Source organism: Cryptomeria japonica, chromosome 3 (assembly GCF_030272615.1).
Source record: "Cryptomeria japonica chromosome 3, Sugi_1.0, whole genome shotgun sequence".
NCBI lineage: Eukaryota > Viridiplantae > Streptophyta > Pinopsida > Cupressales > Cupressaceae > Cryptomeria > Cryptomeria japonica.
Window position 1 is genome coordinate 551,890,752 of NC_081407.1, and position 144,179 is coordinate 552,034,930.

The window sequence follows — 144,179 nt, forward strand, 5'->3', positions numbered from 1 at the left end:
CCTGTTAGCAAGAGACTATAGATATACAAGACTATTTTGTAGAGGCACAATAGGAAATGGTGAGAATGAGTTTAAGTCATATGACTGTTATCCTCAATTGCAAGTTACTGAGAAGGCCCACTTTAGGTGGGTAAATGATGCATTCCTGATGTATATCGCCATAACATTTAAAGGAGGAATCCATCAGAGACTCAGTCCACAAGCCAACAATTTAATAAGAAAGTGTAGCGTCGTAAATTGTACGCACTTGCTAAAGCAGTACAATTTCACACCTAGTTTAGCACCCGCCTTGGCGCATTTTGCATTTTGCATTGCATTTCCCCTTTAGCACTTAATTAATCAAATTAATTAGGTCTAAGGTCCTATTTCATCATCTTCCACATCATAAAGTTGGGCCCTTTCATTAAAGTGTGCCCCTTTCATTTTATTCCTCCAATACATCATTTAATCAAAAACCCTAATTAAGTCCTATTTTGAACTTGGGGGCTTGATTTCGGGGGTCAAAACATCTCGAAATCACCTGTAACTTTGGGATTCTCTCTAAAATCATCATATCCGACGGCCCTGAAAATTTGGTGAAAAGTTGTCGGGACCATGGCGCCCGGAGTGCACACGGTCCCGGACATTTTTCCCGAAATTTTAGGAGCGCAATCCAATCATAAAATAAAGCTTAACCCCAAGAAATTGGCGGGAGATTCAATCTCTAGGTCGGCCAAAAATTGGAATTGAGACCTAGGGTTTCATATATAAGAGCTCTCTTTCTTCATTTGAAAGGATCCGAATTTTGGTTTCAAGGACCTTCTATGTAGCGAAAGAGCAGATCTTTGAAGACTTCAACAACATTCAACATCCATCTATCAAGCATTTATCAATTTCATTCATCCATTTAGGGCTTTGAAGGCATTGAAGAGCAATAAGGGATCACCGACTGAAGATTGGCTTGTACCCCTCCCTTGGGGTTGGGTATGATTTCATGTTGTTTTCATGTCTTTGCATAAGTCTCATTATATCACTTGTATTCATGCTTTAGATCTCTTTACATCTTGATTTGGAGCATTTACATTATCATTTACAAGCAATTAGGGTTTACTTTATAGGTTGCCCTAGTTTGCTTACTTGCATTTTAGGATCTTGCACGTCTGCACACACATTACTTTTACAATACAACTTGGCTATTCGTGGAGGTGGAAATCACCAAAGCGGGGGTTTGACTAAGGCAAAACCCTATATAGCCGCCCAAAACACCTTTTCAGATATAAGTGCAGATTTCGGGATTCAGACGACGCCGCAAGTTGCAGATCCGAAAGAAGCAGACAGAGACCGAACCATACACCAAGTTTCAGAGAAAAAGACCAGGATAGGGGCGTGGGGCGCCCTGGTCCTGCCAGGTGCCTGGTCCCTGGGACAGGGGCGCTGGGCGCCCTGGTCCTTCTGTCAGACAGCATTTCCGACAGTTTTCCAGGTTGCAAAATAGCAGTTTCAGGTGCAGTTTCAGGAGCAGAATCAGGACAGTGGCACCCACGCCCCCATCCCGAACATTTTCACTCATATTTTAACTCCAGGTACGCATCTGCATTCTTGTCTTGTCCTTATGTTTGCAGCTTTCCATTGTTTAACTTCAATTCTGCAATTTTATTATTAGTTCATACTTGCACTCTAAGGTTAGGAATTGAACTTGCATCATTTTATCTTTCAATTACAACAAAGGAATAGAAACCCTAATAGGTAGCCCGTGGCTCTCTCTTTCACAAAAAGAAGTAGCCAATTGTGTGATACCTCTAGGCTCTTTCGTATTCCGCAATGTGTGTCAAAAGGTAGGATTAGGACATGTTAACCTAGTCTCGCTTTTTCCCCTACACAGAAAGTATGGATTCTGGTTTATCCAGTTTCTGAGATTCACATACATAAGAGTCCAGGGGTTACTGGATGTCCTTATTGGCTTTCAATTTATCCCACCAATAAAATGGTCTTGCTCGAAGTGCTTAGACAGTTGGAGACATATCAGGGTTTCCAAAGAACCAAACAAAAAGCAACTATTTCCTTTCCATTCTTCATCAAAAATATGCTGGAATCTTACATCCAATAGCGCAAGCAACTGAAAAGTGCCAGATTGGAGATGCAGTGGTATCCGTTCACATTCTAGCAATCTCGGGATGATTTTGATCCTCATAACCACATTGGATTAATGTATGGAGAAATGTACAGACACAAGACTGACTTGGAAGATTTTTGAGCAAATGCTGCATATGCATTTGAAGTTCATAAAATACTTTGGTCCAGACTACCAGTAAGTTTGATCAGAACAATCGAGCTTTTCTGAGTGTTTGATCAATTGGAGGATGATGGAGAATACTCAGCCGCTCTTTCATGAAAATTGGCATCTTTCTCCCGTGAAGTGGTCAGAACTGAAACTCACTAATTTAACCACCTTAGTGTGGCTAGTTGTCAAATATTTACAGTGGTGGGTTGACCAGCAAGTCAAAGGGCTAAAGAGAAGAGGTGTGACTCTCACATACAACTTGATGGGTGCCATGGAATCATACTCTTCTAATGAAGAAAGTGTCAAGCTAGTTGAAAGTATCAATTCAAGAAAAAGGAAGGAGATAGTTGATAACCCTTCAAGGTCAAAAGGGAAGGAAGTCATGAATGAGGAACTTGCTCAAAAAAAGCAAAGGTCAGAGCCACCCCATTCTGCTACATCTAGGAATTTGGATAGACTAATTCTTATTGAGGATCAACCACTTGATGAAATAGAAAGTCCTTCTCCAATCCATGAGGGAAATGTGATGATAATCCAATAGGAAGATGAAGAACCTCCATCTCCCATAGGCACAAAATATTGGAATCAAACAATGAAATGGATGTTCTGGGCGATGAATTTCAAGAGGGAATGATTTATGCTCTTCGAGGAGGTCAGAATATACCACGTGAAGAGAATAATCAGGAGGTGGAAGGCATTGAGAAACCTACTATTCCTGATTGGTTGAAGGAAAGATTGAAGATAAAAGCACCTATGGAAGTAATCCAGGAAGCAGAAGATGATACGACCGATTTCTTGGCCAGATTATGAGAGGTTGTTGCAAAGAAGCCTGCTAGAAATTTTTTCACAATCCAAAGAGATGAGACAAGTTGTCGTACAATTTAGATTGTTGTACCAAAAGTGAACAATTCAAAAGAATATATAACTCATTAGGAGTATGAAATTACCACTTTTGACTTGGGACCAACTACCAAAGGTCAAGAGGTGGATGACTTAGACAATTCAATCACTTCCATGAAGGCAAGAATAGAAAAAGAGGTGAGAAAGAAAAGAGAATATGAGAAGGAAATTGAGCGTCTAAAGGAATACATTCAACACTTGACCAAGACACTTAACCAAGGCAATGCAACAACTCCTCTACTTTTGAATCCTTCACAAGGAGCAATCGAAAATCTTGAGGAAGAAAAGGTGACAACCAAAGAAGATAAAAATTTGATGGCTAGTAAAAGAGAAGAAGCAACCATGTTCATGGATAAATTGATGCTGACATATGGACAGATTTCCTTCTCGCTCTCAAGAATTGCGAGCATGGTAGAAACATGGGCTGACCTACAAGATATTTAGGACATAGTTATCTCGTGCCTTAGAGAGTTGAAAGGCATGCCTAAGAAGGAACTAATTGATGGAAAGGTAATTGCAGCAAGGGCCACATATGACTTCAACACATGGCATTGGGCATTGGTTGCACATAGCAAAGTTCTACAGAAGGTAAAGGCTGAAAGTGTTAAATATGAGGAACAAATTAAAGAAATACAAAGTAGAATTCTCCTTGTAACTACTAATTTACTTGAAAAGGAGACCATCTAAGAAAGTGATATGCAGATGGAAAATCTCAAACTCATAACTTAGGAAAATTTCTTCACCATCACAGGACCAATCCTGAAGCAAAATTTGACCAAGGCGTCAAAATTCTTGTCCATCTGAGATGCCTTCCAAAAACAGGAGTTGGAATGGGAGATTGCATTTGTTGTTTGTGCAGACAACTTGGACATATGGGAATACAGGATCAATATGCTGCCACATGTCACCATGGAAGAGGTCAACTCAATCGTGTCCAAGTTCATTGAACACACTGCTGCTTGTGAGGATAAGGATGTGCCTTCCTAGAAGATAGCTCTTCATGCCACTTGTCTTCCATGCACTTGTTATTGATGTTATTTTGGGAAACTCTATCTAAGGTTGTGTTGTCTTAATCTTAGTAATTGATCTTAGATTGATCTTGGCCTTTCATTCATTTTTCAAAACTCTAAATAAACTCTCATTCTCTCATTTCATCGTGTTGTGGAGAGATTTATGAAATTTTCGCTTAGAGCTACTTGAATAATAAAAAGTTCATTTGCAGATTTTGCTTTGAAGTCTTATTGTTATTAAGTGGTTGCATGGTTCCATACTTTCTTCAACAATAGAATATATTTGTTTAGAGTAATTTTGCTTTCAAAGTTGTTAGATCAATGAAGGATTTGATAGTTTAGATTGGTGAAACTCTTGCTCATACTTTCTTTGGATGGATGATTTTCGTTCAATGTGTAAAGTTAGCCCGAGCTTATCATGTGGATGCTTTTAGTTCTACTTTGAGTAAATATTGTTTGATTGATGGTATTATTCATAAGTGTGAAAATCTTGAGCATAACCTTAGAAGATTGCACCTGCTTTGCATAGTTGTCCTAGAGTGGTGAAACAAAGTATTGTTATTGGTTTCACCTAGTCTTTACAGTCTCTTGAGTTCATAGGAGTAGCATAAAACTTCTAAAACCTCATCCTTTTAATCTTTTTTTTTTGAAGTCCAAATCTGAAAATCCAAAACACAAGAGAGAGAGAGAGAGAGAGAGAGAGAGAGAGAGAGAGAGAGAGAGAGAGAGAGAGAGAGAGAGAGAGAGAGAGAGAGCATTCATTGTAATATTAATCTAAGTCCTTGCTTGTGAATGATATTTGTTGAGCGTAAGTCTCCCTTGCATTTCAACATACATAACCAAGGAAGCTATCCCACATAAAGTCGCCCATTCACACATATAGACCTTGGATGTTAGAGTAATCGAGTCTTTACTTGATTAATTAAACAACATTTGTTTAATTAATTAAGTTCCCCTTTATCTCTTTTACACTTAAGCTAACATTAGGTGCATAATAATTAATTCTTTTATTAATTATTATGTGCAAGCCTAGGGTTTTCCCTTTTAGGGTTTCTTGACTTATTAGAGGTTAATTCTTTTCTTTGTATCATAATCACATTACACTTTTTTGTGAATATAGAGCTCTCATTCTTTTTGAGCATTTTTCTGTGTATTTGGTTTTTCTCTGTTGCTTCCTTGCTTCTCCTTGTAATAGGTTTATTTAAGCTTGCAGAGATCATTTGGGCTCTTGTGGTGTTATATTTCTTAACTCTCACATGGTATCAAAGCTTCAGATTTGTAGCTACCTGTTCTTGTTTTGAGTATTTTGCATTGGAAGCAGATTTGGGGTTTCAGAAGTTTTTTTGGTGCACCTAGGGATAGGCCTTTTTTTCTCGAGCACTTTGGGCCTAAACGAACCTCACCATCCTGCTCAGAAGGCCCAAAAATCCGTATGGTCATATAAAACTTGACCAATTTCGACACCTGAGCCTTTGGGGGTATATTTTTGTTCTGTACCATGTCGTACGACCCTGACACACAGTTCGAGAATTTTTTTAAATTTTTTTTTTTTGCCTTTTTACGGCATGCAGGCCGAAATTTGATTTTTTGAAAAAAAAAAAAAAAAAAAAATCAAATCAAAAAAGCTTTGGCAAGTTTTTTTCAAAAAAAAAACAACATTTTTTTTGGGGGTTTCCCCACGGTACCCGTGGGGCCCCGTGGTTCTGTTGCCGGCCCGCTGACCCCCACTGTCGCTGGCCTCTCCCGACCTCACCAGCCCCCGCCACCGTTGGCCTCCACTGGCCCCTCCGACCGCTTGTTGACGCTTCTTGGCCCCGCGGCCTCCACCTGCCGACGCTTCCCAGTCTTGCCCACCGCCCACCGCTTATGGCCACCTCTGCCCGTGACCGCCTCTACCTACTCAGCCGCCTCTGCCCGCCCGACTGCCTCTGCACCGCTTGACCACCACTCCGCCACCAGAGCGCCGCCCCCGGGCCTCCTCCGCCTGACCTTGCCACCCGACAACCACCGTTGCCCTTCTCTCTTGCCTTTGAAGGGGAGGTTGGTTTTTTTGTCATAACTTGGGCAAACGAAGTCATTTTTTCGAAAATGAATAGGCACCGGAAAGATGGTTCCAAGCCGGACCTCATGGTTTTGGAATTTTGTTTTCCAATTTTGCTATTTGACTGTACTTTTTTCTAGTCAAAGCGGGGTCTCTTTTCTGCACTTCCGGGGCCATAGAATGAGCATCCAAACTCCATTTTTTGAACACTTTATATTGTTGGAAAACTTGTTCTGTGTACTTTCCAATAATATGAGTTTTCTTTCCAGATTCTGCTCCAGGAATATTTTATTCAATTTTTTTTCTTTTCAACACTCTGTCAAATATCTTGGATGTTTCAGGTCCTGGGATCTCTTTCTCTAAGTAGGATGTCTCGGTTTTGGCTGTGCTTTCTGTTTCTAGTCTTCTTATCATTGTAGCATTTTATTTATGCAAACACACTGAGATAAAGTGCCATCATGCATTGTTTACTTGGGAGCTTGCACATCTTGTGCCTCGTTATACATGCACTACTTATAAAGTGCCATGGGGGGGTTGATGTTTGCCTTTTGTTTGCCATCTACCTTTGTCCAGTGAGTGTTCCTTCCACGACATTTGCCTCATGATGTGTGTCAAGTGAGTGTTCCTTCCACGACACTGTGTACTTTCTCAGCACCTTCGATGTTCCTGGTTCTTCGTCATGCAGTTCTTATTGGCCATTCTTTTCAGTGTACCTATCCCTCTCCCTTTTCAACATTATGGGGAGGTTTGTCCTGTTGGTTCTAATGCTTCTGTGGTTTGATTGATCAACTCTTTAGGGTTTGGTTTCTCATGCCGTCTGTATCTTCGAGTTCAGTTGTTTGCCCTTGTTTGCCATCTGATTCGAGTAGTGTCATTTGAGGACACTCATGCAGATTATAGTCTTCTCTACCTGGTCATGTTCTATTTCAGTGGAGGTTCTCTAGATTAGCAGTTACTCTTCGACAGTGTTTGCAGCTATTTCTTGCTTCAATGGTGTTCTTCTTGCTTTTCCATCTCTGTTTGGAGTAGAGTTTTTTCCCACATGGTTTTCTCTATTTCTCCGGTTCATAGAGATTTGGTTGTATTTGGGTACCTGATTAGGCCGGGACCCATCTTTCTTGTTTTCATTAGCTGTTCTAGGTTTTAGCTTCTCCCTAAGTCTAACTTAAGGGGGGGTGTTAGAGTAATCGGGTCTTTACTTGATTAATTAAATGATATTTGTTTAATTAATTAAGTTCCCCTTTATCTCTTTTACACTTAAGCTAACATTAGGTGCATAATAATTAATTCTTTTATTAATTATTATGTGCAAGCCTAGGGTTTTCCCTTTTAGGCTTTCTTGACCTATTAGAGGTTAATTCTTTTCTTTATATCATAATCACATTACACTTTTTTGTGAATACATAGCTCTCATTCTTTTTGAGCATTTTTCTGTGTATTTGGTTTTTCTCTGTTGCTTCCTTGCTTCTCCTTGTAACAGGTTTATTTCAGCTTGTAGAGATCATTTGGGCTCCTGTGGTGCTGTATTTCTCAACTCCCACATTAGAGTCATCGTGTGGTCTTTCTATGCAATCTTGGCACACGTATTGATTTTAGTTCTGGAGAGGATAGAGTATCCATGGATATTTTATTCTAATGTTCGGTATATGATAAAACGTACACCAACACACCCCTTGTTAGGATTAACCTTAAACAACCCATTAACATGCCAATTGATAGTTGTGGTTGTTCATAATCACTAGATTCAATTTTTTTAATGTTCCACCAAGTGTATGATGAAATGTTAGTGAGTTAAAATTGAAAACAATTTCAAGTTTGTTAAAATTTCTTGATAGTGACATTACAAAAATACAAGTGTAAAGATTAGTTTTGTAGGTATAGGATAGAACATTGGTAGAGTGCAATTCATCATCAATTTGTTAGATATTCACAATTTTGATCTAATAATATAATGAAAGATTATAATTATGGAGCATAAATTATATCAAACCACCATATTATCACATCTAATGTCAAGTACTTAACACCTTCTTTATTAATTTCAATAAATGTGTTTCATATATAGTATTTCTTGACTCAACTACTTAAAGATCAATCTCATGTGACTAGTTAAACGGATTTGTTGCTTAATTTTTAGTAACATAAATGATTTTATGTAAATTTTTAATTAAACACATAAGATAATTTAGCGTTCTTTGCTATAAGAACATAGTTGTACCAGCTTAGAAATCAGACTTAAATAATGGATAAATGAAAGCTTGTCCTTATATTATTGATTATTACATTAATTTTTTTATTTACCCTTGCTAATTAAAATAAAAGAAACCCTAAAGAGCCTATATATTTCTTTTCAATTATATGTATATGTGGTAACTTTGTGTTGTGGGGTCAAGAGCCCACCCAGCCAATCACCGTTTTATTTTTTTTATTTTAAATTTATTTATTGGCTTTTCTTATCTGAAAAAAAAAAGAAATTGCAAAATATTTAAGTCTTATAACTACACGAACAGAGTGGTAATTGAATGAAGGAGAAACGCGTCTGAAACAGATGGCCAAAGCAATGGAAGCAGAGGACAAGGGTGTTCCCATATTTGTGACTACAAATGTGGATACTAATCTCGTTATTTCTTCATCACCATCCGATACAGTGGCTACCCTTAAAGGTAATCAATGCCTTGTAACCTTTCTTTCTCTGTCATTGATTTGCAATTAAGCTGTTCTGATTAAGCTGGGCCATTATGACAGTACATTACAATGTTTATGCCTTTGAGAGGCAAGCTATCACAGTTTTTCGAAGCTTTAGGCTTTTGTGTGACCTCATCCGAGTCAAGCATTAAGCATCCATTTCTGTTGTCTTATAAGTATTCAGGTTGTGATTTTTATACCCTTGAATGTTTTCCATATACCAGTTAGGGCGTTCTGCCGCTTTTGTGGATTCATCCATTTTTGTCTAGCTTACCTGGAAGGTTGAGAGAGGGTATGAGGTTCAATCCATATGGTTCAAGCATGCACTTGTATTTGTGAATGCATCCATTAAAGATGAGGAGATTCTACTTTTTGAGCTATTATAGGTTATTTTTCTGGGACTTAGGCTACCCTTTCTTTTAAGTATATGGACCAGTGTGGGACCGATCAATTTCTGCCTCTTCTGCTTCAGTTTTAATGTTCTAAGCGTGAACGGTGGCTTGTTGAATTTAGTCTTCAAGCTGTAATTGTGGAGCCCTATGAAATGCTCAGATAGCGATTCCGCCAATATATGCGTATTTATTTTGTTTGTGATATTTGCTGATTGTTTTCTGGAGACCATCTCCATCCTTTCTTTTTAGTATATGCGCTCTTTTGGGACCGATAAATTTCTGACCGGCTGCGTTAGTTTTATTGTTTCAAACGTGAATGGTTGCTGACCGAATTCGTTCTTCAAGCTGTAATTGTGGTGGCCTATGAAATAGTCAGATAGCAATTCCATTAAATGTGTATTTTATTTTGTTCGTGATATTTGCTGATTGTTTTCTGGAGAATTTATCCAATCTTTCTTTTTAGTGCGTGTTTGCATGGGACTGATCAACTTCTGCCCGTGTGAAATGTCCCTTCTTAAAAAGTTAAACCAAGACAGATCCAAGTGCCTATCATACAAATAAGAAGGTCATGATGTCATATTAATTTATATAATGAAATAATAATAAAATAAAAATATTAAATAAAGGCCTCTTATTATTGAAGTTTTTTTTTATTTTTTTATTTTTTTTAAAGAGGTAAACATTTGACCCGGAGTTATGACAAGGTCACAAATGGGGACCTTATCTCTAACATAAACACTCAACAATGACATCCCGATAGGGTTTGAACCTTGATGACAATAGCAACGACAGCTCATTTAGACCATCATACCATGCCAACACCTGCTCAGATTTCTTGGGGGCCCTCTATATAATTGGAGGAAGGTAGGGCCCCCCATCTTATTAAAGTTTATTTTAAAAAATAATTTTTTAAAATAATTGGTGGTCATTTGAAGAGTTATTTCAGTTAGAGGGAAATTTTATGCCAAACAGCATACATGAATGAACTATTCTACCATCTGAATTCTAGTTGTTGGAACATTGGATTTTGGTTCAAATAACCTGAGGATGAAATCCCTCTAGGTCTAGAGTTAAGAGGACAAAAGCCTTGATTTCCATCACTTGATTAGTGGATGAAAACCCTGATTCAGACTTGGGACGATCTCACCCAGGGATTGCATATGAGCTTCAAAGTGACAATGAAATTGAAATTATGGTGATTGGGTTTCAAGATATCTTCATATCCATAGCAGTGATTAAAATCCTTCTCAAGATTGTAGCGGTTCACAATCTTATACAACACCAATTTATATCCAAGTTTACAACAATTCATTTTAATTAAACCAAATTAATCAAATCTTTCTTTTGACAACTCTGGTGATTTAAATTTTTGCGACTCATAACTTAGGGCAAGTTGATGATAACATTATAGGCTGGGATTTGTAACAGTTATTTCAGTTGGGCGATCAAATATCCCTAAATTGTTGTGACTCAGACTTGCAATTCACATTTGATGCACAGCTCTTTTAAGGCAGAATTGTTTGCAGAAATTCTAGGGTATAATTCATAATAGTTTGGGTTTCTGTTTGAGGTTGATATTGTTTTAGGGATGTAACTGTTCATCATTTCCTAAATGCTTGCAACTTGGCTACTCTCAGAAGGGTCTGATTCAGATCAGTTGAAGGTTGAATTATACAAGCAATAAAGCCAATTTTGTGGTATTGAAGATGGCTCCTGCAGGGCTGAATATTGGTAAAATAGTTTTTCATTTCGCTGCATATATAATTCAGTGTTGCAAATTGTATACTGATCAATTACTGTCATTCCCCTGGATCTGGCACACAGAAAACCTATGATATGAAATTGTCTTACGAATGTAAGACTTCACAATTTCAGTAATTGCCACACCTTTCCAAAATCGCATTATACAGCGGGTCATATGCAAGGGAAATTACCAAGTATTAACCGAACATATGTTATTGGATCATCCCCTCAAAAGCAGGTAATTGCCACACCTTGCCACAATCACATTATACAGCAGGTTGTATGCAAGTGAAATTACCAAGTATTAACCGAACATATGTTATTGGATCATCCCCTCAAAAGTAGCAATCCCACCTATTAATTGGTTGGCAAGGGAAGATAACTTGTTAAGGAAATAAACAAATTAATCCAGGTTAAGGAAGGGTGCGGTTATGAAAGGGCATCACTCAACAAGCAAAGAGGCACCGCTACCTCTAACAGTGGTGTCCATAGGGAGAGGTCATAACCTTCCGCCACCCAAGGAGAGATATAGAGAGTAAACCCATCAGTCAAAGAGGCATCGAACAGGATAAGATCTCGTTTAAGGCAGTCATATTCAGGAATACAGATACTTGGTATTATAACTGCAGTTTGGTCTGAAGTATTGATTCTTATGATAGACAGTATAGGGTACCCGTTTATAATTACTTGCTTATGAATAATGTGTATGCAAACTGTTCAGGAAAGAACTGGTAAAAATATCTAGTTGTTTATTAACTGAGGAAAAAATTACAATATATAGAAGTTACAAAATACTGTAGATATTAATGATGTCTAACTACCTCTAACTATTGACTACTGTAGACCAACTAATAATTGACCATTAAACAATATGAAATATTATTCTAACACCCTCCCTTAATGGTCAATCGATCAAAAACACCAATATGCCCCCTAAATTTTACAAACTTATCCGGGTTCAAAGACTTGGTGAGAATATTTGTAGTCTGATCTGCTGTCGGAACATACTGCAACTGAACCGATCCGTCTTCTACCAGCTTGATGTGCTTGGTACGTTCATGGAAGACTAGATTTTTGGTCAGTTTGAGCACCCCTTGGTTATTAGTATACAAGGGAGAAGGTCCTGCTTGCAGCATCTGCATGTCAAAAAGCATCCTTCAGAGCCAAACTGCCTCACATGTGGCCTTGACTGTTCCTCGGTATTCGGCTTTAGTTGAGGAAAGGGCCACGACTTGTTGCTTCTTGCTACTCCAAGTGACAACACATATACCCAAACTGAATATGTACCCAGAAGTGGATTTTCTGTCATCCACTGATCCTGCCCAATCTGAGTCAGTATAACCAATCAGCTTTGAATCGTTGCACTTGCCATACAAAATGCCATAGTCTGAAGTGCCTTTCACATATCGCAGCACTCGCTTCGTTGCAATCCAATGATCAGCTTTGGGGGCTGTCATGAAGCAAAGATGTAGCTGACAGCAAAACAAGTGTCATGTCTAGTGGCAGTGAGGTAGATGAGGCTGCCTACTAGTTGCTTGAATTTGGTTTCATCTACTGCAGGTGAATCGGGCTTGGCTAATAACTTCAACCCTTTCTCCATAGGTGTGGAAGCGGGTTTACAATCCTGTATGCGAAACTTGCCAAGCAAATTGCAGGCATATTTGAACTGTGAAATAAAGATACTGTCATTAGTTTGCCAGACTTCAACACCTAAGCAATAATGGAGAAGCCCCAAATCTGTCATGTCAAAGTCTTGGCACAAGTCTTGTTTGATGGCTGTAATCAAATGTGTTGAATTGCCAGTAATGATCAAGTCATCCACGTAGACAGCAAGAAAATGGATATCATCACCAGAGAGTTTGACATATAGATTAGTGTCAGAGGGATTGCGCTGAAAACCATGTTCAACCAAATACTGCTCAATCTTAAAGTACCAAGCCCGAGAGGCTTGCTTAGGCCATAGAGGGCTTTTACTAATCTGCAAACCTGATGTTCCTTACCAGGAATCTTGAAGCCAGGAGGTTGAGTCATATAAACTTCTTCTTGCAACTCACCGTTGAGGAATGCACTCTTAACGTTCACCTGGTGAAGTTTCCATCCAAACCAAGCTGTAATGGCGAGAAGAAGACGAATGGTACTCATCTTGGCAGTAGGAGCAAAAGTCTCCTCGTAGTCAATGCCCTCCTGTTGTGTAAAACCCCGAGCAACCAATCTGGCCTTGTACTTATCCAAAGTTCCATTTGCATGATACTTGACTTTGTAAACTCATTTACAACTGATAGGTCTCTTCCCAGGAGGCAAATCAGAAAGAACCCACGTGTTATTCTTCAGAAGACTATGGTATTCTGTCTCCATAGCCTTTTCCCACTCAGGAATGCCTTTAGCCTCAAAATATGTCTGGGGCTCATGGATGCTCTGGATGTTGGCCATAAGTGCAAAGTTGATCGTATTCTACTGCTTTCTCTTGCGACGAACTGATCTATCCTCAAGAAGCTCATCATAACGAAGATCTCCTATAGTCTTGGCCCACCATTTAGGCTTGAGGGTAGAAGTACCAACATCTGGCATTGGAGGAACAACATCCCTTGGAGTTTCTAGAACAGTCATCTGGATGCGAATCTTGTGAAAAATCAGGTGGTGCTGGATCGGTTGATTCCTCATCTTCAGAGTCAGAATGCTTTGAAGCCCTCCCATCATGGGAACCAAGAGGAAGACGAACACCAACATCAGAAGTCTTCGCAGACCAAGTCGCAGGACTAAGAGTAGTAGAAGGCATAAATGGACCAGTAGTGTCATCAACCACAACATCACAACTGAAAATGAGATGATCTGTCTCCACATCAATCAACCTGTAGGCCTTGTGGTTGTCGCTGTAACCAGTAAACATAAGTGTTTGGCTCTTTGAATCCAGCTTAGCACGCTTGGTGTCTGGAATCCATACATGAGCGGTATAACCGAAGACTTTCAAATGGCCCACTTTAGGCTTGCGTCTGGACCAGGCTTCTTCAGGAGTCATCTTCTTAACGACATGTGTAGGTGACTGATTCAGGAGGTAGACTACAGTGTAAATTGCTTCAGCCCAGTATTTCTTAGGAACATTTCTATGCTCTATCATAGAACAAGCCATTTCAGTAATGGTGTGATTCCTTCGTTCAACGACACCATTCTGCTGAGGGGTGTATGGTGTGGTGAGTTGGCACTTAATGCCATGTGTAGCACAAAATGTAGAGAAGCCATTGGAACAACCACCCCCCCCCCCCCCAATTATCTGACCTTAGAGTGACAATCTTAGATCTGGATTCTTTCTCAACTAAGGCCTTGAACTGCTGAAATGTATTTAACACATCTGATTTATTTTTTAGAAAATACACCCACATTTTACGACTGAAATCATCAACAAATAACAAGAAGTACCTGTAACCAGTAACAAAAGGTTTATTCATTGGCCCACATACATCAGCGTGAACCAACTGAAGGACCTTGGAGGCTCGCTAAGAATCGCCATCCGAGAATGGTGTCCGATGTTGCTTCCCAGCTTGACAGGCTCCTGTTGATGTGGTTTTCATGCACTTGCGAACACAGAATAAAATACCAAGGTATCTTATCCTCTCTTGAACAAATTTTCCCCGAATGCTGAAGATTTCGCTGAAGGATCAATCGAGGCAACTCCGAGGTTCTTGTATGTAGGTTCTCTACTTGTGGATAAGCTCTTGCGGTATGATGTGATTTTGCTGGAATCACAAGGGGACTTACATTTGATGACCTGAGCGTCTGATTTACTTTGGATATCACTGGAACGTGGGTCTTTACTGATCCTTGATTTTTAAAAAAAAGGAAAAAAGGACAAGGGTTGGAGAGGAATCTAATTCTAACGCTAAGAATGTAGGAGCGATGGATGACCTTTGATGAAACTCTAACTAAGTCTTGCTTTGACATGCTATGACCATCTCCACAAGGCCAGTGCAATCTTCTAAGGATAGCTTTATGATGTTCAAAGGCCAGTGCAATCTTCTAAGGATAGCTTTATGATGTTCAAATCACCGCTACAAGCATAGACATCATCAAGTTGATGCATATCGATGAAGAAACGATAATTGAAGTTAAGCTTAAGCCGAATGATTCCAGTTGATTATGCAAGGCAAGTTTGCAATCAACAAACCGCTGGTAGTATGGATATACAAATTTCACCATTGATCATACAAATTCCTTCCATTCATCTAATAACATGAAATTAAATTTGAGAAGTATAGAGATCATGCAAATTGTTGAATCAACACATAGAATTCACCATTTCTTCAATGAAGTTTACATGTCTTTTGCAACAATGTTTTGACAACAATCTTTGCCTTCTCTTTCTACTCTGCCCTAAAAAAAACTAATTACTCTTGAACTACCACTACTGACTATTGACTATCTCTAATTATTCACCGACTATTAACCTTACAAATGAAGAGCCAAGGCTTTATATAGAGAGCCCTTTACAAATTGATGGCTCTGATTGACTTAGAATCAATGGCTAGGATTACAAGATAGAAACCCTAATTAGAGTTTGTTATAACAAACTTCCTTAGCCAATGAGAAAATTACATTCAATGAGTGTGGACCAATAGGAAGTAGGGGTAGGTACACCAAAGTTTTTGCCATCCCTGATAAATTAGGTACATTGAATCTGGACATGCTGAGGTGGACCAATCCGACTGGAGGAAAAGTGACTAGGATGCCACCTTGTCTGACGTTGTATCTTGGTTGATCCTCCTCTGTCCTTGATGCGATGAATGATGCACTCCTTGATTCTCTATGTGCTTGATGAGGCTTTCTTACTGTCAAGTTCTTCTTTCTCCGGTAGCATACCTCGCCTTGAAGTGTTGGTAAGGTCATTCTTCTCTGTCATCATGTGGGTCTTTTGTGTGGTAGAATGGAGTCTTTTGAGGATAGCGTGGAACTCTTCGAACACTTGTAGCCTTCCAATGCTTTAGAAGCATCTTGAGTCCTCATGCCTTTGGAACGTCCTTGATGATGATGGGCTTAGAATAGGTCGTCCTTGTCCTGGCCTAATTTTCTTCCATCTGCAAAACAAACCAAAAGATGATTAAGCACACATGACATATTTATCCTGGTCATAGCACTTTTACCTTAAATCATTAACAAAAAGGGATCAAAATGGAATTTGCTTTAGGATCCTCTCCAGGGACAGGCCCTATAAGAATTTCGCTCTGGACCCTTTGGAAGGGTCAGGAGCGAAATTTGCTCTTTTGCTCAATTTAGACCTCATTTCATCATTTCATAATCTTAGGCCTAGCCTTCAAACCTCTTCTCATCATAATCTCACAATTAGCCTTTTGCCTAGCTCAAATTTGGAAGGGTCAGGAGCGAAATTTTCTATTTTGCTCAATTTAGACCTCATTTCATCATTTCATAATCTTAGGCCTAGCCTTAAACCTCTTCTCATCATAATCTCACAACTAGCCATTTGCCTAGCTCAAGCAAGGTGAAAAATAGGAGTTTCAGAGGATTTCGCCCTGGACCCTTTGGAAGGGTCAGGAGCGAAATTTGCATTTTAGGACAAAATCTTCACATTTTATGACCACAACTTGCTCAAATGCATGCCTAAGGATGTTTCTAATCTCAATCAATACTAGGCTTGATGCATAATTGGGAGCAAAATAGAGGTTTTAAGAATTTCGCTCTGGACCCTTTGGAAGGGTCAGGAGCGAAATTCTTCCTTAGGCTCAAATTCTATCATTTCTCCACTCCAAAATGCCTCCCAAGGCAAGCATACACTAGTCTTCTCTCCACCAAGGCCTAGGAATCCATGTCTTGATCTCAATCTTCAGCAAACTAGGTGATTTTGAGAATTTCGCTCTGGACCCTTTGGAAGGGTTAGGAGCGAAATTCAAGATTTGCTTGTTTTCTTTCACCTAGATTCATTCTTCATACCTTGCTTTCCTTTGACTTTCAACTTTGGATCCCTCTCTCATGAAAGCAACATTTGTTTGACCCCTAAGAAGGCCTAAAAGGAGAAATTCGCTCCAAATCATGGCCAAGGACAAGACCTTTAGAGAATTTCGCTCTGGATCCTTTGGAAGGGTTAGGAGCGAAATTCGAGTTTTAGCTCAATTCCTTCATATTTGATGGTCACAAGCTATTCCAGGGTATGGTTAAGGACATCTTCAATCTTAATTCACCCTGATCCACACTTGGCTTGACACAAAATTGAGAGAAAAAGGAGATTTTGGGAATTTCGCTCTGGACCCTTTGGAAGGGTCAGTAGCGAAATTCATATCTTGAGCTCTTTTCTCATTTTTTCAACTCCAATCCACCTCAAAAGGCAAGGACACATCACTTCTCTTCCATCCACGCCATAAGAACCAAGGTCTTGACCTCATCTAAGGGGGAAATAGGTGTTTTCAAGAATTTCGCTCTGGACCCTTTGGAAGGGTCAGAAGCAAAATTCATGATTTAGGACAAAATCCTTCACTCCTCCACTTCTAATCACTTCCTAAGGCAAAAGCATGTCAATCCACTTCCAAATATGCCCGAGGAACTAAGATGTTGGCCAAAACAAGGAAGGAAATGAGGTTTATGGAGAATTTCGCTCTGGACCCTTTGGAAGGGTCAGGAGCGAAATTCACATTCTAGGTTGATTTCACACTTCTTTGATCCAATCGACCTTCAAACTTGATCACACTCACCTCTCCTTACCACCATCAAGTCTATTTGCCATCTACTTAGCTCAAAATCCTCACTTTTCGATGCCTTAGGCCAAATAGGGGGTCAAATTGAGGATTTCGCACTGGACCCTTTGGAAGGGTCAGGAGCGAAATTCATATTTTGAGCTAATTTCTCACTTCCTTTCTCCTTTCCATGCCTTGGACATAACTTCTCAAGCCTCCTTCCATCATGATCAAGTGAATTTGCTCCTCAAGTTGGCATTTAGTTCAAGGTTTTGTGAAGAAATAGGGTCATACAAGAATTTCGCTCTGGACCCTTTGGAAGGGTCAGGAGCAAAAGTCACCCTTTGGCTCAAATCCTGACTTCATTTTCACATTTCTTCATCCAAACAAGTGAATTGCCTTCAATAATCCCTGGGACATGGATTAGTTCATAGTTTTGATCAATGTAGAGTGTCCTATAGAGGAATTCGCTCTGGACCCTTTGGAAGGGTCAGGAGCGAAATTCCTATTCTAGACTCAATTCACCTTGGATTTGACTTGACTTTGCCTTAGACTCAACCCTTTGATGCATTTCCTTTCATAACTTTTCAAATTCGCTCAACCACTCACTGACTTAGGTGAAATCTTAGGTCCTTTGTGAAATTTCGCTTTGGACCCTTTGGAAGGGTCAGGAGCGAAATTTGACATTTTAGCCTCTCTGTTAGGATACATATATGGAATTTAACATTTAAGTATAAGTTCTTATACTTTAAGTTATATTCCATATATATTGTCAGGATGTTTGAGAGTGGTTTCGGACCTCCAGGAGTTATAATGCAAAATCTAGTTTTTGGAGGATTCTTCAATTTTCCAGACTTAGTCAAATTTCAGGATCAGGATGACAGTCTAGACTCAGCCAAATTTCAGGACATTTGAAGATCAGGATGACATTCCAGACTTCTCAAGGCGAATTCGCTCTGCCCTTGATGTAAGGGATGGGACCTAGGAGGACATTATGCATTCAACCAAGGTTTGATTTATCAACTTGAAGTGTGACCAGATAGTACACAAAAAACACCCTAGGAATGATCTAAACTACCCCTAATCACTCAATTGACCTGACCTCTTGAGTAGATCCATCTGACTCAAGCAGAGCTTGCTATCCTAATGAGCCCCCTGGCGACCCTCCAAATGCAAAAGGTCAATAGACAAGAACCTAGAAGACCAAGAAAACTAACCCTAGAAAGCAAAAGATAGGGGTCCCCATTTGCAATGGGGCGATGTGTGAATACGTCACAACTCCACATACTTCATGATTTTGAGGTTGGATCTCAGGTAGACCAGCAACCAAACCCTCCCGATATAACTGAGAGAGATAGTGCACGTTTAAGTGCCCATAACGTTGATGCCAAAGTGTTCTGATGGATGTACTCCTAGCAACCAGAGCGTGCTCCTGAGAAGCACCAGAATCAAGTCTATACAAACCATGATCTTCAAGTCCTATAGCGATTGTAGTAGGAGTCTCCCTATCAACTATGTTGCAGGTGGACGAACTGAAAATAACATCTAATTGAGGAGAATGCCTCATGATTTGGCTGACGGAGAGGAGATTATGTTCCATGCTTGGAACATAGTAGACATCAAGAAAAAATAAATTTCTACCGCCTGAGTGAATCTGGACAGTGCCCTTATCAGCAACTATGTACTCTTCTCCTCCTCCGAAGATTACTGAATCCGAGAATGGTTCAAATTTCGTGAACCAATCCCGACGATGAGTAAAATGCCGCAAAGCCTTTGAATCGATATACCATGTAGAAGAGTATATTGGATCCGCTGTTCTCTTGGCCATAAAAGCATAGAATGCAGATTCTTTCTACTCAAAGTGCTCTGCGACATTTGCCTTTTGTCGAGACCCTCCCTGCTTCTTTTGTTCAGAAGCCAATCGAATTCGACACCCGACCTTCATGTGACCAAACTAATGACAATAATTGTAGTGCACGTTCTTCTTCTTGCTGTCCTGAGAAGAACCAGAGCCTTTCGACTGAGAAGATTGAGCCTTCCCTTTGTTCTTAGCAGAAGATTTGGTAGAGAATGCTTCCTTTATGGAGGTGGAACTGGTACTACTTCCAAATTGCTGTCGCCACCGATCTTGCTGTAAAAGCTTGTTACAAAGATCGGAAAACTTCAAATCGACGTCAGTGGAAGTGATATTGAGCATTTCGATGAAATGCTCATAAGATTTGGGCAAACTCTTCAAAGTGATTATGACCATGTCCTCTTCCTCCATTGTGCAACCAATCGCCTCAAGTTGATCACGGATGTCCTTGATCTTTGTCAAGTGATTCTACAGAGGTGTCCTCTTGTCCATCATAATCGAAAAGAGCATGTTTTTTAGAAAGAATGCTCTGCTCTTTTCAGAGGTTTCATGGAGACTCTTCAAATGATCCCATATCTCCTTCGTAGTTTTCTGGATGGTACTTGAGGTAGGTGCTCATCGGTGACAGAGAGTTTAATGAGCATGACTGCTTCTTGGTTGCGCTCATTCCCTTTGTCCTGATCTTTTTCGGCAGTGGTTGGATGTTGAGACGCGCCCAAAACAACTGCATCAAGACATCGGTATTAAAAAATTGTCAACATACACTGCTTCCAGGTGTTGTAGTTGCGGCCGTTGAACTTCTAGCTGCTTTCGAGCATTATATTTGTCAGAGATGCCATCATGTACCCCGAGGTCGAACTGGTGAAGACACAAATTCCAAGGGATGAAAACCAATAGATGAAAACAAAGGGTTTTTAAAAAAATTCTTCAAGTCGCATTTTAAGGTAGAAACTGAAACCTTAGCATGGTGTTCGAGGCAAATCTTTTTTCAGAAGACCCAGAAAAATTTGAAAGCAACCCAGTTGAGATTTTGAAAATCCCACCAAGAATCTGCAATCGAAAAAAAATTTCGCCTTGAAACAAAGTGTCAAAACCCTAGGCGAGTTTGCAGAAACCCTAGGCGATAGAAGTTTTGAAGTCCCCCCAAAAACATTTTTAATTTAGGCTACCAAAAATAAATAACCTTAGAGCGCGGAAAATGCAGAGCTGAAATTAGGAAAAACCCTTTCGCCGCGACCCGTAGAACATGGAAAAAAATCGCAATGCATAAATAGCACAATTTTAAAAAAAAAAAAAATCGCCGTCGGGAGAACAAAAAAGGGCCCAGAAAAGGTTGCATGCCATTGGGAAAAACGTGGGCAGGAGAAATGGCGTTGAAAAAATTCGGACAGAGCCCGCGAAAATCGGAACCAAAAAAGTGCGATTTCGAAAAAAATTTGCGTCCACTGCTTAGTCAAGTCTTTCAATCTACGAAAAAAATCGTGTGGGATGTAGGCAAAGTCATGTCGCGATTTTTAATAGTCGTCGAAAAAAAATGCCGGAAGAAATCATGGCATGAAAAATCGCGAAATACGTCGCAATTTTTTGGGTCGAGGGCAAAACACAGAGGTGATGCTACAAAAAAGGGAGTTCGCGGGTTGTAGGTTTATAATGGTCACGAAAACCCTTGCATGGGAGCCAGGCACAGAAAACCCTAGACGAGTTTGGGAGAAATTTCGAAAATATTATATAGAACAAAATTTTTGAAAAATTCATTTACCCTAGCTCTGATACCATGTTCAGGAAAGAACTGGTAAAAATATCTAGTTGTTTATTAACTGAGGAAAAAATTACAATATATGGAAGTTACAAAATACTGTAGATATTAATGATGTCTAACTACCTCTAACTACTGACTACTGTAGACCAACTAATAATTGACCATTAAACAATATGAAACATTATTCCAACACAAACTGAGAATATAATATTATTATGTGATCTTTATACATGGAATATAGGCAGCAATGTGTAATTTTTTATTTGTTTGCTGAAATCAATCATAGTAAGGATAATAAGGGAATGCAAGGAGGGGAAACAACGATGAGGTCCTCTTCTAAGCACACCACCTCGTGGTGGTGACCGGTGGTCACATGAGACCAAGGGGTGCAAGGAGTGCTTCCCTTGGACTTAGGAGGGAAGGATTCTTCGGACACCCTATTGTAGTTGCCTCAAAAATTTATCATGGTTGACCATGGGGTTAAGGAGCCCAATCATAGGGAATGAAATAGGATGGTACGATGAAGGGAAACAGTTATAGGACACCTCATTGGGTACATCACCTCATATGGATGGCAAAGGGCCACATGAGGCCAAGAGGGATGGTATATTTGCTCTTGGGCCTAGGTTAGAGGATCTCTTAGACACCCTATCAAGTCACCTTATCCCAGCTTCCCTATGGTTGAATTCCATCAGTAAATTAGGTATATCATATGATTAAGTTAATGTTCCTCTATTCCATTTCTCGTTTTACTTGGAATTGTGATTTTATGGCATAAACTAGGGCATTTACAAGAAGGGACATTACAATTACATTTAGAATGTTTGCAAAACTACCCCTTGTTAATTATTGAAATAAAACAAATAATATAAAATATTCCATCCAGGATATTATACCATGCTGAATGATTGCTTACCATATCCATTCTTCAAGCTTTGATTGTGGTGGCACATGAAATACTTAGATACCAATTCCATTAAGTATATGTACTTTATTTTGTTTGAGATATTTGTTAATTGTTTTTTAGAGACTTTGTCCACTCATTCTTTTCAGTAGTTGGGCTAATTTGGTACTGATCAACTTCTGCCGAGATTGCTTTAGTTTTGATGTTCAGCTTGAATGGTAGCTTACTAAATTCACTCGTCAAGCTGTAACTGTGGAACTTGATTTTGTAATTTTTTCTGATTATTTTTCTGGAGAATATAACCATTTGTTCTTTTGCATATATGCCCCATTACTGAATCAGCAAAGGAACCCTGCGGTTTTGGGTATCACATGTCGTGGAATTGGATTTGGTCACGATTTGACTGTGGAAACGAGTAGGGTTTGATTTCGGTGGTTAGAATTGCATGGAATCAATCAAGGGCATATTTAGGTGATTCTAGGGTCAACTTGACATTTACTGAGAGATTCAGCAGCGGATGAATTATCCGAAACCCTAAATGATAGTCTCAAAATTCTAAGTGACAGTCATATAACCTGTTGAGTGTTAAACTGCAATAAGGATTTTATGTCTGATAACCTGTTGCAGCAACAGCAAAAAGGCATTGCCGATTTGGTGTGACAACTTAAACTCTTTCTTTGATTTGAATATCTCCTGAATACTTGATGTCTTAGTACCTTTTGTGCGTAGCTTTATATTTTCTACAACATGGATTTAAAAGAGTTGAAATAGGTAAGAAAATAATAATGCGTAGCTCGATATTTTCAACAATATAGAGTTGAAAGAGGTAAGAAAATAATAATTAAATATTAAATTATTAATCATAATTAATTTTATAAATTGTTTGATACATATTGTTTTTGAAGAAAATCTGTATGATGAAGAACCATGAACAACGAGTACAAACACATATAAAGGCTAGTGTCGTGGAAGGAACACTCACTTGACACACATCATGAGGCTAATGTTGTGTAAGGAACACTCACGTGACAAAGGTAGATGGCAAACAAAGGCAAATATCAGACCCCCCCATGGCACTTTATAATGGAGTGCGAGTACAATAAGGCACAAGATGTGCAAGATCCCAAGCATGCAAGGCATACTGACACTTTATCTCAGTGCGTTTGCAAAAAGGAAAATACTTACAAAATGTTGTATCAAATGCTAAAAGAAGACAAAAGGCTTGAAATACATGAAGAACAACCAACAACAAGTCATCCCACCCAAACGAGAAGCTTCCACGATCTCATATGTCCAAGTAATTCACCAGAGTGTGAAAACATAAAAAACTAAATAAAATGTACTTGGAGTAGAATTTGGAAAAAGTGCATGGATGGCTGTGAAGAGCTGTAAAACACCGTCCCAACGCCGCTGGAATCGTGAAAAACGGAGAAACTGGTGAAAAGATGAGCTCGGGACTGAAAACAACACCTCTTGACTTCAAATGGCTGTAGAATGTACCAACAGCAAAACCAGGTGATAAAACCCACAAATTTGGAAAGTAGATGAAACCAACTATCCGACGATATCTCGTGTGCCAAAAAATGATATCGTATGCCCAAGTTATGGCCAAAAGAAAAAAAAACCCTTCTTTTAAGGCACAAAGAGGGTCTCAGGGGCTATGAAGTGCTGTCCGTACTGCTGACGTCAGCATGACATCAACAAAAAATGCCAAAAAAATTCTCCTGCTTGAAAAAATTGCCTGCCAGAAAATCTACCTGAAAAAAATTTCGCGTTGCTGGAAAATGTGTTGCGGCTACTGAAAAAGGGGACGATAGCCAAAAAAGGGACATCGGGCTAGAAAAGTGCCATGTTGTCGGAAAAAGGCCACCGACCAGGAAAAATTTGACGGCAGCCGGTGGCCGGGGCAACTCCCCGGAGGCGGTGGGCTGGAGAAGGTCAGCAGAGGCGGGAGGTAGAGACTGTTGGTGGCAGGGGAGAAATCGCCGGTCGATAAAAAACGGCAGGCGGGGGGCGTGGAGGCCGTTGGGGGTGGTACCATTGGCGGTACTGCCCACGGTACCTGATGACCTGCGCAGGGTACAGACAACCCTGCGCAAGGACTGTCAGCCCTGTGCTGGCCCCAAAAAATTTGCCCCTTGTTTTTATATTTTAAAAAAAAAAATTCACAAATTTTTTATTTCGGCTTGGGTATGCCGTAAAACTGCCAATTTTTTTTTTTTTTTTAATAAATTTTTTTGATTGATTTTTTTAACAAATTCGTGCCCAGAAAAAAGCAAAAAAAGCAAAAAAATTTCCAGAGCCAAAGTTGTCCAAATTGGACAAATTTTATATGAAAATGGGGGTTTTTGGGTGTTCTGAGCTCAACGGTGAGGTCCGTCTGAGCCCAAAATGCCCAGAAGCAAAGAAGCATCCTAAATGCAAATAAAAATCTTTGAAAAAAATGAAACCCTAGCCTTCAAAATTTTTTCTGAAAAATCAGGAACAAGTAGCAACAGATGTAGGCTCTGATACCATGAAGAAGTTGAGAAATACAACTTCAGAGATCCCAAGAACACTTGCAAGCAAAATACCTGTCACAATAGAAAAATGGAGGCAAAAAAGCAATAATGGCTCTGAAGAAAAAAATTATCATTCAGAGAGGGAATGAATAAAAAAGTACAATACAATCCTTATAAAAGGAGAATATGCAACCCTAAAGGTGTGCAACCCTAAAGAAACCCTAAAGGGATAATGTGTATTTAATAAATACCTACAATTTTATTAATTGCCTAAGTTTAGCTTAAGCGTAGAGTAAAATAGACTAACAATTAAATACATAATTATTAGCCACAACATGATAACTCTAACAGTTTTTATCATTATGTACATTTAATATTGATCATAACATGTTTTACCCACAACGTACCCAACCCTCAATTTTTTTTGCCGTATTGGTGTACCATACCTGATTCCAATTTTGATTTGGTAACTTAGCTATATGGGCTAATTGGGACATATCAACTTCCGCCCAGGCTGCTTTAGTTTTTATGTTCTAAGTGTGTATGGCAGCTTACCGAATTCACTTTTCAAGAAATAATTGTGGAACTTGAAGAAATACTTAGATAGCAATTCCATTCAAATATATTTCTATTTTATTTTGTCTGTGATGTTTGCCACGTTTTCTCCCATTTGTCACCCTAACTTAATAGCTTTGATTCTATGTTTATGGACACTCCGTGAAGCTAAAACATTAGATAATAGAAGACCAAAATACACAAGGGATATTCATGTGCACCACACAGAAATTGAGCATCATGAATACAATTTAAATGTTGGAAATGTTTGAAATGTGAATCTGCCTTTCTCAGAGGGATCTTTTTTCACAGAAGTGCTTCCTAATTGATGTGACAAAGAGGATACATAATCTGTTGATTCCCCATAATCTATGAACTAGATGGACCCTGAAATCATTTAAAAAGTTAAAATTATGAATTTATTCGTATGACTTGAGCAACTAGTTGGAAATCTCTTGGTATTAAGTTCTAATGGGACTTAAATTAGAGCTTAGAGCTTAGGATGCAGCTATAATAGAAGTTCATATGTATTTGAAGAAAGCATCTGCTTATTGAACATTTGATGGAAAGCTTACAACCTCACCTTAAGTGATCATTTTATATCTCGCCCTAAGCATGCCCTGAATATTTGGCATTGCCTAGTGGGTAGCAAGTGTTTCAAATGTTTCTTATTCTATTGTATATTGTACCAAACTTTGGGATTCTACAGAAATTTATAATCACAATGGGTTGAACATATGCTTGCACAATGAAATATTATAGTTTAAACAATGTCAAAAAATAGCAGACCAGATTTTTTCAAAAATTTTACAAGATACGAAACATTGTATTGCCCTGTTTGAACCACAAACAATTTTGAAATTTAAGAAAAAAGGAATGCTGAGGATTATGTGCATAGTTAAATTTTATTGATGGCATTATAAAAATGCTCAAAAACATCACCTGTAGCTGGTTAAAAAGTGCCTGTAAAAGGATCAGAAATAATTAGAGTGGTAGTGACAATATCTATGAAATGGGATTGAAAACTAGTATCATGATTGATTTGGAAAAGGATGACCATGGACTACATCTATAAGAAATCTGATAATGTTACCAGAATCAGCATGAGGAAAAGGTTTAGCTGAAATTGCTGTGTTAAATACTACTGATGATCACAGTGGTATTATAAGTTTCTAGACACAAATTTTGGGAAAAGGCCCAAGATAGCATGAGTAGTTGAATCAAAATGTACCCTAGCAAACATGGAGCCATATTATTTAATGAGGGTCTGGTTGGGTCAATTAAAATATATGTTGCATAGATATTGGGATGACACATGACAAAGCTCTTTGGTATTTGAATTTTCAACTTCCAGGCGAGAACATAGAACATCACAGACGATCTGAAACAGGTGAGGTTGGGATCACTTCCCAAATGTTCTCATTGAATGCTAAAGTGAATTAAGAGTAAAGAGTTGAGTTAGCTAGTTAAAATGAGAAGACTCTCATAAGCTGATAATGCTCAAATAAGAGTCCATAAAAGGAGCATAACTGTGCATAGTTGCTAACAGATTCCTTGTACAGTTGAATCCTTGTTTGAAGCATTCAGACTTTTGATGACCTGCAAATCTTGTTAAGTTAGACATTCAAATGTGCAATTCTTCAACACAGAATTAAGATTGCCTCTGTTTTCTTTGTCAATCTTCATGGTTACAGATGGATCCAACATTGTTTCTATCTTTGAGCATGGAAGTATAACTATTACTCAGCTGTGGAAGAGATTGTCTGTCCTTGTGAAGCCATAACTCTTCTTGTTCTGCTCGAAGATCTGGTATTACTCCGATATGGAACAGCGACCCAAGTCCTCTTTTCTTCTTATCTCCTATATATAATTTGTTGTTTTGGTTTCCTTACGTAAATATGTCCATGTTGCCCCCCCACAGCCAAGATATAAGAACTGATTTTTTGTCTGAAGGTTTGGAAAATCAAATGAATGAATCTGGTCTGGATTTTTGGTGGGCATGCAGACATAGTTACAATGCTCCAGTTTCAATTTCAAGTCATTTGGACTTCAGTTGTCTAAGTTGTTAATACGGACAGTCTTTTATACTTTTCAGGGGTTGAATTTATAGGGTTTGATCTGAATTCTTGTGGACACACCGGTACATATCACCATCCTACATTTGGAAACTCAGCTAATTTTGACTTTATATGGACAAATTCTAGTTTTCAGTCCCTACACATCATCCAAAAGCATCTGATAAATTGTACAATGCATGTTGGGAACATAAATTAAAGTTTCAGTTTACTTTTATGCTGAATGAGGCTTTTATGGTTCTTAGATCTTCTGATCATGCTTCTGCTGACTAGTTTACCATGGCATATGCCATATGACAGCATCCTTTTATCACCTTTCCTCTTAAAAGTTATAGTAAAATATCATAAAGGAAAAGACAAATTCTTGAGAAATAAGATATTTAAGTGTTGTTATGAAAGGATATGATGGAAAGCTATTAGGAAAAGGCATTTAAAGGGCTATTTAAAGACGGGAAAAGTGGTAGATCAGAGAATGAATCATATGAATTAAATATATGTAGAATAAGGAAGATGATAAGTGAGAGTAAAGCATGAGGAATTAACTATAAGACGATGTATAAGCCATTAAAGTATTTTAATATATGATTCTATGGGTGTATATATATGAATGTTTATAATTTATTATAATTTGGTTTGTATATATTGCTTATATAAGTTGTCCCTTTTTATCGCATGCCATTGAGGTTTACTACATATAACAAAATATTAAGCCTTGGTCGTCAATCAAGGTTTTTCTATCAACCTTTGGTTTTGTTGTTGGGACCTTGGTTGTTGTTGCATAAGGAGGAGATTATACCAAAGAAATCAATGTCAAAATTTGAGGAGAAACAAAAAATTTGGATCTAAAAAAAATGATACATGGTGAAGATATTTTTTATGAAAAGGTGTGGTAATACACAATAAGCACTAGCCTTCAATGAACAAGGCACTAAACTGATGGCATAGAGAAGGGAGGAGGTCCAGAAAGACATGATTGTTGAGACAAATTAGGGGCAATGCTTGGGAAAAAATGAATAGGGGATATAGGATGAATAAAGTAGTAAAAATAATGAGATACAGAGAATAAATTAGAGGAAGAAAAAAAGACAGAGAAAAGGAATGAGGCAATTAGTAAAAGTTTGGGAGATCACCAATTGGTGGAATCGTGAGGTCATAGTACAAAGACCCATAGAAGATTAAGAAGTGTTGAGGATTGACTTAGAGCACTCTAGGAGGGCTGCAGCTGAAAAAGATATGGAGAAAATGTTAGAGTGCATTAGAGGGGATATGGCTAAATGGAGATAGAGAAATGGAAAGTTCCTTGGAATTGATGGATCATGAAGAAACTATGGAGAAACCCTAAGGGGAGGCAACACCTTCTACGTTAATCACGAGTTTATGATATGAAAGTGGAAAGAGAAACAAAAATAAGAGAGAAAATATTTAAATAAAAGGAAAAGTAGTAATATAGTCAATTAAGGTTAGAAGTGAAAAATAAAAAAAATCCGAAAGGATATGATCCCCCACTTCACGAGGCCCCATGAGGAAATAACCCTCCTTGATCACATGCCATCCCTAGTGGCACTTATATTGAAGAAGAGAAATAAGAACATATCGATAAATAGTTGAGAAGATAAGAAAAAAGAAAGGAACATAAAGTATGATACAAATAGTAGTGCCTATATTGAAACCAATGATGAGATGGAGTGGAGAAGTCTTATCATAAAAATTAAAATCTTTGTATGGCATTATTGTAAGGGCTATACCAAATATGTTGGAACTAGGGATGTTGAAATTTATCTAGAGGAGATCAAGAAATAAGAATCCTATGAGAAGATTATAATGGTAGCCCTAGATGTTACTTTGACAAGGAATGTAGGAAGATGGTGGAAAACCCATAAGGAAAACATCCTCACATGTGTTTTGGTAAAAACTTGAATGAATTAATGAAATGATCAAATGATCATTTAAAGAATTACATAAACGATGTTTCTATAATGAAACAATCGTAAATTAGAAACTATCTACAAGGGGTGCTCAAATTGTGGCCAAGAATCCGGTCTTCCACAAGAGAACCAAGCATATTGACCTTCATTGTCACTTCATTCGGAAGTTGGTTGAAGACGGATCAATTCAGTTGTTGTATGTTCTGACAGCGGATTAGACAACAGATATTCTCACCGAGTCTCTGAGCCCGGACAAGTTTGTAAAATTTATGGGGCAACCTGGTGTAGTTGATAGATTGACCACTAAGGGAGGGTATTAGAATATAATATTTTTTGTTAATTATTATTAATGTTCAATAATGTAACTTAGTGCAATTGAGCTGCTAAGGCAAGGACAAGACGAATGGTACTCATCTTCGCTGTAGGAGCAAAAGTCTCCTCATAGTCAATGCCTTCTATTTGTGAGAACCCCCTAGCAACGAGACGAGCTTCGTACTTGTCAAGGGTTTCGTCAGCTTTGTACTTAACTTTATACACCCATTTGCAGCTAATGGGCTTCTTCCCTGGTGGAAGATTTGAAAGGACCCAAGTGTTATTCTTCAGAAGAGTATGGTGTTTAGCTTCCATAGCCTTTTCCCACTCAGAAATTCCTTTGGCCTCAAAATATTTTTGGGGTTCAAAAACACTATGAATGTTGGCCATGAGAGAAAAGTTGATTGTATTTTGCTGCTTGCTCTTGTTTTTGGAAGATCTACCATCAATGAGTTCATCAGGTTGAAGATCACTTATGGTCTTAGCGCACCATTTAGGCCGAAGAGTAGAAGAACCAACATCAGATGTAGGAGGAATAGCTGGAATGGGATCTAAAACAGGTGGAAGATTAGCATCATCCAGAGGAAAATTAGGTAGAGTATTATCAAATTTAGATTCTACATCATCTCTCCCATCAAGTGAACCGAATGGAAGATGAACACCCAAATCAGTAGCCTTCAAAGGCTGATCCTTATAATTTTGCTGAGACAAGGATAGCTGAAAAGGTCTTCGTTCTTCATCAAAGACAACATCACAACTGAAGATAAGACGGTTAGTGTCTACATCAATTAGCTGGTAAGCCTTGTGGTTGTCACTATACCCAGTGAACATGAGTTTTTGACTCTTGGAATCCAACTTGGAGCGCTTGGCATATGGAATCCAAACATATGCTAAAGAGCCAAAGACTTTCAGATGACTGATCCTAGGTTTGCAACCAGTCTAGGCTTCCTCAGGAGTCTTCCCCTTAACAACCTTTGTGGGAGATCGATTTTGGAGATAGACTGCAGTGAATATTGCTTCCGCCCAAAATTTCTTGGGAACACTCCTATGTTCCAACATTGACCTAGCCATTTCAGTTATAGTGCGGTTGCGACATTCTACAATGCCATTTTGTTGAGGATTGTAAGGTGTGGTTAACTGGTGTTTGATGCCGTGTGTATCACAGAAGTTGGATAAAGCAGTAGAACAAAACTCCCCCCCATTATTTGACCTATGAGTGACTATAGGACACAACCTAACTCTTTTTTTACCAAGGCCTTAAACTTTTGAAATACAGTAAACACATCTGATTTTTGTCTAAGAAAGTACACCCACATTTTACGACTAAAATCATCAACAAAAAGCAAGAAATACTTGGAACCAATAATAGGTGTATTCATTGGACCACATACATAAGCGTGAAGCAACTGTAGTACCTTTGAGGCTCGCCATGAGTAGTGTCCTGTGCTGCTTCCCAGCTTGACAAGCTCCACAAACTCGGTTATGTTGAGTTTGAATGTCAAGTAAGGCAAGAACTAGATCCTCCTGAATAAGTTGAGCAAGATAGTGAATGTTCAGGTGGCCATATCATTGATGCCAAAGACTACTGATAGAAGATGATTTGGCTGCAAAGGCATGCTCAAGAGAATCACCCGTATCTACAAGTTTGTAAAGACCTGTTGGTGTTTGTTTTATCATCTACCAAACATTAGAATAAAATATCCAAAGACACTCTATCCTCTCTTGAAAAATCACCGCTTATGCTAATATCATATGGCGATTCCAAGGTTTCTTTTGTCAGGACTTGACATGGCTCAATGGGCGTTGTGATATGCTGGTAATACACAAAGGGACTTACGCTTGGCTCGTTCAATTCACAATGGAGATTTATCGTTTTGGGTTTTGGATCATGGATTTCAAGAAAACTGAAAAGGAGGTAAGGGTTTAGAAATTCTAATCTATTCCTAAGAATTCAAGAGACAGTAAAGATTAGGTGAAACTAATAAACAACACTTTGTTTCGCCACTCTTGGACAACTATGCAAAGTATGTGCAATCTTCTAAGGTTGTACTCAAGATTTTCACACTTATGAATAATACCAACAATTGAACAATATTACTCAAAGTAGAAGTTAAGCATCCACATCAAAAGCTCAGGCTAACTTTACACATTGAATGAAAATCATCCATCCAACAAAAGTATGAGCAAAAAGTTTCACCAATCTAAACTATCAAATCCTTCATTCATCTAACATAGATGAAATAAAATCTAAACTATGATGAGGGATAAGAACCATGCCAACTCCAAAATAAAAGAGGTAATCACCATCAATTTGAACAATGCATTACTTATTACTTTGGCAATTGTATGCAACAATTTACTTATCTCAACATGTTTTGCAACATGCTCCCATAATTTACAAATGAGGTGTGAGCTCAATTTATAGGCTCCCCAATTACAATTCAATGGCCAAGATTGATTTCCAATCAATGGTCGAGATTAAAACAACCTAACCCTAATCAAAGTTTCCCAAAATAGATCAAATATCCGTCGGATGAGAGACAAGTGGCACAAGATGCTATCTTTTAGGATTGCACCCCCTTCTTCTGCTGAGAGGTAGTGTGTTCAATGAACTTGGACATGCTGACTTGAATTCCCCAATTTGTGCCAAAAAAATTGCCTACGTATGGAAATTTGTCTAGAATACTCTTCTTGCCGCCAATTTATGTTGCGCGCGGGAGCTTGTCTTTGATTCTTCATAAATGAAATCCTCCAAGAAATCTGGAATTTCTTTCCATACTTTCGCCAAGTCTGAAGACTTTTCCTTCTTGATGTCTGGAGACTCTTTCAGGTGCCTTGAATTTGGAGAAGAATTTGATTCATGTGCTTGTCTTGTCAAATTTATTTCTTCTTGGCATGGCGGACTTGGACGAAGTCCAGCCAACCTTTGTTTATGCTTTAATCTTTCTTCCATGCCTTGGCATGCTTCGTGTCAATTTGTTTGCTCTTGGACTTGGAATGTTCTTGGACAATCATCCTTCAATTTGCTGTAATCTGTTTTATGCCTTGGAAAGAGTTCGGACAATCATCTCCTTGTGTTTGGTGGATTTGGAAATATGGTTAGACAATTTGTTTTCCAATTTTCCTTGATCTTGATTTATGGTGATCTTGGAAGAATACATGCCATCTCTATGCTTGCTTAGCAAATTTCCTCTTGGCAAGGCGAAATTTACACATCCTTGGACAAGTTTCAATTTGTGTCTTATTTTATTGGACAAACCTTGGCTAATCTTTTCCTTCCAAGGCGAACTTGGATTGCCCCGTCTTCATGGATCAGATTTTGAGGTCTGATCACTAGGCTTTATTAATTCTTTCCATGTCATGTGCTTGGAAGATCATTCTCCAAGCCTTCTCTTTTTATTATCCAACCTGATTGCTTGGAAGTTTAGACAATTTGTTTTGCTTTATTCCTCAGTGAATTTGGATAACATTCTTCCATAATCTTGGTAAGGCGGACTTTCTTGAATCTTGGACATGAATGATTTGTTCTTGGAAGATCATTAGTCATTCCTTCTCAGGTGGACTTAGAAGACAAGAGATGTTCTTCTTTGTAGGCGAATTGGAATATGCTAAGACATATTACTTTGTCTTTGTGCTCATCAAACTTCCAATCTGCTCTCTTTTAATTCGTTGTCTATGATGAACTTGGATGAGTCTTGGACATGTCGAACTTATTGAGTGCTTCCTTCAACTTTTTGGAATGCTTTGTTTCCTATCTCCATGCGAATTTCGTTCTCTGTTTGAAGTCTAATAATCTGATCAGGTTCTATCATGTTTGGAAGCTGCTTACTTTGCTCATCCTTGGCGAATTCTGGACATAGGCTTATGCTCCAACTTTGGCGAACTTGGATGATGTCTTGACATGTTCATTGCCACCTTGGAAGGCGGATTTGGGTGAGAATTTGAACATGTCTAGGTAGACTTGTCAAAAGGCTTTGCCATGTGCTCATGCTTTGTTGCCTTCGACGAACCTTGGACAATCACCTTCCAACTTTCTTGACCTCGTGTAGGAGTTTGACTAACTCTTGCCAAGAGTTAATTAACCAATGGTAGGAGTTTACCATGTGTTTGACAACTTTACTTGCCTAGGAGGACTTTGATCATGCTTGGAAGGAATTCATCTTCTCCTTGTCATGCCAACTTGGAAGACTCCATGCCAAGGCGGACTTGGAAGATTGTCAGACATGTTCAAGGTGGACTTGGATAGTTCTTAGACATGGCGGACTTGGCAAAGGCTTTGCCAATTTGTGTTTGCTCTTTGTTGTGACCTCCTTCATATTTTCCTTAGGCTGGGTGAAGTTTGAAAACCTCTTGCCAACCTTAATTTGTCTTCATCATGGCGGATTTGGAAGAAGTCTGATCGCCATATTCTGATCAATTCCCATCATGTTTTTCTTTATGGCTAGCGAACTTCATTGGTACTTGCTGCCTTAACCTGCAAAAACACATGAAAATTTAATATTATTTTCAGATTTTAATTTTGATTTTGAATCCTCTTTTTTGAAAATTTCACTTTCAGCCTATTAAAAGATTAAATTTCTGCAAAAAAGCAGACTGAAAGTGAAGGAATTGATCAAGAAATTGATAAAATAAGACAGAAAGGTAAGAAAATTCAGTGAAATTCAGATTTAAGGTCCTCCTTATGACTGAAATTTATCTTCAACTCTGAAATTCTGTCTTAAAATCGAAAAAAACACTTAGTTTCTTGATTTCTAACACTTAGAAGAATTCACTTCTAGAAAATCTCTCCAAAATTCACAATTTTTGAGAGAAAACTTTTTCTCCATTGCTCTCCAAATTCTCAACCTGAATAATGAATTGTGAAAATGAGTTGGTTGAAAATATATAGAGTCTACGATTTTTAAATCTAGAAGTTTTATTTTTGTTTTTAAATCGTCTCACATTTAACCCATTAAAATCATCTATTTCTTCTTAGTGTATTGTTGTAAAAGTGGATTTGAGTAATAACTGGAAGTTCTTTAGCTTGTTTAAGGTAGAATATAAAGTAGATATTTGATTTATTTTTAGTAAATAAATGTGATCCAAATTACTTTTAATATGTCTCTATGAGTGTGCAAGATGTTACAATGCAACTGAATGAGTTATTAAATAACTCATGACAAGAAAATTCAAAAATGGTTGCAACAAAGAGCTCCATACATTAAATCCAAACAACTCCAGACAAGGCTTTGAAGACATTAAGAGAAGATAGAGAAGACTCTTGAAGACTTCCAACATACTCCAATATTCATGCATAATCATAGACCATCAGTCATTCCTAAATCAATGGGCAAAGTATCTGTTTCATGCAAGTTGCAGTTGCACACTACACTATGTTGTTGTTCTCCAATGAAGATAACTCATGTTAAAAAAGAACTCCAATGTAATTCAATAATTGTAGAATATTCTTCATGATGATCAACAATGATTTGGCCAACTGAATTGATGATTAATTACTTCATTCATGTTGAGAACTTGAAGACTTCCTAAAAATCAGGCGCTCAGAAATTGTGAAAAACACAGTCTCAATAAAACGACAATATCTCCCTCGTTTCTTAACGAAATTCGAAAATTCAAAATGATCTAGAAAGTAGACTTCAAGGGATGAAACCCCTTTTCAGGGTTTGGTGAGATTCGCAATAGGGAAGGAGTAGGTTATGACAGAAAATGACAGACAAATTGGCGGGATGAAGGACATCAGTGTTAGTTTTCTCAAAGTTTTGTAAACGACCCCTCAAAAATAGGATCTTGGATCCATATTCTTAGTGGATTGGTTAGGTAGATATGGAATGCCAATTATATAAATATATTGTAATCATTTGAGCAAAGGGGGGGATTAGCAAGACTTGTTTCAGCCCGAGGAAATAGGATAGACTAGTTTCATTTCCAACAATGTATTTTTCAAAATTTCTTAAGAATAAATTTGAATTCAAGCAAGTATTTTATTTCCAGCAAGTGTGAATTACTTTAACCTTTTCAATTCATGCAAGTGTGCTTTAGATTAGCTTTCATTTCTGCAAGTGTTCTTTAGAAGAGACTGCCAAACAAGTTTTCTGAATTCTCTTTTGCATACAACCATGGACATTGCCTTGGATTGATAAGTTAAATGATGAGGATTACAACGACCCCATCATTTTTGGCACCGTTGTTGGGGATAGGTGTCATTAGGGAATTAGGAAAATCGGTTTGGCAGCCTTTTAGGTTTAGAAGTTTCTCAAGAAAGATTTGTCTCTCAAAACCCCCCCAAAACACCAAATCAAAACCCCCAAATACCAAATCTAAAGAGAAACGCTACTATCTTTTTCAAAATATCCTTAGTTGGAGGAACATCACTCCAAGTCCTAGCAAAGGATATTTCTTTAAAGAAAAAATTGATGGCTTATTGCTTGCAAGAGGTGGAGAATACAATGAAGAAATCTTATCTTCATTACAGAAGTTTGCAAAAGAGAGACTTATTTGGAGACCTTTAAAGTCCAAGAATGGCTGTCCAAGTAGATTTTTGAAGTCAAAGGAGGCCTGCCCAATTTGAGATTTGAAGAACAAGGAACAGATTCCAGTTATGCATGCACCAGATCGGAAGGAAGGATTACAATATCTCTCCAATTAACACATGCATTTGCTAGAATCAAAATTCATGGAGAAGATTTTCACTTCAAAAGAAGGTGAAGCATTGGATTTCAAAAAAAATGTCATCTTCTTTTCATTCTCTTCTCTCAAAAATTTGAGTGCATGGAAACATATTGTGAGAAAGGGAAGATATTTTTTACAACTAGTTAATGGTTATGTGTAACCTCTCTACATCATTAAGTAGAGTAGGTTAGGGTAGGTTTTCTTTCTGCAAATAGGTGCTTTGCATATGCTATTTCCTCTTCTCCAAGTTTGTAAACATGTACTTCTATATAAGTTTCTGCACTCAAAACTTGCTTGGATGATTGGTTGTTGTAATCTTGGACTCTAGTTCTAGCACTAAATCTTCAAAAGTATGGAAGCAAAAGTTGATGAAGCAATTTGAGTTATTATTCAGCATAAAGGATCAAGTTGCAGCTCCCAAAAGTTGAAGAAACTCTTTGCATGCATCATGGGGAAAGTGAACTACAACTCATGCATGATGGTTGCATAAAAAACTAAGGTAAAATTAGATATTTGCTCTATGATTTACTCTTATTCAACTTAAAGTTCTTTCATTTACTCAATCCACTAAAAAAGAAGAAAAGTGCCTAAAAGCTTTTACCAAGATTTATGGAGCTATTTAGAGCTAAAATTTCATTTTAAATGTTGATCGGGAGCCAGTTGGAGCTACTCGGAGCTACCTAGAGCCACAATTATAAATTTGAATTTATTGAATTTGAAGGCTCATTCTGAGTTGCAGAGGGACCTGCATCATTTTAGGTGTGGGGGAGATTATGAGACCATAAATTGTCTCACATTTAACCTTGTAAAATCATCTATTGCTTCTTACTGTATTGTTGTAAAAGTGGATTTGAGTAATAATTGGAAGTTATTTAGCTTGTTTAAGGTAGAATATAAAGTAGATATGTGATTTATTTTTGGTAAATAAATGTGATCCAAATTACTTCTAGATGTCTCTATGAGTGTGCAAGATGTTACAATACAACTGAATGAGTTATTAAATAACTCATGACAAGAAAATTCAAAAACAGTTGCAACAAAGAGCTCCAAACATTAAATCCAAACAACTCCAGACAAAGCTTTGAAGACATTAAGAGAAGATAGAGAAGACTCTAGAAGACTCCCAACATACTCAAATATTCATGCAAAATTATGGAGCATCAGTCATTCCTAAATCAATGGGCAAAGTATCTGTTTCATGCAAATTGTAGTTGCAATACACTATGTTATCTTTCTCCAACAAAGATAACTCAAGTTAAAAAAGAAGTCCAATTTAATTGAATAATTGTAGTATATTCTTCATGATGATCAACAATGATTTGGTCAACTGAATTGATGATTAATTCCTTCATTCACATTGAGAACTTGAAGATTTCCTAAAAATCAGGTGCCCAAAAATTGTGAAAAACGCAGTCTCAATAAAACGGCAATATCTCCCTTGTTTCTGAACGAAATTAAAAAATTCAAAATGATCTGGAAAGTAGACTTCAAGGGCTAAAACCCTTTGAGGTTTTGGTGATATTCGCAATAGGGAAGGAGCAGTTCATTACAGAAAATGACAGACAAATTGGCGAGATGAAGGACAACAGTGTTAGTTTTCTCAAAGTTTTGTAAACAAACCCTCAAAAATAGGATCTTGGATCCATATTCTTAGTGGATTGGTTAGATAGATATGGAATGTCAATTCTATGAATCCATTGTAATCATTTGAGCAAAGGGGGGATTATAAAGGCTTGTTTCAGCGAGGAAATAAGATAGAGTAGTTTCATTTCTAGCAATGTATTTTCCAAAATTTCTTAGATTAAATTTGAATTTTGTTGGTGTAAATAAATATTCATTATGGATATTATTACAGTTTACTTAAGTTAACCTAGGATAATGCATCTCTTTGTAGTTTGAATTTGAGACACTTAGGGAAGTGTGTACATAGGGATAGAGCTTGTAGGAGAAATTCCACCTTTTGTGGTCTTGTTTTGTTGTTACACTCCACATTCGGTGGGTCATCCACCTCTTGTGGAATATTATATTATTTCTCCTACCTACCCCTAATATTTCTTACCTACCCTTGTTTCTCATTGAGCCACATGTCATGATTGTGTGCTCGTACATCCATATGGCCTTACCTATATAAGCAGGTCTATATTCATTGTATTGGTTAATCCAGTTGATCATTTGCATATTGATGAGAATACAGTTTTGTTCTTGTCATTCTATTGTCTCTCTTTTTATGCTTTTCATTGTGCCCTTGATCTTGGCAAAATCCTACATGGTATCAGAGCCATTGGGGCTTCATTGATTGGTTTTTGGAGACATTTTGGAAGGCTTCTATTTTCGGATCTGAGGAACAAGCGTTTTTTGGAGGCATCTTAGAGCGTTTTCGACCTCACCATTGCGTCCGGGAGGCTGTTTCCATAAAAATTGAGTATAAACTCGACAATTTTTGGCGAAAATTGACTTTTGGGGGTGGAAGAATCTTATGCCCAATTTCGGCGACCCCCCCCTTGCCCACCGTACCTTTCTTGCAGGCTGTGCAGCACCAGCTCCCGCACAGGCTTCGGCAGCCCTGAAGCCACCGGTTCCGACATTTTAGCGGCCACCGCCCAGCAGCACCGCCGGCAGCCTGCGGTCACCGCCAGCAGCGCTCGTTGCTGCCCAGAGCCGCCCATAGCAGCCGCCCGTCGCTGCCCACTGCGCGCCCAGCTCCCGGGAGTTTTGCGCGCTGCCCAGCCCCCGCGCCACCCGGCGGTTGCCGCCCAGACCGTAGCCAGGACCTCCAGATCTCCTCGCCGGCCGCTGGGACCTCCCGACCCCGTCGTCGGCGCCTCCCGCTGGCCCTCCAGCAGCCACCGCCAGCCCTCATGCAGTCCTCCGCCAAAACTTTCCAGCCGCCGCCAAAAGTTTCCGACCACCGCCAAAATTTTCCTGCCGTTGTCAAAACTTTTCCGGCAACCGACTGGCAGATTTCCGGCGACCACCAATAGTCAGCGCCCAGTCAGCATCACCTATTTTTTTTTGTACAGTCAGCGCCCAGTCAGCGCCACCTGGCTTTTTTGCACAGTCAGCGCCCAGTCAGTTTTTTGGAAATTCACAGACCCCTCTCCGTTGAGCTGTTTGGTTTTTTGGGTCAACTTTGGAGGCTCATAACTTGCTCAATTTTGCTCCTTTTTGGGTGCAATTTTTTTTTTTTTGATTTGGGCTAATTTTTCGTGCTCTTCGCAGTGGTGTGGTTATTTTTTGGTTTTGGTGCACAGGTTTTCCGGAATTTTCGGATTCTCTTAGCTGTACCTGTCCAATCCTCAATTCTGCAACTTCAAAGGCCTTGTTTGAGCTCATACAACCTCCTTTTCAGGTGCCGTTTTTTTTGAAAGTGCATGTTTTTTTGTCTACTTTCATAATCTATGATAAGATTTCAGAGATTTTGAGTAGAAGTTGTACTTTCAGATATTGGTTTTATTTGGCCTATTTGGTACTTGTAATTTGCTTGGATCTTAGTTTAGATCTCTTGCATTATTAGTTTGAGTATCTTTTGGCCTTATTGAGGCGGTTGTAAAATTGAAATCAAAAGCCCACTTTGTCATTTTTTGCAAGTGGCCCATTGTATACGCACTAAGTATAAAGTGCCAAATCATCACTTTTGGGGGGGTTCTTTGATTGAGTGAATTTGGGGGGGTGTCTTGTGTGATTGTGCCTCTCTTTCCTTGTGCTCTTTCATTTTTTGTTGCAATGAGTCCTCATAAATTTCCACCTTTAACTCCACATAATTATGCATCATGGAAAATTAAAGTATGGAGCAAATTAATGGAAAAAGGTCTCACGCATTACATAGATGGAACATTAGCAACACCACCTGATCCTAAGGTTGATCCTAATGCTTAGTTAGAATGGCTCATTAAGAATTGCATGGCTCTTGGAACTTTGCGCAAGTATGTATCAGATGACCTCATTTTTCACATTGAGAAGTGTACAACAATAAAAGAGGCTTGGGATATGTTTTAGAAATTGTATGGTCAAGTTGATGAAATCAAAGGTTACAAAATTGACAATGAGCTCACCAACTTGGATTCCAAGAGTTTTGATACAATCCAAGATTATGTCACCAAAGTAAATGAGCTAAGAGCAAAGCTTAAGGATTGTGGAATTGACAAAAAGGATGCTCAGTTGATATTCAACTTGTTGGACAAGCTTGCACTAGAATATGCAGCATTTGTGTCTAGCTTCCAAACTCATCATTTGACAGTGGGGAGTTCCTATGTTATGCCTTCATTTGATGCTTTCACAGAAATGTTGATATTGGAACAATCTAAGTTGTTGAACATGGGACTTCTCAAGTCTTCAAAGTCCAAGGCTTTGGTGGCTAATCAAGGGAATCAAGGAAGTCAAGGCAAAGATTCCAACAAGAAGAAGAAGCACTCCAAGTCTAAGCCACAACAGGAAAAAGGACAATCATCCTCTCCATCACAAGGCGATTTTCTATCCTCTTCCAAGAAGGGGACACCACCTAAGAAGGATAAACCAACTTGTGCATATTGCAAGAAGTATGGTCATGATGAGCATCGATGCCACACAAAGCAAGTTGATAAATTAACTAATCTTCTTAAGAAAAACAACATCAACTTGCCATCCGCCTACACAAAGAAGGATTCATCTTCTTCCTCTTCCACTCACATTTTGAGGGAAAAGGGCAAGCATTTGTGGCTACAACAGGTTCTTCACAGCAATGGATACTTGACTCGGGTGCCTCATATCACATGGGTTCTACAAAGGAGCAGTTTTCTTCACTGGAGCCATCTAAGGTACCTCACATTTACATAGGTGATGATACACAAGTAGAGGTTGAAGGGAAAGGTTCAGTTGACATGAATGATGGAACTTTTGAGAATGTTCTCTATGTTCCTAACTTGTCTACCAACCTTCTCTCTATCTACCAAATCACTCACTATGGGAATGGGAAAAAGGTTGAGTTTACACCAGATTCAGTTGTGGTAAAGGAACTTGATGATGATGCCTTGGTAGCAGTGGGACAAGTCAATGACAACTCAAGGCTTTATTCATTCTCCCACTTTGTGCCAAGCTCACCTTCTAGGGCCTTGCTTACTCATTCAAATTCCGAAAGTAAGCTATGGCATGAGCCGTTTGGTCACCTCAACTACCGCTATCTTCAGTAGCTCAGCACTAAAGACATGGTCACAGGTCTACCTCGAATCGGTTTTTCAGAGGGTGTATGTTCAGGTTGTTTCATGGGCAAGCATCTCGAGGAGAAGTTTGATAAAGGGAAAGCTTGGAGAGCTTTGGAAGTTCTTCAACTTGTTCACAGTGATGTAGCAGGTCCATTTCCAGCGCCTTCATATAGCAAGGCTCGCTATGTCCTTACCTTCATTGATGACTACTCCCGCTTCACTTGGGTCTACTTTCTCATTCATAAGAGTGAAGTATTTGACAGGTTTCAGGACTTCAAGACTCATGTGGAGAAGCAATTCGGGAAAGTGGTCAAGATTCTTCGCATAGATAATGCAAGGGAATATGTGAACAAGAGACTTGAGGATTTTTGTACATTTGAGGGGATTGATCTTCAGCATTCTGTAGCATACACTCCACAACAGAACGGAGTTGCAGAATGCAAGAATAGAACTCTCAAAGAAATGGCTAGCTGTATGATTCATGCACGTTCTCTTGATCCTGCCTTTTGGGCAGAGGCTATTAGTTGTGCCACACACATCCAGAATCGGGTTCCTCACAAAGCTTTGCAAGGTATTGCTCCTTTTGAAGCTTGGGCTGGTAGGAAACCGATTGTGAGACATTTCAGAGTCTTTGGGTGTCCAGCATGGGCTTGCATTCCTCCATAGAAACGCAAGGCATTGGAACCTCAGAGTCGGCCTTGCATATTTGTTGGATATTCTGAGGGTGTTAAGGCATATAGATTGATGGTTCCTAAAACACATGAGGTGTTCATTGAGAGGAGTGTTCACTTTGAGGAAAGCTCTCCCAGCTTAGCCTCTCTACCTCCTCCACCTTCCTCCATTGTGGATAGTGATGCTAGTGATTCAGATGATGAGACTCCTTCAACTCCGGCTTGCAGGGTTACACCTCCGCAGGGTCCACTTGTAGTTGAGGAGCCTCATTCTCCACCTCCACCTAGACCTCGTTGGGCTCGACAGACACTTGAGTCCGCAGGTTCTCTTGTTGGGGATCCTTCAGATACACGGAGAACTCGATCACAACATCAGGATCTTCCATATGCATTCATTGCTACCGCTTCCGATCCACAGACATTTAGGGAAGCATCAGGGGTTCTTGAGTGGGACCAAGCTATGGAGGAAGAGTATAGTTCCTTGATGAGGAACAACACATGGGATTTAGTCCATCTCCCTAAGGGGAGAAAGATGGTTCGATGTAAGTGGATCTATCGCACCAAGTTTGCAGCGGATGGTAGTGTGGATAAGTACAAGGCTTGGCTTGTTGCGAAAGGTTTCTCCCAGGTAGCAGGTGTTGACTATATTGAGACCTTTGCGCCCGTAGCCAAGATGAACTCCATTCGCTTGACACTTGCTATTGCTGCAGCTCATGATTGGGCTGTACATCAGATGGATGTGAAGAGTGCTTTTCTTCATGGTGATCTTGATGAGGAGATTTATATGGAGCAGCCACAGGGTTTCATCCAGGATACTTCCTTGGTTTGTAGACTAAGGAAATCTCTCTATGGCCTTAAGCAGGCCCCCAGGGCTTGGTATGCCAAGATGGATTCCTTTCTTCTCTTAGCAGGGTTCACCAGGTGTCATTCCGATCCGAATGTCTACATTTTGCGACAGGATGACTCTCACTTGATATTTGTGCTCTATGTTGATGACTTGATCATTACAGGGAGTACTGCATCCATCATTAGCAGGGTCAAATCTGCTTTGCATGATAGATTTGCTATGACTGACTTGGGTCTTTTGCACTACTTTCTCGAGATAGAGATTTCACAGTCACCTTCTGGGATTACACTATCACAACCCAAGTATGCTCTTGATCTACTTGCACGCTTTCATATGGCTCATTGTAAGCCTGCCTCGACTCCCTTTCTTTCAGGAGTCAAGCTTGAGGCTCATTGTTCTTCTCCACTAGTTGATGCCACTTTGTATCGTCAGCTTGTGGGTAGTCTCATCTACTTGACCCATACACGCCCTGATATTTTATTTGCAGTTGGCATGGTTTCTTGCTTCATGTAGGAACCACATGAGCTTCATTGGAAAGCCGCCAAACGCATCCTTCATTACATCCAGGGTACACATCACTATGGGATTCACTATGCAACAGGCACAGGACTTCGCTTGGTTGGTTACACAGACTCCGATTGGGCTGGCGATCTTGATGATCGTAAGTCTACTTCCGGTTACAGTTTTCACCTTGGTTCAGGCCCCATTTGTTGGCAGAGCAAGAAGCAACATGCTATTGCTCTCTCTTCGACTGAGGCTGAGTATCGAGGCGCTGTTAACGCAGCGACTGAGACCATTTGGCTCCAGTAGATTCTCACAGAGTTTGGGTTCACCACTCCATGGCCGACAGTTCTACATTGCGACAATCAGAGTGCTATTGCAATCTCGAAGAACCCGGTCCAGCACCAGGGGACCAAACACATCGAGATTCATATGCACTATATCCGAGAGCTGATTCAGGAGCAGGTCATTGATTTGTAGTATTGTCCTACAGCGGAGCAGGTTGCTGACATATTCACCAAACCTTTCACCGAGAGTAAGTTCCAGCAGTTGCGAGCTCTCTTGGGGGTGCGGGATGTGTCATTAGGGGGGGTGAGCTGACTTCTCCTTCCTCTCTTTTGGGGGGGACTTTTTCCTCTTTAAGGTTTTGCCCTTCTTTGAGAGTCTTTTGTACTTTCATCTCTCTTTTGGGGGGGAGTTTTGTCCCACTGGGTTTTCTCCCTTTCTCCGTTTGTGAGAGATTGCTTTGCATAGTTTTGCTTGCATTTTCATATTGTACATGGGTACCTATCATGGCCTAGTAGCCGGGACCCATCTTGCATTGTTGACTTGCGTCTTCATTCCCCTAAGTTGCACTTAAGGGGGGGTGTTGGTGTAAATAAATATTAATTATGGATATTATTACACTTTACTTAAGTTAACTTAGGATAATGCATCTCTTCGTAGTTTGGATTTGAGACACTTAGCAAAGTGTGCACATAGGGATAGAGCTTGTAGGAGAAATTCCACCTTTTGTGGTCTTGTTTTGTTGTTACACTCCACATTTGGTGGGTCATCCACCTCTTGTGGAATATTATATTATTTCTCCTACCTACCCCTAATATTTCTTGCCTACCCTTGTTTCTCATTGAGCCACATGTCATGATTGTGTGCTCATACATCCATATGGCCTTGCTTATATAAGCAGGCCTATATTCATTGTATTGGTTAATCCAGTTGATCATTTGCATATTGATGAGAATACAGTTTTGTTCTTGTCATTCTATTGCCTCTCTTTTTATGCTTTTCATTGTGCCCTTGATCTTGGCAAAATCCTACAAATTCAAGCAAGTATTTAATTTCTAGCAAGTGTGAATTCCTTTAGCCTTTTCAATTCATGCAAGTGTGCTTTAGGTTAGCTTTCATTTCTGCAACTGTTCTTTAGAAGAGATTGTCAAGCAAGTTTTCTAAATTCTCTTTTGCATACAACCATGGACACCACCTTGGATTGATAAGTTAAATGATGAGGATTACAATAACCCCATCACAATGCACTCAATACTAATAGAACCAACAAGACCATTGTTAAAGCACTGAGTGTAAAATTAGGAACCCAATCATGACATCATGATTTGACATCTCCTAGGAGATCACATGCTTTAAAGAACATATTCTAGTCTCAAGAGAATTTGTACCATGCCAAAACTCTAATCTAGAAACAAAAGTAAATTAAGGCACAATACCAAACATACGATAAAGCAAGGATCAACATCTCCAAAAACATGAAGATAATCATCTCCTAACAATAGAACTCAAGATGTCAAAGCACTCATGTTGGATAAGAATCACGATCCAAGAGTTTTCCCATGACACTCAATTATTTGTACAAGATCATCCATCGCTAGGTGATGAATACACATCACTACCAAAGCTCCTATTGAACTGCGATACAAGCTATCCATGGTATTGTGGAAACTATCTCTTACTTTGAAGGTCCACACATTGAGTTGTAATACCAATAATGCCAAAGTAGAACCAAGATCTCCAAGCCAAGGAAATAAACCATCACTGCCAAAAGCTCACTCTAAACCGTGTATCCAAAAATCCATGCCATCGTGATAAACATGTTACAATTCTCAATAATTGACTATCCAAGCACTCTAATCATCCATTCTCTCTTCCTAATGCAACATACTAATGCACACATGGCTATAGACAAGGCCAACTAACAAAGTTTTTGTCAACACTGAATCGATCTCGTGGATATAGACAATCCACTTTCAAGTCATCCATTTTTAATCAATGAGTTGCACATACCAAAAATTTGCATAGCTCCTAGATCCCAAATAAGGAAACCTGCAAACTCATCATCACAACAGTAACTTGCAAACTGAGATTTCAAAGAAGATAATCATGTAGACCTCAAGACTTAAAAATTAAATCAACCACAAATCTAACTTGCCAAACAAGTTTACAAATGAGTAAACATAGTCAAGGAATCAAACAATCAAGGGGATAAGAACTGAAATGATAATTCGTTATATATTATTTACAAAGGAGATAGAGGCTCCTTATTTAGAGGGGATACAAGATGATCTTTCCATAACAAAAATTCTCGAGAATAGAAACACGAAAGGAAACATACTAAAAAGAAACTAACTACGACGAAAGGGAAAGATCCTAATTTTACAAAATTACTTTAATACCCTCCCTTAATGGTCATTCTACTAACTAGCCTTCAGAAGATTTGACATAGTCTTTAGGTCATTGACCATGAATGCATAGAAGGCTGCCCCCTTCTCATAATGCTCTGCGACATGAGCTTGCTACTAAGACCCTCCTTGGTTAGACTTCTGATCAACCAACCGCTTTATACAAAACTTCTTCATATGACCAAGAAACCACAATCCTTCCAACATGATGCTGGGTAACGAAGCTGTCCCTCTTGCTATCCAGAGATATAGAAATCGAGATCAACGGCTCAAAAAACTTCACAGTTCTGAAAACCCTCCATGATTTTTTGTGGACAAAAAAAATCAGAAAACCATCCAACAGAGAACCCTTTGTTTCTTCAACAACAAAAAAACCCACGATTTTTGTGTGAAAAAATTGTGCAAAAAACAAATAGAGAAACCACTATTTTTGTAGAGAAAATCATGCAGAACTTTCCATTATTTTTTGTGGAGAAAAATAAAAAAAACCCATCCACGATTTTTGAGGAGAAAATCATAGAAACCCCCATAGTTTGTTCAAAAACTTTATTCGTGGCCATCAAAGTAGTAAATAGAAATAAAACTCACTAATATTTGTGGAAAAAATCAAGCAAAACCCTTCCATGTTTTTTTGTGGAAAAAAATTAGAAAACCTACAAATTTTTTTACAAAAAATTCTGTAATGTCCCCTAATGGGACTCTCTTATATTTTGTCCTAGAATCACAATCTTAGTACATAGAGAGAACAATAGTAGGACACTAATGTCAACAAAAGCTTGGTTTGGAACCTGTACAAATTAGACAACATTTCCACCGTGTCATGATAGAACATATATTCATCATTCTTAATATATTGCAAAGTGTGTATGAAGGATTCAACAACCCTTTCTCTCCCTACACCTGTCCTTATATGGAGCTCAAGGAGAATTACACAAGGTGCCTCGAGTCTATCCCTCTCCAACAAGCCCAAGAGCACTAAGGACCTTATCAACTTGGCCTCTTGGCCCACACTTGGGGTTGGCGTACCTGCTGGAACCTAGTGCTCTTGCTTCATTCTATTCTCACTCCATAATTAGATGGTGAGATTGAAAGGTGTTACAAGCTTTGTCATATAATTTACATAATCATCCAATGAACATTTAGTGATAGAAAGGCATTATTACATTGTCATACATATTGCAGTCTATATTAATATTGCTATTAAATTCTGCATAAGAACATTATTAGGTGTCATATATTAAGCATACATATTAAGCACATCCCCATGCATACTGCCAAGAACTAGGATGTTACTGCCTTTAACTTAATAAGAGTTCTGATTTGATCTTATCAATGATGATGTCACTGGATGCTTTTGATTCCTTTCCTTTGTATCTCTCAATGTGAGGGAGAGGTCACGCCTCTTCATCATCTATGCCCTTTGGCAAGAGACACACCCTTTCGCCATTAGCACCCTCTGAAAGAGTGCAACTCTTCATTATTTCTGCCCTTTGAAAGGGACACAACCTTTCACGATCAGATCATATCTCATGTTGAGGGAGTCACAACTTTTCAGTCCATGTCTTTTGATCATTCATTAACTTAATTAAATTTTATATTTTAATTTCAATTTTATTTTTATTCTTGTGAATTTTAATTTTATTATTATTATTATTTGCCAATAAATTCTATTTCAAAGTGGCGACATTACAAATTTGCCAAAAAAGAACCTAAAGCTTTGATACCATGAAATGATAATTTGTTATATATTATTTACAAAGGAGACGAAGACTCCTTATATAGAGATTAGAAGAGGATCTTTCCATAATGGAAACGATTGAGAATAGAAACACGAAAGGAAACATACTAAAAAGAAACTAACTACAAAAGGGAAAGATCCTAATTGAATGAACATTATAAAATTACTTTAATAAGAGCAACCTCCTATCATTAAACCAAAATATCACCAATCAATCACATACACGATCATTTTGTGCCAATGCGCAAATGTACTTGTATATCTATGACACCATGATCATAATTATTGCTGTACTTGTACTCAACTCCACTAAAACAAAATTCTTAGTCTCACATGCATTTCAGCTATGTCTTCAAACTAAAGACAACCTATGTATTTGTCACCATCAAAGCCCAAACTTTGAAATTACTTGTAAACTTGTATCAAGACTTACCATATATGAAAATTTGCCATAAAATCATCTAGATCTCATTAAAACCTGTACTCATTCAAGTTTGTGCTCAAAGAATTAGCTGAATACTCATGCAAGCACACCTCAAACTATAGACTCCTATAGGTGCTAAAGAAAGTACAATCCTCTTGTTTGGGCTTCCTAGAACCAATGATGAGGTGTGTATGTCTCAAGATGTCATTTGTGAAATTTCCCCTACAAAACCCTTATATGAAGCACATCCAGAATACCTTTTTTGTCAAGAATTTTTAAAACCCTAGATCTGCAATAAACCCAACAAAGCTGCAAACCTCAAAATCCCAAATCTACAAAACATCCCATGCAAAACCCTTATACCTTGAAATGTCTCAAATCTTTTCTGCATTGCTATGGATTCAACTTTGCACCAAATTTACCCAAACAAGGGTTATACAAAACTTGGGAGCTTACACTTGTTTAAACGTGAATAAAACTCTATACAACTTGTTAGGAAATTAATGCATAATACCTAAAATGATCAATTTTTTTCCTACATTATCCTATGAGAGAAAAGCATGCATACAAGTCATGAGATATACCTTGGGAAAACTCTCATAGAGGTAAAAAGACCTAGCCTACAAAAGCATCTAGGTTCAATGAATTATTCAGTTTTAAAACATTACAACACACTTACAGAGTTTTCATGAATACTTTTGAAATATCAATCTCCTCTAATGCACTCTCCATGTGTTCAAATATTTTAATATACCAGTCAAGATAACACAAGATCAAATACACAAGATCAAATATACAAGTCACAAGATAACACAAGATATACCTTGGGAAAACCCTCATAGAGGTAAAATAACCTAGCCTACAAAAGCATCTAGGTTTTATGAATTATTCAATAATAAAACATTACAACGCACTTATAGAGTTTTCATGAATACTTTTGAAATATCAAGCTCCTCCAATGCACTCACCATGTGTTCAAGCAAATAACCACACATCCCATGCCATGCTTGACATATGCACTGTCAAGAGAAACTCAACATGATGACGGTCCACTCTCTCAACCAACCTTAACCATTAAATATGTGTTTGCTTTTATAGATTCAAACTCACACAAATACAACCAAATGGTAAGATCAAACCACGTGCCTCAAATCTTGAGTCCACAAAACCATTGACCCCACATTTGCTTTTTGATACTGATCTTTCATGTTATTAAATATGTTTCCAAATAATAATTAATTATTGTATGTCTTCTTTCACACATAAAATAACTAATCCAATGTTACAACTTTACAAGTGGACATAAATAAATATCTAATGTGGTTAAACACATCATCTAGATGCACCACAAATAAATATTTATTTTACATAATTAAAATATATCATCTTGTGCAAGGTTTTGAACGCCCTTTCCCTAATAGGAATGGCTAATGGACTAGATGCCTATCTATAAAGGAGCTTACAATCCAAACAAACATATTAAATAGTTTGAGAATTTTTTTACTAAAAAAGGAGCAACAAACAAGTTAGTATGGGTCCACTTCTTTATTAGACTTTAAAGTCACTGACCTGATCTTGGTATATACATCAATAACAAAAAGGACAAACAAAGGATGCCACACCCCTGCCAAATTGCTACCAATCACAACATACATAGCTGCCCATTTCCAACGACTAGTCAATTAAAAAGAGGCACCAAATAAAATACTACAAAGTAGCCCTAGCAAAAATAATTAATTAAAATTAAATTATGTTTTCAAGAGCAGCAATATTGTTAGAAAAGTTTTGAGTCTTTTAAAAGGAAGATGTGTATGGGAGATCATTTCATGAGAAGAAGGCATGAATTGGAAGAAATCATGAAGTGACTTTGCAAGAAAATAATTACAGCCATAAAGGACGAAAACCTTCAATTTCTCCTATCAAGTTATTGGACAAAAACCCATAACTTGTCTAGTTATCAAGGACAAACATTTAAGGAAATAGCTCCAAGTTGGAAGAAGAAACATAGGAGAAAATCTAGATAAGATTATTTACGGAATTAGTTGAATATTATAGTAAGATTCACTAGAGATATGACACCTCAAAAGAAAAGATCATACAAACTTAGATTTATTGATAAAATTAAGGGAAAGATGAAGATGCTTCCTTAATTTGGAAGTAGCGTAGGTAGTTGAATAAAGAGGTTTTGTAGAATATAACTCGATGATAAGTATAAGGGAAAGATACAAATAAAAGGGAAACATGTCAAAAAAAACAAAGAGGTTGTACTACAAATTTACATTCACATAGATGAAGAAAGGAATCATGGTCAACTCTTGAAAGTGCCAAGTGATTTTACCGAGTTGTCTTGAGGACAAGATAATGTTTAATTGTAAAGATATAGAAAGTTGTGAGGCACCACAAATGTAATTTGGGCCATTTCTAGACCTATATATCCATTATATACCACTTAAATAGCCCTAAATCATCTCTAATATGCCTAAATAAGCTACAAAGGTGTAAAGTATCATAAAGTAAAAGACAAATTCATGAGAATAAGATAATTAAGTGTTATTATGAAAGGATATGTGGAAAGACATTATGAAAATGCATTAAGAAAAGCCTTATAAAGAAGGGAGAAGTGGGAGATAAGAGAATGAATGATTTGAATTAAATATTTGTGAGAATAAGGAAGATGATAATGGAGAGTAAGGCACGAAGAATTAATTATAAGACATGTATAAGACATTAAAGTATATTAATATATGGTTTTATGGGCATATATATGAATTTATATAATTCATTATATTTTGGTTTGTATTTTTTTGCATATCTAAGCTCTCCCTTTTTATTGCATCACAATGAGGTTTACCACATATAACAAAACATTTAATATTGGATTTTGATCAAGGGGTTTCTGTCAACAATCTTTTTTGATCCCACCTTCCCATATTAAGAGACATTGAAAAGATAAGATAATACCTAAGTTACCGATTCGGGTATGGATACGGATACGGATTCGGGTACGGATTTGCGGATTTGGCAATTTTTTTTTTCTTCTTGGGTACGGGTATGTCCGTACACACACACACACACACACACACACACACACACACACACACAGATATATATATGTTCAAACATACAAATATGAAACACACAATGTAACTTTCCCATACAATGATACATAAATGATAATAGATAAATGATACATAGTTATTTTTTAATTGTTTTTTTGACTTTTATGACCTGTGGCCACGTTTTTGGGAACCCACGGGCCTTGGTTCTCTCGGGTCTGCCTGGGTTCTACCTAGGTCTTGCCCAAGTGGCCGGGTTCTTTGTGGGTCCTGCCACACAAGACCCATGGAGAACCGGGCCACTTGGGTAGGATCCGGGTGGAACCCAAGGAGAACCAGGCTCGGACCAAGACCCGAACCCAACCTTTTTCCCCAAGAACCGGTATCTCAGGATAATACCATACCATTTCTCCTTACTTTTCCATGACAATGGATATGCTATTTCTCTCCCTCTTATACGAGTATTAGTTTAATGCAAATTCTCTTCTTGAAGGATCCACACGCTTGAGTACAATTTTTGACTGCTATTCCTTCTATATTGGAGAGTTTCTTTGTAAAGTGTCATGCCATAATTCTTTTCGAAAGTAGCTTTGCTTTGGTACTTATACTTAGATTACTGCTTCCTACCCAAGGATACTTGCATCCTCTCTACAGTATGGATTTTGATCTTAGTTTCTTTGATGTCCTGGCCTTGTAGCCATGATGTTTGTGGTGGTATTGCTTCAAGCTGGCCACTCTGTCAAGTGGAATGGCTACACTTCCTTGTGCTTGACAACTGTTTCTTTTGCAGTTGTAAGTTTACATCATTTGGGATGTTACATTAGCTTGTTCTTTCTGGCAACAACTGAAATTAGTAGCAAAGAACCCAAAGCACCTGACTGCTAACAAATGAAGATGTATGGGATTATCTTCCAAATGGATCTCATGTGAAGGCGAAACTTCAATCTCAACTTCTCTCTTGCTTGGTTTGAAAATTGACAGTAGCTCACAACATAATGAACTTATAAACTTCATTGTCAACTTGAGCGTTTTCTCATCTTACCTTTTACCAATCATCAATTTGATCGTGCCCCTATAAAACACAGAAGAAACTCTTTGGTTGATAGACTATCCTTGTAGATGATAATAAAATGCAAACACTGTCATACACAAATCAGCTTTGTGAGTACATTCTACAATTATTTCCGTGTCTAATGTAGCTGCATATGTAAATGCTACAATAATTGTGATGTTGAATTCAGATTTGCCAATGTAAATGCTACAATAATTGTGATGTTGAATGTAAGTCTTTACAATCTTATCTTTGCAAATGTGCTGCCCTAGAATGACTTCTTACTGTTATGACAACTTTGCAATTGTGTTGAGGATACACCTGGGAATGTTCCTTCTTTGGCTGGCTTTTCTTATTCTCCTAGTACTGCCTTTCTAAATGTAGGCACATTGACCTCTTTCTTCCTCTTGATCTTAGTTGCTCTTCCTTGGATTGCTGCTTTTGATTCTTAGGGTGAAGTTGAGGATGTGCTTTCCTGCTGTGCATGTTAGAGATTCTAACAGTGACATTTTATGTGATCTCTTCCATTAAAATGGAAGTAAACCATGAATGATTTGCTTCCACACATTTTGTAATGTCCCCTTTTATATGGCCTAAAAATTTAATTAAATAATTAAAATTATTTTTTATTTATTTAATAACGTCACTGATTTCTATGTTTTAAGTGACCACCTCTTATGTCAATAAGGGCCACTTTATTGTTTCCCAAGTTAAAAGTTTAAAATTAAAAGAAGGGGAAATATGAAGAGAGAGATAGAAGCTGAAAAGAAGAATTTGAGGAGTCTCTCAGAGGATTAGAAAAGAGCATTGAGAGGCTTATTGAAGGCATGCCAACTTTAATTCTTTCTTTGCTTGTAACCCTTGTGGTTCAGAGTTTGGATTTGATCCAACAAAGCCTCTTGAGGATGCAAACCCTCTTGGAAAGATCAGTTTCGGTGGTGAAACTATCCACCCTAGCTGATGTTGGCTGAGTCACACAGATTTGGCAACTGGATTCAATGTATGGAGTTTTGGAAATGTGTTGAAGTATCTTTCGGACAAAGTTGCAAAACAATAAGGTACAATAAATTTCTGGTATTCATCTTGCAATTGTTTTCAATAAAAGGTAGTTTTTTTATTTTGATATTCTATGCAATAAAAGGTAGTTTTTTTATTTTGATATTCTATGCAATAAAAGGTAGTTTTTTTATTTTGATATTCTATGCAATAAAAGGTAGTTTTTTTATTTTGATATTCTATGCAATAAAAGGTAGTTTTGTAATATCATGGTATTCTTTGCAAGATTATATTAGTATCATTATGAAGTTTTGAGAATGGCTTTTGAAGAGAAAATCGGCTATTTTATTGAAAATTCATAATTGTACTGTTTGCCAAGTATCACTGCTTTAAAATTTGGGCAAATATCTATAGGGGATAATTCACATTCCGTTGCTTTTTTGAGTGAGATTAAATGGAGTGGTGATTATCGATTTGATTGCTTGAAGGCAATCCTTGTTTTTGACATATTTGACATGCTTCTTTAGCCATATGGAGTGGTGAAGTGCTACCTCCCCCATTGGAATGTTGCATTCTTTTTGGAGATGCTTTTTCACTCTTCTTTAAATCTATTTTCAAAGCCTTTACCTTTTATTGGAATGTTTTTCTTTCTTTGTATTTTCTGTGTACCTCACATATCAAGTATCAGAGGAATTAATTCCAATGTCACTGTGTGGCATTTTACGGACATTAACCACTATGGTGAGGAAGACACTTAGATATCTCTAATAGGGTAACTCATATACATATTCGCACCAGATATTGCACACATCAGCCACCACGAGGACATGCAATAATGTCAAAGTGTCAACAATGATATCCAATATCTCAAAAGAGTATGGTTTCTGATGAACACAATTACAGCAGGCAATACAGTAGTAAAAAAACAAACTATTAGAGAAAATGGTTAAAGTGGTCAGAAGAGCAGTAAATTCTTAGCGAAAATACAACATTTAAACAATGGTCAACGGTCAACTTGCTTCGTGCTGAAACTCCGGCGACAGTCAAATTAACTACTATCAATTTGAATGAATTTATGTGCTTCTTCCACAAGATTACAAATACAAATTGTTGAAGTTAATTTTGGTAAGCTCTTTGATATCATAGATGTATACTCGATTTCAGTGGTACAAAGTTCTTCCAATTCCATATCCTGTTCTTATCTCTACTTTGATGATTGCAGCCTGCATATGTTGCCATCATGACGGTCATAAATGACAGAAGATGCAATGCTATTTATGCAAGATTATATGCATAAAGGCTAATGTGGCACAGGTTGGTGCAGTCAAGAACAAGGGCAAAATAAATGCTGACATAAGTGCCAGGCAATCTAGGAGAGATTGAATGACAATTTCATATTAACAAGTTAATAAATTCTATAACAAACCACAAATTCATGACTTAGACGCTTGATGATGTCATTGATGAGTTATTGCTTGCTATTTTGTCACATCTTTGCTCATGGGCTTTCCTCCTTGTAGTTTTCTGATTTAAGTGTTATTATGACCTGAGGATAACATTTGTAGTTTTTGAAGTTTTCCTATTTTCCATGACCTCTTTTCAATTGGAAACCTGAGTTTTTATCAATCTTTTTAGGCTTATTTTTCAACTATAAATGGCTATTTAGTTTTCTTTGTAATCTAGGCTGAGGAGAGCAGGTCATGACCGTCTCTACTTCTGCCCTTCTTTTTCAAATCAGCTATCACCATGGGTACTCCTTGATCTTCTGGTGACAGATTGCTTTAAGGCTTTGGTTGAGCCATACTTTTGATCAAGAATGGTTATGTTACTGTAAATTGGCTAATCCTTGTTATGTGCCTTTCTCTGTTAAAGAAATGTACCTAAGATTATCGCATCTCATAGAAAATATTTCTGCTGTGATGGTTTAAAAGAACATAGGTTAGGAATGAGAATTTTATAAATCTAGGTACATCTGACCAGTTAAAGTTTTAGTAGATGTCTTAATGAGATTCTGAGGGGTTATTATACGACTAATTTCTCTTCTGAGGATAAAAAGATGCATTTTTTTATCGAGGGCCTTTTTTCTATAATAAATTTAGTTTACGTATGAAGCAATGGGATCCTGCTTTTACATCAGAACAGACAAGCTAGTCAATATAGTTCCTGTTTGGGCAAGAGTATCACTTTTTCCTAGTGAATTTTGTAGCGTGTTTTCTCTGAAAAAAATGGCAATGCCATTGTAAAATACAAAGTGGTATCTTAGTTAACTATGCATCTTGGTTTGTTATGCCGTCTCATAGTTGTGAATGTTGATCTTGAGCAGTCTCTACCAGATAGAATTCCTTTAAAGTTTGGGAAAATGAATGGGGTCAAATCTGTTATGTGACTTTTTCTCCAAGAGAAGATACAGTTACGAAATATTCCTTTAGAATTAAAGGGAGATAAAAAAGTAAAGGATATTATGTCCCTATGGTTAAAGAAGAGATTGATAAAAGAACATTTATAAAAATCCTTTAAAAAGGGAGAGTAGCAATTAATAAATATGAAACTTTTGTGAAGGGTGTGATGGTTTCGAAACCATCCTTTAACTTGTTGTATAAATCATTCAAGTGAGACTTGAGATGGGGGCATGGAGATCACTCATTGAAGAAGAAGAAGGTGGCTTGGGTATTTGCACTTGTGTTGAGCATTGTTCTTGTGGAATCAGCACTTATGTAGAGTGACGTAGTGTGATTTGTTCCTTTTAGATGTGCCATAGTTATGAGGACCAGAACCACTGGAACTTTCTTAGAGTGAGAATGCCCATTCCAAGTGCTTAGGATTTAGATAAATATTGGAAACCCTTGATGATAAAATATATTGAGAATATGATATATGAATTTGGTGATAACATGATTGATTTATGTGGTTGTGTTATTCAATTTACCATGTTAGATATTTCCTTTACAATTCTTATAAGTTATAACTTGTATGGTATGCATTGTTATTTATATCTCTTTGGGATAACATTAGATATTGCTAATTTTGTTAACTCTAGTATTAACCATTATATTAATTCCACTGCAAATACTTAAAGAATTACAGGGGAAAAGGAACATTACAAAATCTATTTCTTATGAAAATATTTGCCTGGTGCTTGAAATGGTTGACTCATAGTCATATTCTCTGTATCTATCAATAGCTTTCTTCAAATGTAATGTTTTAATGGAACTTTGATTTCCATCAGCAATAGGAGGTTTATTGTTTAAACTGATAGTAATTGTTGGTAAATTGCAACTCTTAATATTTACCTGGTGCATGAAATGGTTGACTCATATTCTCTTTATCTATCAATTAAATGTAATATCTTTATGGAGCTTTGATTTCCATCAGCAATAGGAGGTTTAGTGTTTAAGCTGATAGTAATTTTTGGTAATTTGCAACCCTTAATGTCTATTTTAATCAAACTAGTCATTTGTTTCCTATTAGAATGCCTACACATGTAGAATTCTATTATATGCCAGATAATTTTAACTCAGTGAATAAAAAAATGGTTTTGCCTTGCAGGAAAAATAAGGAACGGGCATTTGTTTTGCTTCCCTCATTTTGGGGACATAGAGATTGGAACTTTGATGGTATGGTCTAGGTTGCTTTTGAACAGCTTTATGTGTTATGTATTAATGACTCTTGAGGACACATTTGATCTAGTTGAAGTATGAAAGCATTTCCCATGTTTAATATCAACTACATATCAGATATCCTTTTTGCTGATTTGGTATAAATTTTACTTGCGAGGAAATAATTAGTCTTTCTGTTAGACAAGAGTAATGGAGTAGTTTTTGAAAAAAATATTATATCTACTTGTCTTTAGCCATTTTCATTACAAGACTATAACTAGAAAATTATTGCACAAAATTGAGTATAAAATTAGTGTAAACTTTCTAGAAAGTATTTTAAGCCCTATTTTAAGCAATTCCAACTTTTGCACCATGTCTCTTAGATACATTGTTTGAAACACTGGTTAAACCTGCATTTAAATGAAAAAATAACATTAATAAAGAAACATGCAAGTTATTCAATAAAATGGGAAATCGTGAATGAAATTAATTTTTTGAATGACAAACCTTTTGCACACATTTGTCATCCTTGAATGTTGTAAATATCAAGTATTAGATCTATATGTTTATCCTTCTCAATTTTATCTTATCAAGTTTTTGGGGATTTGTTTGCTCTTGTTGCAGGTGGAACACAAATCTTTGGTTTATCATCTTCCTGATTCAATCTTTGTTGAAACTGTTTTTCATGGGTCAAATGGAATGCGGTATCTTTTAGCTGAAGTCTCTGGATCAGACTTTTGTAATGCACAGGAATATAAAATTTTGAGTGGCAAAGATGGAAATCTTGGGATGTTGGCAAAAACTGAAAATGGTGAGTTTGACAGGCATTTTGATAAGAAATCTAATGGAACTAGTTTAGATGTACACAATGGAAAATCAAAGAAAAAGAAAAAACTCAAACTAGTCACTGAGGGTCTCCATGTCAAGGAAGGCCACGATAAGAATAATGTGGGATATACAGATTTGGTTGCAGCGATAGATGGAAAGGTTGTGGCTAATGATGAATTTGGAAAAGATCCAACAAATCCAGACAGTGGGGATAAAATCACCGATTCCAAGGGTGGCAGGAAAAGAAAGAAGAGGGAGAAACAGCTTGATCTCAATGAAGATTTGGCTGAGTGTATTTTGTCACCTTGTAAGGAAAAGAGTAAACGGGAACAGGTCACAGCAAAAATAGAAAATATTGTTCACTGCTCATCTGAATGGAAGAACATTGAAATGGATAAAAACTCTCCAGTGGGGCATTTAACTGTATCAGAGAAAGTGCGTACATTGGACTCTTTGAATGATAATGGTACTCAAAATGTATTAATGGCAGTAGAGAAGTGTGAACAGAAAAATCTTAATGGAAATACTCACACAAATGCTGGCAATGAGCATGTAACAGTTAAAGAACTTTGTACAGCAAGAAAACATGAAACAAGTAAAAAATTGAGTACCGAAAGAAAACATGAAACAAGTTCAAAGATTTTTAATGAACAAAACTCATTGAATGAAACTGAAAAAAATTCAAATGTGTTGCAAAGGAAAACTGATGATTCTACGGAATTCAATACAGAAAAAAAGATTAAATTTAAAAGAAAGAGATCATCAAAGACTGTTGTTGAAGATGACCAAGGAATTTTCTGTAATGATGTTAGTGATCCATGTCAAATCACTAAGCATGGTCATCTTCAAGAATTTGGAAATGGGAAAACTGAAGAAGACTCTGCTAGGGAATGTGATATAGTAAAGAAGTCTAAGCGTGAGATAAAAATGGTTTCGAAGCATGGCCTTGGTAATAATGACCATGATCTTTCTAGTAAACGTGTTGATGATGAGCCTCAATTGATCAGTCACACTCATTTTTTGGAATATAAATGTTGCAAACCAGAGGAAGTGGTTGGGAAATGCCCTGGTGCTTCAAATGTGTCTGACACAAATGGTCTGACAAACAATGTTATGAGTGAAACTGTCAAATATTTGGATGCCTCTAACGATACAGAAAATCATCAGCCTTGTATTATCACAAAGAAGAAGAAAATGAAACATTCAAGGAATGATATGACCTGGGTAGATGTTCAGGAAAGAATTACCACAGAGAAAGTACCAAAAAATGACATAACTGTGAACTCTAGCAAAGATGAAAGAGATGTAAACATGCTGGATGCTGGAAATAAAAATAGAAGGGACATTCATTATGAAAATGGAAGTGTGAGATATGCACATCATTCAAAAAATAATGCTTGCAGAGATCTTGAACACATTACAGAGCCAATACAAATTCCAACTATGATGAACAATGAACAATGTAATGCTGAGGAAGTAAAATCCTCAAAGAAAATCCCATCCAAGATAAACCGACACAGGACTACCAAGGTTGTGGAAAGAGAGATGGATGAAGTGGTTGCAAAAGGTAGTCACTCAGAGCAGAAAGCAGGAGATCTTGAACATGTCCCAGAGACATTAGGAGCTACACCTCCAGAAAATGATCAGAAATGTAATGATAAAGAGATCAAATCCTCAAAGAAAAACTCATCAAAAGTATGCCAAGAGAAAACCTTCAACATTGAAAAAAGAGGGATAGAGGAAGGGGTAATTAAAAGTCCTGGTGCTCCAATTGTGTCTGACAATAATGGTCAGGCAAACAATGATATGAATGGATCTGTCAAATATTTGGATGTCTCTAACAATACAGAAAATCATCAGCTCTGTAATATCACAAGGAAGAGGAAAACAAAACATTCAAGGAATGATATGACCTTGGTAGATGCCCAGGAAAAAATTACTACAGAGAAGGTAAAAAAAGATGACATAATTGTGAACTCTAGCAAAAGTGAAAGAGATGTAAGCATACTTGATGTTGGAAATGAAAATAGAAGAGACACTCCTGGTGAAAATGGAAGAGTGAAATATCCGAATGTGCGTCATTCAAAAAATAACGCCGCAACAGATCTTGAACATGTTACAGAGACAAAAGGAACTACATCTATGGGGAACAATGAAGACTGGAATACTGAGAAAGTAAAATCCTCAAAGAATAGCCCATCCAAAATAATCCAAGACAGGACTACAAAGGTTGTGGAAAGAGGAATGGATGAAGTGGTTGCGAAAGGTAGTAACTCTAAGAAGAATGCAAGGGATAAAGAAAAGAAACAAAAAGATATTCATTTTTCTTCTGAAACCTCACCTTTCTGCAGAAAGAAGGCTGCAGATAGTGGGTTCAAATCAAAGAGTTCTGCTGTCCCTGAAGGTTCTAATACAAATCAGTCGCTAAAAGACAGACATGCTAACAGTGCTGTAGTTAAAAATGACCAAAAAATAAAAGGATCTGCAGATGTTGATTGTAAGGTAGAGAAGACAACAATCCCTCAATTTGACACAAACAATACAAACTATTCATTGAGACCCGATGAAGATACTGGTATTCGGGGCCATAAGTTTCAGTCCACAGCTCAAGATTGCAGTCAGAAATTAGCACAAAAAGATAAATTGGACGCTAATGACTTGTCTTATGTGAAGAAATCTCCAAAAGAAAATCAAGGTGATGTTCACTTTACTGAAAAGATCCAGCCTGTAAACAAGGATGTTGCTTCTCCAAAAACTATCACTGAGAGCTGTGGTTATAACCTGAAGAAAACAGAGAGCTCTTCTACTGCAGGTACAACTCAATCTTCAGAAAAGAATGAAGATATTGATTGCATCACTAACAATGATCGGTCTCAAGGTGCACATGGGCATTATGATAGAAAGGACAATTCTGTTAGTTGTCACAGTCAAAAGAAGATTGCTAATGATGCCTATATAGATAGTCAGCATGCAGGAGAGGAATATGGCATTGATGGTAATCCTGTGAAACTTCAACTAGTAGGGAAAACTCATGATGGAGTAGTTATGAATAGGCCAATAGGTATAAACACCATCAGTCCACAAATAAAGACTGCAAAGAAAACTAAGGTAGATAATCATTCTAAGAAGAATCACATATCACTTTTTAGAAGTTCCAGTGATGTGAGTACAGAGGGAGACAATGGAATTAATTCCTACATGGGGAGCTCATCTTCAAAGGGGTCTGCTACCGACTCTTCAGATTCATATGATTCAGATGCAGGAAGCAGAGACAATATATCGAAGATCCAGTCAATAAAACCCCAGAAAGATTGGGAACCTTCAACTAGTGGTATGAATTTTTATTTGAGCACAAGAAAGATTTTAATGTTTTATTATAAATTTTGTGTTTCTTGGAGTATGTCTGTAATCTTTCAAGGGAGGTGGAAGAACTCATCTATCATCTATTTTTCTTAAGCTATATTCTAAAAACCAAATGAATATAAAAGAAAGAATTTTATATCTAGTGATTAATAGCATCATTGGTAAGGGAAGTGTGGATAATGGATGAAGTTTTGCTATAACTGCCTATGACTTCATTAATCTTCCAATTGCATTCAAAATCATCTTTAGGTACATGCTTGAGATGTATACATTGTTGATTTTATAATTCTCATTGTTTTGTGAGAGAAAATTTCTCCATGATATCTGTGTACTCTTTGCACTATAAAATCCTTAACAGGCATGTGCATGGTAGAATCAAAGTGCCTAGTTTCTTGTTAGCCTTTATCTAGCATTGCTGTTTCTTGTCTCTTAACTGTTTACATGCTTCCTTTTTCCACTGCTTGCTTTGTTGAGTATCTAGTAGTTATGCTTCCTTGTTCTCTTAATTGACAATTTATTAGTTATCTGTGATTTCCTTTATGGTCTCCTTTCATCTCAGAAGTTTGAATTGTTTACTTGGGAGCATGGGAACTATGCTTAGCCATCATATGCTATTTTTTTGAGGTTGTTGCTTGCAAATATGTCAACCATATCCTACACACCTATTTGGATATATTTTCATCATTGTGGAATGGGAGCAGTTTGATATTTGAATTCCTTAGGGATTATGTATAGTTGTCCACTAATAAAAAAAGATCTAAGAGATTATCTGTGATTTCCTTTATGGTCTCCTTTCATCTCAGAAGTTTGAATTGTTTACTTGGGAGCATGGGAACTATGCTTAGCCATCATATGCTATTTTTTTGAGGTTGTTGCTTGCAAATATGTCAACCATATCCTACACACCTATTTGGATATATTTTCGTCATTGTGGAATGGGAGCAGTTTGATATTTGAATTCCTTAGGGATTATGTATAGTTGTCCACTAATAAAAAAAGATCTAAGAGATTCTGAACAAGATTAAGAATTCTAGGAGGTGTTGATGATCATCTTTTCATACTGGATGATGAGAAGAAAGAAACAACTAATGAGGAGTATTAAAAAAGAACTCTGTAAGACCCAAAAGAAAAAGTTTCACATTAAAACTAGATTTAAAACTAAAATAGTATCTATAATAAGTTGATCCAAATTCCATGGTCAAACATCGAGATTCCATGATTAATGATTTTAATGAGTCAAAATTATAATTACAAAGTATTAAGTTGTAAAATGCCAAATTCATATGGCAAATACAAAGTGCTGAAGTGAATATACATTGAGAAATCAAAATCCATTGATCCAGTAATCAATTTGATGCAGTGATACTCCTGTTGTGTCATCTCATCAAGTTCAAGATGCAAACTACAAAGTTCAACTAGAAGATCAAAACTGTATTAAATTTTACAATACAAGTTTATTAGATGCATATAGTGCAAGCTTTTTATTCGGATCAACATCAGATGGTAATGCCATGAATTGCTCCTCATCATTGGAACTGTTAAGACTTATCTAGCTGTTGCAACGAAATACCGACTGCTGGTAGAAAATTTTGTACACCTGGGGAATGTGCAAAATTGTGGTTTCAGCCACAGTGTGAGTATAATACTCTCCTAATTTAGGGAAGACTCCCCCTATCTACTTCACTAATTTAATTTAATATGGGCAGGACAACAATCTTTCCTCTTCTTTCAAGAAAGACTATATTCTTTTCTCTTCACAGAAAAGTAATGAGAGTTGTAAAGAAATAATAACAGCAACTTTTAAAGCAAAACCGAGAGAGGAAATGAAGTTTCCTAAAAGCACAAAGACTTCCATCAGCTCCTCCGGGACAGGAAAACAATAACAAGCACAAAGTCTTTTTATTTGAAATCCTATCTACCCTTTTATAATAATAACTTCTAAGAACAAGAGCAACATACAATAGTGCAAAGTTTGCAAATATAATGCACTTTTGAGACTAAAATGGGAATTATCACAAGCACAAAGTCTTGCAATATTTCTTAGCTTCAAATGATAAACTAAACTAATTCCACCTTCAATATCTGCAACACAAAGTCTGAAAGTATTTGGGGTGAAACTCTTCTTAGCAGCCTTCTACAATCTTTAAGTACAAAACAATGCTCCAAAATGACAGAAGAACACAATGGAAACAAAGTAAGATTTCAACACAAAGTCTGAAATCCCACACTTCTTTATATTACTGAAAAGATGACAATTTACAACTATAAAGCTCAAAGTCTTTATTAGTATAAAATCCTGCAAAATTTACTTGCTTGCAAAAAGATATCTATTTTAAAGAGCACCCTCATCTATTTATAGGAGAGGTACCTTGAGAAAAAGGTGGGACGATCCCAACTAACTTGAGAAATTATCTCAACCACCTTGACTTATTCCAACTACAGTCGTAAATTAACTCAACTTGTAGTTGCTCTACATGTAATTGCATTTTACAAAAATGGAAGTGAAAGTGACACTTGCAATTACAAAACTTGTTTTTACATGTAACTTGTCAAAATAAAATTACAAATGCATATTTGAAACTATTCTATGTGTCCAAAGACATGAATCTAACTCCATCATCGTTTGTCTATGATGATCTTCATGTTGCTACAAGACACTTTGTGATCGAGATAAATGACATCTTGAACCGGAACAAGAACTTGCACCCTTGATAGTCTTTGTGTCCTTAACCAGCAAACTTCAACCTTTCACATGCTTGGGGTAGTACCATTTCTTCAAGAGGGAAAGGGCTGCCTTCCTCTTTTCATGTCATGACCATCTTTGTCTTGAAAGCATTCTATAATTTGCATCCATGAATTGCTGTTGTATCTCTTCTTCTTTTGTTTATTGATGAAGAATCCATAATACCTTATTCAAGATGATATTGTTATAAAACAATGCCCATGCCTTGATTTGTTGGTTTGATAGATCATGTGTGCAAACAAGATTGACAAGGGAAGGCATAAATTGATGCAAAAATGGGCTCACAAGTGAATTTCGGGTTTTGAGGACTGCATTACATGTGTGGAAAAACAAGAGTATTGACTTGCAATTGTGGAGAACAAACATGCAACTTCATATGTATAATGGGAAAATACAAGTTTGCACTTGTAATTGCATCCTAGAGACTCATTTACAAGTGTTTTTGAGTGCATTTTGGACCAATTTCGGGTTTGGAAGGCTGACTGCAAGGATGAAACCATTGCTTGTAGTTGGGTCTCGGAACCCCGATTGCAAGTAAGCAAGCTTGTGTGACAATAAGAAAAATTTCCAAATTTCGCTCTTGAAATCGGATCTTTAGAACTTGATGGCAAGAAGGCAAGTTTTACACATTTAGGAACTACTTGCAATCGGGTTTTTTGGTGGATTGCATATGACACTTTTAAAGGTAAGATAGGGATTTTGACTACACATGACAAGCTTTCTGAAAATCCCTTACATGCAATTAGATTCAAAAAGACACTTACTGTTTACACTTGCAATGTACTTGGAAAAACCCAATTTTGGTCAAGATGGAAGATTTTGAAATGGTAAAATCAATGTTTGGGCATGGGTATGGCACATTTTCAGATTGGAAAGCTTTTCAACCTGTAGGAAGTAAAATGAAGGCACAAACATGATGTACCAAGACTACATTGTGCTTCACATATTCACATTCACCTGAATCGAACTTGATAGAACCCAGAATATAATGCTTTGGAACTCAAAACCACGACTTGGCCTTATGGAAATGTCTGCCGCAGGTTTATAATAAGGAACAAATGCAAGTTGAAGGAATGCGTATCCTTAGTGGACATAAATTCTTGCGGCTTTAAGAGAACAAAATAAGGAGATTTTTCAATATCAAATGACTCATGGAAATGAAAGAGGGGTTGTGGCAAGCATTAGACCTGAGTATCCTCCAATTGCGGGGGTTTTCTTGGCATTCAAAACCGATACTAATGTCATGAATGATCGGGTTTTAGATCTGTTGCAACACATACATAGTGGGTTTTAAGATGAAGTCGGGTTTTAGGTGTCCCACAACATATACGCATTCATGTGAGGACGGGTTTATAAAACACTCAAAACACAAATCGGTTTGTAGACAACCCATTACATAAATCGGGTTTTATACATGTCATTACATGTAATAAAGTATTGCCTTATGAAAATATGTAATGATATCATACAAACCCGAATTTGACTTGGAGACCCAAAACATAAGGAAAAAGACTCCAATACTTATACTTGTAGTTGAGGCTGGGAGACCCGATTACATGTAGAGATAACTTGCAATGAAAAAGGCATAATGAGACTTGCAATGAAAACATATGCCTTTACACTTGCAACGATGGACATAAAACCCCCACTTGACTTGTAACTTGTCATTTTCAACAATGAACCCACTTGTAATCGGGTCTTAGAGACCCGACTACAAGTAAGTGCATTTACTCGTAATGAGTTTACTTGCAGTGACATCCAAAAAGTTCCCCAACTTGCAGTGATTGCTCTGAAACCTGAAATTGCACAAAAAGTGACCAAAATGGAGGCAAAAACTAACCAAAACTTTCACAGAGATGGAAGATAAGCTCGTGATTGATTTACCATCAATAAATGTAGACTTTCCACCTTGGGAAGCGTGCCATAGAGCCTTAAAATCTCAAATTTTAAGCCAAAATCTATTACTTGCAGTGATTGTTCGAAAACCCGAAATTGAATAAAAAGCTAGGAAAATGAAGGCCAAAACTCACCAAAACTTGGACAACAATGGCAAAGACACCCCTTGATGATTTGACCCTATCAAATATGAGTTCTGCACCTCGTAAAACATGCCTTAGAGACAAAAATGATACATTTTAAGCAAAAATTTGTAAGGGTTGTCACATTTTTGAAAATTAAAAAAATGAGGACAACACTGACAAATCTTGGGCACACATTCTACTCTTCATCAACTTTTGGTGGCTCCTTGGGCTCTTCAACCCACAATGGTATTTGACTCTCTTTGTAGTCAGTTGTCCTGAAATTAGTGAGACACAAGGCATATGTACATTGTACAACAATAAGCTTCCCTGCTCTCCTAACTGTAAGCATGCTTCTTATAACAAAATGGATAAAGCTATATTAGACCGATTCCTTTCAGTAGCAAAGGAATGAGAAACTTGTGATAGGAGGTGAATAGCATGCATACGAGGCAATAATTGAGACACAAACACTTGCCATTAGCTAACTAATTTTACATATGCCAAAGCCAATGTATGTTTTGTTGAACTTATAGCCATGGAGTTCAGAAAATATGATACGTTGAGATCTCCATGCTATACTTTTTGATATCATTAATGAATCCAACTCAAACATCTACACCATTAAAATGTGGTACAATGCACAATTTGCATCTCCTGGTACATTTTTTTTCTTGGGTTTGGTAGCACTAGGTTTAGTTGCTATATAAATATTATAATACTTATATAAATAGATATTTAGTATATATAAACAAGTATTAATATAGTTTTTTCCTCTTGAATATTGTTTACAAATATTCTACTCATTATGAGTATGGGAGATCAATAGAAACTTGTTTAACACTTATTAAAAACTAGTACAAGCTCCTCATGAGCATACACCAAAAATACCTATGAAAGACCAAGAGTCACTACTTAAAAATTCACTTTATTTAGAAATCACATCCACATCACCGCTTAGAATTCCATATTAGATGATCTTATGGGAACTTGAACTTGAGCCTCCACAATGTAAACTCAATGCTTTAACCAATTAAGCTTAACCCCTTGAACAATATTAATATAATGATATATTACTATTTCTTTAATTTTTATATAATTAATTATTATACCACTTGTATATTAATATAATATTTAATTAATATATTGTAATATAATATTTTAATAACTTTTCTTTTTTAATATAATAGGTGTGGTTTCTATCAGGGTCCATGCCTTCAAAGAAAATGATAATCAAAGGCCAAAACGGTGACAAGTGTCAATAGTAATGAAAACAAACATAAACCAAAACCGACCATAAAGCTTATAAAAAATCTTATAGCCCATTAAAAACAAAATTAAAGATTATATTGCAATGTAATATCCCTAAATTAGAACCTACAAAATATACGATTTGATAAGTTCTAATTAAAGATTTGAAACTTATTAATCTGAGCCTCCACCGTTTATTAGCATAGAATGGAAAAGCAAGTACAGAACAGAGTCACTAATCTGCATTGCTTACCATTATGAGGATTGGACCAAGAAGTCACAGGGACATTGGAGCACAAGTAATGAATGAACCGATTATAATGCCGAGAGGCATCTACAATTACATCAAAATGTCCGTAAACAAAAATACATTTTTGAAACAATTTGACATGCAAATGATGGGTAAATGCATGAAATATGTCATGTTTCACCTTTTGTGGAGGTGTTATTTTATTACTCCAAATAAAATAGAACCCTCGCCACTTGTCTCCAAAGCTTTTTGCATGTAGGACTTTAATGGATTTGTATTCTTGGTGTTTACTATTTTAGAAGAACATTTATTTTACAGATGATTCTCTTCTATTATAAGATATCTCTCGGCATATTTTACATATATTTTATAAATATAGATATACTAGTTATGAAGGCATGATCGACATGATAGGGAAATAAATGAATAATGAATTATTAAAGGAGAACAGTAGCTCATACGAAGACCAAAGGTTAAGCTAAGATCATTGATCATATTTGTATCCAACACAGGTCAGCGATACGATATACAGATCGTTGGAGTAACGATAAGCATTGGAAAGTAAAGAGTCTAATGAATAATAAAGACAAGATGTAATGTATCCATGTACAACGATCATACAAGAACATTGATTTGCAATATCGACCAAGGCAAGAATAATAGACGATACTTGTTATAAGGGAACACGATAATACCCGGCCACAAAATTGTGATTGGTTGTTAACAACCAATACAGATCCTAGACAGTGTGAATCGACAATCAGTGGCCATAATGGAGCGGTTATTATATTAACAGTTAGTAACTAATTGCCATGAGATGATCAATGCTGCTAAGGAATGAGCTTACTGAGGCTATCTGGTGACTAAAACTGTATTATAGAAGTGTTAAAAAGGTAAGCGACTTGGGATCAATATACCTGCAGCTAGCAAACCAATTACTCACCAATTTTAAAGGGAAGAACGATCATACATGAAGATCCGACAAGGAAGACACAAAAGGTCAACCATCAAAGGAGGAGTTGATTACAATAGACAGTTCACTAATTGAATGATCGGTAGACAACAATTGATAAAATCATGATAAACATATGCGATTTGTCAAGGCACAACCAATAACCATTAAGTATAGAAGGAACTGATTGTTATGAAGAGATACAATGGATTAAATGAACCGGTCTATTATGAAAGGACATATCTCCAAAGATGTTTTTTGGTTGGTAATAAGATTATTTTATTAAGTGACTCGGGTATTGTCTTGGCTCGAACCAGTAGGGGCTACAATTAGGGGCCCCCCTCCCCAGAAAAATCATCTCCTTCATGAGATGAAGATACAAAGCTAGTACTACCCCCATTTCCCTTTTTATCCTTTTTTCGTTTAAGTTCAATCCACCCCTCCTCCTTCGCCTACTTCAGTAACTTCAGATTTATATTTTCCAGTAAATCTGTTCCCTTGGAAGTTACCAGTAAATCTGTTCCCCTGGTAACTGGATGTGACTGCTCCCACAGTTGTCCACCAACTTGCCCTGAGCCACCTTCAACCAAAGAGTTAACCACCGAGGCATGCCCAATCACCCTATCTGTCTGAATAGAAAATCCCCCAGAGTGAGATTGCCTACGTACCAAGCCATCAACAACTTCAGTCATACCCTGTTTAGGAGCAGTTTCGCTCTCCATGTTGCCCAAAGCACTCTTAACAATGCCCTCCATACCCTGCTTGGCATCCTGAATCTCTACCACTTTATCCTCCGTGTATAATATAGGAGAAACATCCTTCCACCAAGAAGCCGGTCGATCCACCTTGGCCCTTTCACACGATGATGCATTATGCCCAACACTAAAACATCTCCGACACCTAAATGGAACCCCTTCATAGTCCACAAGTTGCTTCTAGCTCCCTTTCGAGGTAGTAATTGAAATCTCAGCAGGGAGATCTTGAGATACATCCATCTCAACTAAAAGACGAGCAAAGGTAATGCGCAAAAGATTTAAAGAACCTTCATTAGTCATAATAAACTTACCCAAAGAGTTACCCACCGCCTCAAAGCAAGAATCAAACCAAAATTGCATTGGAAGGTTAGGCAGTTTGATCCAAAGAGGGGTGCGATCAAAAGATTCAGAAAGGGGGTTGAAAGTTGGATGCCATGGTTTCAACATCAACAGTCGGCTTTCCTCCCAACATCATTGACCTCCACTCAGGACCTTATTCCTATTAGCCTCAGTTTGAAAAACCACAACAAAAAAAACCCTTCGTGTGAGGGTAAATCTGCATAAACTCATCCACCAAGGGTTCCCAATGCATTGAAATCCACTTATGTAAATCTCCAAGACTTGGCCAAAGACCTCTGAACCGTCCAATCAGCCCCAAATCTGAGAAAACCTTTTCATTATGCTCAACCTCCTTTTCCACTGTTTTTGATAGACAAATATTTACTGGTTTAGATGACTGAACAGGAGCCAAAGAGGAAGAAACCAGAAAAGCCAAACCACTAGACGACGGAGCATTACAAGGCAAAGATTGAAAACCCCCACGATCCATTGCCTCACACTTCTTGTAGGCCAGGCTATCACCATCCCTAGTCGATGCCCTAGAAACATCATCCATTCTATGCCCTCGCTGCAGATTAGTTCCACCGCACTCATACTTTACCACCGTGCCATTTCCCTGGTCAACAAAGTGCTAGTTACTTGCAACATTGCGTGGTCTCTGTTCCTGCCATAGTTCACCCTGCTTTTTGCCAAACCCGAAACCCCTGCCTGCGCCAGCACCCACCGATTTGTTATGGGCACCACCGCCAAATCCACCCCTTCTTACCACGTTCGCCCAGCTTTGGGCATGTAGATAACACCTACCATGCCCGGCAGCCGCAGTCGGGAAAACCCTACTCCCAAAGGCCCATAGCGCCATTCTCAACCATCAATAATTTTTTACACTAATTTAATTCTTTGTTATTGGTTGCATGCTTTTGGTCATATCTCCAAAGATGTTACCGATTGAAGATATAAATGAATATCAAAGCCATTCTCTAAGGAAAAAGAAAGAAAGTTTTATTTTTTATTTTCCCTCTTATCCAATGTGAGATTGGCCAAGTTTGAGCAGCAGCCATACAAGGTTAGGACGCATACGTTCAGCAATATTGATCAGGAGCAACCCCAAGGGAATTGCCAGTTCAAACATCTACATCAGACATGTGATCATATTAAACTGGGAGGTCTCATCGGACCAAACAGCAGAGTTACTTGCATATTTATAAAGCAATACCAGACACGGCAGTCATTAAAGATCAACCAGACTAAGACCATTGTCTCTTATATATGAATACTCGCATGATTATAAGGATATTGATCTGAAACAGCGTCTGTATACATATGTAACACTTACGTCTGTTCATACACAAATACATATTCATAGCCACTCCATAGTATTTGCATTGAAGAAAGATTGACTCTTAGTTATATCAATGTACATAACAGATTTCTTACCTGGAGCAGAATTAAAGAGTCTATAATCAATTCGGTTCTTGCCATTATAAGAACATTCGGCAGTGATGTTGATTGAACCCCACATTCTAAGCCATTGATATAATAAATATAGACATATACATGTCCAATTGTATACTTTAATAGAACTTTGTATGAATGACTGGTTGTTGCAAGCATATAAGTAGAAAAGCAGGAACAACATCCATCCATATCACAGGAGCACAATGGTCAAGATCAGACACAGCAACATATTGAGGCATAGCCTCCTCTTCAATCATCGTATGGTATAGTAAGAACAAATTGGGCACTGTGAACTTAAGTTTAAAGGATTACATCAGACCAGCAACTCAATCACTAGGAGCAATTATAAGACAAGATCATAGCATATCTCCCATTGTCAAATCAGAGAAAACTATCAAGATAAGTTCTACCTTCCAAACTATTCTTGGAATTTTTAAAGTTAAATATTATAATGAAATGTCCTCAGGTTTGATAACATTATACTCATAAATGTATTGCAATCCTCACCTTAAGTTGGAATTGTTGTCTGAGGACTAAATTTGGTAAATCCCAAAGGGGGGCATTACATGCAATAGAAGCACCATTATCACTATCAGTGATTTGAACTTGAGGTTCCAAAGTATCTTTTAGCTATGTTTGTAGAAGACCTTCATGAGAAAGATTTGTGATGCAGAGCATCCACACCAAAACCACATTAGGGAGATTTCTTTCTCCCAATTTGCCTATTCAATAGGTGCTAACTCTTCCAAGTCTTCACAAGTCCCTTACCAGACTTCTAACCTACTCACAAGGCTACAATACACCAAAAATCACCCAAGCTTCTCAAACCCTTAACCAACCTCCCACACATATTCCTCCATGCATACTCAACCCTCTTGAACCCATATCCATGCTCCATAGCATTTAAACAACATTAGTCTCCTTTGTACTCACACAACCAAGGCTGCCCCAAATAGGATTTCCACCTTCCATTAGTATCCAACCCATATCTTGCCGTAAGGTTCCTCACAAACACTCAAACTCCCTTGTCAATCTTGAAGGGCTTCCAAACATGTTCAAACTTGACTCTCTCTACCCACCCAACCTCCCAAAATGACAAAACAACATTCATTGAGGACTCACTGTTTTTAGGACAGCCAACAACATGCTTAGGACAGTCATATATTAAGGCTTCTTTTCCACTTCTCAATGCCTCCAAAGGCTTGTAGAGACTCTCTAGGGTCTGCCCAATCACTCACGAACTCCAATTGCAAAACCAACCAGCATTCAAACTCATAAACGCAAGTTCTTGTTAAATTGTCAAACTAGGACAGCAACTAGCCATTTTAGGACAGTCAATAGTTTGTGCATTTGGATTGTTTTCCCAACTTGAAAACCCTTGTTCCTTGTCTATGGAACCCTCACACACTCTCCACAACCCTCACTTGACCCCTCAAGGTCCTCCAAGACATTCAAACCAACCAAAACTTCCTCTTTTACACTGCTGTCCCAGACTGAGACACAATTTCAGTTAACTTTCTCTTTGTTTGCATGTCCCTGCAACAAAAAGGAAACTAAAATACATATATTTTCCTTTCCATTCCACAAAGTTTTGGCCCTTGATCATGTGGAATGGAGGCTATTTATATTTTATAATGCCTCAGCAAACCCTAGGGCAGGGTTTTGACTGTTTTTAGTAAAATTACTATAACTTTATCAAATCAAAATGAAATTCAGTGAGACAAAAGGGAAAATGCAGGGGATTCACCTCTCTACCATGTCCAATTGATTTGATCTTCAAAAGAATAGGTTAAAGCAATGAAAAACATGAAATAGCAGACTGTTTTTTCTGAAAAAAAAAACCAGAAAATGCAGGGAACATCAAAATATTTTATTGATTTTTCTTATTACATCCACCAACAGCCATACCCAAACGTGTTCAAGGATTTAATAATGCCTTCCAAGCCTCCACACAGTTATAACCCTCTACAACTCATTAATCTGACTCCCATGCCCCAATAATGACTCAAATAGGTCCAAATAGGCTACAAAGACCCTTACATATCATAAAACAATATATTTGACCCATTGACACTCATTTTCAACATAATGACAACTTTTGACAATTTTTGACAATATTGACTATATGACGTCAACATGACTCAAAACACCTTCTAATGACTTCAAAGACACTTATTACATCAAGAATGGTAATGATTGATCTTATTACATCACATGAACTCAAAAACCTTAAAATATTGCATCATGCTTTATTAAGGCATAAAGACCTATTAGGTGCTCTTGCACCAATTTGTCGTAGTAGAATCATTGGCTATGTGAAGATTATTATTGCGTAGACTTACCCTCAAATTGTCAATGACTAAAGCCAAATGCTTACAATCTTCTTCAATCAAAGCTACACGATTACCCATATTGCTCACATCATCTTGCAAAGCTTCAATCCTCTGTGATGTTAGAGCATGCGTTATCCACCTAAAAGCTTTGCCATCACCTACCCACAAATTGAGATTATTGGTAAACTTTGAGGTGACAATGCCTTTTACTCACTTCAGATAGAAGACCTTAATGACTGAGAGTGGCTTTTATAAAATGAGAAGTCGCGTCTTCAGCCATGTTGAAGAAGCATCTTAATTCTTTGTTTGAAACTTCATTGCTTGAATACATCCCCTAGGCATTCTAAGATAATGTGCTTTTGGTCTGCACATCAACTCTTTTTAAGCTAGATAGTCATTGCAAGATCATTCTTCTAGCACCATTGCTTGAATAGGATAGTCTGTCTTTTCCCTGACACTAAACTATTGGCACATTCACATCATTTTGAATACATCCCATAGGCATTCCAAAATAATGTGCTTTTGTTCTAGGCACCAGCTCTTTTAAAGCCAGATAGTCATTGCTAGATCATTCATCTAGCACAATTGCTTGAATAGGACAGTCTACACCTTTTCCCCCACACTAAATATTGGAAAGAAAGTTAAATAACAACAATATCATGAAAGCATATGATTATCAGAAGGGAATCTAAAGTTAGGTGGCAATGGGGGTTTGGCAAGATTGGAATTTAAAGAAACTAAATCCTCAATTGGCCATTCTTTAGTATCACTGCTAATCTTGGTGATAAAGGGACCTTGATCAATTCTCAATTATAAAACCTTCTTGCTATTATTTTGGCTTCATCTACGATATTTTTTGGTTTTAGTATCTCATTGACTACCTTTTGCAACCATTAATGATAACTTGAGAGCCACCTTCAACCTCAAGCTTGTTGCAATTGACTATTTTTAAATTGGAGTGTTTGTTGTCAGGAATTCGAGAACTGATCCCACCAAGCAGGGTGATCAGCACCCAACCTGGTGAATATTTAAAGGAATATTTGAAAAGTCTTATTACTCCACACCTCCACAAAAGTCAAACACCTACAAGGAATAGGAGTTTAAGTACAGTACTTTAAGGCATAGTTGATGAAAATGATCAAAGCAAGAAGTAGCTGACTTTACACATATTTAAACAAAGATTTAAGAGCTAAAAACCAACAACAGAGCTTGCAACCAATATATAAGATCAGGTAGAAAAATCAAAGCTGTTAGATTTTCTCGGGCTGTACAAGATTGTATGAGCCTTGGACGTTCCTGCATCAATATGATGAGTGGACAATATTGAAAGCCAATGCATTTGCATAGATACATCTTGCTATGTATTAATTGATAATGTTTCTGGACTCATTTCGAAATGCTATTTCCAAAGGTCCCTTTGGTCTCTTATTTGTAATGGTTTGTTCTTGAGGGATGGGAAAAATGGGTGGCTCTATACCACAATATTATAAATCGATAAGGATATAAGGGGCTTCTTTTTTTAAGAGCCTCTTTTCGCTAGGATAATTGGCTCTACGATCTATTTCTTCGGCATCTTGCTTCTGCTCATTACTGTACACTATCTCTTGCCCCAAGGCATATAAACACACCATTCTTTTGAGGGCAAGCTTTGATGCCTTGTCAAAATGCCTCACCAGTGGACTTTCACCCAACTATAAGATCTTGGAATACCTTACAATGCATCCCATGCAAAATTGAAATATGTCTCCCACTACTTGAAATGTTGTATCATATCAACATTTTTCCAATGAGGAGAATTTGGATCTGTTTGGAAGTGGGATCGGCCCATGGAGCTAGAGCTAGTTGCAGTTGTAATTCCTAGGGCATCAAGTTTTATAAACAACACATTCAAAACAAATGAAAACAATACGTGTGTGTAAAATCTCCACAATATGTGGAATTAGTTGTGTCATATCAACATATTTCCCAAGAGGAGAATTTGGGAACTTGGTTATGTTTTGAAGTGGGATTGGCCTATGGAACAAGAACTACCTGCCATTGTAATACTAATTCCTATGGCAACAACTTTAATAAACAACGTATTCAAAACAAAATGAAAACTATATATATATATATATATATATCTTTTAATATTTTGAGCATAGTGATACATTCGTAGAAAAATGAAAGGAAAACAAGAGAGCTCATTGCAGAAGAACAAAAAAGGCTTTCCTCTTTTCCAAAAATATTTTTCTATGATCTTCTTGGCAGCTGACGGACTTTTGCTCGTGCATAGTAATGGTATTTGTGTTTTGCAAGAATGAAAGTTAAGTGAAAAGGAATGGTATATGTTTTTTTTGCAATCAAAATGAGGTAAAATAAGCTTTTTTTAGTGTTTCAAATGGTTTAAACTTTAGATGATACTTTTAGTGTTAGGGATTCATTTTTGTGACTCGGGCAAAATCAATTGTGAGAAATTAAAAAGAAAAGTGAATTTTTGTTTAAAAATGTTTAAAAAAACAGATGGGTTCATTGCAGGCCTGTTTGGTTTGTCTGGGATGAACCCACAGTATTCTGCATGCTTTGTAGATGATTCTGATCCTTCACTGAATAGAATCATGAATCTAGTTCGAACTAGACCTGGATCCGGGTGAATGCCTCACGAACTGGCAACACAGCCTTTTACAAACTTCCTGAATCTGATTTTAACACTTGAGCTGCTCCATTAAAGTTCAGTTTTAAGAATCCAGGCATTGATCTTTTCCATTTACTTTTCTTTTTACATATTTTTCTTTTCCATTACCCCATCAACAGGGAATATTACAGGCTAATTATTAATATTAACTATACCTAATATTATATTATATATATTTAATTATATTAAGATAATAATATAAACTAATTAGTGGGCAATAACCATCTTGTTATACTAAACTGGCATATCATTCATGGTATGCATGAATGGTGCTGCTATACGGTGCAGATTAATTCTAGAAAACAATCAGCAGAGTATATTGGTATGATGAGGAAATCATTGGCATCATTTCTAGACAATAACAAGAGAATGTAAGGTGCAGATTCATTCCAGTTAGCTTTGAAGTGTGTGTATACCATCCTGTACAGCATTTATTTGAGCCTCTTTGGGGATTTTTTTTTTGTTTTCTGTTTTTCTTTTCTTTTTAAATCATGCTTTTTTTGGTGAATACCTGTGTATGCCCAGGGGCCAGCCAAGACAACCTGGGTGCCCCTCCAGGTTGTTTAGGCCTTGAACTGGTCCAAGTGAGGTATGGGGGCAGGGATGGGTGAACCTAGCATTAGAGAAGCTGAATGGCAAAATAGTAACAATATGGCTTTACTGAGGATAATTTTTTTAACAGGTCATTCAATTTTGTATTATCTAAGTAATGGATAGATTCTTTGTCCCCTGAAAATTCATGAAGCCTGGCACTAGTCAATGCAGTTTATTACAATTTAAGAGCTTTTGCATTGTGATGGATGCTAAATTTCATTTGACATCACTGGTTGCAGGTGCACTGTTATCAACTGCTGTTGGAAAGAAGAAAGATATTGGAGAGAATGGTTCCATTCATTCCAAGTGAGTTTGTCTGTCTGTTTCTCTCTCTCTCTCTCTCTCTATATATATATATATATATTCAAGGACTTAATGGTTTAGTGGAGTACACTGGAAGCATGAACAGAGAGAGAGGGGGATGGCGTTTCTGCTGTATATTGAGCAATATTTTCTACTGAATAACGATAGTTTCTTTTTCTCATTATGGTTATAAATGGAATAGGATATAGGAGTTGTCAGATTTCTCTAGAGGCATTAATATTGTATTTGGTAAAATTATTCTGTGATTGTATCTTCCAAATGTCTTTTCAGTGTGCTACAAGAATTTGTGGATAGGTATGATGAACTCTAGGGTTCGCATGCCATCAAGGAGTAATGTTCTGACAATTTGCTGTTTAATGCTGTAGAATGTGATACTATATGCCTTGTTAAGCAGGACAAACGAGAATTACTAGGGTGATATTAAGAATAATTCAGCAGAAGCTTTACTAGGTAAATGAAAAATAAAAAATGTTATCTTAGTAGTCCATATTGTACAATCTGCCGCTGAGAGACTTCTATCTTGGATCTAAGCTTCTTCCAAGATATACTGGGCATCTTTTAACATAGAAACACTTCACACCTGGCAGACACTCTGGTGAAGAAGAATTTTCTAATCAGAGAATTTGTTATGTTTGATTGGCTAGCATCTTGGGGGTCATTATCTATTTGTTGGGCATTTTTGAAGTGGAAATACGAATGAGAATAATTATGATTTGGCAGGATTAGCATAGTGCCTTCTATATGCAAAGTATTTATGTCTAGATTTTGTTGTTTAATAGATGCTTTCCCTGCTTTTCTGTTCTGTTCTTTTGTCCATGATTTCCTTCTCTGCAGCTTGCACAATATGAAAGCAAAGAAAACATAGTCAACAACACTGCTAATATGTAGAGGTTGAAAAAATTCTGCTTAATTAGAGAGCTATGTTAGTAGTTTTGGTCTCCAGGTGTGAAGAAGAGGTGTTTTACAAACTCAGTGAGGTTACTTGATGAAATAATGCCCATAAGCTTTCCCGCAGCAACTTATCATTCAACATGTAATAGTGAAATGTGTAGAAATCCTTGGAGATCTTCAAATTATCAATCCACAGAGTAATCTTGTCTTATCTTGTCAATTAGTGTGATCTCAGATTGTGATATTAAATATTTCAATATGAAAAAAATGTTCGAGTAGTTAAAGGTGGTTTTAGCAAGTCAAACTTTAATGTTGGTCCATGAGATCTAGATTAGCAATTTTTGTTAATATTCAAGTTCTCAGTGAAACCATAGCTTTCAAAAGAAACACGGTAAGTGAAAGGCTATGGGATGAATATTTTCTATCTCATTCCACCGTAATGCTCATGAAAGTACATTATGTTTGCAATCTTTTTTAAAACTCATTTGTGATGCGTGCATGTAGAATTATGGTAAGTTTCATGATCCATTTGACTGTTTAAACAATGTTCTAAAGTATAATGAAGCGGCGAAGTCTATAATAAGCCTTTCAAAAGAAACATAGTGAGTGAGAGGCTATGTGATGGAGAAATATTTTTCCATCTCATTCTACTGCAAAGCTTGTGAAAGTACATTGAGTATGCCAGAAGAACTCATCTGTGATGCATGCGTGTAGGATTATGATAACTGATAAGTGTCATGATCTGTGTGACCCTTTAAAATGATGTTTTAAAATTTAATGAAGCACTTAAGTCTATGAATTTTAAGAGAAGCACAGGATATCAACACTTGTTTCCATCATATGTGTTCATAGAATCATACTGTTTTGATTGCTGACATTGTTTATTAAAGTTCACCTTTGAAAGTTAATTTGAGCACATGGTTGAAAGTAAGAAGAATGATGACATGTATCACTATTTACCATCATAAGAATGTTTTAATGCTGATAAAGTGGTGAATGCAGAAGAAGAAGAAAAGTATGAGATGACAGTGATGAGAAATTTTGACTTCCATGATATTGTTTATTCTGGGTGGAGGTGGACAAACAGTGGGGGGTTGAATTTGATGAAAGGAGATTTGAGTGCAGGTGAAGAGAAGCATTAAGAGGAGGAGGTTGGTTTATGGTGTACCAAAGTCCACAAGAGGCATAAAAGATGAAAGAATTTGGCAGAAGGAAGTGGGATTTGTTCGAGCTAAGTGTTGGAATAAGTGAAGGAAGAAAACATTGAAGGTGTTTGATTTGGTAATGGAGCATACTATGGGTTGTACACTTTTTTCAAGAGTGGTTTTATCACTCAGCTCTATTTATGATCTGTGCACACAAATTGCTTACTTGGTGTGTCTGATGCCATAGCATTTGGGGCTTTGACAATTGCACTTTTAAAAATATAATTTTGTTGAGTTTGTTTTCTTTTTCTAACATTGTGTCTTATAGGTCATGTTCCTGTCTATGCGAGTGTGTGTAGTATCATGATTGGGATCTTTTATATTCTTAGACTGTTAGACAGAAGTTAATTTTCTTACAAAAATTTCGTTTAAATTTTGTCTGTTGAGGATTGCTTGGGTCCTGTTGGTGTACGTTTTATCATATACCGAACATTAGAATAAAATATCCAAGGATACTCTATCCTCTCCTGAACAAAATCACTACTTGTGCCAAGATTGCGAGAAAGACCACAAGGCGACTTCAAGGTCTATATGTGCGAACGAGCGACTTTATTTGGATAGCTTCTTGGGTAGTGTGTGCTGAAATACAAGGGGGACTTACGCTTGACAACTAGTATCATTCACAAGCTGGATTTAGGCGAATTTATCTATAAATGCTCTTTGTTTTTTGATTTTTTGATTTGGGATTTAAAAAAAAAATGATTAAAAAGGATAAGGGTTTAGGAATTCTAACTATTTCTAAGCTATTCCTATGAACTCAAGAGACGGTAAAGACTGGGTGAAACCGGTAACGACACTTTGTTTCGCCACACTTGCACAACTACGCAAAGCGGATGCAATCTTCTAGGGTTGTGCTTAAGATTTTCATACTTGTGAATAATACCAACAATTGAACAATATTACTCAAAGTAGAAGTTAAGTATCCACATCAAAAGCTTAGGCTGACTTTACACATTGAATGAAAATCATCCATCCAAAAAAAGTATGAGCAAAATTTCACCAATCTAAACTATCAATCCTTCATTCATTTAACAACTTCAAAGCAAATTACTTTAAGCAAATCTATTCTAAGTGTTGAAGAAAATATGCAACCATGCAACCACTTGATAACAATAAGACTTCAAAACAATACTGATAATGAACTTTTTATTATCCTAGTAGCTCTACACAACAATTTCATAAATCTCTCCACACTAAAATGATATGAGAGAATGAGTTTATATAGAGTTTCAGAAAACAAATGAAAGGTCGAGAACAATCTAAGATCAACTGTTGAGATTAAGACAACCTAGCCCTAATTAGAGTTTCCCAAAATAAAATTAATATCCAATGCATGCAAGACAAATGGCACAAGGTGCTATTTTTTAGGATTGCACCCCCTTCTCTTGTTGAGAAGCAAAAAATTCAATGAACTTGGTCACAATTCGATTGATCTCTTCCATCGTGACATGTGGTAGCACGCTTACTCTAAATTCTAATCCTTCCAAATCATCTGCACATACAGCAAAAGTGATTTCCCAATCTAATTCTTGTTTTTGGAAAGCATCTCTAATGGATAGAAGGTTTGATGCCTTAGCCAGATTCTGCTTCAGGATTGGTCCAGTAGAGAAGATTTCCCGTGTCTTGTCCTTCAGGTTTTCCAACTGCATACCCTTTTCTTGGATGGTTTCTTTTTCAAGTACCTCTGCAGCTACAAGGTAAACCTTGTCTTGAATTTCTTTTATCTGCTCCTCAGCTCCATCAGCATTTGCCTTTTCTTTTTCCAAGACTTCATTGTGTGCAACCAATGTCCAGTGCCAACTGTTGAAGTCATATACAGCTCCTGCTTCTATTACATTTGCACCAATTAGTTCTTGCTTTGAAACTCCTTTCGATTCTCTAAGGCATGGAATAGTTCTTTCTTAGATGTCCTAAAGGTTGGCCCATGCTTCTACCATATTTGCAATCCTGGAGAGTAAAGAGGAGGTTTGTCCATATGTTAGTGCTAACCTTTTCACAAATGTGGCTGCCTCTTTACTTGTGCTTTCCATCCATGCATTGGTCTCTCTGGTTGTTACTGCTTCTTCCTCATGACTTTTGACTGTTTCTTGTGGATTCAAGATTGGAGGAGCTTTTGGATTGGCTTGGTTAAGTGGCTTAGTCAAGTGCTGAATGTATTCCCTTAGGTGCTCAACTTCTTTCTTATATTCCTTCTTTTTTTCTACTTCCATGTCCACTCTTGCCTTCATGGAAGCAACTGAATTATCCAAGTCTTCAGCTTAATGCTTCTTAGTAGTTGGTCCTAAACTGATTGCAGTGACTTCATATTCATGGGGACCAATATCTCCCTTTGCCTTGTCCACTTTTGGCACTACCATTTTCACTGTCCTGCAGCCGACTTCATTTCTTTGGATGGTGGAAAACCTTCTAGTTGGCTTCTTTGTGGCAACCTGTTCTAATCTGGTCAAGAAATTTGTCATATCATCCTCTTCTTGAACTTCTATTTTTTGTGTTTTTACTTTCAATCTTTCTTTCAACCAATCTGGAATAGTGGGCTGCTCAATGCCTTCCACTTCCTGATTGCCTTCTTCACATGCAATTTCTCGAAGGGCGGAAATCATTCCTTCTTGGAATTCACCTTCCTCAACATCCATTTCATTGTCCGACTCTAATACTTTTATGCCGGTAGGAAACAAAGGTTGCTCATCTTCTTGATGGATTGACCCTACTTTTTCTTCATGAACTGGGGAAAGAACTTCCATTTCTGCCAATGACTTATCAATGACCAATATGTCATTTATGTTTGTTGATGCAGCAGTTAGAGATGGTTCCAGCCTTTGTTTCTTCTGAGTAGGTCCTTCATTCACAATTTCCTTCCCTTTCTTTTTAGCAATTTCAATTGGTCTGGCACTTTGAGATACCTCTGCATTTGAAGAACATTCTTTTGCTTCACCCATTAGGTCATAAGTGAAGGTTATATATTTCTCTATCTTAATCTATGACTTTGCTGATCAACCCACCACCTGGAATATTTCACAACTGGCCGCATCAAGGTGGTCAAGTCTGCATGCTTTGGTTCTGACCATTTGATAGGAGAAAGAGGTGCATGTTCATCAAAGTTAGGCTGAGTATATTCTGTATTATCTTCCAGCTGTTCCGGCACAAGGAATGGTTCAGTCTTTTTGATCAAGCTTATTGGTAGTTTGGACCACAGTCTTTTCCTGATTTCAAATTCATCTACAACATTTGCCCAATAATCCTCTATGTCCACTCTATGTCTGAATCTTTCTCCATTCACTGATCCAATATTATTGTAAGGATCATAGTTAGCTTTGGACCGGTAGAATGTGAAAGGATGCCATTGCATCTCTAGCCTAACACTTTCAGCTGCTTGTGCTGTCGGACAAGATTCCTCCATATTTCCAATAAAGAATGGAAAGGTAATTGCTGCCTTCTGTCTTTTTCTTTTGAAGCCCTGATATGTTTCCAATTGTCTGAGAACTTCAAGTAGGACCATCCTGTTGGTTGGATAGATCAAAAGTCGGTAAGGATGACCGTCAAAACCTTGAACTCTTATGTATGTAAATTTCGGAAACTAGATAAACCAGGATCCATACTTGCTGTTTAAACTTTTTGCTTCAGGAGACAGCCTTTGGTGAGTTCCTCCTTGTAATGTCCTTGTGATGTACATAAGGAATGCATCATTCACTTGCTTGGAATGGCTCTTCTCCTTAAGTTGTAGCCGAGGATAACAGTCGTAAGACTTGAATTCATTTTCTCCATTGCCAACTACGCCTCTACAGATCAGTGCGTAATATCTAAAATTTCTGGCCAATGAGTAGATAATGTAGGAGCCCATGTAGAATGACTTTGTCTTCTCCAAATTTATCAACTGTTCATGAAGATTGTTGCTGATTATGCGGGACCAATTGAAGATCTTGACTCCCGAGGTAATTTCATCAATGAAATAGTACATCCATGACTCGAATGGTGCTCTCCCTGAGGGCTACCCATTACTCTATTCAAAAACAGGATGATATCACCATATTCTTCTTTGAAGTATGCGCGCAATAGATTCTTTGGCACTTTCCCTTGGGGTCTTTCCTTTTCCAACCATGACTTGTTAATATTTGCCGCATAGAGTTCAGACTGGTTATCATAGATCCTCTTGGTATCTTCTTTGGTCTTGTAGGAGGTTTTATTGTAGTTTGGAATTCCAAATGTCTCTTGAATAGCTAACTCTGAAAGATTAGCTAAAACTCTTCCATCAGGTGCAATGATCTCTCTTGATTGTGCATTGTAGTGTATAGCACACTCAACTATCAGCTCAACACATTGCTTAGTCGGAGGAAATCTAGCTACTTGGACGATGCCATTTCTCATCATCCGGCAAGCAATGGGTTGGCAGCTGTCCATCATGCCCGTACATTCTCTTTTTGAATTCTTCTAAGTCCACGTGTCCAAGGTTAGTGTTTGTGACATTCTTCCATTTTGATTTGATCTTGGATTCCGACTGTACTCCTTTATTGGCAAACATCATTGGTTCTTTTCTGGAAGGTGCTCCTTTGGTTGTCATTAACCTGCAAAACACATGAAAATTCAATATTATTTCTAAGGTTTTAATTCTGATTTTTTATCCTTTTGTTTGGAATTTTCACTTTCAGCCTGTTAAAAGGTTAAATTTCTGCGAAAAAGCAGACTGAAAGTGAAGAATTTAGTCAAGAAATTGATAAAATTTGAGAGAAATAAGACAGGATAATAGAAAAATTCAGTCAATTTCAGATTTTGTGTCTTAGAAATTGATCTTTGTTACTGAAATTCACCTTCAATTCTGAAAATCTGTCTTCAAATCAGAAAAAAACACTTAATTTCTTGACTTCCAACTCTTAGAAGACTTTTACTTCTTCAAAATTTCTCTTCAAGAAATCAATTTTCACAAAATTTGAGAGAAAACTTCTTCTCAATTGCTCTCCAAATTCTCAACCTGAATAATGAATTTGAAAGTGACTGGTTGAAAATATATAGAGTCTAGGGATTTTAAACTTAGAAGCTTCATCTTTGTGTTGTTTTGTTTTTTCTAATTTTTTATTATTTTGTTGTGTTTTAATGTATTAATTCTTTCCAAAATGGAAAGTTTTATTTCTCTCTCAAAATTTCATTCTTAGCTAAGGAATCTTCTAGAACTTTCCTTTAATTTCCAAAATTCTTGAATTTTTGAAAATATTTCTGTGTTCAAAATTTGAAATTATTTTCCTTTTGAAAATAATTCTAAGTGTTGGACAATAATTAAAAATATTCATGTGTTAAGTTTTATTTTCCAACCAGTTCATTGATTGACCCCTTGATTTCATGTGCAATTTTTCTCAATTTTGCATTTCCTTTAGCCATTTTTTCGTCTTTCACCATGGCAAGTTGATCTTCATGTTTTATCTTCAAATCTTGGGCGAATTTTTATGTTTGGCTTAAGTATCTTCACATATTCCATTTAATGGGCAAACTTGGAATGTTTGATGTCTTATCTTTCTTGTGTTTGATCAAATTCTGTTTTCGAAAATTTGTAATTTCTTCTTCGAAGTGGACTTTCAAATTACTTGGACAATTTTCTTCTTGGTCTTTGCCATGCCTTGGCAAACCTTTCTTATCTTCTCCTTAGCCTAGGTGAATTTCATGAAGTTCGTGCCATGTTTATACTTCCATACCCCTTAGGCGGACTTCAAGTACACCTCACCATCTTGCTTCTTTAATCTTGTTAGGACATGGACGGACTTTAAGGTTTGTTTGCCATATTAACTTTCATGCCTTAGCCAACTTGATTCTTTGTATGTCACAATTCCTTGCTTTTATCCATGTTTTTCCAAGCTAGGCGGACTTTGATATTCATTAGCCATTTGTCCAAGGCAGACTTTGTGACCTCTTTTCCATCTACCTCTTGTGCCTAGCGGACTTCATGCTTCATTGGATCTTCCTTGTGTTTGGGTGGACTCTCTCATGCCTTGGACATTCTTTGCTTATGCCTTATACATGCCTAGCAGACTTTGGAGAAGTTTGGACATCCATCAAAAGGGCGGACTTGGAGAGAGTTGTGTCGTCCATCCCATGTGGTAGGCGGACTTCTTACTTGTCTTGCCATGTTTCTATGCCTTGGGCAGACTTCTTATCTTGTTTGCCAACTTTGTTTGTGGGGGGCGGACTTTACATGTGTTTGGACATGTTTGTCTTGTGCTCTTTCCTTACAAGTGCTTTCCTTGTCATCCTAACCTCATGCCATGTCCTTATGCTTTTCTTTGCTAGGCGGACATCACATGTTCTTGGACATGTTTGCTGCTGCTATGTCTTCCTTACCATGCTGTTGACTTAACCTGATCCTTTTCAATTGCGGATCGGAGTTTGAGTGTTTGATGCCAAGTCTTACTTGAACTTTGTCTTGCCAAAAATCTTTTGCTTTTCTACCTTGGTGGACTTGGAGTATGCTTTGCCAAGGCGGACTTGGAAGCTTCTTCGCCAACTTTGTTTGTGCTCAGGCGGAGTTGGAAGGTCTTATGACCTTCTATCTCTTGGGTGGGGTTCACCTTCTATTTGCCATGTTAAACTTGTGCCTTCATGGACTTGATACTTCATTGGCCATGTCTCATCTTTCATGCTTGGGCGCACTTTGAAGTATGCCAACCATCTTTCCTCTTTAGACATGGCGGACTTTGAAGAGCTTGGACATAGATCAACCATCTTCCAACCATTACTTGATTGCCATCTATCTTGATCTTCCATGGTACTGTTATAACCTGCTATGTCAAATTTGGATCTGCCATATCAATGTTGGATTATCTGGAACAAAACCCTAATTAGGGTTTCACCTTGCTTTTACACTTAGAGACCAAATTTTTTCGATTCTGAGAATATGGGCAGTAATGATATGGCCTGAGGATCAAAACCCTAATCCCACAAAAAAGCAAAAAAACATAACCCTGCTTTTTGTTCTTAGAGGCAAAATTTTTCGAATATGAAGACATGGGTACTGACCAAATGGCTTGAGGAACAAAACCCAGGTTCTACTTTCAAAAAAGCAGAAAAAAGCAAAAAGCGAAAAAAGCAAAAAACAAGCCAAAAAAGCTGCTTCTCGGATTGTGCCCAAAGTGCCAAAAACAAAACTTTCTATTTTTAGAAAAAGGTTGTCAGAAATGACCCAAAGCAATTGCAATCCTTGTCCTTCAAACCTTCTAAGCACTTTGACAACGTTCAAATGCATTTTTGAGCAAGATTTCACTACTTGGCTCGGGATGACTTCAAAACTCTAACTCAAAACTCTCAAAGAAAATAGATTTATGAAACTGTAGAGCTAGGACAAAACCCTGAAAAGCAAAAACAGGGGGTCCCCATCTACGATGGGGCGATGTGTGAAATAGGTCACAATAGGTCCCACATTTCTGAGTGCCACCTAAGAGAATGTTTAAATTTTTTTGGGCTTTTGTTCTGTCATCATGCTAGGCGTTGTTAAATGTTTTCTGGTACCCACTTCTTCTAGTGCCTACCTTGCCTTTAGTGGTTAAAGTTGAAGATTTCGTGTGGCCTACATTACCTTCTCTTATGTCTAAGTTGGGGTCATCATTGAGGTCTATGTGGCCTAGGTGTGAGGCCACCTCATCCCTATGATTTAATTTAAAAAAGCCTTATGTTAGCTCTTCCTCTCCATCGAGTCATGCTAAAGCTTATTTGGCCCGTTATAACTCATTGGTAGACCTTGTATTTTCTTAGCCCTTATTCCTTGCTGGGGCTTACCATACCCTTGTTGGCGATACATATATCTAAATTTTATTATTGGCAAGATAGTCAAATTGTGGCATAGGGTAGGGCTTGCAAGCCCTAGCTACACCTTTTTTCCTTGTTTCCTGGCCATTTTTTTTCTAGGCGTGGGGTTTGTGGGGTCTGTGAGAGTGAGTTGTGGGTGCTAGAGGCCAATTATTTTGTTGGTGAGGCCGTGTTTGTGCTAGTGTGTGGCATTTTGGGGTTTGGGTGAGGCTTGGCATGGTTTTTTGTCTATGTGGTGTTTTCTTGGATTTTTGCTTGCTGAGCTATGAATTTGGTTGGGGGGGCGAATGCTATCCAAATTTTCTTGTCAATAGGCTTTGATAAGGTTTGTTCCATCCTACTTCGTGCATGCTATTGCTGCTAGCTTTTCGAACAAGGCCTTGAATGGGGAGAGCTCATCATAGAATGGTGATTCCTGTTTTCATAAAATAAATGGATGCTTCGAGTGGAGTTAAGCTTGTCTAGTTTTAATGATTCAGCTGGACTTGGTAGTAGAGGATGTAAGCTATTTGAGTAACCATGCTTTAATTTGCAAGTTGATGGCGATTCAAGTCTCTTTCCTCTTCCTGGATTCTTGGGCTTGTTGGACTTGGAATCTTGAGGGTGATATGAAAGTAATGCAAGTTGCTAATGGTGTTTTAATCTTGCTTGGCGGATTGAAATAAGGCCTTTGAAGTAGGTCCTAATTTTTACAATCAGGTGGGTCTGTTCGTCAAGCTTTGACATGTGGGCTTTAACCTTTAAGTGGATCTTCCATCAAGAAATCCTATCTGGGTGAGGCTCCCTCTTGAATTTTGTAGGAATCATATTTTGTATATGATTTCCTTTCTATTGGGCAAGTTGTTAATCTTTCACAACAAGTGTAGGCTAAGAAGGTAATTTTTTATGCCTGTATCTATGTTGAAATTGATTCAAATAATTCTTTGCTAGATACTTTAGAAATTCATTTTGATTTCACATCTTGGATTCAACAATAGGATTATGAAGCTATCCCATTTCATTGCCGAATTTTCCATGAGTATGAGCATTTGCTAAGGAAATGTCCCAGGTTTAACCTTGTAGGGGCTCTAGTTAATGGGCCTCAACCAATATGACATCTTGTCCATCGCCGATAAAAGACTAAGGGAAAGTCCCTTTGATGGAGGGGGATGCAGAGTTTTGTTCCAGTAAAGCCCCAAAATAAGGGAAGAGGGTAGATAGAACTCTCAAGGATAGACAGGTGGATGGGATTTATAATTGATTTGATGCCTTGGAGGTTTTAGATCAGCAAGTAGAGAATCTAGTTGAGATGCCCTCAAATTTTGATAAGTTGGAGGTGAAACAATTGGTCTCTATGGTGGATGTTAGTTAGGATAGGTTGCCAGTTGAGATTGCTACATCCCAGGTGGATATTAATTAGGGTCTTGGGGCTCTTCGTGACTTGGAACAATTTGGAAGAAATGTGTTGGTAGAGGGGTCAGGGACAGTCAAGACCATTGCTCCCATTTCTCCAACTCATAGAGATGATTGTACTCTCTTGGAATGCAAGGGATTTCAACTACATCCATAGACAAAAAGTTGTTCGTGAACTGATTAGCATGCATTCTCTAGATATTTTGTTTATTTAGGAGTCAGAGTTGTCAGTGGAGGCCATGTTCAACATTGCCATTAGGCTATGGGGGAGGGGTCAATGTTAGTGCATAGGTGCATAGGGTAGTGTCGGTAGGATAGTCTACTTATGGGATCCACATAAGTTTTCTCCACTTCGATGGATTACTGGTAGGTATTCTATTTCTTTGGTTGCTTTTAGTTTCAAATTTGGCAAATTCTCTTGTTCACCAATGTTTATGCTCTGACTGATTTGGTTGGCAAATCACGTCTTTGGGCTCACATTCGGCGTGTGAGGTCTCTAGCCCCTTTATTATCATAGATCTTGGCTGTAGATTTTAATACCATTACTAGGTTGGAGGAGAAGAGAGGGGGAGTGAATAGGCACGAGCCCTTTTCATGACTCTTTAATGGAAATATCCTTTTCGTGAACTTAGTTGACATAAAACTAGGTAGTGTGTTGTATACTTGGAGCAACAAGAGATGGGGTAAGTTTTTCATCTCTTAGAGATTGGATAGGGTTTTAGTTTCCAACTTTTGGCTTGGCAACAAATGGATTACTAGCTCTAAGATTTTAGAATGGTTAGGTTTTGATCATTTAAGTTTCAGCTTATGTGGTTATGTGAGCCATATTTGCATGATCTTATGGCTGATTGGTGGAGTAGAGGTATGTCAACTCATGGCACGATAGTATTTTCTTGGTTAGAGATTAAAATTTGTGAAGTATCAACCTAAGAGGTAGAATATGTAGTACTTTGGGAATTTTCTTATGGCTAACTCGATTGCTCAAACCGGTTGGATACCATCACCATGCAAAATAGAGAGCATGGGTTTTTAGAGGGATCACTTAGAGAAGAAGTTGAATCAATCAAGGAGCTAGTAGGATGGTAATCACAATAAGAGATATACTGGAAATATAAGTCTTGGATTGATTGGCTTCAAGAGGGACACATAAATATTGCTTTTCTTCTTTAACTCTGTCAAGGTTAGAAGACATGGGAATTCGATCTCCTCAATCGTATCTTCTTAGGGAGTGCAACAATCTTCTTTTCAAGATATATTGAAAGAAGCTATTTAGTATTATTCCTTGTTCAAGGACTCTCCCCTTGTGATGGAGAAGGAGAATCTCATTTTAGATTGTATTCCTATAGTAGTTCCTTATGAGATGAATGAGATACTTTTCACCCCTATCTCTTTGGATGAATTAGAGGGGATTGTGTTCCGAATGAAGAAAGGGAAAGCTCTGGGACCAAATGGATTCTCGATATAATTCCTTTAATAATTTTGGGAGATTATCAAATTTGACTTGCTTGAGGTGGTGCAAGATTCGCAAAGAAGCAAACAAATGTTGAGAGCAATGAATTCTATGTTCCTTGTGCTTATCCCCGACAGAGAAGGGGCTAATTCTTTTTAGTTGTTTAGGTCAATTGCCCTATGCAATGTGGTTTATAAGATCATATCTAAGTTAATCGCTAGGAGACTTAAGCCATGGCTTAACAGAGTGATTTTTTAAGAGCAGGGTGGATTTATAGTAGGCAAACACATTTTGGATGGAGTGATCATTGCAACTGAGGCCATTTACTCCATTGAAAATTCCAAGGAGAAGGCTATGCTTGTCACGTTTGACATGGCCAAAGCTTATGACTGGGTAAAATGGTCATATCTTCAAAAAGTGCTTCTTGCTTTTGGGTTTGGGTATAATTGGGTTTATTGGGTGATGAGTTGCATTACTTCTACTTCATACTTAGTGTTTATTAATAGTGTACCCTTTGATTTGTTTTCTCCTTTGCAGGGCCTTCAGTAGGGGGAACCTCCTTTTTCCTATTTATTTATCGTAATGGCTGAGGGCTTGGGGAGAACTTCAAAATGCCATGTGAGTCAAGAGCTGATTCAAGGGTGGAGATGGGGTAATGGTTTTCCTTCTCATTCTAACTTATAGTTTGAAGATGATATTGTTTGTTGGGAGTGGCTAGAATTAGAGAAGTGACTAATTTTAAGCGAACTTTGGATATCTATCTTGCAGCTTTGGTTTAGAGGGTTACCGAAAGAAAGTCTTCCATCTTCTTCAACACCCCTCCTCTTATCTAGAATAGGATAGCTCAAATTCTCAGATTATAGATTGGTTCAATTCCTTTTGTGTGTTTGGGTGTTCCCTTCTTTATAGGCCCTTTGCCTAGAGGTACATGGCAAAAGGTACGAGATAAATTTGAGGAGAAAGTAAGCCATTGGGCTTTCATATGGCTTTCTTTTGCAGGCAGAATATTGTTACTAAAATTAGTGGTTTAGGCTCTAAACATTTATAGGTGTTTGGTGCAAGTTGCTCTCTTAAGTTTCACTATGGAACTAGATGCTCTTTCTAGGCATTTTTTATGGGCTGATGATTTAGATTCGTGGAAGTGAAGCTTGGCTAAGTGGGAGACTATTTGTAGACAGGAGTAGGAGGGTGGCCTAGGGTTGCAACATGCTAGCTTTTTTGGTTAGGCCTTTGCTGCTAAGCTTTGCTAGAGGGGGTACACTAATCTAGATCAAGCTTGGGCCAAGATCCTTTCCTCTAATTATTTAAGGGGAATGCAAGTGAAGATGTGCCAAGAGCTTGTCAGGCAAGGGATGCTAATTTAATCAAGCAAGGATTGTTTTGGATTTGTAATGGGGGTTCAAAGGTGCTCTTTTGGTATGACTCTTTGGATGGTTTTCGTCCTATCATGTCCATGTATATGCACTAACAGTCTCTTTGTCATAGTTTCTTGGAGGTTGGTTGGGCTAGGGTTGAAGATTTGAATGTAGCACAAAGCTTGGGGCCGGTGGAAGAATTCTCGAGATTGGCTGCTAGGTGGCTCTATTGAGGATTGAGAAGAGTTTTCTTGGATTTTAGCTAGAAGAGTTCACAGTTCTTAGAGGAGTGATATCTTGGCTTGGAACCCTGATCCTAGGGGGGCTTATTTAGTGGCTTTTGGGTATCAAGTTTTGATTTCATAGGATTATGGGGGGAGTGAAGTCCCTTGGTGGAAGAATGTGTGGAATAAATTTGCCTTGCCAAAATGCATCTTCTTCCTTTGGCTTGCTACCTGTGTTAGGTGTCTCACCTAGGATAATCTACAAAAGAGGGGCTTTCAGGGGCTGTCTATTTGTGTTCTTTGTGGTACTAGTGAGGAAAGTTCTTTAGTGCTCCTTTTCTAGATTCATTTGGCATATATGGTGGGGTGTTTGGAAGGAAGCTTGTGTTCATGCTTCTTGTCTAATTGATTTTTGGAGGAGTTTGGGAAGGCCTCCTACAAAGGCATTCTTTCTCAATATGGTCTTGAATATTGGGCCCTCATGCATCCTTTGGCAGATTTGTTTGGAAAGGAATCACAAGATCTTTCAGGATAGGAAGTTCGTGGTTCAATAGATTTGGCAAAGGGTTATTGGTATGATTCAAGAGACTATCCATGCAAAGTGTGAGATGGATACCCCCTTGGAGTCAAGTTAGGTGGAGGTGATGTAGGGGTTAGGTTTATTTGGGAATCGTTTGAGGTTTTCCTCATTTAGATGACGACGTCTTCCCAATAGAAAAACTTGGAGAGAGGGTAGATGGTATCCGTTTCGTATAAGCATTCTTAAGATTAATATAGATGGATACGCTAGGGGAAATCTTGGGCATGTTGGAGTTGAAGGTGTTGGTAGTGATAGTACTGGTGAGGGTTCTTTTTTCTTCTCTATCTATGAGGGTCATTAGATTAATAATCTTATGGAAGCTCTTGCTACTTTTATTGTCTTCTCTATAAGCCTCCGAATTGCAATTAGTTGAAGGGGATAAACTTAAAAAGTTGCAGACTGCTTCTAATTCTGTGGGTTTATTACCAGACTCTGGGTTTTCCATTTAAGTTAAAGGAACTCTGTCCTCAATTGAAACCCCTATATGAGTTCCGCTATTATTTAATCCTTATTACTTCTCTCCTTGGAAAAGTCAGCTTCCAATCTTGTCTGTGAGATGTTTTGACTTAACTAATCATTATTTTCTTTATTTATTAAGATGTTCATCTGCACATTAATCTCATCACTCAAGGCTTCACTAACCTTCTTAAGTTCATTTAATTCTTCAATAGGTGTCACTCAAACTCCTTGCTGCTCTCCACACCCTGTGATGAGATCATACTTGAGGTTGCTAAATTCCTGTTAGCTTCAATGTAATGTCCCCTTCTCAGCAGTAATCAATTCCGTTGGCCGTTAGCCTATTCCGGAGACCCATAGGCTAGTCGGGAGTAGAAATTAGGGTTTCCTACTTCTAGGAGGATGTTTCGGTGTTTTTGGTGGCTTGCATGTTGGAGTTTTACAGTTTTGATTCTAGATTCCTTCTGGGTTTTCAGAAAGCTTCGCAATGATGGTACATGCATAGCAAGCAGCGAAGTTTGGTAAACTTACTATTTTTAGTAAATGGGGGCGAGGATAGCTCATTTCTCTGGGTTTTTTTGGGTTTTCAAAGAGCTTCATGATGGTATGACATGTAAATGAATTGGAGGACTTTTCCGTACTGACTATTTTTAGTAAGTTGCAACGACTGCTCAAAATGTGGTTAAAATCACTTTGGAAACACTTACTATTTTTAGTAAGTGCTATTTTTAGTAGGGCTTCAAATGGTCGATTCAGATGGCTATTTCTGGCAAGTCAGTTTGAGCAGTTTGTCTTCAACATTTTTGGAGCTATTTTGGCAAGTTTGAACTTATTTTGGGCGATTCATGCTTGAGGAAAATATTTTATAAGTGAATTATTGATAGGGCTAGATGGCCACCTTAGGAGGAAATGAGTTAATTTTATGATATAATTCACTTTATTACTTTGGATGCCTTAACACACTTTATTGATATTTTTTTATTAAAGTATCATTTTCAAGACATAAGGTGGGCGTCAATTTTGGAGATTTTTCATTTAAAGATTATAACCTTTAAAGTGTCAAGCAATAGTTGATTTTGGTGTCCCTTTTGGAGGAATATATGATTTAAAATAGGGCAAATATTATATTGCTTTGGGCGTCCAAGTTGGCATTTGACTTCATTTCATTTCATGTCAATTTGGAGGGAGTTGAATTTGAATTTGAAGAGATTTCTCTATAAATACAGGGCTCTACTCCTCATTTGGACATCCATGATTATTTGCAACAAAGTGCTACCGAAATTCCGATTGATTGCTTTGAGGAATGCATATCTCCTAGCTGGTTCTTGGCATCTTGCTTGAAAGATAGCAACTAGTTGAGATTATGAGACTATTCTTTACATTGAAGAATAGATGGAGTTCATTGTTGTAGTAACATTTTATGTTTTCTGATGTGTTTTGGGGTGTTTGTGAGTTTTTTGGTTGCAGGTGGATAGTAGAGCTAAAGTGTTTTTTTCATCATAAGTCTAAGGGGGAAATTTTGTGGCTTCTGAGTATTCTCTCTTTATTTTCCTAAGGCCTAGGCGATCCTTTATGCCAGTTTTCAGAGGTTAATTTGGAGTTGTGAATTTTATATAGCAAATCACCCTTCTTCTTGTTGGTTGAAAATTTTGTACACCTAGGGGATGTGCAAAATTATGGTTTCAGCCACAGTGTGTGAGATAAAGTCTCCTATTTTAAAAGGGAAGGCTCCCCCTTTTTCTTTCTACTTTATCAATTCAGAAATAAACTCTAACTCTAAATCTATCCTAAATCTGGGTGAAACTCTGTCTTGTTCTCTTTTTTTAGAAAAGGCACTTATTCTTTTCTCTTCTTTTAGAAAACAATTATAGTTGGAAGCACAAATGATTAATGAAGTGAACTAAATAAAGAAGCAAAGTTTCCATAAAGACACAAATTTCTCCTTTGCTTCTCCGTGACGGGAAAACAAAAAGAAAGCTCAAAGTCTTCAACTATCTACTATCCTATCAACCTTTTAGATGATTTTCTGGTAGCCAAGCATAGTATGTAGCAGCTCAAAGTCTAACTACATGATGCACCTCTTATGCACAAACATAGAAAATAAAAGCAACACAAAGTCTGCAAGTTACCCCCTTTAGCTTGTGTGTCCTACAATAGTTTCAAATGTGACAAGCAGCTCAAAGTCTACAGTATCAAATCTTAAAACCAATCTAAAACTCCAAATGCAATAAGCAGCTCAAAATCTGCAAGATTGAGCTTGAATTCCTCTTGTATAACACCTCAAAACTCACAATCAATCTCCAGAAAATGTTGTCGCATAACACCTTGAATCAACACAAAGTTTGAAAACAATTTGCCTCTTTTAATTGATTGCAATCTGATTTACAACTAAGTTCAAAGTCTTAGAGTGTACATACAAACTGACAGAGTCTTGTTGCATTGCCAAAAGCTATCAATTACAAATAGACCCCCTCAAGTATTTATAGGAGAGGAGCCTTGAGAAAAAAGTGGGAAGGATCCCAACTAACTTGAGAAATTCTCTCAACCACCATGACTTATTCCAACTACAATCCTAATCTAACTCAACTTGTAGTTGCTTTACATGTAATTACATTTTACAAAAGTGCAAGTGAAAGTGACACTTGCAATTACAAAACTTGTTTTTACATGTAACTTGTCAAAACAAAATTACAAATACACAATTGAAAGTATTCTTTGTGTCCGAAGACACAAATCCAACTACATCATCCTCTGTTTTGAAAATCTTCATGCTGCTATAAGACACTTTGTGATCGAGGTAAATGACATCTTGAACTGGAACAAGAACTTGCACCCTTGATAGTCTTTGTGTCTTTAACTAGCGAACTTCAACCTTTCACATGCTTGGCGTAGTACCATTTCTTCAAGAGGGAAAGGGTTGCCTTCCTCTTTTCATGTTATGACCATCTCTGTCTCGAAAGCATTCTATAATTTGCATCAATGAATTGCTGTTGTATCTCTTCTTCTTTTGTTCACTGACAAAAACCCATAACACCTTAACTAAGATGATATTGTTATAAAACAATACCCATGCCTTAATTTGTTGATTTGATAGATCATGCGTGCAAACAAGATTGACAAGGGAAGGGATAAATTGATGCAAAAATGGACTCACAAGTTAATTTCGGGTTCTGGAAACTGCATTACATGTGTAAAAAAACAAGAGCATTAACTTGCAATTGTGGATAACAAACATGCAACTTCATAGGTGTAATGGGTAACTACAAGTTTGCACTTGTCATTGGACCTTTAAGACTCATTTTCAAGTGTTTTTTAGTGCATTTTGGACCAATTTCGGGTTCTGGTAGGTTGACTGCAAGTGCAATGAAGGGAAAAACTTTTGAGAATTCACAAGTTGTATTCAAATAGCAAAACAACTTGGGAAGATTATATAGAAACCCGAAATCTTGCTTGATCAAATGCCCTAGACAAGAGTAAATGAGCTTGGGAAGAACCGAAATACTCTATAAATAGATGAAGAAGCCACCACATTGATAGTTCTTGCAATAAGTAAAACGGTTTTGCATTCAAAGCACAAAAAAAGGCTTGGAAGAAGAAACCCATTTGGTGCCAAATACTTCACATTGAAGGTTGGATGCAAAACGCATCACACAAAGGCAAAATACGTGGTCAAACGCCAAGAAACGTGATTCTTAAAACAACAAAAATGGAAGCAAAAACCCCCACGTCGGCATACATTCATGGCACCACTCCCATGAGAATCAGATTCAAGTTGCAAAGTGCCACAAGTTCGTTGCTTCTTGGGGGAAAAAGGTGGTTGGGTTTCTCAAATCCGACCACAAGCAATGGGCACAAAAACTTGGAGCAAAAGATGCAATCGGGTTATAAAAACCCTATTACGAGTTTTAATAAAACTCACTTTTCCTTCATTCTTCCAAAATCGGGTTTCAAAGAAGCAAGAGCACATAAAACACTAAAAAACACTTAAATACTTGCAATCTGGTTTTAAAATCCCTATTACAAGTTTAAAAATAAAGAAAAGAGGAACTTTTTAAAGAACTTACAAGTTCTCATAAACTTGTATTTTTAAATTTACTTGTAGTTTGACCAAAAAATTCCTACAAAACAACTTAAAAGACAAAAGGGGAAATGGAAAAGAAAAGACAAGTTACAAGTTACATGTTACACATCTTAAATAAGCTTTCACTTGTAATCGTTTGAAAGAGTCCCTACAACTTAAAAACATAAAGGTCTCTTAACTTGCAAAAGAAGGAAAATCTCCCACTTGCAGTCTAGAGGAAAAAACCCGATTTTGAAGAAAAGATTAAGCAAACGAACTTGGAATGTGATGAAATTTGAAACGTGGATCAAGAATGAACCGAAGATTGGTTCAGTTTAGAAAGGAGCAAAATTTTTGTCTCAAAAAGCGTGCCTTAAGAGTAAAATCTCCAACTTGTAGTGACTACTTTGAAACTCGAAATTGCATAGAAAGCTAGGAAAATGAAGGCCGAAACTCACTGAAACTTGGACAATGATGGCAAAGACAACCCTCGATGATTTGTGACACTAACAAATGTGAGTTTTGCACCTCGTAAAACGTGCCTTATAGACAAAAATGACACATTTTGAGCAAAAATTTGTAGGGGTTGTCACATTTTTGAAAATCCAAAAATGAGGACAACACTTCCCAGGCCGTACCATGTCTAGGTTTGTCTTGGAATGCGTGCATTGAAGGTTTAGATCGGGTTTGTAGTTGGTTGTTGGTCTTGGCTTGGGCGCCTCCTCACTAGAGCTCATTTGCAATTGGTTTCAAGTTATTCCGTTGAGTCTTGGTGGAGTTATGAGCATTTTAGGTGTTTTAATGTTGCTGGTTTGTGTTTTTTCCAGTGTTCCACGAAAATGCGTTTCCCCCTCCCAAGCCCAAGTCGCCCCGTCCCCAAAACCCGTCCCCGAAACTTTTTCCCTTTGTTCCCCCGTCCCCGAAGCCCGTCCCCGCGTCCTTTCGTCTCCCCATCCCCAACGGCTGTGGAACACTGGTTTTTCAGTCTGTTGGCAAAGTATATCAGATTTAGAGTTTTGGAGTGTGGAGTTGTTTTTTGGTTAGTTAGTCTCTCGTAGCTTGTGAAGTGCATTGAACATCATTTGCAGCTTTGGACAACGATATCTCTTGATCTAAAATTCATGTTATGTATTGTAATGCTGATTAGTAGTACTAACAACAATCTTCATTTTGGAATTGTTTCACAACACCCACTGAATCAGTGGAAGAGGTTGGCTTCGCTGCCTATCTATATTTCATTGTACTCTTATTTCCAGTCCTCACGTTGAATAAGTGGTTGAGTGATTGTCTTGTTTACTTCAGTTTTCTTGAATTTGTAATTGGCTGGTTATACCGCCAAATAGCTGTTAAATTTCAGTATTTCTTTATCCCACTGAAAAGTGGCAGTGGCTGGTCCAACCTCCAATTTGTATTGCTCTACATATTTTATCATGCTAACGCTAATGGGTGAATTTATGGTGTTAAAAATCTGAAAAAAATTGTGGGGGATCTTTCAGTGGTATCAGAGCTGGTTTTCCTGCCAGCCTGTGTGTTCAGTTGAGCAAAATTCTCCATGAGTGATAGAGAAATCCACTACTACAACAGAGATTAGAAGAGACAACAGTATCAAATTCCAGCAGTGTTGGTTGAAGAAACTTTTTTAGAGGTTCTCAAAAATAGAGAGATAGTAGTTGACACTATGGCAGAGAGAACATCATGACGGAATGAGTCCGCTCAAGCAAGAGTAGAAAGAAAGTTTGACACCATGATGGGCATGATGTCCCAATCGCTGGCTAAAATTAATCAGAATATTGGTGGGACTCCTAATCAACCCACTAATGGACCTGAAGCTAGCACTTCCAACAACCCTGGTGGAAATGGAAACAACCATGGAGGAAATGGAAGTAACCAAGGGAGTAACAATGGAGGTCCTAATGGAGGAATGCTTGGAGGGTCAGTCTCTAGGCCTTTGCAACCTGTCTTCCTACCCAAGGAAGCACCACAAGCTGAAATTGATATTCCAATAGCGGATGAAGTAAGAAACAGTTATATGAAGTATGTCTCTCTCTTGGCTGAGATTCGGGAAATCCTCACCTTGGATCAGTTTATGAACCAAAAGAAGAGGAGAGGTGGAAGATATGATAACCGCCCTTATGCTCCAAGTGATTATCAGCAAGCCCTTGGGAAGGTTACTCTAGCCCACTTTGATGGGAGTGATAAGTGTTCTGCTAGATCGTGGGTTCAAAAGTTGGATAATTATTTGTCCTTGAGACCAATACCGGAGGAAGTGCTATCAAGTTTGCCACTTTGCATTTGGATGGGGCTGCTCATGAGTAGTGGTATCATGGTTTGGTCACTCTTGGCCATGGTCTTATTGTCACCTACAATGAGTTCACCAACAAGCTCATTAAAGATTCGACACAAAAGACCCTGAGGTGAAGTTTTGAGAGCTTGCATAGCTAAAACAACAAGGTTCATTGGACACTTACATAGCTAATTTCCAAAGACTTGCTGTGATGGTGCCAAATATCACAGAGAAGAGGCTTGTAGTCCTTTTTACGGAGGGATTGGAGGAACCTTTGAAAGGTTGGGTGAAGGCTTTTGATCCACCAACTTTGAATGAAGTCATTAAAAAATCAAGAAGCATCGACTTGGCTGCCCCAAAGTTAAAATTTCAGTCCAAGCCTTTCCCTTATCGAAAGGACAAGAAGAAATTTCCAAATCAGACCAAGAAGTTTCTTTCTAGGATGGATGATGAGCTCCGAAAAGAGCGTCAAAGGAAGAATCTGTGCTACTCTTGCAAGGAACCATGGGCCCCAGGTCACAAGTGCTATGGAAAAGACAATGCGCACTACATGGAAACCTATTCTGTTGATGGATGAGAATCTGAAAATTCAGAACAACAGATTGATATGGGGGAAAGTGAGTACGAAGAGGTTCCAGAAGAGGTTGAAGATGACCAAGAAGGTGGGGGTGTAGTTGCTCAACTTTCCAGTCTCCATCAAAATGAATCATTTGGAGTTAGGGGAGTGCTTGGAGAGCACCGAGTCATTGCCCTTATTGACACGGGAGCAACTCATAATTTCATAGATCAAAGAATTGTTGCAAAGAGAGGCCTTATAACTGAAGCAGTTGATGGATTCAAAGTAATGGTTGCAGACGGTTCTACTATCTCTTGCAATCGGATGGTTTCCAATATGTCTTTGAGGTTGGGAAATTATGAATTCCAGGATGACTTCTATGTTGTTAGCATTGGAGGTACTGATGATGTAGTACTTGGCATACAATGGTTGCTATCTCTTGGTGAGATCTCTCTCAATCTGCAAACAATGGAGTTGAAGTTCAGAAGAAAGTGGTGTTGAGTGGGATGTCTAATGGAGGCCCTCATATTGTGTCATTGAAGAGGATGGAGAGGCTGATCTGTCATGATCAAGTGGAATGGGCAGAAAAATGTGTGATCATGCCATCCACTCCTATAGTAGAAAAGAGACACTACCCTCCAGATATTCAAGAATTGATCACCAAGTGGAGTAAAGTCTTTGGTAGCCCACCCCCTGGGAGACCTCTCGAGAGAGGGACTGAGCACATTATTGAACTGGAAGAAGGAGCTAAGCCGGTCATTACTACTCCCTACCGATATCCAAAGAAGTAGAAGGATGAGATAGAAAAGGCCATCAAGGAACTCTTGGATATGGGATACATCCGGCTCAGTAAGAGCCCCTTTGCTTCCCTAGTGGTATTAGTGAAGAAGAAGGACGAGACAATGCACATATGCGTGGATTACCAAGCTCTTAATCAAAAAACAATCAAGAATCGGTACCCCATACCCAGGATCGATGAGCTCATTGATGAGCTGCATGGAGTTGTTTTCTTCTCTAAGATTTATCTCATATCAGGGTACCATCAGATTCGAATGAGGGAGTCAGACATTGAGAAGACTGCTTTTAGATGCCACTTTGGGCATTTTGACTTCCTAGTCATGCCCTTTGGGTTGACTAATGCTCCTGGTACCTTCCAATCTTGCATGAACAAGATCTTTCAGAAGCAACTGAGAAAGTTTGTGCTTATCTTCTTTGATGATATCCTCATCTTCAACAAATCTTGGAAGGAGCACCTGAAGCACTTAGATGAAGTGCTCAACATTCTGGAGTTTGAATCATTGTTTGCAAAAGAATCCAAGTGTGAGTTTGGGATGGAGGAGTTGCTCTACCTTGGTCATATCATCAGTGCGGATGGAGTAAAGGTTGATCCCGAAAAGATCAAGGCAATAGTTGATTGGTCTCCACCTGAGTTCGTGACGCATCTAAAGGGGTTCTTGGGTATTTGTGGCTTCTACAGGAGATTCGTGAAGGTCTGCTCTCAGATTGCTGCTCCCCCTTACAAATCTCACTAAAAAGGGAGCTTTTGTTTGGTCAGAAAAGGCACAAGGTGTGTTTGACAAGTTCAAGGAGATTTCTCCAAGCCCTTTGAGCTACAATGTGATGCATCTGGAGAAGGTATTGGTGTTGTTTTGATGCAAGAGAAGCATCCGGTTGTGTTTGAGAGCAAAAAACTCAGAGGAATTGAGAAGACTTTACCTATGACAAGGAAATGCTCGCTATCATGCATGCATTGGCCAAGTTTAGACAATACTTGGTGGAGAGAAAATTTGTTGTCAAAACGGATCACAATAGTCGCAAGGACGTCATGCACCAAAAGAATTTGAATGAAAGGCAACAAAAGTGGGTGAATAAGCTACAAGCTTACGATTTCAACATTGAGTATGTCAAGGGCAAAAACAATATTGTGGTAGATGCACTCTCAAGAAGGCCCCACTTAAGCTCTTTGTGTGAGCTTACTGCTGATTGGAAGGACTTGTTGCTTGCTGATTATGCCAAAAATTAGTTTGCAACCAGCATTATTGAGGGTACTTTTCAAGATGAAAGGTACAAGGTAGTTGATGGACTGATCCACTACAAGGGAAGGATCTTTTTGTTGCCCGAATCTAAGCTCAAGAAGAAGGTTTTGCAGACTTTCCATGACATTCCTCTTGTTGGTCATCAAGGATATTTCAAAACCTATAGGCTGATTCGTGAGAGGTTCTCTTGGAAGGGATTGAAAAATGATGTGTTGAGCTATATCAAGGAGTATTTGGTGAAGCAGAAGAATTTGCCTTTGGAGGATGCTACTTGGAAAAATGAGGAGATTTTGTAGCATCCAGACTTGCGGTTGCTTGAGGACAAGTAATTTTGGGGAGGGCGGACTATAATGTCTCCTTCTCAACAGTAATCAGTTTCGTTGGTCGTTAGCCTATTCCAGAGACTTGTAGGCTAGTTGGGGGCATATATTAGGGTTTCCTACTTCTAGGAGGATGTTTCAGTGTTTTTGTTGGCTTGCATGTTGGAGTTTTACAGTTTTGGTTTTGGATTCCTTTTGGGTTTTCAGAAAGCTTTGGCAATGATGGTACATGCATAGCATGCAACGAAGTTTGGTAAACTTACTATTTTTAGTAAATGGGGGCGAGGATAGCTCATTTCTTTGGGTTTTTTTGGGTTTTCAGAGAGCTTCATGATGGTATGACATGCAAATGAATTGGAGGACTTTTCCGGACTAACTATTTTTAGTAAGTTGCAACGATTGCTCAAAATGTGGTTAAAATCACTTTGGAAACACTTACTATTTTTAGCAGTATGTTATTTTTAGTAAGTGCTATTTTTAGTAGGGCTTCAGATGGTCCGATTCAGATGGCTATTTCCGGCAAGTCAGTTTGAGCAGTTTGTCTTCAACATTTTTGGAGCTATTTTGGCAAGTCTGAACTTATTTTGGGCGATTCATGCTTGAGGAAAATATTTTATAAGTGAATTATTGATAGGGCTAGATGGCCGCCTTAGGAGGAAATGAGTTAATTTTATGATATAATTCACTTTATTACTTTGGATGCCTTAACACACTTTATTGATATTTTTTTGTTAAAGTATCATTTTCAAGACATAAGGTGGGCGTCAATTTTGGAGATTTTTCATTTAAAGATTATAACCTTTAAAGTGTCAAGCAATAGTTGATTTTGGTGTCCCTTTTGGAGGAATATATGATTTAAAATAAAGGCAAATATTATATTGCTTTGGGCGTCCAAGTTAGCATTTAATTTCATTTCATTTCATGTCAATTTGGAGGGAGTTAAATTTGAATTTGAAGAGATTTCTCTAGAAGTACAGGGCTCTACTCCTCATTTGGACATCCATGATTATTTGCAATGAAGTGTTGCCGAAATTCCGATAGATTGCTTCGAGGAATGCATACCTTCTAGTTGGTTCTTGGCTTCTCGCTTGACAAATAGCAAGTAGTTGAGATTGTGAGACTATTCTTTACACTGAAGAATAGATGGAGTTCATTGTTGTAGTAACATTTGATGTTTTCTGATGTGTTTTGGGTGTTTGTGAGTTTTCAAGTTGCAGGTGGATAGTAGAGTTGAAGTGTTTTTTCATCATAAGTATAAGGGGGAAATTTTGTGGCTTCTGAGTATTCTCTCTTTATTTTCCTAAGGCCTAGGTGATCCTATATGCCCGTTTTCAGAGATTAATTTGGAGTTGTGAATTTTATATAGCAAATCGACCTTCTTCCCAGGTCGTGCCATGTCCGAGGTTGTCTTGGAATGCATGCATTAAGGGTTAGATCATGCTAACGCTAATGGGTGAATTTATGGTGTTAAAAATCTAAAATAAATTGTTGGGGACATTTCATTCAACCAATTTTAAAATTGGGTCATCAACCCCTCAAAACACTCCTCTTGATTTAATGTAGGTGAATCCATTGCTTGATGGGAATGAGATACCATTTTAGAACCTTGGTTCTCTTTATTTGATTGTAGGTTGTTCTTTTCTGTCTCTCCTGAAATTTGAGTGTTTATCCCTTATACATCAATCAATCCCTTACCTAGCTTTGTTTGTTCCTCAATGTTTCTCATGTCTACTCTTAAGATATTAGGATCCTCTAATCCATAGATATTATTAGACCACCCTATCTTCATGGAGTCCCTCATCAAACATATTCCTATGATTCTGTCCTTCAACACCTCAGTTCTCTGAGTTCGTTTGCCAAACTCTGACATAATTTCTGTCTTTGTAGATACCCATATTTGAGTTAATTTCCTCAAATAGACTGGCTACATCTGCTAGTTTCCCATTCAGGAAGTCTTCTTCTATGCCTAAGCAAGTTCCCAAAGCATCTCCTATTCTGATTAAAGCCTCCATATGCTTGAATTCTGACGGAAGCCCAATCTAGCTAATCCATTTTTTTTTTTGATAAATTGATGTGTGCTAAAGTTGAAACTAGGGTTCTTGTTAATCCTATTGAAACTAAATCCTTTGAAAAAAACGGGAGCTCCAAACAACAAATCCATTTTCAAATTACTATCTATGCATTCTATTAAAAAATACTCATTTTGCAGAGAGTGAATGCATAACTTGCCTGGGAAAGATTCTTTCCACCATGTCATAATTTTCTCCTGCGATCCATTTGATCCGTTCCACTACACGAATAGAGCCCTTTCTTTCAAGCGTTCCACAGAGGTCTTGAAGAGATTAGGGGGTAGCACAATCATTTTACTCCCAAATCTGTTAACCTGTTGTGGGTTTGATTTCTGTTGAACTCCGCTTATTCCTCCGTTAAAACTCGGAGCTTGTCTATTTTAGGATTTGAAATTCCGTTGTCCATTGCTAACCCGATTTTGAAATTTGTTATCTCGCATCGGTTCCTTCCAAGTCCAAGAGGCAAATCTTTCCAGAATCCACTTTGGTTGCTCTTAGGGTTTTCCTTCTCTCAAATTTGTGCTCTTCTGGGATTTTCAACCCCAATCGGGATAGAATTCGCCCTTGTAGCCACCATTTTGTTCCTAGAGACATTCACAAACCCATCCCCTACATTCCTTGCAAATTATCTCCATGAAAAATCATGCCCTCTCCATGGCCTCTATTGTAGAGGCTCCCGACGCACCATTTTTTATATTTTCTTTTAGTATTTAATATTATTTTTTATATAGATTTTGATTTGTTTTTAATACTTTGTTGTATTTTTTTTTTAAATGTTAGATTTGATTGAACAAATTAGATAATTTTAATTTAAGTTTTTAACATTTAAAATTAAAATTTAATGTTTATAATTTCTTTCATTTTTTTTTCAAAGTTTTACTTATTTTCTTTTTGGACATCTCCCACTAATCTCTTATTTAAAATCAGAACATTGACATATATTAAAAAATAAAAGAAATTTATATAATAACTGAAAGGAAATACAAGAGGAAGGAAAGAAAAACAAAATCCAAGTAAGTTTATTGATGAAGTAAATGTTACCAAGAGAAATGCAGAAACCTTGGAGCAATCACCCAAATGTGAAGGAGGCACGAGAACTTTTGAAAGGGGAAAAACAAAGAAAAACCCCTTGTGTTATTATGAATGAGACATTGCCTAAAATGAGAGAGAGAGAGAGAGAGAGAGAGAGAGAGAGAGAGAGAGAGAGGTTCTTTACGATAATGTCATTAAGAAGAAATGAAAGAGGAGACATCTCTTAAATAGAGATGAGGAGAGGAATTACAAAGTAACCTCCAAATCTATGAATGCCACCATTCATAAAATGTGTGTGCCATTTGTCCACATCCTCTTAAGGAGGAAATCTAATATCCTTTAATAAAGGAAAATAAAAGAAATGACTTGTCCTCACACATGTACTAGAGGACAAATTACATGTAGGGATTCCAAAGGAATATCCTAAACTAAATACAAATAAACCTAAGCCAAGTAAAGATTAAATATTCTAACAATAACTCTTAAGTAAATAAAATAAAATAAACCAAACTATGCAGTTATTAAAATAACTCTTAAGTAAATAAAAATAGCGATAAAGAAAACGATGTAAGTAAAATAATAATTCCTCAATAGTTTAAAGTAAAATAGAAGGATTCTTAAATAATCTTGAAAAATAACAAATAAAAATAGCTCTTTAGTAAACAATGTAAATAAAATAAGATATTCTTAAATAGTTGTAAAAGTAAAATAAAATAACTCTTTAACTATATAAAATAATTCAAGAGTGATATCTCTCAGTGTTTTTTAGACAAATGCATTTAAGATACCTATAATAGTAACTTAGGTTGTTAACATTTGAAATTAAAATAAAATATTTATAATTTATTTAAAGTTTTACTTAATTTTTTGGGACATCTCCAAGTACTGGTAGTTGCCTGTTGTTGGCAACTATGCTATATACATTACTATTAATAAAATTATAAATAATTTGTTAATTGTAAATTTATATCATATTATATTTATTTATTTTTAATTATATAAATTAAAAATTTGAAAAATGAAAAAACTTGGTACAATGCTATTGCTGTTCCTTCCTCGGCTTTTGGGGATGGGTTGATTCACCATATCATAATTTTAGACTCTTATCATTGATAGTTATGTTGCTTGGTTGGGGAGCTTGCTTGGTGGGGGATTTTGCGGGTATCGCCTCAACTTTGATGTTGTTAGGAGATGGGTGTTTTGGAAAGGGAAACTAATGAGGCTGGTTGAGACACTTGCTTGTTGAATAACTTTTTCTTGTTTTCATCTATGAATTGAGATTATTGTTCAAGTATCCTTGTGGGAGGTTCTTGGTTTCTTGGGCACAACGGTCTTTGCCTTAAAAATTGGTCTAGGTAAGACTGCTAGTGCATTGCCAATGCTTTTGGACAATGCGTTGCAGCAAATAAATTCACAAAATTCAAGAAACCTTTGTTGTTTCCACGATTTAATGTTTTTGTGGGGGATGACAAGGTGCTACCTACATGGATTACCTTATCATGTAAGTTGGGTAATTGGGTGCAACAAATTGATTATGAAAACTCTTTGATTGTTTGCCATTGTTGCTTTAAAATGGGCTTTTGCCAATGTCATTTTCTCAAGCAACAAGAAACACTATTCAATTTGGTGGAAAAAATAACATGTGCTAGCGGTTGATAATGACTGTGACACCACTATTGTGGTCGCATACGAGGGAAGTAGGGGTAAGTGCTCTTGATACAAAGCAATGCTATATACACCTTTGTTAGGGGTTCAAAGTGGAGCTTTGAGGTTGGGAGTTGGGATGACTTGTAGCCCTCTAGATCTTCCCAGTTCTTCCAAAAGAGGAGACTTGTGCATAAGGTTCTTGTTGACGTGGCTAAAGTCGTGTATCGCTACAACTGTATCCGGCAAACATAGAATAGAATTTACTAGCTGAGTATCCTATCCTCTCTTGAAATAAGGAGATCTCTAATGCTGTTTGGATTGATCATTTGGGCATGACCTCAATGTTTTGGTTGTCAGATCATGACTGCAGGATAAATCAACGGTATGATGTGCTTTGCTGGATACACAAAGGGGACTTACGGTTAGGCAGAATCGGTTATGTTCGTATGGGTTCCCTAGGACTCTACGGTTTTTGATTTCATCAGATTTTTTTACCTTAACATGATGCTGCTTAAACTCCAATTTGATAAAAAAAAGGAAAAAAGGAAAGGGAAAGAGAAAGAATATCTAATTAATCTACCTAAGATAGCATGTTCAGAAAAATAGACAGAAACCTTGAGAAAACAAGATTAAACATTATCAGCTAATTAAGGCACAATTCTGTAAAATCTAGTGCAATCTTCGAAGGGAGTTGGATTTTAATGTTATTAAACATAAATACAGAATCAAATATTCATTCATTTAATGTTTAATAACCGAACAAGAGCATAAAACTGGTTCAGACTAACCATGCAAGAGGAAACGACAATCAGTCAATCCTTAATGGTATGAAAACTAAGGTTTCTATCAAATATGATCCTAAAAATACCATCTGAAATCAAAATACATAACAGGAAAAGGAAAAGATGAAGAAGGAGACCATGCACTCACAAGGAAACCAGACAACTTTAATATCAATTAATTCTGCATAAATTTCGCCAGAGTTTCAGCAACAATCTTAAACTTCTTACAAAATGAGGGAGAAACCATCCCTTATATAGATTTTAAAAAATGGATGAATGGCCAAGATCTCTTCTTACAAGTGGCCCAGATTCATCCTACAAAATATGGCTGCCCATACCTATTAATGAGGAACAAAATATCCCCCACCAACTATCAACTAACTAATAACTACCAACTACCCAACATAAAGTTGCTCCCCAAAAAGTGCACCTGCACGGAGCTTGAAATCTGCAATGACTTTGGGTAGTTGGAAAGAAACTTTATCCTGAAAAAGTGCATTTAAAAATTAAAAGAAACAAATACTTTTTAAGAAAACACTTTTTCTTTCCCTGAGGCAGACTCTTTCTCCAAAAATTCAACTTCCCCCTACAAGTAGTCCTTCCAAATGTCTCGACCTGCTGCACGTTTTACCCGAACATAATCCTGGAATCTAATGCACAATTGGAACAATTCCTTGCTGGGAGGCATAGGAGGATTACGTATTTTGTATTGCATACCCTCTTGGTGGCGATCCACATTCTTCAGCTCTTCGCTCCAGACTGACCGACGAGCCTCAAAACCCAATATGTCTGCATGCAGCTCACTGGCAAATTCCAGATCCTCTATGGAGTACGTGGTTTAATCAATTCTCAGTGTATCTTCCCACTGTGATCTGACATCGTTATCTTTCATGCCACTATTCCAACCTGAAACCAACGCGCTGAGGATCTTTTCACCAATACTCTCAATGCCAACCAAAGCATCCTCACACTCCTCCTGCACTTTGCTTATGGTGTCCCTCATATCATTTTTCATCTTGACAATCTAGAACTATTCCTTGAAAGTGTTGATGTCGTGGGGATCTAGGATAGTATGCAGTGTGGGAATCTGAGTGTGGGTCCAAAATAGGGCCCTCATGATGGGCGAAACCATGCCAACCATTTCCTGGACATTGAAACATTCTTTCTTTACCTCAACCACTTTGACGTGAATGGACTCTCGGTTGTCGGCCATTTCCCGCACATCCATAATGATTTTCTCTCCTTTTCTTTTAATGTCCTGGATCCACTTTCTAACGGCCTTGGTGGTGTCACGCACTCCTTCGAATTCAGCAGTTGTCTTTTGTGCCAACGCCAATGGAGGAATGTGGGACTCAACAGTATGTTGTAGCGGTCTTAACAGGTGATCTATGTATCCCTCGACTTGCTCAGCACGAGCTCGGTATATATCCCTTTCAGCAATTATTTCATCTAGCCGTCTGAGCACGTTTTGCACAGAATCTTTGAATTCTTCCCTCTCTTGCTCTTTGCTTGCTCTATTGGGATGGTCGTGATGCTATAGTTAGCCAATGCAACTTGATCTGCCAGTTTGTCTGTAGGTGGGGCAGCAATATGAATCGTACAATTCCTTTGCTCATCCTTGGTAATCCTGGAATAAGTCTTTGGCTTTTTCTTTCCTTTAGCTTTTATTTCTCCTATCCGAGAGAAGATATCCTCCAGGTTAATCAATGGCTTGACAGTTGCTTTCCGCTGTGCCCGAGCTATCAACCAGTCATGAGGGATGGTCTGTCCAGACGTGACTACCAAAACCCCACTTTGTTCTTTGGATGCCTCAGCCAATTCATTGCCTGTCCGCAACTGATCAGACATAGAAGGAGGAATTGGTGCATTATCCAATCCTTTACTCACCTAGAGTTTTCTCCCACCTCACTGAGCAACTGTTGGGTAGCTTCTAGTAGTGGCTGTTCCTCAGTTCTACTAGGTTCTTGGGTTCTATCTTCTTCCTTTTCTCCCTCAACTGTGGTATCATCCTTGTTGCCACCTTCCTCTTGCCGCAACTCATGTCTACTCCCCTGCGTGGACTCCTGTTTGTCAACCCCTTGATCTGGTGCAATCTCTCTGTCCTTGATCTGATTTTCAGGTCCCTCCAAACCAATGATCCGTGTCTCTATTTCATGCTCACTTTGTGTTTGCGGATCATTTGCCTTTGATGCAATCGGATCATTTTGTGGAGGTGGAGTTGGTAGGTGATCAAGCTCGACCACATCATCCTCTGAACTGGGGTCCTTGGATGAGGTCTTAACTTCCGACCACCCGATTGGTATCTTTTCTCTTCTTGTCCTTTTTGACATCCGGGTTCCCCTATTGGCCTTTGCCTTCTTTCTCTTTTTTTCAGGTTTCTCAACCTCCTCTTTTGGCGCACTTGATGTCCCTTCGTCTTCTGAAGACTGGGAATCCAAACTACCCATCATATTATATGCAAATTGAGCTCCCTTGTGGGTTAGCCTCTCTATCTGTTGGGATAGCCAGTAGTTTGTATATCTTCTTGGGCCCTCCATGACGGCCTCAAAGTCCGTGATTGGGTCCTGAGCCCAATCGATGGCTGGTGGGAGGTTTTTCACTACCCCAAACTCCTGCACTTGCAAGCAATTCCCATAGTCTGTCACCTGATCTGGGACCTAGCGGTACTCTTAAAGCTGCATTTATTGAACACTCAATCTTGAGTATTCCCACTGGCGGACTTCAAAGTCATTTGAACAATTGCTCCAGTAGTCCTCAATGGATGCCTTGGCTCTGTAATGCTTGCCGTAGGCCTTCTTTTCCAATCCAACAGGATCAAAGCATTTCTTGGGGAAGTGCTCCTGTAAGCAATATGATGCCAGTTCGTCGAATGATTCCTCGGCTTGCACCGAATTTTTGAAGTGTACATCAAGGTTGCCCATAATCATTGGGAATGTGAATCCCGACTGTTTTCTGTCCCTGAGTATGTTGCTTGCTGGGTGCGCTTGTCTTGCAACCTCCATGAGGACCAACCTGTCTGATGGGTAACGGCGAAGCCGATACGATGTTCCCTCAAAGCCTGATATTCTGATGTAGGAGAATCTAGGGAACTGAATGAACCATGCACCATACTTCCGAATTAGGGTGGTAGCCTGCTCTGATAATCTTATATGTAACCCTCCTTGCATTAACTTGACCATGTGCATTGTAAAAGCGTCATTTACACGCTCATACTGACCAATCGCATATGCAATGTTGTTCTTCTCTCTCTGAGTTATGTCATAGTAATGCAACTGGGGATAGCAGTCATATACTTTCACCTGATTTGGCCCGTTCCCAATCTCACCCTTTTTGATCAATCTTGGTAGTGGCAAGTGTTGAGCAAACATATAGACTAAGTAGGAGGTCATGGTGAAGTATTTTTTCTCCTCAAGCTCAACCAATTGTTTATGAATGTTATCGCTGATGATTTGAGCCCAGTCAAACTTAGCTTTCCCACCGAAGACTTGCCCGGTAAAGTAAAACATCCATTCCTCAAATAGGTTGGAGTCTGGAAGTCCTATGACCCGGCTAAGCAAGGTAACCATGTCTCCATATTCGTTGTTAAACTCACTTCTGTGGGTCTTTTTGCCAATTCTAGTGCTCGGGGCTTTTCTTTCTTTAAACCACTCTTCATTTATCAGTGTTTTGCATTGACTAGGATTCATGTCATAAGCAATTTGGGCTTCATCAATGGTTACTGCAAAGGCACGCTTAGGAAGTGGGATATCGAAGGTTTCCCCAATAGCCTCAGGTGTGAAGTCAACCATCACCATTCCTTTTACCACCACTAATCTGGTTTCCGGTTGATAATGCTTAGCGGCTTCAACCACCAGCTCATAATTCTACACGATTGGAGGGAAACCAACAGCCTGAGCAATACCACTCTCCAACATCCGTCTGGGCTTGCCATAGGCGTTAGGAGAGTACACCCTATTCTTGAAATCCTGAATGTCGATATGCTCGAGGTCTATATCTCTTATATTGTCCCACACACTTTGGACCTTTGACTCTTTGATTACACCTCCTTGGTATTGATATTTCATTTTCTTGAGCTTGGAGGGGATGTCGACTCTTGAGGTCTGCGATGCTCCTAGTGTTTCGAGTGCCTTTGAAGACTATGTTGCCGATTTAGGCATTTATCTTGCACACTCGGACATGGATTACGAGGCAAGCCTTAATGCGAAAATATGGGTTAGCAGTGCCAGAAGACGACGTTATTATAAAAATTGTTAAACAACCAGATAATTTTGAAATTTGAAAGCATTTTAAACAGGCCTCTTAAACAATTTAAATTTTGCGTTGGGGATTAAATGTAATCTGGATACTAAAGATTAATCGGTTCTTTGGTTAGTTAGTTTGAGCAAATTTCAAAATGCGGCCTCCGATGCTATTGACAATTGAAAGTTGCCAATACAATTGGCTTGTGAATAAGCGTTTAAATTTTCAATGATCGTGCTGATTGTGTTGAGTGTGCGGTTTGAAAAGATGATCCCGTTTTGCAGTTTTCGGACCAGAATTGCTAAATTTGCCTAAGTTTGATTTTTTTAATTAAAAGGTCGATTTTGACAGTTTATGATAGTTGAATGTCGATTACTTGGGTACTTGGTTTTCAAAAATCAATTTGAAACTTTATCTCGTATTTAAAACCCTAAGTTTCAAATATGATCACTTTGCACAATTCAAATCATTTGGAGGGTGAAATTCGAACTTACCTGGTGTTTTCTTTCAAACGGCTCTGAAACCTTTATTCAGTTTCGGCTTTAGCGATGACTTTGGCAAAAAAGTGAAGATGCACCATGCAATTCTTACCCTATGGAGACTTTCACTTCATCCTTGGCCTTGAGCACCATTGGCGTGATTTTTCAAACTGCGCTTTTACTTTGGTTTGAATATCCTTTTCACGCAATTTGTGATTTCGGCCCAAATGGTCGAAACGCAAACTTGAAAGGTATTTGGCTAAACAATTTCTCTATGCAAGTTTGGACGCCCTTGGGCCATCTCGGTCTAAGACCAGGTTTTGCGTGAAAATGAGAACTCTCCTTTTGCGACTTGCTTCGCTCCTATTTTTGAGAGACACCTGTGACTTCTCTATCCCCGCGATCTCGCCCTGAGCTAAACTTTGGAATCGTTGAAAAAAATGCTCGACTTTGCCCCTTTTGTATTTGCCCGTCTTAATCAAATGCGGCTATACTATAAGACCTGCGAATTTCGGGAGGGGTTTTGCGTTTTCGAGAGCTCTACTTTATATTTCGGCCTTTGAAGCAAATTTTCTTCTAAACTTGTCTTTCATTTCGGGCTTCCAAGGCCGATTTTGAGCTTTGAAAGAATTTCGGGCAAATCAGAAATTTTGTGCAACTTTGAACCCTAATGATTTTTGCCTTACCTTTTCGGCTCATTAGCCGATTCTGTGAGATATAGAGCCTTTACTGATCTTTGGGCTTGTAAGTCATCTTGCCAATTTATTCACTCTCGACGCAAAGCAAGGTTTGTAAGATATGTTTTGAATGACCTTTGGTATTTAGAAGACACGTTATTTTAAAGTCAGTCAATTTTGGCTTGGAAAGAGATTTTGCAAGCTTCAACTTAAGGAAAATTTCGGCTTGGAAAGAGATTTTGTGCGAATGGGGCTCTTTTACTATTTTCGACTAAAAAGAAACTTTTGCGAGTTTATTTACTTTTGGCACAAAAGGCAATTTTGTGAGTTTGAATTGATGACTTTGAAAATTGGCCTCTGAGCGCTTTTGCACGATTTTCACCTTCATTGTTTTGAATTTCAGGCTTGAAGGCCGATTTGCCCCTTATTGTCTCTCATTTTGGGTTAAGAAGCCGATTTTGGTGAACTTTCTATCATTTTGACCCTTTAGGCCGATTTTAGAGAAACAAACTTGTACTTTGGGTCTAAAGGGCCGATTTGAGAGTTTTCCTTACACTTTGGCCTTTTAGGCCGATTTTAGCCTTCAAATGGCATTCTGACTTGGATTTCGGCCTAGGAAAAACATCCTCACATCTCGCAATCTGGCTTTAGAGGCCAATTTTCCCCTTTTGTCTCTCACTTTGGCCTTTGAGGCCAAATTTATCTTTAGAGGCCGAATTTTGAGACTTAATTTTAAATAATTCGCTCACAAGTCGTATCGCTCTGCCAATATTTGCGATTTTACCTTAAGGCTCCTTATTCATCTTCCCTTTGCGAACAAAATCGTGATCGACTGTCAGGTTATGGAATCTCCAGGACCTAGGACTCTGACCTGGCTCAATCGCAGGTAGGATCATCTCCCTAACACTCCAACCTCATCAATGTTGCATCTTCTCTCTGCGAACAGAATCACAATCGACTAATTAATTCTTAGCATTAAAGATAGGATGGTTTTGGTTAATCAAAGTTCTTTGGAACAATCTGGCTTCAAGCCATCTTGACTATATGCTGGTTGTTTGTCAGGCTGATTTTTGCCCTTTGTCAGCTGATTTTTGTTGTCGTAGAAGTTGTTTTGTTGCTGGTTTATGGTGGTTGCTCTTTATGGTTTAGATGAGCTTTATTGCCTTATCTTCCTTCTTGGAAAAGGGTTTGGGCATTCACATACCTTCTTCCTCTTCTATTAATTTCCCTTCTTGCTTGCAAAGTTAAATTGTAACAACGCAAATGAAAAATGATGAAAACATAAACACAAATGTGGGTTTAGGATTTTTGAAGTGAAACTTATTTTTAAAAGATTATTTTTACGTTAGGGCTTGTGGGCCTGTGGCTCCTTCAATCTGATTTTGATAGGTGTGTGGAATGTGCTTAAAAACATCCTAGTTTGGTAGATGGTAGATTGCTGCCATTCAAATGCTATTTTCATAAGTCACAGTGTGAGGATATGTAATGAAGGAAGCGTGTGTGGTGTTGAAAACAGTTACAAGGTATTCAAAATTGCTTATGTTTTTCATGTCTAAATTGTTGAGAGCTGTGCATTGCCTGAGTTTTAATTTGGAGATATAAGGGGAGTAATAGTTTAGTTTGATTGCATTTAGTGTGTCAAAGATTGAAAGAGTCCAATAAGTTTTAAAAGAAATATTTGCAAGGTGTTTTATAAGGAGTTATCAATGTGAAAAGTGTGCATCTAAGAGAAGATTTATTTTTGAGATTTTGAGTCATAAGGACATTTTGTATACACGTCAAAGTTACATTGTGACAAGTATATTCTTGTTTGAAACCAACACTTTTCTTCTACTACGAATGGCTACATTCTCTTATTCATGTGCACATGGAGATTGTATGATTGATGCTATATCTAATGGTGCTTTTAAAGTTTCTAATGCTACATTGGTCTAGAAAAGACTAAGGGTCATATTGGAGGTAGAAGGCTTTTGAGGTGGACTTTTATCATTTCAAGCTAGCTTCTCACTTAGAGATGATGCATTGTATGTGAAGCACCATTATACATTTGCATCCCTTCATAGAGGGAGGGGCCTTGGCTTTTCTTGACATTTCTTGTTTGTGAGTGTAGTTGATGTATCTACATTGTTTCAGTTTTTCTTGTACAGAAAATGAGGGATTGGTTCCCACAACACTAGGGAGGGATATTGACACAGTCGAAGGAGATGTGGACTCTCGAAGGAGAGTTGTTATCTCATGTACAACACTAGAGGAAGGATTTTGACACACTTGGAGGAGATGTGGACTTTTGGAGGAAAGTTGTTCTCCCATTGTGCAAGGAGGGTGGGGACATTTTATGCTCTCTAATGTTGTCGTGATATTTTGCAGGTATGATAGTTAAGATATCTGCTGATGGAGGTAGTCTGATATTTCTTGGGTGAGCGAGGAGGATTGGTGAAAGCATTTCGTCAAAGTCTCTAGAGGGTTTGCTATGATCAACTCTTGCAATGTTCCGTTCTTTGTTTGGATTGATGTAATAAAGGGAGGAATGCTGGATTATTACATCATTAGATAGCTTAGTATTTAATTTAGTATAGTTTAGATAATAATAATAAATAGATAAATTAATATAGAAATGTTAATTTATATAGTTTAGTTAATAGTTAGTATATATAATTGTTGTTAGTTATTCCCATAAGGGAGTTTGGGTAGCAAGTGTAGGAAAATGAAGACTTTAAAAAGCCAATTATGTTGCAATATAAAACATACCAACAAAATCAATATCTTATTTTATGATTTTAATATTGCTGTGCAGCAATAGTGTGTTCTAGTTTCATCTGTGTGTTTGCTTGTGATGCCCCTACTCTAATCTGACTGATTGGAAAATTGTCTAATTTATAAGACATCACAATGTTCTAAAAATCCTAGCCGACTCTCTTTTCTATATGCAAATTAACATTAACCTAATATCTGTCTTTGGGCCGACAACACTTTGGCATATAAGTAAAATTACTATATCCAATGCTGGATGACCACACCCTAACATATGTTCCAAGATATATATAAATTTAAAATCTCCCAAGTTTAATAGGGCATATATTATATTATGAAGAGCAGCAACTAAATTGTGAAGAGCAACAAGTAATGAATGAGATGCAGTGATCCTTATAATGCAGCGTTTGGAATTTTAAAAGAAAGAATTGTTTAAGACAGCGACTAGGGTAAAGGCTTCTTTACAAAGGGTCGTGTCTATTTAAATGGTTGTCCCTCTTCAAAAGGATGTATCTCTTCATAGAGACAAAAGGATATAAATGTAATACAATCATTGAACATCAAGGGAAGGGAATCACAAGCAAGAAGACGTTCAGCAGATCAAAGAACTAATTCTGATAAAGAAAGGAAATCCAGATCGAACCTTTAGTCATCCAGCAGAAAATACATAAAGAAATTAATCTTCAGGTCAGACTTAAAACAGCGGTCTGATATTATTTTTAGATCTACCCTTCTCAGCATTCTCATTCCCACATTCATTTGCGGTATATATATATATGTTGTTTATGCATAAATAGATAAATGCCTAAGTGCAGACTAATATATAAGATATGCCTGACTGTCTGAAATCCATCTTGTAGGATGGGCCTGGGGTGTAAGAGGAGGGTTATCTAAGTAGGCCACCCTAGAGTTGACCATATAAATGGCTCCCTGGGCCAAGAGGGCTCTGATATCAATCTGCTTTTGGGATTAAATAGAACAACCAAGAAGCCCGCTTACGACCTCCACCCAACTCTGCAGTGATGGCCCTTGTTGTTAGGAGGATGAGACATTGATAGAGAAAGCAGTTACAAGCAACCTACTAAGTAGGCCACCTTGTTGGATGTCCTTATTGATTGTCCACTGAGGCCAAGAGGGCTCTGGCATTCACTCCGCTCTTGGGCTTAGTGTAGAAATGGCTTTGGGTGGACCTATCATGTTTATTCCTCCAAACCCTAATGCGCTTGTATAATATTATTGATAATATATAGTATGATGTGACCTTGTCTAACCCTAATAATTGGAAGTTTGAATATACATATATATATATATATCTTTTTCATGTTATGATTGCAGGATTCAAATTCAGAACCACATTATTTAAAGAGATATTTTACTTGGTAAGATGTAACACTAACCCTAATTTGTTGCAATTGCGATTCTAGCGCAAATTCTAGGGCAAATTAGGAAGGGGACATTACAAATGGTATCAGAGCAATGATCTTGCCAGCCTGTAGGGTAAAGATATATGAATGAGTCATTCTAAAGAGATATTCAAATTCAGAACTACATTATTTAAAGAGATATTTTACTTGGAAAGATGTAAACCTAACCCTAATTTATTGCAATTGTGATTCTAGGGCAAATTAAGAAGGGGACATTACAAATGTTATCAGAGCAATGATCATGCTAGCTTGCAAGGTAAAGATAAATCAATGAGTCATTCTAGTCAATGAAAGGGAATCTAACAATACATGTATTCGCATGTACGCTTCGTATTTTGTTCATACCTAATGTGTTTGACTACTCCATGAGTGTCTATGATTACTATAAACATATTCCTATCATCATAAGGTTTCTATTTTTGGTTGATCTAGAAAATAAGAATAATATGAGTGAACCAAAAGAGATACAAATTTATTTAGAAAAGAACATTGCATTTAAGGTCGCAAATGTGTGTCATGCTTCTAATTCTCATCTTATATATAAATTCTTGTCTTAAAGATAAGAGATATCTATGACATTATATAAATGAAGGATCTAAGGATTACAATCTCCAAGGGTCAGTTTAGTGATCGTTTCCTTGAAAAGATTTGGTTAACAAGATTTAAGTCATCATTGATTGAGGACAAGCGATCTTGGAAAGGGCGGACTGTCATGCCCCCACTCTAATCTGACTAATTAGAAAATTGTCTTATTTAGAAGACATTGCAATTTTCTAAAAACATAGCCGACTCCCTTTGTTATATGCAAAGTAATGTTAACATAATATCTTTGGGCCGACAACACTTTGGCATATAAGTAAAATTACTATATCTTATGCTGGCCGACCACACCTTAACACATGTTCCAAGTTATTTATAAATATTAAATCACCCAAGTTAAATAGGGCATATGTTATATTATGAAGAGCAGCGACTAAACTGTGAAGAGCAGCTAGTAATGAATGAGATGCAGCGATTCTTAAATGGCGGCGTTTGGAATGTTGAAGAAAGAATTATTTAAGACAACAACTAGGGTAAAAGCTTCTTTACAAAAGGTCATATCTATTTAAATGGTCGTCCCTTTTCAAAGTGTGTCTCCCTTCATAGAGATAGAAGGAAATAAATGGAATACAATCATTGAACATCAAGGGAAGGGAATCACAAGCAAGAAGACATTCAGCAGATCAAAGAACTAATTCTGATAAAGAAAGGAAATCCAGATCGAACCTTTAGTCATTCAACAGCAAATACATCAAAGGAATTAATCTTCAGACCGGACTTAAAACAGCAGTCTGATATTATTTTCAGATCTGCCCTTCTCAGCATTCTCAATCTCACATACATTTGTGGTATATATATATATATATATATATGTTGCTTATACATAAATAGATAAGCTTAAGTGCATACTAATATGCCTGACTGTCTGAAATCCATTTTGTAGGATGGGCTCGGGTTGTAATAGGAGGGTTATAAGAGGGTTATCTAAGTAGGCCACCCTAGAGTTGACCATATAACAGGCTCCTAGAGCCAAGAGGGCTCTGATATTAATCCGTTCTTGGGCTTAGATAGAACAACCAAGAAACCCCCTTACGACCTCCGCCCAAATCTGCAATGATGGCACTTGTTGTTAGGAGGATGAGACATTGATAGGGAAAGCAGTTACAAGAAGCCCACTAATTAGGCCACCTCAATAAATGTCCTTATTGGCTGCCCACTGAGGCCAAGAGGGCTCTGGTATTCACTTTACTCTTGGGCTTAGTGTAGAAATGGCTTCGGACAGACCTAACCCTAATAATTGGAGTTGAATATATGTGTGTGTGTGTGTGTTTCTTATGTTATGATTGCAGGATTCAAATTCCGGACCACATTATTTAAAGAGATATTTTACTTGGTAAGATGTAACCCTAACCCTAATTTGTTGCAATTGCAACTCTAGGGCAAATTCTAGGACAAATGAGGAAGGGGACATTACATTTCTTTACCATTTTAAAAAATTTAACAGATATTTCTATAATTTAAAATGTTCATATTAGTTTTTCAAGTATTTCACCTTTCAAAAGTTGCATAGCCATTGTACATTTTTCTTAATTATGCAATATTTTAAGTATTTTTTATTTTTTCCATCTCCTATCTGTTTGGAAAACAATGTACTGATGCAATCCTTCTGTCCTGGTAACTTTGTTAGTTATGCTTATTTTTAGATATTCCTTAATTTCCAAGACATACTGAATCTTGTTCTCTCCCAAACCTTGACACGTAGAGAGCTTTTTTTAACTCTATGGTATAAGTTAGTTTTCCAGTGAAAGTATTAAACTAAAAATCAAAGTGGATTGTTTTTTGTAAGTTTGTGCTGTGTATGCACCGAATGTCAATTTAATAGCAGGAAAATTTCATTCATGTGTAATAATTCCCACTGCACACCAATCACCCTCTGAAACTATTTTCTTAATATTTGATTTTAAGAAACAAAATTATGGTATGTATTACTTCTTCGTGGACTGATTGAATCTTTGTCAGCACAATGTTATATCCTAGATTCTGTATTTTTGCTAAGGTATTCCAAGTCAATTTGAGCATAGCTGCAATATTTAATGGGCTGAAATGAAGTGACTATGATGTTTCTTACTTCTTTCATTCTGTTTTGGATGATGAAATGATAAATGTTGATCAGCTTATGTTTAGTTGACACTTGTATTGCCATGTATTTGCCAAAACAGATTTGTGCATCTTCTTGCTAAAAAGACTGGTCTTGGTGAACTCTTCAAGATTGCTCGTAACCAGCAAAAGCCTGAATCTCAGCACTTTGGTGGTGATTTCATGGCTGATGACTCTCCGACTGTTGATATGGTTTTGGAGACACAAGAAAGTCAGATGGATCCGGTTCTTTATGCATCTAATAATAGAGAGTCAATCTCATCTCCTATAGAGCAGATGAAGCAAAGGAAGATGGTAAAACATTGAATGCTGAAGTACCGAAGGCCAACTCTACATTGAAGGTGGATGCTGAAGCACAGAAGACTAACTTTGTGTCAAAGTCACATCCAGAAGATAGTCAGAAAGTCTTATGGAAATCCAATTCTCCTTTGCCAATTAATAATTCTGTTCATTTAAAAAAGCCTAGAAAAGCATCTCAGATGAAGTAGTGCCAGGGTTCTGGAAGGTGGAGTAATTGAACTTTGGACTAATTTTTGTAGTGCAGTGTAAGGCAGGTAAACAGCATAGACACTCGAGATTATACCATGGAGCCAGTCATAAAACTAACCTGCGGCAAAGGAATATTGTGTGTCACAGCATTATCTTGAAGTTAATTGATTACATGTTGCTCAGCTTTATCAAATCATAAGCCTTTGCAGGGTAATTAGTTGAGGACAGGTATTGTATGGCATGATGAAGCTAAGGATGTTGTAAGTTGATAATGCATGGTCAAACTGCTGCCAGAAGAAAAACTACAGAGGATTAAGTTTGATTCTTCTAGACTAGAAAATTCCAGAGAAATTTGAGGGTAGTGGTTATATAAAATTTATAGAATAATGAAGAGTTCTTTTTATGATAATTGGAACACTGGTGCTTGAAGTAACTGTAGTTTCAAGATGTGCTATGTTTTGGTTTGCAGAGATACTTGTTCTGTGTTTGGCAGATGTGTTGTGGTGATCTTGTAACTGTTTTGCGGCTGAATGGCTGTTTTAAGCTATTTATAGAGACCAAGACAGATTTTTGTGCTAGCTAGTTTAACAATTTCGCATCTTTATATTAAACAATTCTTGTTTCAAATGCAAATTTGAAAACTTGAGAGGTTATGATTTAAGTGGCAAGTTGAGATGATTAATACGAAATCTTTGAATTTATGTTATCATTTTGTCTTCCTTTCTGTGTTGTGAATTTCTGTATGCACATTTTTATTGTACTTAAAAGTCTCTGGGAGCAGTAGTTTATCTTTATGATTATTGTGATTATAATCATGTGAAAGGACGGCAAAAATAAAGAAATGCAAGATTCATATTATACAGCTACAGGCATCTCTGCCATTACAAATGTTCTCTTGTTAAACAGGTCATGAATCCAAGTGCCATCAAAACTGGACTGAAAAAAACAATGCAAAGACTGATCATGAAAGTGAAAGTAACATTGACACCTAATGCTAAGATTGGTAGTACTTATGCCAGATCTACATTGATGAACATGACGATAAGTTTCAAACACATAACATAAATGTCAATGAAGAAAAATCTGCACAGTAATCTAACACAGCCACCATGAGCTAAATTCCGGTCCATCTGATCCATCTAGTTGCACTGACCTAACCTGCATATATTTTTATTTTGGTCTTATCTCTTCAGTTGGAGATGGCAACACAATATCTTTTACTAGTCTCACTTAATCACAACAGAACTAAAGTAGCATACATTGTCAGCAGCAAGTCAAGGGTTAAGGTTAGTGAGTTGAGGCTTGATCAACATTTTACCCTGTGGGCAATTTTTTGTAATTGAAAATAAGTTTAATGTTGTGAGGAATATCTCCTCTGCAAAATGCCTTGGACACGAATTACTGAGGATCAAATCCAAAACCTCATCCCTCATGGTCTTGCATTTGGAATCAATGTAACATTTTATTCACCTCGGCACATCAACTCCTGATACTGAACAGTCTCCATCAATTTTTGGATTTTATCAATCAACTCTTCAGCAGTCAGCTTTATTTCAATCTGTCTTCATGGTTTCAGCTCACTCGATGATTTCAAAGGGACTCCTAAGATGAAGAGAAGCATCTTTTCCAACAAAAATAATTAGACTTGAGCAAGATCATATCAAGAGAAGATACAGCCGAGCACAATGCTTCCTTAATTCGGTCACTAATAAAATTTACTTCATTAAAATTGTTGTTCCTATAGGAAAAAATTGATCCAGTTCCAAAACTGTGAACAGAAGCAAGAGATTCACATTCCACCATTCTCCAAAATAAGAGTTAAGTTGGGAGATGATTTTTACAATCTATTCCCAAAAATGGAGAGGAAGAAACACCCAACTGATGGCTGAATTGTTGTCTGCGCAAAGTCTTGTTGAGAAGAGAATTGAGACACATCTTGAAACACTACATCTTTACATGCACTTTCTTTGCAATGTTCACACTGGAGGAGATCAGAATAGGGTGTGGGAAGGGAACATTTAAATGCAACAATGTTACTTTTGAGAATCAATTTTATTGTGCCCACCCGTCTACTTCATTTTGTGCAATTGACTAGTTCTTGGATTATTTCAGTTCTTGTTTCAAGCCCCCTTAAATTGGGTTCCCAAATTTCAATGTTTACAAGATTAATATAAGCCCAAGAAATCTAAATAGTGGGGATCTAAAAGGCAGCATCAAGACCGTGTTCTGACCAGCAGAATTTGAAACATCGTTGTTTGACTGATTTTCAGCAAATATAGGTGAAACAGTAAAGAAGAACGAATTTCAGAATGGAACTTTACATTCATGTCCCTTGGGTTTAAAATAAGCCATGTATTAATTTTGATGTGGAAAGTTGCATTCATTAAAAATGTGCAAAATAACCTACACTTGGAACTTTTCAGTTCTTGGAATTAATGGAGAAGAAAAGATGTAATGAGAATTAGGGAAGGAGTATTGTACCAGACCATTTCAAAAGTTTATAAGGTGGGCCTTGCTCCAAGGGAGCCAAATTTCTATCTCCACTCGTAGATTCCTGTATTTAGTTGAAGAGTGAAGCATCTTATCCGTTCATGGTTGATGAGAGAAAATCACCATGAATGGGTCAAGATGAAGTCTGCAACTCTTATTAAAATTGGAAGCTGTAGATAGGGTCCATGTTCTTATAGAGATATTATGTATATTCATTCAATAATTAAGTTTTTGGTTTCGTTGGAGCCTTCCCATGTTTGGTTTTCCCAATTTAAGTATTGTTATCTTCTTTGATCACCGTTGGAAGCTATTGCAGTCTTTTGTTATTTGCATTAGAAACAACTGAACTAGGGAGGAAACCGAATAGTTTTGCAGAGTATAAAACATGTAAAATTAAACAGTATGTGGCAAGAAAATGTATTATGAAATAGATACGGGAACATATGAACAATTTTTTCAGTGGTAGCAGTTTTAATGGACTTACGTTTTGGAAGTATACTCGTTAACATAAGGCTGCAATACATTGGACTCTTATCATAGTCTTCATGAATGTTATCCAAGAACATATTGTAATTAATAATAGTTATTAAATTGGCAACACATAGCTGTAGCAATCATCAAAATTTGCCTGTAGATTTTAAATTTCACTGCCACAACTAAATATTAAATCAGCAACCTTAGAGATGCAACTATAAATCACATTATACTTTCTATTACAGTTGAATCTTGTTAATATTGTTTTGTATTGTTCTTGTTTTATTTGTGGATAGACTCTTAATTATAGAAGATAGAATTTAGATGGTTGGCTACGTATCTCTTGTTTCAAAATGTTGTGTGCATTCATATACATATGTTTTCCTTGTTCAATTTTGCATTTTTGTATTCATAATCTTTCAATTGTGGTCTTGCACCCTGCTGTCATCTGTGGTTCCTACATTCTTTGCCTAGTGATATTTTGCTATTGTGGCTATGGATTAGAAAATTGTACACTTTTTTGGTGGCTGCATTGTTATATGAATATGCTAACACAATGTTGGTGTCACATCCTCTTACTCCTATTGTGAGATTCAACTAAAATTCTCTCTAAATTTTTTATTTATTCTGAAGCGAACTAGGTATTGACAATTTCACTTGGTTTCTAGGATATACTAATCTCTAAGGTTGCATAAGGAAATGAAGATAGCTTCAAAATAAGCGACAACATTAAGGGAATTCCATCACATTTATATAAAATAAACAGTCCTTATAATTACTATGAACACATGATCTTTCAACAGATGATAGGGAAATAAAATAAAATCTGCCAATTAGAGATCAACCTGATTTGAACCAGCCGAACCAAAAACCATAAATGAATTCAACACAGTACCACTGAACCAAAGACTACTTTGTATACACAATGCTACTGACATTTACTTTCATATGGCTAACAATTTGGTGAAATATTGATGCAGTGGAAAAACAAATCCACTTCAACAACCCCCTGAAATACACTTCTAGAAGTATGCAAATCTGATTTGAAACAACAAATATACTCCCAATACTGCTGTCCTCTACCTCCCAAATGTTTAAAAACACCACAAAAGCACCAAAAAAAGAAAACTGACCCACTACACACTACCCGAAGAATCAAATTAATTCATTCTTGCTAAATTTAGAGTTTTCGGGGATTCCACTACTCTGAGCATGACAGACAATAAAACTCCCCACTACTTAGTCAAATAGACACAAAAAAAATTTAAAATCATATTAGGGTACGTGGATGCCTTGCATAAAATATACAACTCAAAATCTATAAAAACTGAAGCTAACTCACATTTAGTAGCTTAAGATCAACATAAAGCTACAAAACTTTCGTCAACATGATCTTCATAGTGTTGTGATTATTCACAACACACCCCATTTTGTTTATGCAAAATGTCAACCTCCCTTTTTTTTTTTTGACTAAATGTCAGCTTGCAATTGAGATCAAAATCCTGAGAGTGAAAAGTGAAAATGAAGATCTGAAAAAATCTAAAAATCCTAAGAAGTTCACAGTACTACCCATTTCCAACTGCAGGCTTAAACAACGTAATTCCTATAGCAGATTTCCTCCACCAAAAGTCAATTGCTGGTTTTCAAACACAACTCCCATTTTATAGTGAAAGAGTGCCCCAGTATCCCCACTTTAATGAATCCACGTCAAATACATAAATTGTGGAAAATCGATACTGCTTTACAGTTGCGGGTTTCTAATGGGCAAATCCACATTATAAAATGCCATTGTAAATCCACAAACCGTTAGACATTTGCACTGTGAGCTCACTACAGGTATTTCGTACCATGACTTAATTACAGCCATGGATGAACAATTAATGGGAAAATTAAAGGTAAAAAGTGATAAGGTTAATTGATTATTTTATGCAACAATATTTTGGAGTCAAGAGACAGAGTTGTTGTACAAGCAGAGGAGCCTAAAGAGGAATTTTGTCGAGTTACTGAAAATTTAACTTAGAGGTTCAACATTTTTAGGTACACATTGAATCTTTAGCTCAAAAGCGTATTTCTGTCTCATTTCCAATATGAAAACCCTTAAAAAGACCCGCAATGGAATAATAGCCCAGTTTTCTGCATTGGTTTGATCTTTTGGATTGTAGATTTCAGTGTTTATCTTAAGGGTGAATATTTGGATATTTATGTTGAAAAGCCATAAAGTACAAATTGTCTTGAAATCCCGCAACAAGAATTCATGTCTGGAAACTTGCCAAGTGGTAAAATGAACTATGACAATTATTACAAGTTGTTTGATTCTGTTGGATCAATGACAAGGGGAGCCAAGACGTAGGAATCCACAGAAGTAGGCACTTCTAAGCCAAAAAAAAGCTTTGAAGACTCCAAAAGTTTCAAGGACCGCTCAAATGAAGTATGAGTTTCAGGGTGTACATTTTGAATCAAAACTCAGTTCTACCTGAAAGTTTGTTAGGGATACCAGTCTTGGTCATGCAAATATAAATAAGTTCAAAGAAAGAATGTATGGACCAAAATCTATTGAGATGGCTAAGAAGATGGTGTCCTTGAACGGATATTCCAAGTTGTCGGCTTTCCCTCAGTGCAATATGCAGAATTCATTGTTGAATGTGCATAACGTTATGATCCATCTACCAGAAAGATTTTTACTCGAGATGGAAGAGTCACTGTTCACCTTTCACCTCGAGCATTAATTGAAGCATTTGGAATTCCTTCATACAATACAATGACTTACATTTCCGAGGATGATGCTAAAGAAACATACTATTAGGGGCCAGAAGTTTGTCATCAGATTATGGTGGATGAGTGGTTAAAGAAGCCTAAACCTGAAAAAAAGACTAAGGTTTACTATTGAAGCGATTTTATACCTGAAGTCAATGACATGATCACCTTCCTTAGTAGAATAATGGGAATTGATAATGCTTCACAGTTCACACTATGAGGAGTGGATGTTCTTATATATCCAGGAAGTTTTCTTAAATCGAAAGATTCATTGGGCACAACTTTTGAGTGATAATCTCCAAGAGCATTTCCTTAGAATCAAGGCGAAAACCTTTTTTTGGTATGACTTCTTATGTTGTCTATATGCTGGCAAGGTATTTTAAGTACAAAGATTAACATGTAGGGGTAGGATCGGCCATGGGCCAAATGAGTTTGAAGTGTATGATTGTTATCCTTAATTGCAGCTTCAGAATTCTTCTCTTTTTGAAAAGAGTAAATGATACTTTCACTACGTAAATCACTAGGATGCTACAAGAGGATTTGCACAAAAGGTTATCTGATGAAGCCATGGAAATGATAAATAAATATGGCTGTTGGTTCATCCAATTTGCAAAATTCACCTACACAAGGATAGAAGTGCATTCTGGACCCACGTATAGATTACCTAGATACCCAACTAATAGTTTGGTCATCTTGGAGCTTACAAGGCAATTGTGCTCTACACACAAACTCCTCACGGATATGCATAGAACTGGAGCCACATATCCAATTTTTATACGAGATGAGATGATTGGCTGCCCCTCTGCTCCATCTACCCTAGGATCTAAAACAAAGTAGCAAAAATTCCATCTTATAACTCATGACTTGAGGAAAAACTTTGTCCAATGTCAAAATGAGAAGGAATGTGAAGACTTTTGGGCCAATTGTAGAGATGAAAGAAAAGTAAAAAAAAAGAATGTTCTCTAGGTTACCATCAGGTTTTGCTAGAAGATTTTAAAAGGCTTTGTCCCTGATCAAGTAGTAAATGATGGTGTTCTAAATCACAGGAAGAAGAATCAATTGCCTCCTGATTGTTTGAAAGAATAATTACAACCCAAGCAAGCAATCATCGAAAAGCCTACTATTACTTCACAAGATTGATTGGGCAGATTGAAAAGCCAAGGAAAGGAAAAAGGCTGAAGTATAAACTTGTATGAATAAGGATGCCTTAGGATCAAGAACTCTTCATGTGGCAACAGCCATGGTAGACAAAGAAAAGAAAGATTTTACTTCACAATATTTTTAGGTCACTTCTATTAATTTGGGACCTCTGTCAAAAAGGCAAGTTGTTGATGAGTTTCAGAAATCAGTTGGAAATATCACGGAAAGACAAATATGAAGCCACCAAAGCCCAACTGAAAGCTCAAGTAAAAGAACTTCAAGAATACATTATGTATTTGACAAAACCTGTTCAACAAGCCAAAGGCAGCTTTGCTCCACCAGTAGTTTTACCTAAGAAAGCTATGGATGAGTTAGAAAGGATGAAAGCTACAACTGAAAATACCCAAATTTGGATCAGAGATTACGAGAGCATGATGCCCACTTTGCATCTTTTTACTCAATATGCTCGCATAGAGAAAGACAAGGGGAATACTGTACCAAGTGATGAATTGCTGGGAAGCTGATGAAGTGTGTGTCACAGAGTGAATGAAACAAACAGGAAGACAAAATTTGCCACGTTAGCTGCCTAGTGGTCGAACTTTTTTGCGTCTGAGTATCCTGTGATTCAAGATTATTGCAGGTTGAGTAGCTGTAACAGTCTTTTTTGTCCATTAATCTTGGACATCGATGTTGAGCTCTGCTTTGGACCCTTGATCGTGCTCTAGGTTCGTTGTCATTGCCTTAAAAGGCAACCTGTTTCCTCTTTTTAAGTTGGACTAAGTCGAATAGAAGCAAGTTAAACTTTGTACTTCTTCTGTTTGATTTATTTTCATGGTTCTCCTCCCAAGTATAGTAGTTTGAAATGTATGGTATTTAGATGCTAAGGTATTGGATGAGTCAAAGAATTTGTTTATACTTATTTTGCTTATAGTAAATTTGCGTGGATGTTAATTCTTTTATATTTCCCTAAGTGATCAAAATATTGGTGAGCATGATCTTTAGCGAATGTTTTGATTTAAAAATCATTTTGCAAGTAACCACAGAAAATTGCATTCTTTTCTACTAATTTGTGAATTCTGGTAATGTAGGAAGCGGGTTTTTTCAGTAGATTTGTCTACTAAAGCACTTGAATATTGCGTGAAAGCATTTCTTCAGTGTAGTTTTAGATTTCTTAAACATAACCTTTTGAAGTTTGTTTTGAGGCATAAATCTTATTCAGTCTAAAGAGTTTTTATTGTAGAATTCTGCTATCTGCTAGTATTCATTATACTGTTCATCATCCCTTGTGTGTTACTAGCAAACACTCATTTTTTTGCCAAGTTATCCAACACAATCATCATCTGATGACCTTTAGCAACCTTGGGCTAGGCATATCTTCCTTATGAGTTTTTTTTTTCCCCTTCAAGAGAGATAGGATTGAGTGCAAAAACACCTATCAACACATATCAAATACATATAACACTCTCAAACAATCCAAAATAGATATAAAAAATGATGCATACAACTAGGGAGTTATTAAACATTAGATATAGCAAATCAATTATTCTAATAATATTTTTTAATTTTCAATAATATAAAATACAATAAAAGAGCTGAGTGTGATTAAAAATAAAAAACATTCAAACATTCAACTTGCATGTTTAACCATAACTAGGCGGGACCCTTGCCTTCACATGCATGGTTATAACAAATTATCACATAGGAGAAATCTAATGGAATATAATATCGATGATTCCAAGGCAATCAAATTCTAAATATAGTTAATCGATTATAGAATATTCAACCTTAGCCATGGTTTTTGGGGTCAATTATTTTAATGTGATACAATAACTCTATTTATGTTTAACTATGACAAGACATAACTCACCAACACTCTTAAAGCTACAATACAATTATATAAAAGAGTGACGACTCACCACATATCTTGAGTTCTTTGGGAAGATGATTCCTCAACTTTAATCCCTAGACTTCCCTCTATACAAACTCAAGCAACACATTATGGTTATCAAGTCACACGTAGGATAACTGAAAGTAAATGAGATTATATGGGGACCCCATGAGCGATTCATTCTTATGAATATTTTGTCCATTATTGGTTTGTATTATTATTGGACTAGAAAGATCACTAGTATTTGATTGGTGATTTAAAGTGTATTTTTTAACAACAAAAGACAAACACACATATATTGACAAGTATACAAAATTTTTGGCTTTAAATTTGTCTAGCAAACATGCAACAATAATTTACACCTTTTACCACCATTCCCATAGTCCAAGAGGACATCAACACTTTTGATAATTTCAACATAAACTGTTTATTCATTTAAAACCACCTAACTATTATAACAACTATCTCATCTTTGAGCTCCAAAAATAAAGAGTTTTTATATCTTTACTAAAGTTTTTGATTGCCTGGATGTTCCTTCTATAATGTAAAAAATTCATTTCTAGTTCCTATTGATATTGAAAAATAAATCTCCCAAATAAAATCCTTTCCTTCAAATCAAATTTATAAGTTTATTGTTTTAAAAGTTTGCTATTTGGGTATGATTTATAAGGTAAAAAACAAGTACAAATACAATCCTAGTGTGATCACCCCTCTTCATGATTGGTTACACAAAGGCATGCTTTGTGTAGTAGAGCCATAGGAGTGCCTTGACCCTTTTATGTTCTTTTTAGACTGAAATCAACTCATTGTAAAAATAAATTAAAAAATCCTTTCATTGTAAAAATAAATTAAAAAATCCTTTCTTTCACATAAAATCACATTAAAAAAATGTCAATTTTAAGTTAGCAACGACACTAAAACTAATCAATTAAAATGCTTAAATTAAACAAGAAGTAACTAATAACAAACATATCTCAAATAAGCTAAAAAATGCCTTTAAAACCAATTCAAATGTCTTATTAATATCACAAAAAATAAGAATTATAAAATATCCTTAAATGTTTTCTTCAAAACTAGTCATCCTCTCAAAGCCATACACAACCACCCCCATAATGGAACAAGCATTAATTGCGGGTATTCTTCCTCCTCCTTGGAAGCCTATGCTTAATATTAACTCTCCATGACACCTCCATGGGTTGGGATGCCCAAAAGCAATAGTGCAAGAGGAGTAATGTGGTACCATGGCCATTATATATCTCCCTTATTATTTAAAAAAGAACATGTGGCAAGTTGTGTTCTAATCCTTAAGAAAAAAAAGTTAAGACCTTTCATTGAACTCCAATAATCTAATTTCCATTCATGTTGTCATTTAGTTACTACGAATGCCCACTCAAACTTGTAGCTTTGACTATCTCACTGATTTCATTTCAAATGACTCAATTAGATATTATCCACCTTTTGATTATCTCATTAAGAGCTTTAATTATTTGTAAATCTGAAATTAATCTCTCAATATTGGATTACCCAAAAAAGATTAAAAATGGAAGCATAAATTAGCGTTAAGCATGATCATTAAACTATAGTAACATAGGCTTCCAAAATATGATTTTAAACTACTAGCTCACAAGTCCAATATACAAGAAAAGAGAGGAAACATAATAATTTGTTTGACCTAAATAATGGATACAAAAAAAATAGTATCATGAAAAAAAGCTAACACCCACTTTGGAGAGCATCTTTTTAGAATAGTAAACATTACTAATGACTTGGACATTACATGGGCTCAATCAATGAATCCTTAAATAGAAAATGTAAATGTAAAGGTATCTTTTACTCATAACTACCCGATGACGCACATACTCAACTATAACGCTTTTTAGAGATCATAATTCATATGGGTCCCATTTGTTATGACAAGATTCTCCATTCCTCAATATTGGAATCTAGAATTGAGAATATGCCTTAAAATGAGTTCAAAAGTCAAATATAATTGTCACTACAATGCTCCACCTACCTCATGAATGCATATGACAACTAATATCAAGAATATAAGAGAATCTAAACTATAAATTATTCCTCTAATTACACACTAGGTATCCATGTACACCTTCCAAGAGTGTTTGAGACAAATGAAATATACATAAGATTTGTAAGGTCAATGACAACTAATTCTAACATTCTCCCACTTGAAATTATATATTGCATATACGTCCATAAAAAATATAAAAGAATTTAAGTACAAGATCAAAGACCCACAACCTTCCTACACCAAGTGACTTATTGGGTATGTCCTCCAAGATGTGGTACCAAAAGGGGGTCTTAAGATGCCACTTTTTTTTTTTGAAATCAACAAAATTTGAACTTCAACGACAAATTGAACATTGTTACATTCCAAATTTGAAGATGCAACAAGAACAAGAGTCAAAGTGCTCTGAGTGTACTTTCTAAACAAGTTTGTTTTAAAAATGGTGGAGATTAAGGGCTTCAAAATGGGGGCCACAAAAAGTGGTCTTGTTTTTATGCAAAAATCATAACATAGCATCTGTTGTGGCCCCCCTAAAATGTTAACTTTTTTTAAGAATTTTTAAAATGGCTTCGGTGAGAAATTAGCTAACACCTTATAGTTTATGTCGGATTTTCGGCTATTTTTTTAATGAGTATATGATTTTTTTACTAATTTTTAAAGTGGACAAATCCTGAAAAATAGAAATTTGAGTGTGCTTCCCTCTAAAATAATTGAAAACTTTAAAAATAAAAACTTTTTTTTTTTCAAGATGTGTAGAATGGAGTCTAGTTTCTAAAAAGGTAAGTTGCTTCGAAATTTGATAAACATGTAAAAAACTATATCCAAAATATCACATGTTGGTTTTTGACTAAAATGGACACACTAACAAAATCAATTAAAGATGAAAGCCATAACAAAATCAAAATGTGAAACAAATTACATGGTTGGATAGCTAGGAGAGAGCTTATTCTATTATGGTATTTTTTTAGTTGCATTGAAACACGTGCAAACCTGATGGAGAGCACAACCAAAAATATGTCAAAAATTTCAATCTTCTGATAAAAACATGTCTCTGGCCTAAATAGTCGTCCAAACCTTTGGGTTGGATGCCTAAGGCAAATCCAGCCCATAGGTTTGGTGTTTCCCAATGCAGACAATTTGGTGTGCACCAAATATGGCACCCACTCTATTTGGCATGCACCAAATTCAAAAAATGGACCAAATGGGAAACGTCCATTTTTTGCATTTGGTGCATGCCAAATATGGCGCTAGCCAAATGTTCAACATTAAAACAATGTCTTTGATTCTCTCTTTCTTTCACAGTTTAATTGAATGTTTGGAACTCAATTCAAACTCAACCTCTCTCTCCCATCCTCTCTATCTCACGTTCCCTCCTTGCCTCCCTCTCACATTGTTTCTCTCGATCATTACCTATTCTTCCCACCCTCTCTCTTCCCATCTATAGGTATCTCCCTCCCTCTTTACTTGAGTACCTATCCCTCCCTTTCTCATTATATATTTGTGTCCTTCTCTATTTATCTCAACTCTATCTCTACCTCCTATGTCTCTTACCCATCCCTCTTTAGGATCTAAGTATATCACCTCTATATCTCTCCCCCTATTTCTTTCCTTCCCTCTCCATTTCTCTCCCTACCTAGTTTGCCCTCTTTCTCACTTTGTGAACTCTGTCCATCACATATCTACCTTTACCCTCTCTAGGTCTCTTAATAACTCGCTATCTACCTCTCCCTCCCTCCTTCCTTATCCATCTCTTTCTCTTTGTTCTTTTCTCTCTCATGTTTTATCTCTCATTCCCCTATCTCAATTATCGCCTCTCCCTCCTTCCCTATCCATCTTTATAGATATCCATCCATGTCTCATTAACCACCTCTAGAGGTATCCCTCTATCCATCTCACATCAAGCTCTCTCCCCAATTAGGTCTCTCATCTCTCTCCCCCTCCAAGTATCTCACCTCTCTAAATCTATCTCTCTAGTTATCTCCCTCTTTGTCCACCTCTGTCTCTATCCCCTCTTACCCATCTCTCTCTATGAACTAGATCTCCTCTTCCCTCTCTCCCCTCACCTCTGTCTCCCCTCCTTCTCTTGGTCCCTCACTCTTCCTCTCTTATTCTCTCCATCCCCTCTTACCCCTCTCTCTCTTTGTTCTTATATCCCTCCTCTTCTTTCTCTCTCCCCTCTCTAGGTCTCACAGTCCCTTTATTCCACTAGGCACTATCCCTCTCTATCTGCCCCTTCATTCTTACCCCCATCTCTTTCCCTCTCTCACCTCTTTACCTCACTTTCTTCCTCACTCCCTCTTCTCTCTAGGTCTCTCCCTCCTTTCTTTCCCTCTCCCTCTCTATCTCCCCCACTCTCCTTAAACCTCCATCTCACCTCTCTCTCCCCTCTAGGTCTCTCACCTCCCTTGCCCTTTATGTCCTCTATCCCCAAGTCTCTCATTCCCTTCATGTTTACCTCTCCCTCCATCTCTTCTTACTCCTTTAGATATATTTTTGTTATTTTGTCTCTCATCTTCACCCTTCCTTCCCTCGTCTAATTCTCTTCCATGCTTTACAAAACCCTCTCTCTCTCTCTCTCTCTCTCTCTCTCTCTCTCTCTCTCTCCTCTTCTTTCTCCCTCCCCTCTCTACGTCTCTCACCCGCTTTATTCCCCTATCGGTCTCTCTATCTCACCCTCCATCCAAGTAACCCATCTCTTTTCCTCTCACCTCACTTGTGTCTCTGGGTCTCTCCCTCACTTTCTTCCTCACTTCATCCCTTCTCTAGGTCTCTCCCCCCTTTCTTCTCCTCTTCACAACACTCTCTCTCACAATCTCTCCTTATCCATATCTCTACCTCTCCCTCAATCCCCCCCGCTCTTTCTGTTCTTCTATCCCTCATCTTCTTTCTCCCTCCCCTCTCTAAGTGCCCCACTCCCTTTATTCCCCTATCCCTCTCTATCTCACCCTCCATCCTTACCCCATTTTTTCCCTCTTTCACCTCACTCATATCTATGGGTGTCTCTATCTCACTTTCTTCCTCACTCCCTTTCCTCTCTAGGTCTCTCCCTCACTTTCTTCCTCACTCTCTTCTCTCTTTAGGTCTCTCCCTCACTTTCTTCCTCACTCCCTCCCCTCTCTAGGTCTCTCCCCCCATTTCTTCTCCTCTTTACAATACCCTCTCTCACATTCCCTCCTTACCCCCATCTCTACCTCTCCTTCAATCCCCCCTTCTTTCTCTCTATTCTTCTATCCCTCCTCTTCTTTCTCCCTCCCCTATCCCTCTCTATCTCACCTCCATCCTTACCTCATCTTTTTCCCTCTCTCACCTTTCTCGTGTCTATAGGTCTTTCAACCTTATTTTCTTCCTCACTCTCTCCTCTCTCTAGGTCTCTTCCTCACTTTATTCCTCATCCCCTCCCCTCTCTAGGTCTCTCCCCCCTTTATTCTCCTCTTTACAACACCCTCTCTCCCACTCCCTCCTTATGCCCATCTCTACCTCTCCCTCAATCCCTCCTCTCTCTTTGTTCTTCCAACCCTCCTCTTATTTCTCCCTCCCCACTCTAGGTGTATCACCCCCTCTATTCCCCCATCCCTCTCTATCTCACCCTCTATCCTTACCCCATCTCTTTCCCTCTTTCACCTCACTCATGTCTTTCACCTCGCTCATGTCTATAGGTCTCTTAACCTCACTTTCTTCCTCACTCCCTCCCCTCTTTAGGTCTCTCCCTCACTTTCTTCCTCATTCCCTCCTCTCTCTATGTCTCTCCCCACTTTCTTCCCCTTTCCCTCTCTATCTCCCCATCCATCCTTACCCCCATCTGTTTACCCCTCTCTCTCTCTCTCTCTCTCTCTCTCTCTCTACTCTTTAGGTCTCTCACTCCCTTTATTTGTCTAGGTCTCTTTTTGTTCTTTTGTCACTTTATATGGTCCAGGCCTAGGGTACATTGTTTCTATGGTCAAGAGCATAGGGTAAATAGTTTATCTTTATGCTTGAGGTATAAGGTATAGGGTTGAGGGTTTAGCATATCGGGTTATAGAGTCTACGATATTGGTATAGGGTCAAGGGTTTAGCCTATGGGATTATAGGGTCTATGGTATTGGTATAGGGTTTAGATGGTTTAAGTTTTATGGTTAAGGCTATTGAGTATAAGGTATAGAGTATAGAGTATAGGGTTAAGGGTATTGATTACAGGGTTTGGAGTATTGGACCTATACTTGAGGTTTTGGAGTATTTGTATAGAGTTTAGAGTTTTCGATTGAGGGTAAAAGGTTTATGGGTGAGGGTCTTGTGTCTGTGTTTTCTCTCTCTATTCACTTTCATTCTCTCTTTTTATTTTCCTTTTATCCCTCTCCAACATTTTTCCCATTTTATCAAAGGTTGTAAAATCCAATGAAATTTATCTGGCTAGCGCCAAATTTGGCGCTACCCAAATAGGTTGCATTTAAAACATTAAAAAGGGACCTTTGATTCGTCATTTAGGCCCACATTCTCTGATTTTGTCTATTTTTTGAACATCATCTGAGAAAAGGTGTTGACATTTGACACAAGTTTATTTTGCATATTCCATCACCTCTCCACCACCCTTTTATTCGTATGACAATGTAGAAGAGGAAGATCTAAAGTTTTTAGATCAAATTTGATTATTTGAGGTAATATTTTCATGTTTCTAGAATTTAAATACTTATTTTTTGTTTAAATTTTAGAATAGACGCATTTTTTTCATAATTTATACTAATCCTATTAGATTTACATTAGATTGAACATTGAATTCGAAGGAAGTTGCATAAGAAGATTAATTGTTGAGTATTTTAAAGCAAAAAGAAAAAGAATATGAAATAATTTGGAATTTGTAATAGCCATTTGATTTTGTTCTTTTTGTATAATTTATGTTTAAGTTTGACTTTAATATGATTATGTTAGCTTGTCCCTAGTTAATGTGCCATACAAATCAAAGATTAACAATCATACAAGTCAAGTTGACCAATTTCAACAATAATGAAATGGACAACCAACCATGTACTTAAATTGATTCATCCTTACTTAAATTGAACCAACCTTACTTAAATTAAATGAACCTTATTTAATTAGGACTTCCCTAGCTTCATTAGGACAATCATAGATTCATTAGGATTGCCCTAACTTCATTAGGACAGTAATAGATTCATTAGGATTGCACTAACTTCATTAGGACAATCATAGTTTCATTAGGACTGCCCCTTCTTACGCCTCTTGAGCTCTCTTTATGAACTAACTTCATTCTCTTATATGTGCATGTACATGTAGAAATCATCATCATGTTGAGGAAACGATCAAAGAATGTAACACCAGAAGAGCATGAAAGTAAGAATGCAGTGAAAAGAGAAGGAATGAGCCAGCTTCGTGAAGCAAGGAAATTGAATACCATAGAAGAAGACATGCCAATTGAACAGGAACATGAAACATCCACCCAATCTAAGAGAGACGAAATTGGCCACACAAGGAAAGAGATGCAAAACCTTTGTGCAATGTGACAATTGAATCTCTAGGTTGAGAGCATGTCATCTACCATAATTCAAGTTGAAGGCACACTATTTATTACATCTCATGTTCAATGCACACAATTGGCATCTACAACATCTCACATTGAATGCACTCCCTCTTGAACATCAAGTGTTGGAGTTACACCATCTTCTACACTTCAATTTCAAGGTATGTCATCATTTTCATCTCTGGTTGAAGGTATGTCATCTATCCCTAATGTTGTTAACATTCCTAAAGTTGAGGTATCTCAAAGTTTGAGAACACCTCCTAGAGATTTCCATAGAAAGCCTACGTATTTGATTGATATTGATGCTAATGTTTTGAAACCAATGGTTTATAAGATTCCAAAGCGTACTTGTCAAAGACATGCTAATTGGATATGGAGATTATGTTTTGAGAATTTAAATAAGACATGAAGATGTCAACTATTTGTTGAAATGATCAGAAATTTGAAATTTAGGCCCATAATGAAGATTCTTGGGCTAAGAACATCAAGTGACAAATCTATTGTGAAGAATATATTGAGTGCATATGATAGTGTGGGTTCTAGCTCATGCACGAAAGATAGTAATGCCACACGATGTCATTACATCAGAAATTGTAAGCACTCAAATGAAGAAAGATTTCCTCATTAGAAAGATAGGTAAATCATTGAAAATAAGTAGATAGACTCTGATGAGAGCTATGGGGAGGTGTCAAAGAGCAGAGGATCCAAATAACAATGAGTTATAGGCATTCTCCAGTAGAATACCATGGAAAGATAAAGCAATTGTCGAAGCCTTGAGTTCCATAATTGAAGATTTTTTTAAGAATAACACAAGGGTCTCTCCCAATCGAAGAGATGTTGTAAGAAAGAGGATTGGTAGTAAAATACATGATCCACATCCGATTTGTTTTTGGTTATGAATCAAACACAATTTTTCCCAAGTTTGTATGTATTTATCTTTAAATTAAAATTATTTAAAGATTCTTTGAAATGGTAAAAGCCTTTTTATATCAAAATAAATCACACACTCACAACTTGTTGTCGAGTACATATTGAATTTTTTAACCATTATGATGTTTATTGACATATATGTGTAGATTTATGTACTAACAATGTTTTGCAAGAATGTAACATAAATGCTCCACCCACATCTTCAAGGGAATTCATATCTAGAATCTTATGTGAAAGAGTGGTCAACTATATAAGAAGAAGTGTTGCTTGGATGGAACATATGTTCATTGTGGTGGCTTGCAACATTTACAAATTTTTGAACATATGGAGAGTACACATGTAGTTGGAAACGAACTAGTGGAATTTGGAAAATATAAGATAATGGTCTAAATGCTAAAGATGACAAAGAAGCAAAAATGTGTGAATTGGTTAGTGAAAAGATTCGAGTTTATCAGTTTATGGGCATCTTTCGCGAGAATATAGTGTATGATTATGCAAGGCATAACATTTGAGATCAATTGTTGGGCTCACATTTCAAGTTATGCAAGGACACATTTCCACTTGATACAATCATTTTAGTTGTTGACTTTTCAAAGGATTACACACTACAATCGTAAAATGAGGTGCAATGCAGTAATTACAACTCCACACAGGTTGCTATATTTGTGCATATAGCATTCATTCATGTAGGTGATAGTATGGTGGAGGAAAATAAGATATCGAGGGAGTATCATTTTCACATCAGTGATGATCACACACACTCTACAGAGTTTGTGAAGGTTGTTTTCAAATATTCTACCATGATTTGGCTAGCGGGGGCATATCATATGGTCAGATAATTGTGCATCACAATTCAAGAACTCTCAGATGTTTTATTGGTCGAGTAGGATGCATAATATCACTAGTGTTCAACATAATGGAATTTATTTGAGGCTGGGCATGGAAAGGGGGAGCATGATGGTGCAAGAGCATGTATTAAAAGAGCTTCAAAATGAGAAGAGTTAAAGTACAAAGAGAATGCAAACTTGAAAAATGTGAAATTATTTGTCGAGTGGTGCAATGCTACAATGGGTCCAGATAATGAAGGTAAGTCTTCAATTCATAGATTTGTTTTGTTGGTAGATGATACTAATATTGCAAAATTTGAGGATTATTGTACATTAATAGGATCGAGTGAGATACACTCTTTTAGAAGCTCTAATGCAGGTTTGTGGAGTATCCATATGCGACGAATGACATGTTATTGTTCTTCATGTAGATATCAAGCCTGGAATGAGTGAGTCAAAGGAGTGGGTGGACAAATGGTGTACAAGGCCTCTAAGCTTGCTTGAGACAGATTGACCCTCGAGTGCACTACAACTCACACAAATGGAAGCATTAGTTGACTTTGATCACATGTTAGATCTAGTCCAATCGAGTAAATTATCCACATGCAAATTTAATAAACTTCAATATTTTACCTTAATTGTTTTCTAAATTCATCTCATTTTATCATTGCAAGGCATGTTTATGCTGTTATTGCAGTTGAAGACAATGAAGAAGGAATGGATTATTATTTGTGTCATTGTGAGGGGAGACAAAAAAGAAACTGGATGACCTTGTGGTAGATGGAGAACATATTGAATACCCTATAGGATCAATGGTTATTACTAGTACATGGCATAGAAGGTACCTAGTGAAGATATATTAACTTGTGGTTGTTCGAGGACTTCGAGACACATATGAAGATTCTTCATTATTCTAACCTTGTTTTGGCATCAAATGTTCATTTGATCAAATATGACGTTGGTAGACCACTGAACAAGAACCAATGGAAGGTTCATGATTCTGACCATGAGGCAATACTTGACACGATAAAGAATAGAGTGGATCCAAAAGGTTCATTCAATTAAATGTAAATGGAAAAGAATTGTAACATCAATCTTATTTGGATATATGCACATATGACTTGTATATTTGTACATATGAAATACTCGAGGCATTGTAATATAAAATGTCTTTATGAGATACTTATGTGCAATATAATTTTTTCCCAATGATTGAGCTACTTAGTGCTACAATTGAGGTATGATTTTTGTAATAAAATCTAATTCTTTTTTGTAAATTGTAATAATGTTGCACGATTTGTCACTTTGCTGCCCTAACTTTCTTAATGCACTTGATAAATAGACCTTAAAATCATAATATAACTTTCATTCTACTCATCGTGGGTGTAAACTATCAGTACAAGTAAGGTTTGGGAGGTCGGGTGCAAACTATTTTGTTCGCCAACTCACCTGATCGTTTCGGGCCATAATCTACTGACACATTCCCTTAAGTGCTCAAAGTGTGAAAATTGTCAAACTTTGACGATGTGTTTTTTAGAACCTATGACACATATGAACAAGTTTCCAGAACCTACAGGGTTGTGTGACACATCTCTACAAAAACCTCTCTTAGTTTTCAAATAATTGATTCCATTTGTCTATGGTGACACTTTATCAGTTGCAACAAAAAAGCGCCAAATGCATTCAATGAAAAGTTGCAATATAGACTAAATTTCAATCTGCTCATCATGGGCTCAAATTGTCAGTGGAGCGCATCCGTGATTTCGATTTTACACTAGGCATGCACTTGTTTCTCTCACCAACTCGCTCGATCGCTTCAAGCCATTCTCTACCAATGCATTCTCTTAAGTGCTTGAAGTGTGAAAATTGTCAAACTTTGACAATGTATTTCTTGAGACCTACGGCATATACGAAAGAGTTGTCAAAACCTACGGGGTCCTATGATGACCCTCTATAAAGACCTCTCTCATTTTTTGAACACTCTATTCCATTTGCCAGTGGTGACACTTTTTCTGTTGCAACAAAAAGTGTCAGATGCATTCAATGAAAAGTTGCAATAAAGCCTAACATTAATTCTTCTCATCGTGGGTGCAAACCGTCCATGTGAGAATGTTCAAGAGGCTAGGTTTATGCTAGGAATGCCCTTGTTTCTCTTGTCAACTCGTCTGATTGATCTGGGCCATACACTATCAACAAATTCCTTTAAGTGCTCAAAGTGTCAAAATTGTCAACTTTGATGATGCGTTTCTCGGAACCTATGGCACATATGCGAAATCCATCATAACCTATGAGTTCATGTGATACCCCTCTACAAAAATCTCCCTTGATTTTCAAATAATCGATTCTATTTGCATGTGGTGATATTTTTTTTGTTGCAAGAAAAAGCGTCAAATGCATTTGATATACCCTAACATTCATTTTGCTCATCTTGGGTGCAAAACATCAGCATGAGCACATTTGAGAGGTCAGGTTTACACTAGGAAATGCCCCTGTTTTGATTGCCAACTATTCCAATCGTTTTGATCCATACTTAATTGACACATTCCCTTAAGTGCTCAAAGTGAAAATAGTCAAACTTTGATGATGCATTTTTCAAAACCTATTGCACATACGAACGAGTCATCTGAACCTACAGGGTCATGTGATGTACCTCTACAAAAACCTCTCTTGACTTTCAAATACTCGATTCCATTTGTCTGTGGTGACGCTTTTTCTATTGCAACATAAAGCGTCAGATGCATTTAATGAAAAGTTGCAATATACCCTAACTTTCATTCTGCTCATCGTGGGTGCAAACCATTAGCGCGAGCATGCCCGAGAGGTCGGGTTTACACTAGGAATGCTTCTATTCTGCTCACCAACTTGCTCGATCGCCTTGAGTCATACTATATTGATGCATTCCCTTAAGTGCTCAAAGTGTGAAAATTGTCAAACTTTGATGATGCTTTTCTCAAAACCTATGACACATACCAACGAACTATTTGAACGTATAGGGTCATGTGATAGCCCTCTACAAAAACATCTCTTGATTTTTGAATAGTCGAATCCATTCGCTCGTGGTGACACTTTTTATATTGCAACAAAAAATGTGAAATGCATTCAATGAAAAGTTGCAATATACCCTAACTTTCATTCCGCTCGTCGTGAGCATAAACTGGCAGGACAAGCATTCTTGAGAAGCCAATTTTATGCTAAGCATGCTCCTAATTCGCTCACCAACTCGCCCAATCACTCTAGGCCATACTCTACTGACGCATTCCCTTAAGTGCTTGAAGTGTGAAAATTGTCAAACTTTGATGACACATTTCTCGGAACCTATAGCACACACAGATGATTTGTTTGAACCTACAGGGTCAAGTGATTCCCCTCTACAAAAACTTCTCTCAGTTTTTGAATACTCTATTTCATTTGTCCATGGTGCCACTTTTTATGTTGCAACAGAAAGCGTTAGATGCATTCAATGAGAAGTTGCAATATACCCTAACTTTCATTTTGCTTGTCGTGGATGAAAACCGACAGCGTGAACATGTCTAGGAGGTCAATTTTACATTAGGAATGCCCTTGTTTAACTCACCAACTCGCTTGATCTCTTTGGGCCATACTTTATCGACTTATTCCTTTAAATGCTTAAAGTGTTAAAATTGTCAAACTTTGACGATGAATTTTTGAAAACCTATGACACATATGAATGAGTCATCTGAATAGACAAGGTCGTGCGATTCCCCTCTACAAAAACCTCTCTTAATATTTGAATAATTGAATCCATTTGCCCATGGTGACACTTTTTCTGTTGCAACAAAAAGCGTAAAATGCATTAAATGAAAAGTTGCAATATATCGTAACTTTTATTCTGCTAGTCGTGGGTGCATACCATCAGTGTGAGTGCATCTGGGAGGCCGAATTTACATTAGGCATGCCCCTGTTATGCTCACCAACTCGCCCAATCTCTTTGAGCCATACTCTACTGATGCATTCCCTTAAGTGCTTGAAGTGTAAAAATTGTCAAATTTTGACAATGCATTTCTCGAAACCTATGGAACATACAAATGAGTCGTCTAAACCTATGCGGTTGTGTGATGCCAATATACAAAAACCTCTCTTAATTTTTGAATAATCAAATCCATATGCCCATGGAGACAGTTTTTCTATTACAACAAAAAATATAAAATAAATTCGATGTAAAGTTGCAATATACCTTAACTTTCATTCTACTTTTTGTGGGTACACGTCAGTGCGAGCATGTCCCAAAGGCTAGGTTTATGTAGGTGTGCCCCTGTTTTGCTCGCCCGATCACTCTGGGCCATACTCTACCAATGCATTCCCTTAAGTGCTCAAAGTGTGAAATTGTCAAACTTTGACAACACAACACATTTTTAAGAACCTATCATACATACAAATAGACTGTCTAAACCTACAAGGTCATGTGATGCACCTCTACAAAATCTCTCTCTATTTTTGAATACTCAAATCCATTTGCCCATGGCAACGCTTTTTGTGTTGCAACAAAAAGGTTTAAATGCATTCAATAAAAAGTTGCAATATACTGTTACACTCATTTTGCTCGTCATGGGCACAAACTATCAGTGCAAACACATCTGAGAGGATGGGTTTATGCTAGGCATATTCCTATTTCGCTCGCCAACTTGTCTGGTTGTTTCAGGCCATACTGTACTAATGCATTCCATTAAGTGCTTGAAGTGTGAAAATTGTCAAACTTTGATGACGCATTTCTTGAAACCTATGGCACATAGAAATGAGCTATCTAAACCTACAGGGTCATGTGATACCCATCTACAAAAATTCTCCTAGTTTTTGAATACTCGAATCCATTTGTCTATGGTGAAACTTTTTTTGTTGCAACAAAATGTGTAAAATGCATTTAATTAAAAGTTGTAATATACTCTAACATTCATTCTTCTCATCATGGATACAAACCGTTAGTACGAGAGAATCCAGGAGGTTGGGTTTATGCAAGGCATGCTCCTATTTTGCTTGCCAACTTGCCTAATTGTTTCAAGTCATACTCTACCGATGCATTCCCTTAAGTGCTTGAAGTGTAAAAATTGTTAAACTTTGACTTCACATTTCTCATAACTTATGGCACATATGAATGATCCATCTGAATCTATGAGGTTGTGTGATGCCCCTCTACAAAAATATCTTAGTTTTTTAATACTCAAATCCGTTTGTCCGTGGAAACATTTTTTCTATTGCAACAAAATGCGTAAAATACATTCAATGAAAAGTTGCAATATACCTTAACTTTAATTCTACTCATTGTGGGTGCAAATCGTCAGTGTGAGCATGTTCAGGAGGCCATATTTATGCTAGGCATACCCCTGTTTTATTCACCAACTTGCTCGATTGTTCCAGGCCATACTCTACCAACACATTCCCTTAAGTGCTTGAAGTGTGAAAATTGTCAAACTTTGACAACGTATTTCTTGAAACCTATGGCACATATGAATGAGTTGTTTGAACATACATGGTCATGTGATGACTCTCTACAAAACCCTCTCTTGGTTGTTGAATACTTGAATCCATTTGCTCATGGTAACACTTTTTCTATTGCAACAAAAACCGTAAAATGCTTTCAATGAAAAGTTGCAATATACCCTAACTTTCATTCTACTCGTCGTGGGCACAAAAAAATAGTGTGAGAACATCCAAGAAGCCGGGTTTACGCTAGGCATGCCCCTATTTTTCTTACCAACTTGCATGAATGCTCCAGGCCATACTCTATTGATGCATTCCCTTAAGTGTTCAAAGTGTTTCTAAGAACCTATGGAACATATGAATGAGATTTTTTAACCTATGGGGTCATGCGATACCCCTTTAAGGAAACCTCTATTAGTTTTCAAAAACTTGAATCCATTTTCTCGTGGTGACACTTTTTCTATTGCAAAAAAAAGCATAAAATGAATTCAATGAAAAGTTGCAATATACCCCAACTTTCATTCTACTTGGTGTGGGCACAAACTGTTAGTGTGAGATGTCCGAGAGGCTAGTTTTACATTAGGCATGCCCCTATTTTGCTCAAACGGTCCAAGCCATACTCTACGATGCATTCCCTTGTGCTTGAAGTGTGAAAATTTTCAAACTTTGACGAAGCATTCCTTTGCCTCCGTGACACATACAAACAAGTCATCTGATTCTATGGGGTCTTGTTACAACCCTCTACAAAATGCTCAATCAAAAGTTGTAATTTTAATTTTTTTTCATTGTTCTCATTGTGCACGTGAACCATCAATGTGTGTGCATTTAGGAGAATGTGTTTACACTAGGCATGCCCTTGTTTTGCTTGCCATGTCGTCTGAACATTTTGGGCCATACCCTACCAACACATTCCCTTAAGTGCCCTGAGAGCTAAAAATTATC

The 144,179-nt window shown here is 37.4% G+C and overlaps 1 protein-coding gene across 2 annotated transcripts; it reads left to right on the plus strand.

The window, feature by feature from the left end:
* The first annotated feature begins 8,713 nt into the window (after window positions 1–8,713).
* On the plus strand, window positions 8,714–120,469 carry LOC131029887 (uncharacterized). Of its 2 annotated transcripts, XM_057960544.1 has the most exons (6): window positions 8,739–8,874; window positions 53,288–53,473; window positions 56,958–57,025; window positions 57,632–61,166; window positions 76,802–76,868; window positions 119,337–120,469. In XM_057960544.1, exons 3-6 carry the CDS (start codon window positions 57,023–57,025, stop codon window positions 119,578–119,580), a joined length of 3,849 nt encoding a protein of 1,282 aa, XP_057816527.1. In that variant the 5' UTR covers window positions 8,739–8,874; window positions 53,288–53,473; window positions 56,958–57,022; the 3' UTR covers window positions 119,581–120,469. The 2 variants fall into 2 exon arrangements, with proteins under 2 accessions (XP_057816526.1, XP_057816527.1); XM_057960543.2 differs by lacking the exon at window positions 53,288–53,473 and having other exon boundaries at window positions 8,714–8,874.
* Window positions 120,470–144,179: the final 23,710 nt, after the last annotated feature.

Coding starts and splice junctions, on each gene's coding strand:
- LOC131029887 (XM_057960543.2), top strand. CDS start 8,760: ATGGCCAAAGCAATGGAAGCAGAGGACAAGGGTGTTCCCATATTTGTG. Junction 57,026..57,631: donor TAGAGATTGGAACTTTGATG/GTATGGTCTAGG, acceptor CTCTTGTTGCAG/GTGGAACACAAATCTTTGGT. Junction 76,869..119,336: donor AATGGTTCCATTCATTCCAA/GTGAGTTTGTCT, acceptor TTGCCAAAACAG/ATTTGTGCATCTTCTTGCTA.